This window comes from Hyaena hyaena, unplaced genomic scaffold (genome assembly GCF_003009895.1).
Source record: "Hyaena hyaena isolate Hyena2069 unplaced genomic scaffold, ASM300989v1 scaffold_149, whole genome shotgun sequence".
NCBI lineage: Eukaryota > Metazoa > Chordata > Mammalia > Carnivora > Hyaenidae > Hyaena > Hyaena hyaena.
In genome coordinates this window covers 1,992,862-2,095,520 of record NW_024080781.1, presented here as the reverse complement: position 1 = coordinate 2,095,520, position 102,659 = coordinate 1,992,862, and the positions used below count along the sequence as shown (strand labels likewise).

The 102,659-nt window shown below is 36.1% G+C and overlaps 1 long non-coding RNA gene across 3 annotated transcripts; it reads left to right on the top strand.

Moving 5' to 3' along the window:
• The first annotated feature begins 18,053 nt into the window (after positions 1–18,053).
• Positions 18,054–98,479, top strand: LOC120236223. 3 transcript variants are annotated; one of them, XR_005529607.1, is made up of 6 exons: positions 18,054–18,165; positions 23,501–23,607; positions 33,465–33,590; positions 48,476–48,541; positions 53,386–53,438; positions 98,386–98,479. It is a non-coding gene; the product is annotated as an uncharacterized LOC120236223 (long non-coding RNA). The 3 variants fall into 3 exon arrangements; XR_005529605.1 differs by lacking the exon at positions 23,501–23,607; XR_005529606.1 differs by lacking the exons at positions 23,501–23,607; positions 98,386–98,479 and adding an exon at positions 71,283–71,424.
• The last annotated feature ends 4,180 nt before the right edge of the window (positions 98,480–102,659 follow it).

Below are 102,659 nucleotides of genomic sequence, written 5' to 3'. Positions count from 1 at the left end.
AAAATAGCTCTTAAGAAAAACAAATTCTCATTAAACAAATTTCTTATTATTTCTGGCTTTAAATTATACATAAAGTTAAATTGCCTTAAATGACACAAAATTGGGGAATATGATAATTTCATAAAATATACTATGAAACTGTACATGTAATTCTGATTGACTACTAACTTCTGTTTTATGTATTTATTAAAGAGCTGACACTGTAGTTTGTTGTGAGATGTTTATTTTTCTAACAGAGCTTATAACAGTTATGACAAGGCATTTAATTAATGCATCATTCGGTTTAATATAGATATTAATCAATATGAAATTTTATGTTTTAAAATAAAAATGTAAAGATCTAAGAATGCACATAATGCTTCTTTGTTTACCATTGTGTGTTACATAACCCTCAGAGTTGCCAGACAAAAGCACATCCTCACATGAAGAAATGTAGTAACATTCATACATTGTCACTGGTAGAGGACATTGTGTAATTCCAAAAAGCTACTTCTAGAAAGTTGTAGAGCCAATGATACTGAAAGATCTATGGCCATCCAAATTTCTCTATTCTCTATTGATAGCCGTCTAACCAACAGTGGGAGCAGAAAGAATATTCAAATTACAAAGAACTGAAAAATTAGCTAAAAGATATCTGCAGGCTTTCTTTACCAGCCAGAGACTTCCACTGCCACCTTAATACAAATGTAACATGTTTATAAACGTCAATTATACATTCTTTTTAAGAAAATTTTTTATACTTTATTTTTGAGACAGAGACAGAACATGTGTGGGGGAGGGGCACAGAGAGAGGGAGACAGAGAATCTGAAACAGGCTCCGGGCTCTGAGCTGCCAGCACAGAACCCGATGCGGGGCTCGAACCCACGAGTGGTGAGATTGTGATCTGAGCTCAGACACTTAACCGACTGAGCCACGCAGGTGCTCTTCAATTATACATTCTTGAGAGCCATATTTAACAACTGAAATTTATGGAATACTCTTGTGTTGCGATTTTCCTCTGTTTAACTGAGGGGCTAGAGTAAAGCACATGAAGGGACAAGTTAAAAGTTAAATAAGATTGTAGACAGATTGTTTGTCATTAAGAAATTTTAATAGTTTGAGGGAAAATGTATGTGTATCACATCTCTAAGTAGAAATTGCGCTGGAAGAATCAGATGGAAGCTATGAGGAAGTCTCACAAGGACTTTATTTTTGAGAATTCATCCCAGTTGGATTTGGACTAGGCTTTCAGTCTCAGAATCATGATTTTGTTGTGTTGTTTGGCCTCATTTTTTCCCTCCCATCTTCAATAATAGGACCTGAGTTTCAGTAGAGCACACAGCTAAGACTTAACTACGTAGACAGACTCCTTTGTAGCTAAATGTGACTACAGGACTAAATGTTGCCAGTGAAATGTGCAACCTTGGATCTCACTTCTTCTTCCCCTCTTTTTATTGTCTGGAACAACTAGAGCAGCTGTCTTGGCAAAGGAAGCCCTATTTCCCTGACAGGAAACTTTCAGCCGTCAACTGCTCACCTCAAGACTGACACCTGGTGGGGAAACAATCTGTATAGCTAAACCACTGCATTTGATGTTATGGCAGATAATCTGCACTCTAACAATGTATTCTTTATATAATTGTTTCACTGAGTCTTCAGCAATACTAATACCACTTCCCTCAATTTTTCAAACAAGAAAAACAAGGCATAGAGATATTAAGGACCTTGTATAAATACACACAGCCAGCAACTTACCAAGGCAGAATTCATACCCTCATCTGTTTTACTCTCCATAAATAATTGATCATATGTTTTGTGAGGATAGATTTTACTAGTTTAACTAGTTTTACTAATTTAACTATGTCTCCATACCCCCCCCCCCAATGTTCAATAAATTAAGCTGGAGAGTTAATGTAGGTGCAAAAGTACTACACAGGGAGGAGTGAATGGACTTTAAAAATGAAAAAAAAAATTGCTAATGCACTCAGATGCTGGAGTTATACCAGAGACCAGAGCAGGTCCAAAGAGGAGAACATTTGGCATAGATTTTGAAGGAAAGGTGAGTGTGGACATGCAGAAAAGCAATGTTGGGAGAGTCAGGGGAATGGTAAAGCAGACAAGAGTGGGAATTCCATGTAAGAACATTGAAATCTTGTTGAGATACAGCATTAGATAATGAAAGGCAGTAACCTACATGTCCTAAGTTATGGAGAACTTGATTCCCAGGGTTAGAAGTTTGAATTTTGGCTAGGAAAAAGCCAAGCTCTAAAGCTTTAGAAAAGTGATGTTATTGAAATTATATATAGTTTGTCACATGCTTATATAAAATAAATATACTTTTAAAATTAAACATTAATATCATACTCTTTAATACTAAATTTCAATATTCAATTCTATTAAGGTTGAATCACTATGTTGTACACCTGAAACTAATGTAACATGTGTCAACTATACTCAGTTAAAAGTTTCTTTTTAAGTATTAAGTATTAATGCTATTAAATGCCTTTTATACCAAATTTAAATATTATTTATTACTAATTTAAAAAATGGAAGTATACAAAAGCAGAAAAAAAGTCAAAATCTAACTTCCTAATATCAATCACTTTCACATCTAGGCATATTTTTATTTTATGTTTCTCTCTACTTTATCACTCTTATTGTGCAGATAATGGATATTTATTAGAAAACATCCAAAAATACCTAGACACTACAACTTAAATAAATATTTCTCTAGTCTAACCACCCAGCATTAACCATTGCCATATATTTTCTAGACAGATATACCTGTTTATACCTAAGCTAGAAATATACTATGAATAGTCTAGTATAAAAATATTTTTATCAAAAACATTTCAAACATTTTCCAGGTCAAGACTGAAACAATCAATTTAATAGGTATATGTTATCCCATCCATATAAGTGCCATTATCTCTTATAGTCACCGAATAAAGAATGAACAGGATATAATACTAAGTGTAAAATATTGGTTAACAACATCAGTATTCAACAAGAGGAGATTGGTTAAATAGGTTGCTTTTGAATAGGAGAGATCTGCATATTTATAATGGCAGAGAAGAAGAAACAAATGTAGAGAGAAATATTTATGTTGGGAAGGTTTGGATTGGTCTAGGGTATAATAGGGAAGCATTTCAAACTGTGACAAAGAGGAGTGAGTGAAATGAGCTTAAAATGTTTTAAGAAGTAAAAATCTAGACAAAAGTCCAAAGGAAGCTGAATATGAGCTACTATTGCAAAGAATATTTGAGAGAATTTGGAGACTGGCTAGATAATCAGTGATAAGAAAAGAAGTTAGTGGAAGAGAAATCCAATGCCAACTCTGAAAGTCACTACAGATTTCTATCCAAATTGGATAAACCTTCCAATCTGGTCTCACAGACCACATTGTTCTTGCCAATCCATGACTTTTAGACTAAATTCTAACTTCATCAAAATATTTGGCCAGACAAAACTAAAGCTGTGAATTTTTAAACCATGTCAATGATCATGCTTTCAAAATGATCAAAATAGTCCTAACTGCAAGATAGGCAGGATCTCCTTTAAGCAGTTATTTATATATGAAAAATTTGATCAGAATTAGAAGTAATGGTAGGCTGCACAAGAAAAATAAATGATACCTTGGCTTTCAACTTGGCAGTCCTTTAGCTCTTATTTGGACTGTGCATTATTTAGTGCTTAGGACTGGTACTGTTTAGATTTCTCCCAGTGAATTGCTTTAAGCTTTAAACACTCCTCAGACTATAGTAGCGAAAGGAAAACTCTTTATTAGGCTTTTTCATATTCTGTGCTGTTTTTTCCATTGTTATGACTACAAACTACATTCTAACCATCATTAAGGTCATGAAAGATGATTATCCACATGAGAAAACCTTAATTTGACATTAGAAACAATTATTTTTTACATTTTCCTCTATTAAATTATAATCTATAGGTCCACGGTTCTCAAAGGGCAGTCACCAGACAAGCAGCATCAATGTCACACGAAAACTTAATAGAAACTCAGATTGTTGGTTTCCACCCTAAATATTCTGAACCAGAAACATGGAATGGGGCCCAATGATCTGTGTTTTAACATACTCTCTAAGTAATTCTAATGTGTGCCAAAGTTTGAGAACCATTTCCATAAAGAGTGAAAACTAGCATCAAGAGACCATAGCTATGGGTTATGCTTACTAATCAGTACCTGATAATCAATACTTAGTACAGACACTCAATAAGTAAGTGCTGAGAGAGTCAATGATGTTCTGTTTTCTCTGAGCTCTTGAGACATGTCCCTGAGAAAAACCTGTGCTCAAAATTCCCTGTCATTTGTTATAGTTAAAAATCAAAGTAATAAAACGATGGTCTGGCATGTTATTTTTAAAAATAAGGTTGACTTCAATTACTTTTTATAGGAAGTCTAACATATCCAGTGCTTGTAGAGGCCCACATTAAATATTTTTATTATCTATAGCCAGTTTTCATTTTTCTGGCACTGAAAACCTCTCCGTTTTTTCCAAAAGCTAAATGCATTTATATTTGTGCACATGCTAAACAGTGGAGGATCTCCATCATTACCCAAATTAATAGGGAAAATTCCTACGATGGCCTTCGGAATTCCATTTTGGTCAGAGAACTAACTCAAATCTTCCCTTCATACCTTCATCCCCACCAAAGTATACAACATATCTCATTCTTCTCTGTTTAGTGACAGTAGTATCCAGGTCTGTTTGTTGTCTTCAAACATACAAGGAGGGCAGCCACACCAAAGACAGCTGGGCACAGCATCCCTTCCGTTCCACTCCCTGGTCACTGGAGTAGAAAATGCTTATGTTCCCTCTTAACTTCTCTCAGGTCTAACTCAGCCTATCCCTAGACATAGTGTAGCAGGATTCTCACACAGAGTCATGACACTGAGGCTTTTCTTTCCAGTAAGCTACTTTATTTATGTGGCACTGCTCAACTGGGTTTGTATCCCCCCAAAAAATGAGCCTGGAATGTCACGTGGCATATTTTTTATACATTTTCTATGTCATTATTTCCCATATATGGTAACACACTAACATGCAGTCTGATTAAGTGGTCTCATCATGAGGGATGTTGTCAAGTACACATATAGCCAGGTTGCCTTGAGGTTTTTTTTAATTTTGTTTCGTTTTGTTTCTCTCCTTAAGGAGGGGACCCTACCACATTAGGTTTATATAGTCCTGGAAAAAAAAAAAAGTAGATCTACAGACATATATCCACATTTGTCTCTAGTCCACTAAACTTTGCACTTGTTTTGGTAGTGTTTCTGCTTTTGTGTAGGCTTGCACACGAGGGGAAAACAAGGCTTATGTTGCCAATGAATAGTAAAACAGAAAGGAAATATAGATGTATGTGTATTTAACAGGCAGACCCCAAGAATAAAAAAATGGTACTGAGAACTGGTTCTGGGACTCTGGATCCTGTGGGCCAAAGAGAGGGCAGAGATGGTAGAGAAAAAAAGATTGTTTAAAACAATTTTTTATAGATCTCTGCTTTGAGTCTCTATTTCACCTCCCTCCAGGGATAGGGTGAAAAATATTCCCTCTAACTGCCAGCCTAGTGGGACTTCAAGGGACCCACTAGAGGCTCTGAAATGTGTTTCTACATCTGGGAGACAGAGAGGTATGATGTCTGCCTGGTTCATGACAGAAAACAAGGCTTCATCAGGGACACCAGAGTGGCTCAGTCAGTTCAGAATCTGACTTTTGATTTCAGGTCACATCATGTCTCACAGTTCTTGAACTTGAGCCCCGTGTCAGAGCAGAGCTTGCTTGGGATTCTGTCTCCTCTGTCTCTGCCTCTCCCTCTCTCCCCCTCCTCTCAAAATAAATAAATATTTTAAAATTAAAAAAAAAAAAGAGGCTTCATCATAGATCGGTGCTGATAACATATTAGGCTATGTTCTGCATCCTATCTTCTTCTAGGATGAATGGCTAGCACTGGGTATGTCTACCCTTATTTTAACTGTCTATTCTTAATCTACAGGTTAGAATATAATTTGAAACAGAATAAGAAGTGCCATTTTCCTTCCTTTCAAATATCAAAACAAAATGTCAGACTCTTCTCAAGAATGATTTTAGATATAATTTATCACCCCCTCTCCTCTGACCACAGAATCTGAAAACAACAAATAACATGTATTGAAAATTTTTCCAAAAATACGGTTTATTATGTTTTTTAAAAGGAATTAGAGGAGGGGGTCCAAGATGGCAGCACAGAAAGATCCTGAACTCGCCTCCTCCCACAGACACATCAAATCTACAACTACAAATGGATCAATTCCCTCTGAAAAAGATCTGAAAACTAGATGAACTTCTCTGTACAACAAAGAACAAAAGGAACACATTGAGAGGGGTAGGAGAGGCAAACACACAGTCTCATAAAAACAAAAAAACGAAAAACAAAAACCACCTACCCCTGGTAGAGGGACACACCATAAAAAGGGACCTCACCCAAGGGGCAGTTCTCTTAGAGGAGCAAGGGGTTGATGCCCTACACTGGGATCCCTACTCCTGGGATCTGCACCAGAAAGACAGGCCCTGGATATCTGGCCTAGAAAATGAATAGGGCTGATATCTGGAAGGCCCAAAGTGCTGTAGGAAATTGAATTCCCCCTTGTGGATGGCTTATATTCAGTCTTGCTCATTCTGAGTCAGTGAAAAAATAACAGTTTGAAAAGCACTTAGACTACATGAGAAAGAGATTCACTTCCTGAATTGATGGCATCAGCTAAAGGGGCTGAATCAGTTAAGACAGTTCCAGGAGGGAGAAGCTCTGCTGGATGCCATTGCTGCCGTCTCCACACAGCCTCCTAGCACAGGTGGGTGAACTTGGATGGAGCACCATCCTACTGCTTTGTTGGAATAGATGAGACAAGCAATCATATTTGCTGAGACCAGAGAGTGTGGGTGGTGGCAGCACTCCCCTACTCCTAACTAGGGCAGGTCAGAGAGTTCTTCTGGTCCCCAGCTGAAGTCTGCAGGTGCAGCCAACTGCAACACTACCTCTCCCTTGGCTGGGGCTGGCCAATATGAGAGCTCACAGATTCTCTTGCTCTCCACCTAAAGCTGGTGCATGTACAATCAAGGAACCTCCCTGCTGCACTGCTGAAGCCCAGGGAAGGGTGCATTCAAGACATTATTCCCCTGCCTTTCAGAAGCCAGCAAGCATGCCCCACCCCATACACTCTCCAGCTGCCTTGCTAAAGCCAGCAGGCACATGCAGTCCACACAAGGGATATTCCTTGATTGCCTGGCCCTGGTGGCGAAGAGGGCCAGCATTCCAGAGCTCCATGGGACTGTAACAATTGGAAAGACAGTTCTTGGCAGGCCACCACACCCAGGGCACTGCACAGACAGCAGACTGAAACACAAGCCCAGTCTTCCTGTAAAAAAGGCCTATTTACTTAGCGTGGAGTTTCAGTCTGAGGGACAGGCTTCAGATTTTCCACACATCTAGAGACTAAGGAGGCACTCCCAGGGAACATAAGCGGGAAAAAGCCATCTTTGCACATCCATTAACCTCACTACAGCTCAAGGACACTTCCCAGAAAGTAGCTTATACACAACTGCCATACAGAGGAGGCCTCCAGATCTAGCAGGCAGGCCGGCAGAGATTACAATTGTTGCCATACAGAATTGTATATGTGTGCATACTTTAAAAGCTGCTGCGAGGCTTCCGATCAGTAATGAAAATAGGTGCTAAATGGGATTCTTTCTTTCGGATCACTAACAAGTGTTGGCACACCCTCAACAATGGGGACATATCAGGAATAAATCAGGTGGTTCAGACAAATACAAAGGTTCCTAAGACAACCAAGAGCTAGAGCAAGGTTAAAGAAGGATCATCACCTACAACAGGCCACTCTTTCAAGACTGAGAGAAGTAGCTGTTTCACTTAATACATAAAAACAAATATAGAGAATCAAATAAAATGAGGACCTGGAGAAATATGTTCCAAATGAAAGAATATGATAACTTCTCAGAAAAGGACCTTAATGATATGGAGAGAAGTACTCTACCTGTAAAGAATTCAAAGTAATACTTATAAAGGTGGTTGCTAAACTCAGGAAAATAATAGATGAACATAGGAGAACATTAACAAAGAGACAGCAAACATAAGTACTAAATAGAAGTCACAAAGCTGAAGAATACAAAGCACTGAATGAAAAATATACTAGAGAGAATCAATAGACTGGATGAAGTAAAAAAAAAAAAAGAAAAGAAAAGAAAGGATCAGTGAGCTATAAGATAAAGCACTGGAATTCACCCAGACAAAGCAGAAAACAAAAAGAATTTTTTAAAGATAATTTAAGGGATATCTAGGCTATCAAGTAGAATAATATTCACATTACTGGGGTCCCAGAAGGTGAAGAGAGAGAGAAGAGGGGCAGAAAACTTACTTAAAGAAATAATGGCTGAAAATTTCCCCAATCTAGGAGGGAAAAAAAAGCAAATATCTAAGTCCAGGAATCCAGAAGAGTTTTAAATAAGATGAACCCAAAGAGAGCTACATTAAGATACATTATAATTAAAATGTAAAAAGTTATGTTCATCTGTTTAGTTTCTTAAATTTCACATATGAATAAAATCATATGGTATTTGTCTTTCACTGACTGACTTATTTTGCTTAGCATAATATTCTCCAACTCTATACACATCGTTGCAAATGGCAAGATTTCATTCTTTTTTATTGTTGAGTAATATTCCATGTTTTCTGTATGCATTCATCAGTTGATGGGCATTTGGGTTCTTCCCATAATTTAGCTATTGTTGATAATACTGTTATAAACACTGGGGTTCATATATCTCTTCCAATCAGGACTTTTTATCCTTTTGCTAAATACCTAGTACTGCAATTGCTGAATCACAGGTGAACATGGGGGATGGGGGAGAGAGGCAAAGCAGGAAACATATTATTAACTATAGAGAAAAAAGCTGAGGGTTACTGGATGGGAAGTGGGCAGGGGTACGGATTAAATAGGTGATGGGTTTTAAGAAGGACATTTGTTGTGATGAGCACTGGGTGTTGTATGTGGTTGATGAGTCACTAAATTCTACCCCTAGAGCTAATATTATGCTGTATGTTAACTAGCTGGAATTTAAATTTAAAAACTTAGGAAAATAAAAAAAAGCATGTCAAAAGTTAAAGATAAACAGAATCTTTTTTTTCCCTTCTCGCTTTTTTTTTTTTTACAAATAGTTTATTGTCAAATTAGTTTCCACATAACACCCAGTGCTCATCCCCACAAGTGTCCTCCTCCATGCCCATCCCTCCCTCCCCCCCACATCCATCAGTCCTCAGTTTTTATCAGCATTCAAGAGTCTCTCATGGTTTGCCACAGAGAATCTTAATTTTAAGAGAGAGAGAGAGAGTGGGGGGGGGGCGGGGAGGGAGGGGTGGAAGGGGGGAGAGAGAGAGAGAGAGAGAGAGAGAGAGAATCATAAGCAGGATCCAAACCCACAATGGAGCCTGACACAGGGCTTGACACAGGAGTCAACCTCAGGAACCATGAGATCATGACCTGAGTCGAAATCAGGAGTCAGACACTTAACCAACTGAACCACCCAGGTGCCCCTAAAGAGAGAATCTTAAAAGCAACAAGAGAAAAGCAAACTGTTATGTACAAGGTAAACCCAATGAGGCTATTAGCAGATTTCTCAGCAGAAATTTGGCAAGCCAGAAGAGAATGGCATGACATATTCAAAGTGCTAAAAAGAAAAAATTTCCAAACAAGAATACTCTACATGATAAGGATATCATTCAGATTTGAAGAAGAGATAGAATTACCAGATAAGCAAAAGCTAAAGGTGTTCACCACTACTAAACTAGCCATATAGTCAATATTATAGGGACCTCTTTAACCTGAAAAGAAAAGGCACTATTAATAACAAGAAGATACACAAAGGTAAAAATCTCACTGGAAAAGGTAAATATTTGGTAAAGGCAGTGGGTTAATCACTTATAAAGCTACTAAGAACACTAAAAGTCAAAGGTAGTAAAATTAACTAAATATACAGCAATTAGCTAAGGGATACACAAAAATAGAAAAATGTAAAAAGTGATAGCAAAAACAGAATGTGGTAGGGGAGTAAAAATGTAGAGTTTTGGAAAGTGTTCAAATTTAAGTTGTTATCAACTTAAAATATACCGTTATATTCACAGGATCATACATGTGAACTGCATGATAACCACAGAACAAAAAATTATAGTAAATATATAAAAAGAAAATAAGGAATCTAAACATAATAGTAAAGAAAGTCATCAAATCAGAAAGGAAGAGAGAAAAGAAAAAAAAAAGAATAGAGAGTAACTATAAAAACAGCCAGAAAACAATTAACAACATGGCAGTAAGTATATACCTATCAATAATTACTTTAAATATAAATGTGCTAGGGCGCCTGGGTGGCTCAGTTGGTTAAGCGTCCAACTTCAGCTCAGGTCATGATCTCAGCTTGTGGGTTTGAGCCCCGCATCGGGCTCTGTGCTGACAGCTAGCTCACAGCCTGGAGCTTGCTTCGGATTCTATGTCTCCCTCTCTCTCTCTGCCCTTCCCCCGCTCATGCTCTATCTCTCTCTGTCTCAAAAATAAATAGAAAACGTTAAAAATTTTTGAAAAAAATAAATAAATATAAATGTGCTAAATTCTCTCATCAAAAGACATAGAGCGTTTAACTATGTTAAAAGCCAAAACCAAACACAAACACACAAACAAAAAAACAAGACACATGTATATACTGACTACAAGAGACATATTTTAAAAAACTTTTTTTTTTTTTTTCTTTGAGAAAGACAGACAGCGTGAGCAGGGGAGGGTCAGAGAGAGGGAGACACAGAATCAAAGGCAGGCTCCAGGCTCTGGAGCTAGGTGTCAGTACAGAGCCCAACGTGGGGCTTGACCCTCGAACCGTGAGATCATGACCTGAGCTGAAGTCAGATGCTTAACCAACTGAGCCACCCACGTGCCCCTATGAGAGACACATTTTATAAGACTCACAGACACTGAAAGTGAAGAGATGGAAAAACATATTCCATGCAAATTGAAATAAAAAGAAACCTGGTATATTTATACTCAGACAAAATAGACTTTAAAACAAAGAATGCAATAAAAGACAAAGGGAGCACTACATAATGATAACCCAGGAACACCAAAATATATAAAGCAAATATTAGCAGATCTAAGGGGAGAAATTGACAGCAGTACAATAATAGTCAGAGATTTTAACACCCATCTTATATCAACAGATAGATCATCCAGATAGAAAACAAATAAGGAAACACTGACCTTAAGCAACATATTAGACCAAATAAACTTATAGATATATACAGAATATTTTATACAAAATCAGCAAAACAAACATGCTTCTCTAGCAGCATATGGAACATTGTCCAAGAGAGATCACATATTACACCACAAAAGAAATTTCAATAAGTTCAAGAAAACTGAAATCATCTCAAACATCTTTTCTAACCACAGTAATCTAAAATTGAAAAAATTAATTTTTTATTAATTTAAAAAATTTTTAAAAATTAATGTTTTATTTATTTCTGAGAGATAGAGAAAGAGAGACAGCATGAGGAGGGGAGAGTCAGAGAGAGAGGGAGACACAGAACCCGAAACAGGCTTCAGACTCTGAGCTAGCTGTCGGCACAGAGCCCAGCATAGCACATAGCATTAATGTGTTAATATTTAATAAAACATTTAAAAAAATTTTTAAAAGAACATCCTACTAAAGAATGAATGGGTTAACTAGGAAACTAAAGAAGAAATAAAAGAAAATAATGGAAGTCAATGAAAATGAAAATATGACAGCTCAAACCCTTTGGGATGAAGCAAAGTCAGTCCTAAGAGGGAAGTATACTGCAATTCAGACCTACCTCAAGAATCAAGAAAGGTCCCAAATATGCAATCTAACCTTATACCTAAAAATGAAAGATAAAAATGATATGGTCATCTCAGTAGATACATAAAAAACATTTGACAAAACTCAATATCCAATTATGATAAAAACCCTCAACAAAGTGAATATAGAAAGAACATAGATCAACCTAATAAAAGCCATATATAACAAACCCACAGAAAATCTTACTCAACAGAGAAAACCTGCAAGCTTTTACTCTAAGATTAGGAAAAAGGCAAGGATGGCCTCTATTCCCAGTTTTGTTCAACATAGTATTGGAAGTTCTAGCCACAGCCATTAGGTAAGATAAAGAAATAAAAGACATACAAATTGAAAAGAGAGTAAAACTGTTGCTATTTGCAGATGACATGATAAAACCCTCAGTATTACACACATGTGAGCGCACACATACACACACACACAATCTGTTAGAATAAGTAAATTCAAGGAAGTTATAGGATATAAAATTAATATAAAGAAATCTGTGGCATTTCTATACATTCATAATTGACTATCAGAAAGATAAATCAAGAAAACAATCTCATGTACATTCACACCATAAAGAGTAATATACCTAGGAATAAATGTAACCAAAGACATTAAAGACCTGTACATTGAAAACTATGAGACATTAATGAATGACACTGAAGACACAAATAAATAGAAAGAAAGTCTATGCTGATGGAATGGAAAAACACATATTGTCTATATTATACAAAGCAATTTACAGAAATAATGCAATCTTTATCAAGCTTCCAACGACATTTTTCACAGAACTAAAAGAAATAATTCTAAAATTTGTATGGAACCACATAAGACCCTGGAAAGCCAAAACAATCTTGAGAAAGAGGTAAAACACTGCCTGGTTTCAAACTATAATACAAAGCTATGTTATGTTATTAACACAAAAGAAAGCTGGAGTAGCTATACTTATATCAGACAAACTGGACTTTAAATTAAAGACAATAACAAGAGACGAAGAAGAGCACTACATAATAATTACAGGGTCCATCCATCAGGAAGAACTAACTATCATAAATGTCTACGCACCGAATATGGGAGCACCTAAATATCTAAAACAATTAATCACAAACAGAAACAAGCTTATAGATAAGAATGTGCTAATAGCAGGGGACTTTAATACTCCGCTTACAGCAATGGATAGGTCAACCAGACAGAAAATCACTAAAGAAATAATGGACTTGAAAGATACATCGGACCAGATGGATCTGACGGATATATTTAGAAATTTACATCCTGAGGCCAGGGAATTTACTTTCTTCTCAAGTGCGCATAGCACATTCTCCAAGATAGATCACATACTGGGACATAAAACAGCCCTCAGTAAATATAAAAGAATTGAGATCATACCATGAACACTGTCAGATCATAATGCTTTGAAACTTGAAATCAATCACAGGAAGAAGTCTGGAAAACCTCCAAAAACATGGAGGTTAAAGAACACCCCACTAAAGAATGAATGGGCCAATCAGGCAATGAGAGATGAAATTAAAAAATATATGGAAGCAGACACACAAATCAATGGTACAGAACACAAAGCCCAATAAACAATGGCTATATGGTCAATTAATTTATAGCAAAGAAGACAAGAACATATAATGGAGAAACAAAAGTCTCTTCATTAAAAGGTGTTGGGAAAAATGGACAGCTGCAAAAAGAATGAAACTGGACCACTGTCTTACACCCTACACAAAGATTATCTCAAAATGTATTAAGAACATTAGCGTAAGACCCAAACCATAAACCTCATAAAGAAAACGTAGATGGTAAGCTTCTTGACGTTCATCTTAACAATGATTTGGGATTAGATGCCAATGAAAGACAAAAGTAAAAATCAGCAAATGAGACTGCATCAAATTAAGAAGCAAAGAAAGTCATCAACAAAACAAAAAGGCAACCTGGAGAAGGTATATGTAAGATAAGGAATTAATATCCAAATTACATAAATAACTCACATGCCTCAATAACAAAAAGGCAAGAATCAATCTGAATAAAAAATGGGCAGAAGATCTAAGTAGACATTTTCCCAACAAAGACTTATACATGGCCAACAGGCACATGAAAAGGTGCTCAATCTCACTAATTATTAGGGAAATGCAAATTGAAATGACAATGAGATATCACCTTATGCCTGTCAAAATGGCTATTATCAAAACACAGGAAAAAACAAATGCTGGTGAGGATGTGGAGAAAAGAGAAAGAACCCTCATGTACTGTTGATGAGAACATAAGTCACTATGGAAATTTCTATGGAAGTTCCTCAAAAATTTTTAAAAAGTGGTACCATATGATCCAGCAATTCCACTACTGGGTATCAAACTGAAGAAAACAAAAACACAAATTGAAAAAGATATATGCAACCCCATATTCACTGCAGCATTATTTACAATAGCCAAGATATGGAAAAAAAACTAAGCATGAATGCATGGATAAAATGAATGGATGGGTTAAAAAGAATGCATGGGTTAAATAAATACATCAGTGCAATGACAGGAATGCACCTTGACAATACCATGCTAAGTGAAATAATTCACAAAGAGGAAGACAAGTATCTCATGATTTCACGTGCATGTAGAAACTAAAAATCAAAACAAACAAAACAAAACAAAATGTGGATTCATAGACACAGAGAACAGATTGGTGATAGCCAGAGGAGAGGGAAGTTGAGGGCAAGAAATAGGTGAAGAGGATTGAGAAGTATAAAGTTCCAGTTATAAAATACGTACTTACATGGGGATGCAAGGTACAGCATGGGGAATAAGGCCAATATTTTATTAATAGTTGTAGGGTAACAAATGGCAACCAGACTTAGTGTGGTAGCTGTTTCATAATGTATATAAATGTCAAATAATGATGTTGTACATCTGGAACTAATATAATACTGCATGTCAATTACAACTCAATAAATTAAAAAATTAATTAAAGTTTATATTTCAATGCATTAGAATATATGAGATTAATTTGCATTAAAATATTAACTTTAATCTGCATATTGATTTTGCAAATATTGGTAACTTTTCATTAGGCAATTTCCTAGCTTCCTGTTATTTGACCCCTTTATCCTTGGATAAATTGTGAAAAGACCAATTATTAAACTTCAAGGTTTCATTTCATTGTCTCATGATTACATGGAGTCTATTTGGGTTAAAAAAAAAATATATATATATATATAGAGAGAGAGAGAGAGAGAAGTCTTTGAGTCACAATTGGATTACTAGAATGGTAACTATATGTATCATTTAAATTTCCTCTATTAATAAAAGATAAGTATGCAATTTAAGTTTCTTCCCAGCTCCTTAGTCATTCAGTAAGAATAAACATACACCTTAACTCTATTTTGGTAATGGATAGATAATGGCCTAATTACTCAGTAATCATTTGAAAACAGGAGCAGAATAGAAGAAGAAACCTACACACTTCCAAAGAATTAGGGATAAAGTAAATGCATTCTTAAATATAATAGTGAGTGATGGTGTCAGTTGAGTGTTTATGATGAGTATGGGTGGCTCAAAAATAAAGGAGAGAAATGAAGAAAGAAATGTCACATCAGGGACAATTTCTATCACTTATCTGCCAGCACCCCTCGCCAATGCATACACAGTCTCATATACACACATACACACTCATATACATATACCTTGTATGAGTATTAACAGTCACGACACAGTTGCCCAAGGGCCCTTTTGGACGTTTTCCTCCTTTTTTTTTTTTTAACAATTTTAATTTTTTTTGGTATGTTTTATTTATTTCTGAGAGAGAAAGAGAGAGAGAGAGAGCAGGGGAGGGTCAGAGAGAGGGGGAGACACAGAATCTGTAGCAGGCTCCAGGCTCTGAGCTAGCTGTCAGCACAGAGCCCGACGCAGGGCTTGAACCCACAAACTATGAGATCATGACCTGAGCCGAAGTTCAACGCTTAACCGACTGAGCCACCCAGGTGCCCTATGTATAATTACATATAATATAATGCATGGATCTTAAGTTTACAACTTGATGAGTTTTGACAAATGTATACATCTATGGAACCACCAACCCAATTAAGATACAGAACATTTCTCACTTCAGAAAGTCCTTTATTCCTTTTTCCAGTCAATCAGTCCCTCCTGTGATGGTTAATTTTAAATGTCAACTTGACTGGGATAAAGTGTCCAGATATTTGGTCAAACATTATTCTGGATATTTCTGTAAGGGTGTTTTGGGGTGAAATTTACATTTAAATTAGTGGACTTTGAGTAAAGCAGATTGTCCTCCATAATGTGACTGGGCCTCATTCAATTAGCTGAAGTTGAAGTTGAATCAGTTTGTTCTATCACTGAATAGAACTAAGGACTGACCTCCCTCAAGCACGAGAGTTTTCTCCAGCAGACTGCCTTTGGAGCAAAATCAGAACTTCAGACTTCATCTGCAAATCACCTCTTCCTGGTTCTCCAGAAGACTGCATTCAGACTCCAACTGCAGCTCCTTCTGGAGACTCTGGCTTGCTGGCCTCCTCCATTAGAGTTTACATGAGCCAATTCCAATAAACAAACAATGAAATAAATGTAAACATAAAATATATATTCATCCTATTGGATTTTTTAAATTATTATTATTGTTTACAAATAGTTTATTGTCAAGTTGGTTTCCATATAATACCCAGTGCTCATCCCCACAAGTGCCCTCCTCCATGCCCATCTCCCCCCTCCCCCCACATCCATCAGTCTTCAGTTTGTTCTCAGTATTCAAGAGTCTTTCATAGTTTGCCTCTCTCCCTTTCCCCCACTATTTCCTCCCTTCTTCTTCCCCTTGGTCCTCCGTTAAGTTCCTCCTAATCCTCCTATACGAGCAAACATATGATATTTGTCCTTCTCTGCCTGACTTATTTTGCTCAGCATAACTCCCTCAAGGTCCATCCATGTTGCTACACATGGCCAGATTTCATTTTTGTGGTATTTCCATCCTATTGTTTCTGTTCCTATGGAGAATCCAGTACATCCCTTTCATGCAATAACCAATTTCTCTTATAACCAAACAACATTCTTACTTATAATTTTCCTCTGTATTAATAGCTTCTCTCCTGACATTTACCCAAACACAATCTTCTCATAGCAATACTAAAGAATGGAAGTTAGCATACTATTTAAATAAATTATTTTTTGCTTTTTTAAAAGTTAGGTTCATTATAGTATAATTTCCCTATAGGAAAATTCACTCTTTTCAGATGGATCTTGATAAATACATGCATATAGATGTATAACCACTATAACAATCAAGATACAGAGTATTTCCATCATGCCCCAAAGTTTCTAATGCTCCTTAATAGTCAATTCTCTCTTCCTATCCCCAGGTGCCAACAACCACTAATCTAATTCCTATCCCTATAGTCTTCTTTTTCCAGAATGTCATACAAACGAAATTATACCATATAATAGCCTTTTGTGTATTTTTTTTCACTTAGCATAATTCAACCATGTTGACCTGTGTGAGTAATTTCTTTTTATTGCTGAATTCCACTGTGTGGATGTACCACAACTTGATGATCCATTCATTGGTTTGTGAGCATTTGGACTATTTCTAGTTTTTAGTGATTATAAAACTGCTGTATGCATTCTCACAAAGGCCTTCATACAAATACATATTTTTATTTCTTGTTTAAATACCTAGGCATAGAATTTCTAGGTCAAATGGCAAATGTGTGGTTAACTTTGTCAGAAACTACCAAACTATTCTGCAAAGTCGCTGTACCATTTTACATTCCCAGCTGCAATACACAAGTGTTCTGGCTGCTCTGCATCCTTGCTGGGACTTTGCAGTGTCAGGTTTCTAAGAGCCATTGTAATAGGTGTGTACTGCTCACTGCTCTATCTTTGTGGTTTTAATTTGCACTTCCTTAATAACTGAAGATGTGGAGCATCTTTTCATGTGTTTCTTTGCTATCTGTAGTAGCTAGCATCTATGATTTCCCCTCCCACCCTTACCATATGATCCGGAGATACTGGTATTCACATCTCTATGTCGTACTCTCCCAAATTTAACAGACCTGTGTAACAAGTAGTATATTCTGGAACTGATACTGTGTAACTTCTAATGCTACATCATAATAGTCTCACTTTGAGGTAAGCCAGCTGCCATGTAATAAGGGAATTCAAAAATACCTATGGAGAGATCCACATAGTGAAGAACTCGGGTATCCTGATAATAGCCAACACCAACTTGCCACCCATGTGACTCAACCATATTGAAGGCAGATCTGCTAGCCCTCAGGTAAGGCTTCAGATGAATGCAGCCCCAGCCAACATCTTGGCTACAACTTCAATGAAAACCACAACTCTAGCTAAGCTGCTTCTGATTTTTTGACCTACAAACACTGTAAGATAAATGTTTATTTTTTAAGCCAGTAAGTTGTTTAGTAAATTGTTAAGCAGTAATAATTAACACACCATCAACATATTTTCTTCGGTACTTCCCAAACCTTTAGTCTATTTTTAAAAATGGGTTGTCTTCCTACTGAGTTAAAAGAGTTCTTCATATACTTTGGTATAAATTGTTTATAAGGTGTTCTTCAAATATTTTCTTCCAGATTTTGTTTTTTTAATTTTCTTAACAGAATCTTTCAAGAGAATAAATTTTATATTTTGATGAGGTATAATTTGTGTGAGTGTGAGACAGAGAGAGACAGAGAGGGAAAGTTTCATGCTTTTAGTGTTATAGCTAAGAAATCTTGGCCTAATGTAAACTCACACGTGTTTTTTTTTTCCATGTTTCCTTTTAGAAGTTTTATAAATTTAGATTTTACTTTTAGATGTGTAATTCATTTTTGATTTTTTTAAATATATGATGTGAATTCATTTCTTGAAAGTCTAATTTTTCCAGCACCATTTCTTAGAAAGACCTTTCTTTATATATATGCTAGGAAGCTTTGTAAAAACAAATCAATTGATTAATACTCTATTGTATATATAAATCAATTTAGAGAGAATTGACATTTTAACAGTTTTGATTCCACTGGTGCATGAACATGATATATCTCCCCATTTATTGAAATGTTCTTTGAATTCTCTTATTAACAATTTATAACTTTCAACATAAAAATTTTACACATATTTTATTAGATTTATTCTTATGCATTTTATATTTTGGTGCAATATTAGTGGCAGTGTTTATTAATTTCAAATTTTAATTTTCCATTGTCAATGTAGACAAATGCAGTTGAGTTTTATATTTTGACCTTTTATCTTGTGACCTTAATAAAGTCACTTATAAGTTTTCGTAGCTTGGGTGCCTGGGTAGCTCTGACTTTGTTCAGGTTACGACCTTGTTGTTTTGTAGGTTCAAGACCTGCCTCAGGCTCTGTGCTGACAGCTCAGGCCATGGAGCCTGCCTTGGATTCTGTGTGCATGTCTCTCTGCCTCTCTCTCAAAATAAATAAACATAAAAAAAATTTTAATATATGTTTTAGTAGCTTTTGTTGTAGATTTTTGGGCATTTTCTATTTAGATAATTATGTCACCTATAAATAAAAATAACATTTCTTCCTTTCTAATCTATGTGGCATTTATTTCTCTTTTTTAGTTAAAATTTTTTTAATGTTTCCTTATTTTGAGATAGAGAGTATGAGTGGGGAAGGGGCAGAGAGAGTGGGAGACACAAAATCCAAAGCAGGATCCAGGCTCTGAGCTATCAGCACAGAGCCTTACCTGGGGCTACAACTGTAAGAACACGACCTGAGCCAAAGTTGGACGCTTAACGGACTGAGCCACCCAGGCACACCTGTATGGCATTTATTTCTTTATCTTACCCTATTGTATCAGCTAGGACTGCCAGTACAATGTTATATAGGAATGATGAGAGCAGACACTTTCGAACTCTTGGGTGAAGATATTCAGTCTTTTAACATTAGGTAAACTACAAGCAGTAGACTTTTATATTTATACCCATTATGAAGGTGAGGAAATCTCTTTCTGTTTCTCATTTGCTGAGAGTTCTTTAATGATGGATGTTAAATTTTTCCAAATGTTTTTACTGCATCTACTAAATGATCAAGTTTTTTTCTTTGTTGATATTGTAATTTACATTTATTGATTTTTTTCAATGCTGAACTAATCCAGCTGCTTTTAAACACCCTACACAGTATAACCTCACATATTCTACCATATTTTGCACAAGGTGCAATCATAAACCCTAATCTGTGGTACCTCACTATCCTTCTTAACTGATGCACATCCTTTGACCCACATTGCTCTTTTTCCTTTACCTATCTGGATACCTGTTTTCCTTCAAGGTCAAGTCTAATTTCACCTCCTCCATGATTCTGTCTCTAGTTATCTAAATTCCTTTCCAGGGGCCAATCATTGGATGTGAGCCCTCTTCCAATTCATTTTTCATTAGCAGAAGCCATGTCCAGAAGAGGAAGAAACTGCTAGGGATGAGGGGATAGAGATTAGAGTCAGTGGAAGAAAGTAGTGATGAGGCAAGGTGGCATAATATTTGAGTATCACAATTGGTATTTTTCTCCTAGTACAATAATACAGGGAATTTCTTGTTCTAGTTCTGGGGAGATTCCAGTAATGTTATGCTCATAGATAATCCTCCTCCCACCCTTACTGCTCTTGGAACAATTCTGGAAGACTGTGCTCCTTTATTTCTGGTGGAAATGCAAAGATAAAAAGAACCTCCTGTTTCTCTGAAAATCCTTTGTAAAAATATGTATAAATGAGTAAGATAAAATGTTAGATTTATTCGCTCAGTAAATGCTCAGCAGTACCTTGTGTGAAACAGTGTGTTAAGCTTTGTAGGAGATATAAAAATAAACTCTATTTGACATATCTAAATTTAAATTACATATAAAATCTGTATATACTTATACTTTCTTGTATTGAAATCTCTATTTCTTTGTAGTCGCCACCTCAGACACTCTCAGCTTCCTTCTACCCATGGAAAACGTGCTATCCAATATACAAATATTAAAATATATGGTCACATAAATATTATTAACATCAATTTAACAGTATTTTGAATAGTTTTACCCAACTAGTTCCATTATCAAACAATTGAGAAATATAATCTTTAATTTGTAAAAGTAATTTTGAATATTTTCTCATAATTTCTGAATAGGAAAGCCATTTGAAATGTAGCCAACTGGAGTTCATTAAAAATTAAAAATGAAAAGCATCTTGGTTAAAGCTGGCTTTTTGAATTAAAACCATATGGGAGCTCTGAACAGTGCAACTTTTGGCACTGTCAAGATTTCTTGTGATGAAACTGGCACCTGTTTTCATGGAAGTATTTTGCCACCTATGCATTTGGACATTATCAGCTTCAGCCTTAATAACAGTCTCCAGATGATTATTAAATTATGTAGGTAAGGAACTTCAAGTTGTTAAATATTCCTTTTTAAAATGTATTTGTCTTAGGATGGCAGACATAGTACAGTGTAATTGCCTGGGAAAACAGAAATCACCAAATATTGGACTAGTACCACCCCCACTAAGATCAGAATCTTAAGAGACAACAGTAAAACTTTGGTGATTTCCATGCTCCAAGATGAAAAACAAAGAAGATAGTCTTATACTGTAAATGATAGTGGGGATTTTTCTCCCTTATATTAGAACTCAACTGATCAAAATAAAGCTGGAATTTACAGTACTCTATGGTCAAAATAAAATGTATGCCTTGAACTACAAACACAAGTTGAATGCAATAGGAATTATAGAGTAGAATACTTGATGAATCCCAGTTTTATGTTACTCACAATCAAATTCTGTGTGCAAGTCTTAATTTTATCTTGAATAATTTAGGAGCCATCTGCATGAGAATGCCTGTGTATTCCCCTTTCTTCTATTCTCTGATACTCTGGGTTTTGGTATGTTTTTCTAGTTAAGCCTTGTCAGCATAAAGTAAACAATTTATTAGTTTTAGTAAAGATGTGATGGTAGAAGAATAAACAGCATAAAACACTTTATGAAAGGAATGTTTTCAAAGTATACTGCTATATGAAGACTTTTCTTCAGTGCCTGTTTATAAATCATCCATGAAAAAGTACACTACTGCCCCCTCCTTACCCACAGGTCATGAAGACCCCAAGTAGGTGCCTGTAACAGGAGATAGATAGTACTGAACCTGTGCATACATTGTTTTCCCTATACATCTATACATACATACATATCTACGATAAAGTTTAATTTATAAATTCTAGCACAGTAATGAATTAACCACCATTATTAATAATAAAATATAAGAATATATTCTAATAATAACAATATATTCTAATATGTGAATGTGGTATCTCTCTCTCTTTCTCTCTCTCAAAATCTCTTATTGTACTGTGCCCACTCTTCTTCTTGTGATGTCGCCATAAAATAAAATACCTACATGATGAGATGAAGTGAAATGAATGATGTAGGCATTGTGATGTAGCTTTAGGTCCTACTGACATTCTGAGAAGTCAGAAGGAGGGTCATCTGCTTCCAGACTGTGGCTGACCATGGGTAACGGAAAGTACGGAAAGCAAAACCAGATAAGGGAGGACTCCTGTATAAACAGTCCAGAGTACTGGAGCTAAAAGGGAATGCAGGAAATACCCAGACAGAAGAAGAGTATCTTGTTCACCTTTTGCCAGGTCCCACAGACTATACCAAGGAACTGCCTCTATAGACACACAGAAGTCTTTCCTCTGTATAACCCCTGATCCTTCTTTGTCCCTCTTCATACAAAGACATTGCAAGATGTGTTTGCTGTCTATTTTGAGAATATTCACATCTCCTATAGAAGACAGGAAAAGCAAATGGAATCAATAAAACTCGAGAAACATTAAACATAGTAAGTATAAGAGTAGCTTGTGAGACACAAGAAAAACTCATATGTTAAGCATAGACACTAAGTTGATAACACGTGAAATTTGGTAGACATAAATAAAAAAAGGCCACTAGTGACAAACATGGGTAGAGATGGAAAGATCAAAGACATCAAATACTGGTGTGGCACATGAGATACCAAATCTTAATGTTCTACTAATGTTTTACATATGTCCATAAGATTTTTAATTACCCTCCATCTCTTGGTGACACCAATTCTGGCTCATGTGTCTTCTGCCTGAGAACATGCAGATAAGAGTCTACAACTGCTTAGGCAAGCCACTGGACAAGCTATAGCTGTGGTCAGAGATATTTGTCCCTGTGTCTCCCATACACAAGCATTTACTGACTTCAAGAACTTTCCATTTGCTGAGTTCCTTGCTCAGTCCCAATACTGGTCCTTTTAATCACACTAACAGTGGGAAAGCTGACAAGGTAGAGAGAAGGATAAGACAGAAGGATAAGATAGAAATCACATCTTGTGGTCCTTCTAACCCTCTACCCCTTCCTATGTTAACCTATCCCATCTTTTTTCCCTGCTTCTTATTCTTTGCTTTATGTTGATTCAATAAATGATGAGCTTTGATAATTTTAGTTTAGTCTCTAAGTATTTCTGTTCTGTGGCCTTTAGGAAAGCTTCTCTGATTGTATACACGTAGACTTCTATTAAATCAAAGCAATTTTCCAAGTGACACCCCATTCCCAATCACCTCCAAGTTTGACTCTCAACTTTGCTGTACTGGCAGGTATTCAAGGATATCAGAAGTCTCTCAATGCTTTTGAGCTCCCCAGACTTAAAACCTTTTGCTGTCTTCTACACCTAAACAAGTGCCTCCCTATACTTGAGACATCTGTGAGTAGATTAATTTTCATTACATAAACTCTCATTTTTGTCTGACCTTCAGGTTGTCATTTTTCTCTTTTATTTCATCAGGAATAATTTCTCTAGGCTATTACTTGAAAATTTTGTATTGTAATTGAGAGTGTTCCTCCACCTCCTGTCCCAGTCACCCAGTTCTCTCTTCCACAGACATCAGATATTTTCAGCTTTTTTAGTAGGAGAAAGTAGACAAAATAGATTGACTCAAGTCACTCAGCCAAATTTAATTTTTACACTGCACAAGTCTGGTGAGGACAAAAGGAAATAACCAATTTCCATTGAAAAATATTTAATATATTATTAAGAATAAAGTAATTATAAAAATAGTTAAAAGTTGTTTGGAACTCTGAATTAGGTAATTTTCAAACTATGTTTTGTTGATAATCACTGAAACTCCTTGAGAAGTAAATATCATACTAGATGTGTGGCCACTGACAAGTTCCTCAACCCCTCTGTGCCTTAGTTTCCTCATCTCATAAAAATAAAAAATAACAAAAGTGCCTATCTCATAGGGTTGTTGTAAAGTATTAAAACAACAAACACGTGAAAAGTGCTTGGAATAAATCCCTACCTAGCACTTAACCATTTCAATCTCTTATATTGTAAATTGTGCATATCTTTTTATTTATTTCTGTCATGTTCATCTTTAGAAAAGAATAAATAGCACTGTACATATTCACTATTTATAAAAAATGTAGACCAGTTTTAAAGACAATAATACTTAGTATTAGACTTCATTGAACTCTTGTTATATTTCAGGCATTCTACAAAGTACTTTATCTAGATAATCTCTTTTAATGCTCAAAACAACCTTATGTTGTTGTGATACATTATTATGATATATTTGATATACTATTATCTCCTTTTAGCAGATAAGAACATAGAGACTTATCATGATTAATTAGTTTGCCCAAGGTCACACAGTTAACAAATATAGCCAAGACTTACACTAGTGAGTTTATACATTTGTCTCTCTGGATTCCACAGTGTTATTAATATTGGATTTTAGCACCCTGTGCCAAACTTCTTAAAATATGTCCCCACTCTATAATTTGCCTCTTAGTTTCATTTATATAACTTGCAACACAGAAATATTTCATTTTTATGTAGTAATATCTAACAATGTTTTACAGTTTCCTTCACTGTTTTTATGGTTAGAAAAGTCATTCCCCACCCCCAAGATAACATAGTCTGCAGTGCTTTCTAGTTGTTTTAGAGTATTTCTTTATTTACATATTTAACTTATTGATGAACTTGGTATTTCTTTTTTTTGTTTTAAGTTTATTTATTTATTCTGAGAGAGCATATGCACACACAAATGTACACAGGAGCAGAGGAAGAGCAGAGAGAGGGTGAGAGAGAACCCCAAGCTAGCTCTGGACTATCAGTGCCACTATTTTTGTTTTTATTATTAGGTTAGGAATAACTTGTTTTTATCTCCATTAAATTAACTAATTGTCCTTTCTATTACAATATGTGAATTCATCATAATCACACAAATTGAAGATGTATTTTTTTGCTTATAAATTTAAATTACAGCAATTTAAAAACATACTCTACTATGATAATGTTATTAAAGCATCATTTTTGTACAGAAAATTTTATATCTGCACTTTAAATTAAAAATCTCTCAAGAATATGTTAATTCCAAGGAGCTCCTGGGTAGCTCAGTTGGCTGAGCATCTGATTCTTGATTTTGTATCAAGTCATGATCTTGAGGTTTGTGATTATCAAGCCCTGTATAAGGTTCGCAATAACTACATGAACCCAGCTTGGGATTCTCTCTATCCCTCTCACTCTGCCCTTCTACCCCCAAATAAACAAACAAACAAACATTAAAAAAGAATATGCTAATTCCCAAAAAAGGTAAGAAAAATAATAAACCATCCATGTCCCTGTGTTATGCAATATGATGGTGGCACCTACAGCATAGTACTATGTATTCTAGAAAAATATACCTTTGGTCTGTGCAGCTCTGGTCTGTGAGGCTCTATAAGAAGCTGTAACCTTAGCTGATGGGACAATGTGGACTCCTGCAGAAGCTGCCTCCTCCATCTCTGAAGATTCAAGTAGACATAGTTTATTTGGTAGGTGATCTGAAAAAATAAACACTGATAGGGAAATGGGGAAGAGAAAAAGAAATGGTAAATGACCAATAAAGAATGTCCTGTCAAACTCTTTACCACTGTGGGCAAGTGGAATTAAGTCCGAATCAGTGTAGACCTCATTCCTCTAAGGTGTCCACACTAGGGAGGAGAGAACTGGAGGTTTTAGGCAGCAACTCCAGTCAGTCTACAGTTGAAAGGTACTAGCTGTGGGGCTAATTCTCTAGCATTTCCAGAACCCTCAGGAGGCAGGCCTGGCTTCAGCAGCCAGAGGAGGGGCACAGGTTTGGGTGGGGGTATTGCAATAGGGAGGCCCAGAGGATTAGGATGGAGACTGATGACTTCTAGTTGGTAAATAAATGCTTTTAGTCAGGGTTCATCTTGAATAAGTTGCTGAATTAAGGGAACTCTTGGGGCATGTGTGTGGCTCAGTTGGTTAAGCATCTGATTTCCCTCAGGTCATGATCTCACAATTCATGGATTCAAGCCCCACATCAGGCTCTGCTTTGGTTTCGGTGTCCTCCCTCTCTCTCTGCCCCTCTCCTACTCAGGCTCTGTATTTCTCTCTCTCTCAAAAATAAATAAACATTAAAAGAAATTAAGAAAAGGGGAAATATTCAGGCATGACTCCTTTTTGATCACTGTGAATAAATTGTGAATAGTTATTGGGATTTCTATCCATCTATCTATTCTGATCTTTTACTGCAATGTTTTAATCACAATAGTTATGTATTTCAAAGAAAATCCCTCCTTTTAATATTTTACATCAGAACATTTTTAGCTAATCTCATTGGTCCAAATGAAATATAGAATTTTGCATCAAGTCCCATATCCACCCAAGAAAAATAAATCCTATTAGTAATTATATTATGATTTCAAAAAATAATTTAGTAAAACTGACCTCTTTATAAAGACAACGTGATATATATACATGTATATGTATGCATATCATTTACATATATATGTACACATATACACATGTATGTGTGTGTATATATGCACACACACACATGCATACATGCACACAATGGAATATTAGTCAGCCATTAAAAAGAATGAAAATTTGGCATTTGGGACAATGTGGATGGACCTAGAGGGTATTATGTTAAGTGAAATAAGTCAGACAGAGAAAGGGAAATATCATACGATTTTACTTACAAGTGAAATCTAAAAAACAAAACAAATAAAACAAACAGAACAAAATAGAAACAGACTAATAAGTACAAGGAACAAACCAGTGGTTGCCAGAGAAGAGAGGAGCATCGGGAAAGGTAAAGTAGATGAGGGAAATTAAGAGGCACAAACTTCTAGTTATATAGTAAATAAGTCACAGGGGTGATAAACATAGCACAGGGAATATAGTCAATAGGATAATAATAACTTTGTATAATAACAGATGGTAATGATACTTATTAGGGTAAACATTTCCTAATGTATATAATTGTTGAATCACTAGATTCTGGATTTCAGTTCAGGTCATGACCTCATGGTTTATGGGTTTGAGTCTCACATTAGGCTCTGCACTGACAACAGAGAGCCTGCTTGGTATTCTCTCTCTCTCTGCTCCTCCCCAACTCTCTCCCTCTCCCTCTCTCTCTCTCTCAAAATAAATAAAATAAACTTGAAAAATTTTTTTAAATTGACCTCTTTAGAAACAAAAACAGTATTCCTATATAAAACTATAAATTCAACTCTTCGTTTACATTTTTCAATACATTATTATAGTTTTATTCATAAGCTACACAAATGTTTTAGAGAGTTATTCCTTGATATGTTATAAGGCTTTCTTTTTGGTTATTCAATAAAGAATATCCCATATTCTTTCTTCATTATATATTTTAGATAGATGTAAGTTTCATATAAGAAAGTTACTGACTTTTATATATTTCTCTTATTATATGCCATCTATTTTTCTTAATTCTAAGCACTTTTCATAATTTTCTTGTGTGAGTTAGGTTATACCTAAATTATCTGCAAAAATTATCATGATCTCTTAAGACTTCATAAAATTCTATCATTAAACACTTGTTCCTTTGAACCGAAGCATCATCTCGAAGGTGCAATATCCTTCTAAGAGACTAAGAACATACTTGGCTGTTAGCAATTAATCTATCAGTGTTAATTCACTAATCAGATCCTGTATACTTAATTGAGATAATGTTATTAACAGAGAAAAAGAGAACTTACTGGTAGAAAGAAAAGGCTTGGGATTGTTTCTAGACCTGGGGAGGTAGGGGAGGTAGGGGAGGTAGGATACGAACAAAGATATTAATCCTGGCTGGTGAAATACGAAAGAAGGCTGCTCTGTCTTCAGCAATGATGCTTAGAGAAGGCCTGATCTCCAGTGGCCTTCCCACTTATCAGCCTGGCCCTTTTCCAGGTCTCATTATAGCTACTGCTTCCACTCTACTTGATGACAACAAAGAAAAGAGTGAGAAATGCTTTCACAAGAAGTTTGGCTCAATACCCACACATTTTCTGAATTGTCTAGGGCTGCATGCTTGGGATATGAGCAGTAGAATATTCTGGACTTGATTATTAAACGGATGGATTATGAAATATTTTGCTAAGTTTCCAGAAGTATGTTACCATCCACACAAAAATAAAGAACTTTATTACCTTTTACTCTAGGATTCTAAGATATTAATGATTTTTTTTTCAAAAAATACCATAATTTAATATTTTAAGGAGACAACCTTGGGTAAAATCTTAAAAGCATTTTAAATATGCTAAAAAGGAAGAAAGTCTCTATCTGCAAATTCTAAATTTCTCTCTCCACAAGCACCATATGATTGAAAATTCTAGGGAAGAAAGAAAAGGAGGCTGGGGAGGAGGGAAGAAAAACAAGTGGAAGAAACTTTTATGCAGCTAGAAATTCAAGCAATTTATCCAATGAAAGAATCAGATCAAACTGTCATTTCTGCATTTTATTTTTTTTTAATTAGTAGGCCTTTCTACAAACCGTCTTCCTGAATATTTTTGAGAAAATTATTTTGGGGGTTCTCCAGATGGAAGTACCTTTCTGAAAATTAGAAAACCCTAAGAAAATTACCGTTAGAAAATATAAAACCTTTGGATGTGAAATGACTGATTTTCAAAACTTGTTTTTAGATCCAATGAGCTAAGACTTTACAAAATTACCTAGGAATAGCTTTCCTTATTATACCTCTGGTAAATAGAATAAGATTAATATAGTCCAATGGTTTGGAAATTATTAAGTAGAAAATGAAAAATCCTTAAATGTGAAGCTAGAAGCACATATTTGTTCATCAGAACCAAGTGAATACCATCTGTTCTTTTCTTATCCAGCAATGTCAAACCCTTAAAATATCATCTTTTATAGGATGGGGTTATTAGAAAAAATAAATTAATTGGCATTGCACAAATATTTAATTAAAATATTTAAATACAAAATTCAGCGAATAAATATCATTAAGTCTTATTCATAAGTTTGAATATATTAGCTTTTGAGTAATTTTCCTTGAACTGTGGTTCTTTATTTTGTTTTTAACTTTTTATTAAAGTAGCTTCTACACCCACCGTGGGGCTCAAACTCACAACCCTGAGATCAAGAGTCACATGCTCTTCCAACTAAGTCAGCCAGGCATCCTGAACCATGATTTTTATGAAAAATGTTAACTAACACAAAATACATCAGAATTTTAATCTTGACTTGCTTTGAAAAAGTCAGATTAGGGGCACCTGGGTAGCTCAGTCAGTTAAGGGTCTGACTTTGGCTGAAGTCTTGATCTCATGACTCATGAGTTCAAGCCATGCATCGGGCTCTGTGTTGGCAGCTCAGAGCCTAGACCCTGCTTCAGGTTCTATGTCTCCCACTCTCTCATAGCCCCCTCCCGATCTTTCTCTCTCTCTCTCTCTCAAAACATATATAAACCTAAAAAAGATTGTAAGTCAGATTAGCTTACAAAATAAGGCGTATTGTAAATAAAAATGAAAGCCTTTTGTATATTTTAACAAAACATTGCCATATTCTCTTTCACATAAAATCATCTGACACCTTCAATATTTTGGGCTGCCCCAGTAATTCATGTTACTTTTTGCATAGTGAAAATGGACATTGGATAGTTAAAATTTACAGAGCTCTTAAAAATGCTTTCTGCTACCATTAAGTACAATAAATACCTGGCAATACCTTCACCTTGTAGCTGGTCTCATTAAGCACAAATAGCATTTGTACTGCAGAAGTGATATAATAGCAATTACACAAATAATCCCAAAATTCATTTTTATCTTCTTGCCTTTATAATTACTCTTCTATAATATTTTGGTTCCCTTTTGTTTAATAATGAATTTGTCTGGTATTCTCTAAGCCCTTGGAATTTCCAGAGTGATAAATGTGTCTTTGCTAGGAACCACACTTGATTTTATACTAACTTGGTGACTGAAATAAGACGAACACCATAGGCCCTTTGAAGATTTATGCTAACAATATAATTCAGGATGGTGGCTAGCCATGCCTAAAAGACCAAGAACATGGTTAGACAGTTAGGGCTTTGAGCAAGATGGGAACAGCTCAACTTCTGAGGAGGAGAGGACTGGAGATTGAGTTTAATTACATGGACAATGCATCAATCATGCCCACATAACAAAACCCCATGGAAAACTCTGGACATTGAAACTAGGATAAACTCCCAGATTAACAACACATATACCATCATACACTGATGTGCTGGGAAGGTAATCCATCCTGATTCTATGGGGAGGGGACAACCGAAGCTTTGTGTTTGGAACCCTCCAGACCTCGCCCGTGTGTCTCTCCCTTTGACTGGATGTGATTTGTATCTTTGGCTATATTAAAACTATAATCGGGGCGCCTGGGTGGCTTAGTCGGTTAAGCGTCCGACTTTCGCTTAGGTCATGATCTCGCGGTTTGTGGGTTCGAGCCCCGCGTCGGGCTCTGTGCTGACTGCCAGCTCAGAGCCTGGAGCCAATTTCAGAGTCTGTATCTCCCCCTCTCTCTCTGACCCTCCCCTGCTCACGCTGTCTCTCTCTCTCCTAGAAATAAATAAAAAAATTAAAAAAAAAACTATAATCATGAGTCATTTTCCTGAGTTCTGTGAGTCATCATAGCCAATTATCACACCTGATGAGGTAATGGGACTTCCTAAATTGGTAGCTAACTGGTCAGAATTGAGGGTGGCTGAGGGACTCCTGGCAGTTGATTCTGAAATGAGGTCAGTCTTCTGGATGCCTGTGCTCCTAATCTCTGAAGTCAGGCCTAGTTGGGGTCAGAATCTACTGCATTCCTTCTTTTAACTGAAGTCACACCACATCCTAATGACATTCTTCTAAGTTTTTCTAATCTTTTCTTTTTTGCTTTCCATCCTCTATTACTGAGTCCACTTAGTGATTTTATAGCCAAACTGTAAGACTGAGATGGTGGTGTTTTAAGTATAAATAGGTTAAGGAGATCACAACTTTTACTGTCACTTTTTTCCTGTTATCTTCCTGGGGGGTGGGATGATGTCCTTACATCAGAATTCATTTCTTCAAGCCATGTTTCTGAACATCATTTTAACTTTGCTAAGTAACTATCTTAATCTCCCAAAAGTTTATTTCTTTTTCATAACTCCTTGACTTCTAAGAGAAGCCACATTTATTAGGATGATTATCAGAATAAACTATTAGGCAACTGATAGATGGGAAAAGACAGTTGCAAATGACATATCAGATAAAGGGCTAGTATCCAAAATCTATAAGGAACTCACCAAACTCCACACCTGAAAAACTAATAATTCAGTGAAGAAATGGGCAGAAGACATGAACAGACAGTTCTCTAAAGAGGACATCCAGATGGCCAACAGACACAGGAAATGATGCTCAGCGTTCCTCCTCATCAGGGAAATACAAATCAAAACCACACTGATATACATCCTCATGCCAGTCAGAGTAGCTAAAATGAACAAATTAGGAGACTCTAGATGCTGGCGAGGATGTGGAGAAACAGGCACCCTCCTACACTGTTGGTGGGAATATAAATTGGTGCAGCCCCTATGGAACACAGTGTGGAGGTTCCTCAGAAAATTAACAATAGAACTCCCCTATGACCCAGCAGTAGCACTGCTAGGAGTTTACCCAAGGAATACAGGAGTGCTGATGCATAGGAGCACATGTACCCTAATGTTCACAGCAGCACTCTCAACAATAGCCAAATCATAGAAAGAGCCTAAGTGTCCATCAACTGATGAATGGATAAAGAAGATGTGGTATATTTATACAATGGAATACTACATGGCAATGAGGAAGAATGAAATCTGCCCATGTGTAGCAACATGGATGGACCTTGAGGATGTTATGCTTAGCGAAATAAGTCAGGCAGAGGACAGCTACCATATGTTTGCACATAGAGGTGGATTAGGAGGAACTTAACGGAGGACCATGAGGGAGAAGAAGGGGAAAAATAGTTGGGGAGAGGGAGGGAGGCAATCTTGAATGCTGAGAACAAACTGAGGGCTGACGGGGGTGGGGGATAGGGGAAGGAGATTGATGGGGCATGGGGGAGGGCACTGGTAGGGATGAGCACTGGGTGTTATATGGAAACCAACTTGACAATAGACTATTTAAGGGAAAAAATAAAATAAAATTGCAAACAAAAAAAAACAGAATAAACTGATTTGAAAAGCAGATTTTTCTTATGACTTAGCACTCTTTTGCTAACTTATTACATCAGTTCTATTTTAAAGGAAGAATCATTCTTTAGCTGCCTGACAGTTTTCACTATATTTTTAGTTACATTTTCTATTACTTTTATAAGCAGATCTCAATTGGAATTCACAATATAGTATAAACTAACAAGTTAGCAAATAGTCCAACAAACCTTGAGAATTTACTCCATCTCATTCGTCTGCTAGGACACTCAGATATTACCAAGGTTAGTAATCAAGTTACAATGGTCTCTGAGATCTATATTAAACATCATATATAGACTCCTGACTGTATGAAGTAATTTGCCCTTAATGGGAAATGCCTTAGATTCAATGTTCCTTAGGTTATGTAAAGTGTTTCTTTATCAAGGGATGCAGTGTTCTCAAGGAGGACCTTGAAGATAAAAAAGAGAGCCTTGCATTTCCCCTGCTGTTATCAAGGAAGCTCATGTTTCTGATTTTGTTTTTTGAGATAAGTTTCAAATAAGTAAATAAGATCAGAAAAATTTATTTGGAAATAGGATCAGAAAAGGTAAATGTCTTTGATATGGGTACAAGGAGTAGTCTTTCAGGAATGTTAGCAAAGCACCACAGTTTACTCACCCAAGCCAAAACACAAGGCCAAAACTTTGCTTTCTACTCTCTAAAAACAATGAACCTATGAGATTCAAGTAAATGAATTGAATGACTCTATCAGGAAGTGTTTCTGTTATTTAATTCTCATGCTATTTCTGTGTTTGGTAACTTTGGTTACAAAAGTTAGAAAAATGAGGAACTGAGAAGCAGAGTCATACCCACTTTATAGGAGAGATTTAACACTGCACGTTGTTTAATCTCCCAGGAGATAAATGGCTGGGAGTTGTGCAGAATCAAGACATCATGATAAAGGTTATTTAAGGACAACTGTCTAAAAGGAGAAAACTGCAGAAGGTTGACTGAACCAGGGACTATTTAATGACTGACTTCCCTCCCCATTTTGTTTTCTTCCAGTTTGCTTCTTAGGCAGAAACTAAATTTTAAGGAAAAGGCAAGTATATTCACACCTCCTTTTTCCTTCCAGCTAATTTTTACTTCAAATGGTTATAACTGTATCCTAATGGAAGAACACTGACAGGAAAACAATCAAGATGTCCAATATTTGGGCATATCTATCTCCACTTAGTTCAAGAAATTCAACTTGTCCCAGGTAAACCTAAATCTCTGTGCTTAGTGTTTACTTTATCTCCTCAAAAGACTATTATTCCTATATATTTGGTTTGTTATTCATTGAAATCCTGCCTTATTCGCCACTTTAAAGTTGGGACACTTTAGGGTCATCTGGGTGTTTCAGTTGGTTAGCATCCAACTCTTGATTTAGACTCCGGTCACAATTTTGTTGTTAATGGAATTAAGCCCCAGGTAGGCTCTGTGCTGATAGCCCAGAGCCAGCTTGGGATTCTCTCTCCCTCTCTCTCTCTGCCCTTCCCCTGCTCACTGCACAGATACACACATGCCTTCTCTTTCTCTCTCTATCTCTCTCTCTCTCAAAATAAATAACCATTTAAAAAATACATAAAATAGGAAACTTTAAAATCAGAGTAGCATATAATAAAAATAATTATATAATATGAATAAAAAGAGACAGTGTACAGACAGGCATGCAAATAGACAACATAGGCCAAATCTGTTAATTTGTAGATTATATAAGAACTTTAACTATTTTAGTTGGGTTTCTGAGTCTCCAAAGGTTAAGTAAAATCACTCAGTTCTCCTTGTGGAGAAAGAGAAGGTCATGAGTTAGGTTTCTAGAAAGGAGACTTCTAGGAAGATTCATATTCAGGAAGTTTATTGGGGAGGGCTCTTGAGATTAGCACTTGGTATTAAGGAAAATCCAATGGGAAGAGAGGGTAGTTGAACTATGAAGCCATCAAACAAAGTTTCCCCTTTGAGGAGAACTGAAACTGAGGCAGCTCTGCAGAGTTGTTCCAGTTGGATAATATAGCACTTATACCTCTCAGCCCCTGGGAGGTAGAGTAATGTTGGGACAGGTGGCTCTCTTCAGCAGAGGTCATTTGAGGGTGAATGGGAAAGGCCTTAGCTGCAAGTCATCAGCTGTCAATTCTCCCAGGAGCTTTATTATGTGTGCTGCAATCCTGAAGGTCATGCATTTAAGCTGCATCCCTACTGTTCACTTATAAAAGAAAGAAAACAGATTACTTACTCTCTCTGGGAAAGCAAAGTTATTCCAAAAACAGGATGAAAAATAAATTATTTTCATATTTGGTTTATAAAAAACTGAGTAATAGGATGGAAAAAAATCCTCACCAATGGCCCTATAGGAAATAGAGTTAACAGATTTCATGGAGCTTTTTTCAACAGTATCCTTGATAAGAAGTTAATATTAATACACCTCTCCATGAGAATGATTCTGTAAGGGGTTATCACAAACAACCTGGGACCCAGTTTCCTTGTAGTCCAATTTCCCTCATTCATCCATTCCCTTATTCTACAAATATATACTGAATGCCTACTGTGTGCCAGGCATTATGCTAGGCATAAGTATTTATTATGACAAGGGTTTCTGGGTGGCTCAGTCAGCTAAGTATCTGACTCTTGGTTTAAGCTCAGGTCATGATCTTACAGTTCATGAGTTTGAGCCCTGCATCGGGCTCTGTGCTAACAGTGTGGAGCCTGCTTGGGATTCTCTCTCCCTCTCCCTCTGCCCCTCCCTCACTCATTCTCTCTCTGCCTCAAAATAAACTTTAAAAAAAAAAAAAGGAAAAATTATGACATGACAGGACAGACCTCACAGAAATTGCATATTTTAATCAAAGAATCACATAAACAAAGGCAAAATCACACTTTTGATCATTGCACATCAGAAGCTCACTCTTAATAGTAAAATTGACCTCATTATAGAGGTAAGAGGTGCTTCTTGAGGAGCAATTATTTTTCTGAGAGCCGAAGGGAGAGTAGGAGCTGGCCAACTGAAGGAGACAGGAGCAACGGAACTGGTGTTAAAAGGGACCATCTGAAGCCAAGAAGGCCAGTGTGGCTAGAGTTAGGCAAAACTTGGAAGATGAGGCCATAGTGTTAAGGATAGCCAGCCCAGGCAAGGCCTTATAGAATACTTTAAGAAACACGGTCTTCATCTTAAGACAAATAGGAAAATTATTCAAGTGTTTTACACAAGACGCTGAGTGAGTAAGTACTGCTGTTGAGATTTACTTGGAGGATGTATGAGTTCTCTAGGGCTGAAATAACAAATTACTACAAATTTAGTAACTTAAACCAGGCAAATTTATTATCTTAAAGTCCTGTTGTTCTGAAGTCTATATTGGGTCTCACTGCGGTAAAAACAATTGCTCACAGTTGCTGATGAGGGTACATTCCTTTCTGAATGTATCTAGGAAACAGACAGAATCTGTTTCCTTGCCTTTTCCAGCCTAGAAGCCTGTAGAAAAGCTACCCACTCTCTTTGGCTCATGGCCCCCTTCCATCTTCAAAGCTATCAAAACAAGTCTTTCTCAAATCACAACCTTCTGGGGTGCCTGGGTGGCTCAGTTGGTTAAAGCATCCAGCTTCGGCTCAGGTCATGATCTCACGGTTCGTGGGTTCGAGCCCCACATCAGGCTCTGTACTGACAGCTAGCACAGAGCCTGGAGCCTGCTTCTGATTCTGTGTCTCTCCCTCTCTGACCCTCCCCTGCTCATGCTGTCTCTCTCTCTCTCTCTGAGAAATAAATAAAAAAACATTAAATAATAATCACAACCCTCTGATACTGACTCTTGTGTAACCCTCTTCCACACTTAAAGATCTTTTGATTAAAGTGGGCCCACCCCGATCATCCAGGATCCTTGAGTCTCCTTTATCTCAAGGTCAGCTAACGAGCCACCATAATTCCTTTTTTATTTTTATTTTTTTGCATTCCCCCCCCCCCCCCCGACCAAGATTGTATTTAAATTCAAGTTAGTTAACATATAGTGTAGATTCATTTCAGGAATTGAGTTTAGTAGTGACTCATCATTTACATATAACATAATAATTGCCCTCCTTAAGGTCCATCACCAACTTAGCTCATTCCCCTCCACCGGCTTCTCCTTTAGCAACCCACAGTTTGTTCTCTGTATTTTTTTTAAATTTGCATGTTTTAATACATCTAGCAATTTTATTTTTACTTTTTTAAATATAATTTATTGTCAAACTGGTTAACATACAGTGTGTACAGTGTGCTCTTGGTTTTGGGGGAGGATTTCCGTGGTTCATCTCTTACATAAAACATCCAGTGCTCAACCTAACAAGTGCCCTCCTCAATTCCAATCACACATTTTCCCCTCTCCCCTACCACCCCATCAACCCTCATTTTGTGCTCTGTATTTAAAAGTCTCATGGTTTGCCTCCTTCCCTCTCTGTTTTTAACTATTTTTCCCCTTTCCTTACCCATGGTCTTCTGTTAAGTTTCTCAATATCCATATGAGTGAAAACATATATCTTTCTTTCTCTGACTGACTTATTTCACTCAGCATTAATACCTTCTAGTTTCATCCATGTTGCTGCAAATGGCATGATTTCATTCTTTCTCACTGTCAAGTAGTATTCCATTGTATGTATAAACCACATCTTCTTTAGCAATTTATCAGTTGAACATTTAGACTCTTTCCATAATTGGGCTGAAAGTGCTGCCTTAAAAATTGGGATACAGGTGCCCCTATGAATCAGCACTCTGGTATTCTTTGGATAAATTCCTAGTAGTGCTACTGCTGGGTCATTGGGTAGTTTTATTTTTAGTTTTCTGAGGAACCTCCACACTTTTCCAGAGCGGCTATACCAGTTTGCATTCCCACCAACAGTGCAAGAGGATTCCTGTTTCTCCACATTCTCGCCAGCATCTGTTGCTTCCTGAGTTGTTAATTTTAGCCATTCTGATCCCTGTGAGATGGTATCTCAATGTGGTTTCGATTTATATTTCCCTGATGATGAGTGACGTTGAGCATCTTTTCATGTGTCTGTTCTCTAGTTGTCTTTGGAAAAGTGCCTATGCATGTCTTCTGCCCATTTTTTCCACTAGATTATTTATATTTTGGATGTTGAGTTTAGTAAGTTCTTTATAGATTTTGGTACTAACCCTCTATCCGATATGACATTTGCAAATATCTTTTCCCATTCTGTCAGTTGTCTTTTACTTTTGTTGATTGTTTCCTTTGCAGTGCAGAAGATTTTTTTATCTCAATGAGGTCCCAATAGTTCATTTTTGCTTTTAATTCCCTTACCTTTGAAGATGTGTTGAGCAAGAGACTGCTGCACCTGAGGTCATAGAGGTTGTTGCCTGCTTTCTCCTCTAGGGTTTTGATGGTTTCCTTTCTCACATTTGGGTCTTTCATCCATTTTGAGTTCATTTTTGTTTATAGCATAAGGAAGTGGTCTAGTTTCATTCTTCTGCATGTTGCTGTCCAATTCTCCCAGCATCATTTGCTAAAGTGATTTTCTCCCCACAGGATACTCTTTCTTGCTTTGTCCAAGATTAGTTGGTCATACATTTGTGGGTCCAATTCTGGGTTCTCTCTTCAATTCCATTCGTCTATGTGTCTGTTTTTTGCCAATACCATTCTGTCCTAATGATTACAGCTCTGAAGTAGAGGCCTCCTGCTCTGGTTTTCTTCTTAAATACTACTTTGGCTGTTCAGAGTCTTTTGTGATTCCATACAAATTTTAGGATTGTTTGTTCTAGCTTTGAGAAGAATTCAGGTGCAATTTTGATTGAGATTACATTGAATGTGTAGATTGCTTTGGATAGTATTGACATTTTAACTATATTTATTTCTCCAATCCATGAGCATGGAATGTTTTTCCATTTCTTTGTGTCTTCTTCAATTTCCTTCATAAGTTTTCCATAGTTTTCAGCATACAGGTCTTTTACATCTTTGGTTAGGTTTATTCCTAGGTATTTCATGGTTCTTGCTGCAATTGTAAGACAACAATCATGTCGTCTGCAAAAAGTGAAAGTTTGACTTCTTTGCCAATTTTGATGCCTTTTATTTCATTTTGTTGTCTGATTGCTGATGCTAGGACTTCCACCACTATGTTCAACAACAGTGGTGAGAGTGAACATCCTGACCTGATCTCAGGGGAAAAGCTCTCAGTTTTTCCCCACTGAGGATGATATTAGCTGTGGGATTTTCATATATTGCTTTTATGTTGTTTAGGTATGTACCTTCTATCCCAACTTTCTTGAGGGTTTTTGTTAAGAAAGGATGCTGTATTTTGTCAAATGCTTTTTCTTCATCTATTGACAAGATCATATGGTTCTTATCCTTTCTTTTATTAATGTGAGGTATCACATTGATTGATTTTTGAATACTGAACCAGACCTGTGGCCAAGAATGAATCACATTTGATCATGATTCTTTTTATATGCTGTTGAAGTCATTTGGTAGTATCTGTTGAGAATTTTTGCATCCATGTTCATCAGGGATCTTTGCCTGTAATTCTGCTTTTTTGTGGGGTCTATGTCTGGTTTAGGAATAAAAATAATGCTGGTTTCATGGGATGTGTCCAGAAGTTTTCCTTCCATTTCTATTTTTTGGAACAGCTTGAGAAAGATAGGTATTAACTCTGCTTTAAATGTCTGGCAGAATTCCCCTGGGAAGCTATCTGGCCCAAGACTCTTATTTGTTGAGAGATTTCTGATAACTAATTCAGATCCTTCACTAGTTATGGGTCTATTCAAATTTTCGGTTTCTTCACATTTGAGTTTTGATAGTGTGTTGGTGTCTAGGAATTTGTCCGTTTCTTCCAGGTTGTCCAGTTTATTGGCATATAATTTTTCATAGTATTCCCTGATAATTTCTTATATTTATGAGGAATTGATTGTAATAAATCCATTTTCATTTGTGATTTTAACTATTTGGGTCCTCTCTCTTTTATTTTTGAGAAGTCTGGTTAGGGGTTTATCAATTTTGTTTATTTTTTCAAAAAACCAGCTCTTAGCTTCATTGATCTGTTCTACTGTTTGTTTGTTAATTCTATATTGTTTATTTCTGCTCTGATATTTATTGTTTCTCTTCTTCTCTTGGCCTTGGGGTTTCTTTGTTGTTCTGCTTCTAGGTTCCTTTAGGTGTGCTATTAGATTTTGTATTTGGGATTTTTCTTGTTTCATGAGACAGGCCTGGGTTGCAATGTATTTTCCTCTTAGGACTGCCTTTGTTGCATCCCAAAGGGTTTGGACTGTTGTGTTTTCATTTTCACTTGTTTCCACATATTTTTAAATTTATTCTTTAATTGCCTGGTTGACCCATTCATTCTTCAGTAGGATGTTCTTTAACCTCCACACATTTGGAGGTTTTCCAAACTTTTTTCCTGTAGCAACCATAATTTCTTCTGAAGTCTTAATTCTCCTTTGCTTTTGCCTATAACCTAATATAGTCACAAGTTACAGAACTTAGGACATAGACATCTTTGGGCTCTGGCTACCACAGTGGGAAGCAGAATAAAGGCAAAAGCACATAAATAGGCTATTGAAGTTGGCAGTTGTCAATATGAAGAGCTGTGGACAGATTTGAGAGTCACTTAGGAACTAAAACTGAAAAGACTAGATCATAGTTGTTCCGGGAGTGATATCTATACAGGGAGCTATATAGGACCCTTGAACGTATTCATTTATTCACTATTTCTTAATGTTCAGATACTATATGAAACTAGAACTGTGATAGACAGTCTTAAATATTTGTCCCTTTACATAATTGGAGCAGCGTTCTCTTCTGGAATCTTGCAACTAGTGAGGAATCTATAAGAATGGTTGTCCAAGCATATGTAAAGAGCAATACAGATGCTGTTCAAATCCCATAGCTGCTTCACCTTAAAAGTTATCAATGTACCATGAAGTACAGAGAGGCATGGGTAGGATGAGACTGTGGTATGGGAAGAACCAATATTTTCATAAGAATGGGAAAAATCCTTTCCATGGAGGAAAGAGAAGAGGGAGGAATTAAAGAAGATTTTATATATGACTGCATTATAGCAGCACTATTCACAATAGCCAAGAGGAAGAAGCAACCCAAGTGTCTATCAATAGATGAACAGATAAGCAAAATGTGGTATATACAAACAACGGATATCATTCAGTCTACAAATGGAAATTCTGTCATATGCTTACAACATTGATGAACCTTGAAGATATTATGCTAAGCAAAATAAGTCTGTTACAAAAACACAAATATTGTATGATTCCACATATATTAAGTATCTACAGTAGTCTAATTCATAGAAACAGAAAGTAAAATTGTTGTTGCCAGAGAAAAGGGGGAGTAGAAAATGAGAAGTTATTTAACGGGTATAGAATTTTAGTTTTGTAAGATGAAAAAGTCCTGGAGATTGTTGTTTCATAGCACTGTGAATATACTTATCACTGCTGAACTGTACACTCAGAAATGATTAACACAATAAATTTCATGTTAAGTGATTTTTACCACAATTTCCAAAGAGTAGGATTTAAAGAGAAAGATCATTTTAACTGAATAATAACATGAATGATGCATGACCAATAAGTTGGCAGGTGTTGGGGACATTATTAGGAAATCTTAAACCAAGAGAAAACCTTAGGAAAAGGGAGAGATGCAGAATAGTCACAGATCAGCAACTAGTTCGGGATGGGTCATACACCACTGAGTCATAGGCCACACAATGAGGCTGGGAATACAGATTTGAGCGTAGAGTGGACATATATTTGCCTGCGCAATACCAATTCCCAACTGCAAATGACTTTCCCCCACTTTTCCATTTAATCTTCCTCAATCCATATGGTTTGGGTAGAATTAACTCCAGATTTCAATAATCAAAGCATCCCCTCTGCTAAACATATATACATATACAGGAATAGGATAGTTAGATTCCTCTCTAGCAATTTGATGGTACTATCAGAGAAAGAAACTCTCTCTTCCATTGACATTTAAGGTTGAAGGACCATGTAGACCTGGAGATGCCCCTGTACATCTTCTCCCACATGGAGAATCCTACTGAAAATACAAAGGAAATTAGCATTGAAATAGAAGGAAAAAAAAGAAACAGAAGAGGGGAAAGAAATAAAGACAGGAAGGGAAAGAGAAAGAGACAGAAGAGAAAGGAAGAGAGGGAGGGAAGAAGGAAGAAAGAGAGGGAGATAGGAAAGGAGGAAGAGGGAGGGAAGAAATTTTGTTACCGGATAATATAGTTTAAACATTTGAGTCCAACTACACCTAAAATCAAAACAACCCTAGACTGCTTTGTTAACCCCCAAAATTCCCTTTTCTGGCATAAGCTGGTTTAAGATGAGTTTTTGTCACGTGAAATCACAAGAGCTCTGACTAATCCAGGGCTAGATTGTGGGGACCCTAGAATTAGGTAATTGGAAAATATTTTATGAGTATTCACTTTGTCAGACACTGTGCTAAATTATTTAGCTATTGCAAGGAACAAAAAAAACCCTTTGGTTCCTGCCCTTGTGGGAGTAACAATTTCTTAGGCCCCTAACAGATACTTGGGCCTAATTTCCAGTTACAGACACCTCTTTGTTTTTTTAACAAGCCCTATTGTGAGAGAAAGCAGAGCCAATTTAGTAGCTACTGATCTAGAACAGTATATCCAAACTTTCCTGATGATAACTGACCTGGGTTGCTTATTTAAAAAAAGCTTAGGTTATCCTCCAGAGCTGTCTAATTAGAATCTCTAAGGGTGGAGCCTGAAAGCATTTTTAAACATTAGCTGCCTACATGATTCTTAAAATCAGATAAGTTTGTGAAGTGCTGATGTTGCTATCCACTGTGGATCCTGGACCAGTTCTAGTAACATCATCTGGGAACTTACTTAAAATGTAGCATCCCAACCCCTTCCCCAGATTCAACAAATCAGGATCTCCCTATAATATTTTAATATGAATAACTTGTATTTTATGGAATCCTAATCTGAAAATCAAAAGCAAGGAGAAAAAAATCTAAAAGAGTTCAATCAGAAGGGCTTTCCAACAAAATCCTTTTATTTCAAAGTCAAGACAGCATTAACTAAAAATTATATATTACTTACATTGTTTTGTCTTCTTTAAGCCCACTGTTAGTGAGGCCCCTCTATGTGGACTGCCTCAAAGTTCACACAACTGTATCTCACACAACTCTAGAAGAGACCATTCATATTGTATGCATGTCAATGGCACCTTCAAGAATTATATAATACAGCAACCTTGAATCCAAGCACAACTGGAGATTCATTCAGAGTCAAGCTCTGAAAACTCAACCTAGTGACTGCCTTGAAGTCATAAAGAGACTCACCTCCATATTTGATAATCAGGATAACTGACAGTGATGAGATCCAAACATAACTTTTCCTTGTTTCTTTGAGAAGCACTACTTTTAGTCACTAACAGAGGTATTACAAATGGCAACCATATAATAATATAATACAAAATATAAAGGTGATAGAAAAGTTTCTACTTTTATCCCAAACCCTTGCTTTTACAGTTAGTTTACCTTATAGGAATAGAAGGACCCTATGATTTGTTTTTCAAGGCTCTCATGGTGACAATTTGCCACATCTACACACTTGCAGATGAAGAAGCACCACCATATGGCAACTCTTTAGAAACTCCAATTCTGCGGGATTGTTGACCACATGGTGCAGTTGGTAGATATTTGAACTCCCAAAGTACCTAGTTTCAGCTGCTATAAAGTAACGGTATACAGTAGTAATTAAGAGCCTGGACACTGGAGCTTATCTGCCAGGTTTCACATTCAATTTCACCGATTACCAGCTACATAAACTCAAGCCAACTGCTTAACCTCTCCTCTTCCCTCATCTATATAATGGGAATAATAATGCAGTTTTATCAAGAAATGTAAAAAGTCTGAGATCTTACCTTACTTACAGCTAACAACTTAACTTGCCACAGTTTCATGTATACTGACAAAAGACATAAGATCTCTGGGTCAGAGAAAAAAGACTTTATTACTCACAGTAAAGGCAGTAGCCAGAGTGTCAGCACTGTTGGATCAGTTCCCTGAATCCAAGTCCCCAGTGACTGCAGATTTGCCTAGATGGATGCCTGCACACACAGTGTATTGTGTTACAGAAGAGAAATGCTGGCCTGGGGGAGTTGTTGCTTTATGTAAGGTTGTATAAACAAGCCTATTCTTTGTCCCAGAGCAAGATATTACCTCATTCCCAAGGCTGTCACAGCAAACACAATCCTGAAAAGTGACCCAGGTAAAGAGCTGTCAGGGGCTTGCATTCTTGGCATTCCCAGCAAGATGGATAGCAGTACAGAGACCCATGGAGGACTGTCTTCAACAGATTGTTGATTTAACATTTCAAGATACTAACAAAAGTAATAACTCTGTGTAAGTGTTAGTAGTAGTAGTAATATGTGGATATGAGCTGCCTGTTTGTTTAAAGTACATATATGTATATCTCAGAATACATATGTTGGACAGGATACAGTAAATATATAATATATATTAGGAAATTTGGAAATGAAAATAAAGAAATCTCCAGTAATACCACCATCAAGTATTATCCACTTTTTGCTTTGATTTTTTTTTGTTTTTCTATGTATATAAATTGATATCCAAGTCCATACACTATTTGTATTTTATTTTTTCCACATTTTGTTTCATCATGAGCATTTCTACTTAGTAAATATTCATCTAAAACTAATCAGTTTTAATAATATTCCATCATAGGCAAGCATCATAAATTATCATAAATGTTACTTGTCTCTTTTTAGCCTCTACATATTGGGAAACATTTATTAACATTGGAGAGACAACTAAGGAGAAAGAGATCTATGAAAAGCAGACCTGAGTTCTAAAACCCTAATCATGATGAAGGAGTCAAAGGCAAGCTGAGGGCAAAGCACAAACTAACACCCTGTAGACCACAGCCCCTACCAACCCCTCCTTACCCCTTCCCCTTGCCCCCAGGTAGGATATGTGTGACATTCCTCAGGCACTCCTGGGTACCCAAGAAGATAGGAAAGGAAAAAACAAATGGTTAACAGAGAGATCACAGTCATGCAGGACAAGAGTCTCTATCAGTTTACAAAAGTCTTAATGAATTACATGAGAAAGGCCATTTAATCAATAGCTTAACCTCCAGAAACCCACAGACATAGACATCACCCTCCCCTCCATAGTGATATGAGAAACAAAGACAAGAAGAAAATGTAGATAAAATTAAAATTACATTTCTTTATAACCTGCAGCCCATTGACAAATACTTGAGCTAGGCAAAGTAAAACATTCTTCCAAGAAACTCTCAACTGTCTTGTCTTAATGTTAATGCTTTACTAGAGGGAAAAATAATTCTAGCTCAACAATAACAAGGCCTCCAGTAGCCTATGAATCCTCTTTAGCATATGAAAGTCCTTTTGGAAACCTCCCTTTCTCCTTACCCATCTCCAAATCCATAGTATATAATCAGTCACCCCTCACATTTATAACACAGCTCTTTCTGTCCACAGATCTTGTCCCTGTGCTTTGATAAAAATCACCTTTTTGCACCAAACATGTCTCAAGAATTCTTTCTTGGGGCCATTGGCTCAGGATCCCCACTCTCACTCCAAAACCTCATCAGTGGCTACCCTAGAGTATGATCTAAAGAGAAACTCAGGTTCATAAATATTCCCTTGAGTTATCAAGAAAACATTTCATTGAAGTTTACACTGTGAAAGAGATGAATTTAAGATATATTTAACAAATATTCTGAATAATGTGCTTAAAATAGCTCTCTTCATTTTTTGAAGAATGTATTTATGTGAAACCAACTGTTTTCTGACATTAAATATGAGGAACTGTTAGTTATTAGTTTGCTAAATAGGCCACATATGTCATTCTTTTCCATTTTGCTTTCATTTCATCTCATGATTAGTTTCCTTCACTGGAATTTTTACCATAAAGGGAAGACACAGTGTTAGCTAATCAAATAAAATTTAAAAAAAAAAAAAAAAACAAGGAAGAATGAAAACATAGATCACAAATGATATTCTAACCAGAGGATGCAGAAATGGAAAAAGTGTGTGCTATGAGATATTAACGTACATTTCTTTTGTTTATAAGCCAGATAGGATTGAGCTAGCCTTCCAGGATTTTTGGAAAGAAAATCAAAATAATGGAATTTTGTTTATCTGATTAGTGTCTTGTTTTTTGGTGCTTTCTCTTCTGCTTTATCACAGTTTACATTGGTGCTTCAAGAATTATGTTTGTGTAAGTTCCCTGTGCATGTAAAAAAGCCAGTTAATTCAACTTTATTGTGATCCAAATGTGTTAAGCCAAAAGAAGCTTAACCTTCTTTGGGTTCTATTAAACTTTTGTTTATCCAGTTCTTCCTAAAAAAGGTAATTAATTTAAGTCAAACAAGTTTGTAACAGGGATCAAAGCAGAACAGCAGCTGTGAAGGGCATGACACAATGACCAAACTGTGATACAAAACCTGAGGGGGGCTTAGAGGAGGCGAGGAGAGTATAAATTCCTTCCAAAGAAGAGTAACTTTTCTTTCCTCAAGTCTTAAAACTGTAGCAAGATGAAGAGGACAGCAAGTGTGCTGACTAGTGTACAAAATCTCTAGGAGCCCCCACAGTTAGGAGAGGGAAGGCAGAAAAAGGATGCTGTTGATGATGAATCAACCAAACCTTTTTGTGAGGAGACTCCAGGGATCACCCTCCCATGGAAGGTCCTGAGGAACTATGGAGAGGGCAAAGGAACAGTAGCGATGATAAGCTCAGGCTGGCCTCCAAAGACCACTTAAATTCTAATGGATCTAAATGTTATAATTTTTCCAGTTAAAAGAAATCTTCATCATAAACACCAATTTGCAAAGAGAAGGTACAAATACCAAAACATGTACTCATCTGTTCTAATATAAAGAACCCTCTATTATACAATTACTTATCAGGGGAAAGTCCTTAGTTTTGATAAATAACACCTCACTCAACAAAGAGTAGCCTAATGGATTCTTTTAGCATACTATTTTAATGTTTAGCCAAGAAAAACAACAAAACAAAACACAAAAGCAAAAAAAACAAATACTCTGAGAATCCTTGGTTTAGTTTTAGGGTATTACTATCAATATGTTTGTTTAATATAATTGCTCAGTTCTGTGGTTACATATATAACTAAAAAGATGCAGAAATCATAGATGCCTTAAGGAGAAAAAAAAAACAAACAAACTATGACTGTGCCCGTTTGTGTCAGGCACTTTGTAAAGGAGATCTCATTTGATTTTCACAACAAATCAGCAAAACTGGGCAACTTAGCACTTGCCCAGCTTGATATAGCTTACAGGAAGAGAAGCTAGGATCTGATTTTAAAATGGTATGGCTTCAGAATCTATGTTCTGTCCATTATACTACACTACCTTCTATCACTTCCTCATATAGGAAAGTGAAGGACTGACTCTTCAATGGGTAAAGTCATGAACCATAGATTATTTTCCCAGTTGAGCCAAAAAATGCATTGTCATGCTACAGAGATATTAGGAAGTGCTTTAAAGGAAGTGAGAAAAGGCCCTATCCACTGGAAAACTTTCTTGATATTCTAAATATTTCCAAAATCCTGGGGATTCCTCTGCCAGTCAGCAGGGACCAGCCACCAAAGAATTGATTGTACATATGACTGGGGATTCCCCAGTCATCACCTTTATTTTCCCCATCACAGCATGAAGAAATATTACACCATAGAAGAGATACTTGCTACCTCCTGCATTAGCCATCCCCAACACAATCTTTAAAATGTGTACATATAGAATAATTAAAGCCTACAAAATGTGTGTAAAATAATACAACATATAGCCTAGGTACCTGCATACCAACTTGTGAAATACCTTACTAGTCACATCAGATTTTAAGACATAAATATAATGAGGTGAAAAGAAAAACTCAAAAGGAAAAGAATTTCTTAATAAGTGTTATTACATATAGTGTAAGGGGAACCCATTAGAAAGCCAGATATATTTTTTGTCCCAAAACACATTAAATAATTTATATGGAATGCTTAACATGTCTAAAAAACATACCTCTAACAGAAAATATACAACAAAAGAAAAGAGATGCTTCTGTGTAGAACTGAGTAGTATCAGAGATACAACCATGAAACTCTGGGCTGTGAACTCTCAAAGCAGACAGCAGGCACAATGACATGTTAAATTGCCTACATAATGTATAGTTTAATAAATCCCCTTGTGGGTAGAACACACTTGGCATCAATCAAGAGCCATGAACAGATTCCTTTATTTTCTCAATATTCATCTAATAAATTGAAACTTCAATTAACCTTGGACAGCAACTTTAGTAGCAAGAGATAACCGTTGATACCTTCTAGGATACACAATCATTAAACATAATAAACACACATCATGAATTTTTTCATTTGAAATTAGAATTGTTATGCTTAACAACTATTTGCATAAAATATGCTGAAGACACTGGGATGCGTAACGTTTGGCATTTATCTGAAGTCTAGATTTGCCATACTATATTATAAAGTGCTAATATCATATTCATGGAAAAAAAGAAATAGCATATTACCAAAACTTTAGAATCCTCTAAGAACTGATCTCTGATCACACATCCCACGCTCCCTCATAGCCTAACTACTACTCTGAATTGTATGCTTATTCCCATATATGTTTTATACTTTTACTCCATCTGTATGTATACAACATATATCATAGTCTCTTTATGTTTGCAAAACTAAAGATAAATAATTTTACACAGTATGAACACTTCTGCAACTTGCTTTTTCTTTCTCTCCTTTTTTTCATGATCATTATATTTGTAAGATTCACCCATGTTGATATAGAAGGCTAATAACATTTGCATAATTCTTTTGTATCATTATACAACCATGTAGCCATTTTCCTATTGACAAACAGAATTGCTTCAACATTACAAGTAATATTTTTCAAAATGTTTTTATACCTGTGCTAACACATGAGAATTTCCCTAGACAACATTTAGAAGCAAAACTTCTGGAATAAAAGGTATATACATCTTCAACTAAACTAGATATTGAAAAATTGTTGTGAAATAGGTCAGACAAATTCACAACCCCTCTGACCTTTCAACTCTTTAAACAGATATTGCCAAACAGAAATTTCAACTCCAAGCATGCTTTGAATCTGGATGGATCCTCATTCCAACAGGTATTTTATTTATTATATTTTTTTAAATTTTTTTCATTTTTGAGAAAGACAGAAGGCAAGCATGGGAGGGGCAGAGAGAGATGGAGACACAGAATATGAAGCAGGCTCCAGGCTCTGAACTGTCAGTACAGAGCCCAATGTGGGGCTGGAACTCATGAACTGTGTGAGATCATGACCTGGGCCAAAGTCAGACAATTAACTGACTGAGCCACCCAGGTGCCCTCTAGCAAACATTTTAAAAAGTTTGTTTGTTTATTCACAATAAGTTCTACCTCCTCAATCCATGTAATTTATGAGGTAATCAGATCACAGTCTAAACTGACTGTCAGTAATTAAATGTGGCTTTTCTCATGTTCAGTATACCCATTCTGAAAAATAAAGATATCTCACCTCTTCCTGAGAACTATTTGGCAAAATCTATCAATGGCCTTAAAAACAGACTAGTCTTTGAATCAGAGTATCTAGGAATTTACTCTAAGAACATATTCAGAGGTATACATGAAAAGTTGTATATCAAGATATTTGCCTTAGTGTTAAATGTGATGTCCATTGCAATATTGTCCATTACAGACAAGCAAAAAGTCTATCAAGTAGGAATTGAATAAATGGTTGTATATTCACATAATTGAATATTAAGTGGAAGTGGAAAAAGATGAGGTGGATGAAAATGAACTGACATATTATTTCAGTTATTGATTGCTACCTAAAAACCACTCAAATATAAAGTTTTTACTTATTATTTTCAATATGCTGTGGATTGACTGGAAGTATTCTCCTGTTTCTTCTGGTGTTAGCTGGCCCCATTTAGTGGGTCTATTGAATGTCTGCTCCATTCAGCTGGCAAGAAGACCTCCCTCACACATCTGTCATTTGCTGCTGGTTGGCACCAATTCCCTTCCATAAAGCTTCTGTTCATAAGGCCAGACCATCTTCCTTACGACATGGCTGCTGGGTTCCAGGAGGGAGTAATCTAAGAGGTCAAGCCCCACTGTGGAAGTTCTTAGTAAGTCTCTGCTTGTTTCAGGCTTGCTAATGTCTCATTGGCCAAAGCCAGACAACATGGCCAAGCCAAGACACAGTGTGTGAGAGACAAAGGTGTGGATTCCAGAAAGCATGGTTCATTGGGGGTTACCAACGTAACAGTCTGCCACAATTATTACGTAAACAAATGAAAAACAGAAGAGCAGAATAGGGAAACCATTGTTTTTAAAAGGTTTGCATAGGGGCGCCTGGGTGGCTCAGTCATTTGAGTGTTTGACTTCAGCTCAGGTCATGATCTCACCGTTTGTGGATTCAAGCCCCATTGGCCCTTGTTGCTGACAGCACAGAGCTAGCTTTGGATTCTCTATCTCCATCTCTTTCTGCCCCTCTCCTGCTCACACACACACACACACACACACACACACTCCCTCTCTCTCTCTCTTAAAAATGAATAAACATTACAAAAAAATTTTTAATTAAAAAAATAAAAAGGTTTGCATAGAATGTATCTGGAAGTATATACTAACACTGTCTCAAACAGTGTTTGAAACAGTGGAATGAAAGTTACACGAGAAGTGGTAGTCAAGAGCAGACTTTTTTTTTTTTTTTTTTTGAGAGATAGGGAGGGCACAAGTGAGCGAGGAGCAGAGAGTGAGAGAGAGAATCCCAGGAAGGGAAGAGGAGACAGAGAAGCAGGGCTCAAGTTCACCTAAAGCAGGGCTCAAACTCACAAACCATGAGATTATGACCTGAGCCAAAGCCAGATGCTTAAACAACTGAGCCAATCAGGCATCTATGAACAGATTTTTTTAAATATTTATTTTTGATGGGGCGCCTGGGTGGCTTAGTCGGTTAAGCGTCCGACTTTCGCTTGGGTCATGATCTCGCGGTTCGTGGGTTCGGGCCCCGCGTCGGGCTCTGTGCTGACTGCCAGCTCAGATCCTGGAGCCTGTTTCAGTCTGTGACTCCCTCCCTCTCTGACCCTCCCCTGCTCACGCTGTCTCTCTCTCTCTCTCTCTCTCTCTCCTAGAAATAAATAAAACATTAAAAAAAATTAAATATTTATTTTTGAGAGACAGAGAGAGAGAGCATGAGCGGGGTAAGGGCAGAGAGAGAGCCAAACACAGAATCTGAAGCAGGCTCCAGGCTCTGAGCTGTCAGCACAGAGCCTGATGCAAGGCTTGAACCCATGAGCTGTGAGATCATGACCTGAGTCAAAGTTGGACACTTAACCGACTGAGCCACCCAGGCACCCCTAAGAACAGACTTTTTAATGCAAGTATGTGTGTGTTGTGAATTTTTTATAATAATCGTATATTTTATAATTTTAAAATTATGATAGAAGATGAGGTTATACAAGAATAATTACATAAGTAAATGCTCGTAATATGTCAACTGTAAAAAATGTTAATGGTGATTATTTCAGAATGAAAGAATTGTGGCAATTTATTTACTCTTCATGGTTTTCCATGTCTGCTACATTTTGTATGAGAAATATACACACAAGATTTTTAAATTTAAAAAAATGAAGAGGAAACAATGAACTCAAATCATTTGCTGTCTTTTTTTTTTTAGTGTTTATTTTTGAGAGAAAGAGAGTGTGTGCACGTTGGGGAGGGGCAGAGAGAGAGGGAGATAGAGGACCCAAAGCAGCCTCCACACTGTCGATGCAGAGTCCAATGGTGGGCTGGAACTCATGAACCGTGAGACCATGACCTGAGCTAAAGTGGGAAGCCCTGTTTTCTAGTCTTTCTTATTCTGCATACAAGTATTTCTAAATTATTGCAGCATGACTTTATCTGCATTTTACATTACAAAAATGCTCATATATCTAATAGTAATAAAATTTTCCTAGTGGCAAAGTAGACTACGTGTTACTCTACTCTGTTTCATGCTTTGCAGTCTAATAAGATCATGAAGCAACTGTAAAGTGCTCCAGAATGATAGGTTTTTCCAAATATGCATTTTGGATTTCTCAAACCTAAATCCATATTGCTGTCTTACAAGGAAGTTTCTTATGAAGCACTTTCCCAATCGTTTAGAGCAGTCTTCAGGTCTTAATCATTTCATCAGTTCTTTGACAGCAAGGAAAAGCATACTTCTTTACTGTTGTTTAAGAATCGATTTTCCCCTTGCATTCAATTATTTTTAAATATACAAATAAATATAATATTGGATGTGATTTAATTTGTTTCAAAAATGGGCATTGTTACTATTTTCTTGTCCCATTTAACTGAAGCAACAACATTCTATATGATGAAAAAATCAAGACTATTCTGCTTCTTTTAATAAGAAGAACACTTTTTAATTAAACCTATGCTTTAAAAATATATTAATTATAATTCACGGAGATCTCATTAAATTTAACCCCATTTAAGATACAAAACAGATATTATTTATTAGAATACATAACACCCATAATGAAAATAATAAACATGCCTATTCACAGCATTTTGGGGATAGTGACTCTTGCTGGGACTGAGGGAATGGAAAGGGTTTAAGGAGGAGGTTTCCTTAGGTGTATCTATAATTTTTTCATCAAAAAAGAGGACAGACTGAAAGAACTGTTATACCTGGGTGCTAGAAAAATAATCATCTATTATATCGTCTTCTGTAATTGTAATTAAAATATTTTTAATTAGAAAAATAAAAACTAATTATGTGCAGCTGGTGCCATCATCAAGCTGGCTAAGACAAAGCCACAGACAGCTGATGAGGTGATTCCTGAAAGAAACCAGGCCCAGAAAGGAATCAGATGCTCCATAACCCAGTCATGCCAGGGTTATTTTTAGGCCAAGAATGTGTTCCAAGACATATATGCAACAGGACTGCACTTTCTTAATTCAATGTCTCTGGGCAAAAAATAAAGCCCTGGTTTTGGCAGTGTGTGCCTGCTTTTTAGACTTTTGTCTGGCTCTCTCCTGCTTTAGGAACTAGAACCTGATGAGAGGTGAGACTCATTAGAATACACATAAATTTCCAGTATATGGAATTTGCTTGACAAAGAGAAGGTATCAAGGGGTACAAACTTTTCTTCCTTTGGCCAGAGTTGACCTTTCTCAAACCTAGGGAAGAAATACCAACTGGAGACTTGAAGGAAAAATCTTTAAGAACTTACATTCTAGCAAATGCAGAAATGTGCAATTTACATAATATCACAATCTCTGGAATTCCTACGCGGTACTATATGTAAGATTTTCCAGGGCCTTCAGTGAAAAAAGGACACTTACTTCCACTATAGCTCCTGTGAATATGGTCTAGGGAATACAGACAAGATTCTGTACTTGGGCAAGCAATTGTAATTATAACTGAAATATGGGTCATGATGGGTAAAGCAGTACAATTATGGAGAGATGGGATATCAAGCGGGCATATCTTCCCATGCCTTATAGATTACTACAGAAAACATGGTCACCATCCCTCTAAACAAGTTGTCTAAATTCCCAATCAACTGATCTTTCTACTGAATTAGAGTTCAAATCCGATAGATGATTAAGCTTTCTAGTCACTTTTGTAACGTAACAGATTCCCTGCCTCCCTCCTAACCTGACCCCAGTTCTAATGCTCCCTTTTGAAATTTCAGCAGTATGGGTGGCCCCTGTATAGGGGAGAAGGGGAGATGGAGTGGAGTAGGAGTGGTATGTGTGTGTCTTTGGGTATACATCTGTGTGTGGGGTGTGCATATGGTATATGCTGTGTGCATGCTTGTAAGTTCCCAAGTGGATCTGAAACATTCTCTCCTTGGAGCTTGGATTAGACATACTTTACTTGGGCTTAATTACATACCTATGACACAATTCAGAGATTTACTTCACAAACATTCTTCATTATTAATGTATCAATGCACCATTTTCTTTTCCTAGAGATGGTACCTGGACCTGAGCAGAGGACTTAAGAAATTGCTGTTAAGAGGATAGTAAGTAGCTTCGGCATTTTGGAGTAGAAACTGGTCTTGATTCTTGGGGGAACTCTCTCATTTGTCTATAAGGAATTACTGTGTTCAGACTTTTAATTGTAAGAATGCGAGTTCTGCGAAAACAGGAGCTGTATCTATTACTTACCACTGTATCCCAAATACTTGGTAAAGTGTTTGGCACATGGTACAAACTCAGTAAATATTTGTTCAGGGCAAAGGACAATCAATGCAGAGGTAAACTTTGTTCTCAGAAAGCCCAGTAGCAATGAAGCACATAAATGCAGATGGTCAAGACTAAATCCATAATCCATCTGTGTCATGATATAAATAAAAGGCAGTCATCTTTGAGGCCTAAGGGCCTGAGGTTGTTTGTTATAGTGTGTTTGGCTATTCGTGTTAATGTTTTCCTTCCTTCAGATTAGGCTTTCAATAGAAAGTTTTGGAGCTCTGATGTGGCCCACAGAAAAAGGGAAAGAAAAGGAAATCTGAAGGGGAAGTCTAGGGAAAAGAAGCTGCCCCCAGCCTTGCTCCTCACCACCGCTGCCACCTCCCCACCCTACAGCCCTCTTTCCCTCCAAGCAACCTACAGGGCCTCAGGGGAAGTGTGGCCAGTAAGGAACACTCTCTAAGAAGCCTGACCTAGAATAGTGACTACTGAGGTAGTGTTAAGTTCTTGTCTACATTGTAATTCCTTAGGTGTCCTAAGCCTTAGTGAAAGCTGAGTTTAGGATTCAGAATTAGGTCTTACATGAACAGATATTTCTTCAAAGACATACAGATGGCCAGCAGATACATGAAAAGATGTTCATCATCACTTACCATCAGGGAAATGCAAATCAAAACTACAATGAGATATCACTTCACACTGTCAGAATGGCCAAAATCAACAACACAAGAAACAACAGGAGTTAGCAAAGATGTGGAGAAAAAGGAGCACTCATGCACTGTTGGTAGGAATGCAAACTGATGCAGAAACTGTGGAAAACAGTACAGATATTCCTCAAAAAATTAAAATAGAATTACCCTACAACTTAGCAATCATGCTACTGGCTATTTACCCAAAGAATACAAAAATACTAAATCACAGGGACATATGCACCTCTATGTTTACAGCAGCATTATTTACAATAGCAAAATTATAGAAGCACCCCAAGTGCCCACCAACTAATGAATGGATAAGAAGAGGTGATATATAATGGAATGTTATTCAGCCATTAAAAAAGAATAAAATCTGCCATTTTCAATGACATGGATGGAGCTAGAGAGTATTATGCAAAGTGAAATACGTCAGTCAGAAAAGACAAATACCATATGATTTCATTCATATATGGAATTTAAGAAATAAAACAATCAAATAGCAAAAAAAAAAAAAAAAGAAAAGTAAAACAAAGAAAAGAAAAGAAATAAAGAGGTAAACCAAGAAACAGACTCTTAACTATAGAGAACTGATGGTTACCAAAGGGAAGGTGGATGGGAAGATGGATTAAATAAGTGATGGGGATTAAGGAGTACCCTTGTGATGTGCTGGTGTTATATTGAAGTTTTGAATCACTACAATACACACCTGAAACTAATATAACAATGTACGTTAACAAACTGGAATTAAAATAAAAGCTTTTACAAAAGAAAACTGAAGGCTGAGAATGGGGAGCCACAGAAGCATGTAGGGGTTATATTCAGAGGCAGCAGAATAAAGAAAGCAAACAAAGGAGTCTAAAGCCATCACTAGAAATGGCCCTGCTAAACACAAATCTCAATGGATTCGAAAAATGAGGAACTTCTTCCGAAAGTACTTAATGAACACTAGCAGAGAGAAGAAAACTAAAATAACAGCTTTGAGCAGGAATTTGGAAAGAGGCCCTGGAATAAATATTTAGGGTCTTAAAGGAAAAGGTGTTATTTGGCAGTCTGAACAACTTGAAATTTGGAGTGAGCCCAATGATTGATATGAGGATCTGAGCCTATTCTCCTTCTTAGGTGAAGACTCTAAGCTATTAATTTAGTGTTTAATCATTCCATAAGCATTCAAGTATTTGCTAGTAGCAAAGCAGTGTATTGACTGAAAAGGGATAAAGATATATGTGCATATGCATATTTCTCTGTGTACATACGCACCTATCCTACACAGGTACTAAATGTATTTACACATACACACACACACACACACACACACACACACATATATATATATACATATACATAGTAAACATCATTTTATACCTATGATTCACCCTTATTAATGACTATATATTATGTCATAGTAATGTTTTCTTATTCATTCAGCCAATTTATGAATACGTATTGAATGCCTATAAATCAGTAAGAATGCATTCAGCTACAAGTAATAGAAAAGCTCAGTACAAAATGAGGCTTGCCTAAAAATGACTGAGAGCTCACTCTAAACAACAAGGTATCTGAGACTCGGGACCTCCTTTCTCTCAGTGGAAGGAGCTATACCCCACCTTGGGCCCCACAGGACTCATGGTTTGCTCCATCTCATAAACCTTAAGGCAGCTCTGTTCCCAGAAGACTCCTGTGACACCTGATAACCCCAAAGCTAAACAGCCTATGTATTATTATCCCACTGACAAGGCTGTTGTCAGTGATTGCACTCTGAGGAGAGGAAGAATGGAGACACACAGTGCATGTTGCAAAGAGTGCCAAGCCCCTGCATGTTTGCCAGCATGATGGGAAGATGGGGACGAGTCCTTCGTGGGAAGATGGGGACGAGTCCTTTGCTTCTTTTACCAAGTTTGGGTGTGTGGGTGTGGCTTCTGACAATGGTTCAGTGACGAGACTACACCAGGGCAAATGTTTCTGCTATTTTCTTGGCCTTTTCCTCATCCCTATTGCCCTGTGATTACAAGACACCTGTTACTTGCTATTTTGATTTGTAATTTTTTTAAATGTAGATATAGTGCATAGGCTGCAAATAGTACTCTTGTTGTGGACTGCAAAGGTTAAGTGCAAGCCCCTTTTTCCCTCCACTTGAAACAATTCATCAAGCCAACCAATGATTTTCACATTGCTGAATCAAATAATTCACAGTCCTCATTCCCGCTGACCACCAACATTTGACAGTTGATCTCACTCTGCTTTTTGAAACATTTTTTTTTTTCATTTGGTATCTAGGATAAAACTCTTCCTTGATTCTTCTCCTTCCTCATTGACTACTTCTTCCCAATCTCCTTTAGGGGTCCCTCCTAATCTTTCCAGCTTCTGAATGCTGGAGGGCCCAAAGACCCAATCCTAGAACTTTTCTCATTCTTTGGGTGATCTCATTCAGTTTCATAGCTTATTTCACTGACAGTTTTAAATTTCTCTCTCAAGTTCTTGAAACCCAGACTTATTTATCCATTTACCTTTTAACTTCCTAGTTAATACTTTAATAACAATCTCAAATTAATATGAATAAAACTGAACTCCTTATTCCTCAAACCTTACCTTTAAAACACTGCTCCTCCACAGACTTCCCCATAATAGTGGCAACATCCTTTGTAGAGTTATTCAAAGAAGAAATCTGTAGTTACTCTTGATTTTTCTTTTAATCTCTTCTATTCACTCTATCAAGAATCCTACTGGGTCTAGCTTTTGTTTATTATTATTACTCAAGTATGATTAACATGCAGTGCTATATTAATTTCAGATGTATAATATAATGATTCAATAATTCTTTATATTTCTCAGTGCTTATCAAGAAACGTATATTATTAATCCCTATTTTCTATTTCACCCACCCCACTACCCACTGCCCTTCTGGTGACCACCAATTTTTTCTCCATATTTAAGAGTTTTATTTTTTATTTGTCTTTATTTATTTGCTTTATTTCTTAAATTCCACATATGAGTGATATCATATGGTATTTGTCTTTCTCTAACTGATTTATTTCATTATACCCTTAGCATTTTACCCTCTAGGTCCATCCATGTTGTTGCAAATGGCAAAATTTCATGCTTTTTTATGGCTAAGTAACACTCCATTGTGTGTGTGTGTGTGTATATATATATATATATATATATATATATATATATATACACACCACATCTTCTTTATCCATTCATCTATTGATGGACACTTAGGTTGCTTCCACATCTTAGTTATTATAAATAGTGCTGCAATAAATATAGGGGTGCATATGTCTTTTAAAAACTAGTGTTCTAGTTTTCCTTGGGTAAATAAATACCCAGTAGTGGAATTACTAGATCATATGGTGATTCTACCTTCAATTTTTTGAGGAACCTCTATACTGTTTTCCACAGTGGCTATACCAATTTGCATTCCCACAAACAGTGCAAAACAATTCCATTTTCTCCACATCCTCACCAACATTTGTTATTTTTTATTATTGATTTTAGCCATTCTGACAGATATAAATTAATATCTGCATTTCTGTGATGATTGGTGATTTGAGTATCTCTTCATGTTCTTTTGGGCACCTACTGGCTCTGTTTCAACATAAATTCAGGATCTTTTACAACCTCAAATGCCACTACGCTGGTCTAAGGACTTATCATGCTCACCTGATTATTATAAGAGCCTCCTAACTATATTGCCAACTTCAGTTCTTGCTTCCTATATTCTATTCTCAACAGTGCCCAAAATGACTATTTTAAAATGTGTCAGATTATGAGCAAAAGATAAAGCCATCAAAATAGCTTAAAACTGCTACATGCTCTTATCTGCCCTCCTTGCCGTTCCTTCTAAAACAGAAGATTTTAAAGAGCTAGAAACCATCTATGACAACAGTTCAAGTTCAGGGGTTCTCAATATATGATGCACATTTCACTAATGGTAACAATTTACCTTATATTCCTAACCAAATATATCAGACATACCTCCTTCCCTCTGGCCTACTCTCTTATCTGCATGTACAGAATTTTAAGTATCAGGTCACTGGCAAAGTTCCCAATTCCAAAAGTGGTTCTCCAATTCCAGAAATGGGTTACTATTATTGCTATAAATATTTAACGATCTTCTACTGCCAATAAAAACAAGCTTTTAAGGTTTGAATATAAACAGCTTGGTCTATTCAATATTGACGTAAGGTCCATGTAATTTATTCCTCCTAACTACTTAAAAGGAATATACCTATTGATATGCCTATATTCTAATGCATATTGAAAAGCATAGTATGGCCAAATTAAGGTAAAAACCTCTCCAACTGGATGCATAGTTCTGTCTTTCTAATTCTATATGAATATTGTTCTTAATTTCTAAGGCTTCTTACTGTTGTTTCATTGCTAGAAGTTATGGCTTTAATCTAGGAACTATAACATCAGTTTACTATATTCAGGCATAACTAACCGCTGATCCAAATACTCATCTACTCTTTATAGCACTTAACTCCATATTTTAAAGTTTGCTGATGATTTCCACCATATTTCTACAGCCTTTAAGTCATGTGGTCCTGTATTCAAATTACTAATTAAATAATACTAACCTACACTTGACATAATGTATCTAATTCTAATTCATAGTCACTTTTCTCTGGTACTGCATAGGAAGCATGGTTCCAGTAGTATTCCACCCCAAAAGACTCCCTCACCTATTTATTGAACTACAAGGATGGTACCATTTAGAAACTCACCTTCTCATTTCTTTTTCATACATCCCTTCTGAAAGTTCTCATATCTTAAGAAAACTGTCCATTTTGAGCACTTATAAGCTAACATGACAGTAAAGCAATCTTTCAGGTTCTTTATAAACTGTTATCCAGCTTCTGCAGAGCTAAGAAAGAAGAAAGAAGTTGCCTTAAAGGGTCAGTGAGAGGGCACCAAAGACAAAGTTCTCTTACATCACAATTTTGCTTCACTTCCCCTTTACCCAGTAGTCTTTAAAATGGATCTCAATTGTGGTGTCGTGATCTGTTTACCCTCCATCATGGCTTTACTCTTGAATAAAGAGCAATCCAACTTCAACCAAATTAGGTTGCCTAACAGCATATGATTCTGAATCATTTTCCCATCTCTGACACTGAAATAATCTGGCTTTATTGCTTTTTCTCAAAACTTTGCAATGAAAAGTCATTTAACCACGGGGCATTTACTACCCAACAACCACACCCTAGGCCATACCCATAAGCAGCTTCAAGGGGATCCTGGGGCTTCCCAAGAGGGGGCTGAGGGGGTGGATGGCCACCGTGGTATAACAAAGATCACTGGCTTGGAAGTCAAAAAACCCTTAGCTTGAATCACAGCTCTGCCATTTACCATCTCTCTGAATCAGGGCAACTCACTTAACCTCTCTGAACTTCAGTTGTTCCATCTAAAACCTGGACATAATATAGTCCATCTCACCAAACTTTTTCCAAGAATGACATGTGAGAATACTTAGCAGAAGGAACACTAATAAAGGGAAGGCACTCCATAAAATTGTTTATTTTTAAGTTAGACACAGCCTGTTTTTCCTCTTTGGTGGTAGGATAAAGAGCCTTGAATAATTTAGAGTAATCTCTTTTCCTTATGACCCAAGATTTTCCCAAGATTCTGGAGCCTAAACCCCAGGTTTACATGTGCATGCTTCTGAGGCTACAGCACTCAAACACCAAATGCTTAATTTCAAGAAAACAAAGCAATTTCTACTTCTAAAACCACCTCCAATAACAACTCAAATTCTAAAATTCCACAATTTGAAATTAATTTTTTAATTATTTATTTTGGTGCTACCTATGGACAGCATAAATGTTCCTGATGGAAATAACAACTTAATTTTATCTGTCATTTACATTTCAGTAGGAATGACTTCATGTGATAATATTTTACGAGACCAAATATATCCAAGAAAAAAAGAGCCATGCAAATACAGTCTCTGCATGGCTCCTACAAGAAAAAAAGTCATGTAGAAAGGGAATCTGTTGGTTCTCTAAGCGCTCACTCCCTGTGTGGAGGAAGCAAAACTCCCAAACAGGAATAGGATGCTGAACTTGGAGATGAGTTTCCAGATCAGACAAAGCCCTCCTAGTCCTAAATAGGAAATGGCTTTACACTAGGGTTACCAGCTTCAGCAAATAAAAAGGCCAGACACTCAGTGACATTTGAATTTCAGATAAATGACCAATATTTTTTTATTTAAATGAAATATAACTATACTTCCTAGTATACTTATTCATTGTTTTTCTGAAAACCCAGTTATACTAGGTATCCTGTATTTTAAGGCAACCCTACTTTATTCCCTTGAAAGGTCATCGGACAGTAGAATCTTCAGATTTTCCAGAACTCGGCTATTAAATAACACACAGAAAGATGTGATAGCTGACACTGTCACTGTGAAAGAAAGGTTGTAAAATGAGATTTACTATCCATAGAGAACAGGCACTTTTTGGGCCCTTCCTTCTCAGAGACAGACAGTACACTGAAGCTGTGTTTCTTTATTCATTCATGTATTCAGTTATGGTAGATTGTATACTTACTGGGAAGCCAACATACACCAGCATTGTGCTTGTCCTGGAAATAAGTGATGAACTAGTCAAACACCATGCATGCCCCAACAAAGCTTCCAGTCTACTGGAGGGCTTAGGCACTAAGGAGTAATCCTCAAATTTAATAACAATAATTATAACTGTTACTAGTGCTATGAGCTAAGACCTGAGAAAGAAAATGCATGACTTCAGCTTATTCATTCATCTCATTTGTATGTGGTTCTGTACCAGGTAATGTCAGACACATAAAGATGAGGAAAAAGTATGCCTTACTTTAAAGATCTAGTAGGGAAGACTTACACAGACATAATATTAAATATGGCCAATTATGGTAGGCTATAATATAGACACTCCTGTGTCTGTAGCAAGAAATGTAGCTGCTTCTTTATACCAGAGTACTTTATTTGCCCCTTGGGAGGAAAATGGAAGTTCACATTCCTTTTAGTATTTATTCAACAGGTATCAAAAACACTCTTCAAACAAGATTAATATTTGCACTACTGATAATTCTATTATTTAAATGCCTATGTCAAAAGCAATTTCTAAAAACTGAGGTTATGTCATTGCTTCCTTCCTATTTGACAACCTTACAGTCTTAGCTTGGGCTGCTATAACAAACATACTATAGACTGAGTAGCTTCAACAAAAGACATTTATTTCTCACAATTTGGGAACTGACACCAGAGTGTCAGGATGGTTGGGTTCTCACTGAAGAAGTCCCTCTTACTGGTTTACAGATGGTCATCTTTTCATTGTATCCCCTCACATGGTGGAGTGAGTGAGAAAATGGGGGAAAAAACATTGCTCTCTCTTCTTTTAAGGTCACTATTCCCATTCATGACCTAATTACCTCCCAAAGGCCTCACTTCCTAATACCATCATACTGTGGATTAGGATTTCAACATATGAATTCTGAGGGACACAAATACTTAGTCTATAGAACTAACCAATAGACTTAATTATTTCATTATTTGCTCTTAATTTTTATCTTTGTCCCCTCTTTGGAGGAGTTTCCATATAAATTTAGTTTGGAGGGAAGCTGCACAAAAGCTTTGGATTCATTTTGAATTTTGTTTGTTATGTCATGTGGTCAAGGATAATCTATTAATCTGTTATAAGCCATTTCTATGAATTTTGCTGCCAATAAAAGGATGAAATATCCTTCTCTGTATCTAAAATAAATGACTACAACTATGTAACAACTAATATTAATTAGATAAAATTTCTGGGGAAAAATTAACATATTTGGCAAAGACTTTTTCCCCCCACTCATTTACGACCTAATATGGTAACTATAACTCAGAAAAACACACAGGTCTTTCTCACATACAAAATATATGATAGTAACTCTAGAATGAATATATAGCTCCTAAGAATAAAGGCTACTTTATGAAAATCCAATCTTTTCTTTAAAATAATTTTTTTCATCCATCATGCAAAATAAACAGGATGATAAAACACAGTTCTGTGGACAGCTGCCTTTTATACAAGTGCATAAAAGTTAACAAAAGCAAACTTTGTCTTCTCCCTAGGCCCCTCTGTTTCCATTTTTTCTCCTCTTAGTATTAGTCTCCCCATTCCTTTCTACTTATCGTTGTACCCTTTCTAGCCCTGTTGTTTTCCAACAACACAAAACAAAACATGAAAAAGATCTGATGAACATTTACAGTTACCTACTGATTAGTAATTACTCTTTAATTAAAAATACATTCAAACTAATAAGCTATCTCATTGAGAACTCAAGTTTTTCAAGTTCTAAAGGAAAAAACATATGTTCTCTTTAAATCTGGCCTTTCAACATTGATATCAAAATAAGCAGTAATTAAATTTTGCCCTCATCTAAGATAGCCAAAGACTTTCCCATCCTGATGCAGTTCTGAATTTCCTTGTTTTCAAGTTTTGCCTTTTAGCTAATGGCACCACATAGGCAGCCCATCATTTATGTCAGTGATCCAGAAATCATTCTTGAGTGGTAACTATCTCTTATTCTTATTGTTTCTGTTATCTACTCTTGTGTAAAAAAACTTCCCAAAAGGGGGTGCTTAGGTGGCTCAGTTAAGCTCAGGTTTTGGCTCTTGGTTTTGGCTCAGGTCATTATCTGACAATTTGTGAGTTTGAGCCCCACATTAGGCTCTGTGCTGACAGTGGAGAACCTGATTAGGATTCTCTCTCTCTCCCTCTTTCTGCCCCTCCCCTTCTCATCCTCTCTAAATAAATAAATAAATACCTCCCCAAAAGTTAGTTGCTAGAAGTAACAAAGATCTGTAATTTCTCATGACTCCATGGGTAAGTTGGGCAGTTCCTCTAGTGATTTCTTCAGAGTTCACTGTTGAGGCAGCTTCCAGTGGAAAGTTTCAGATAGAATGTTCCTTTTTTTTTTTTTTTTTTTAAATGTTTTATTTATTTCTAGGAGAGAGAGAGACACAGCGTGAGCAGGGGAGGGTCAGAGAGAGAGGGAGTCACAGACTCTGAAACAGGCTCCAGGCTCTGAGCTGGCAGTCAGCACAGGGCCCGACGCGGGGCTCGAACCCACGAACCGTGAGATCATGACCCAAGCGAAAGTCGGACGCTTAACCGACTAAGCCACCCAGGCACCCCAGATAGAATGTTCCTTAATCCAATGGATAATGCTGGCTATCAGCGGGGTGCCCAGAATCTCCTTTTCCTCTGATCCTCCTATCTGCTAGACTGACTTCTTTACCTGGCCGTCTCAGAAAGCCTTCCATAGGCCAAAAGCAGAAGCTTCAAGCTCAGAAGTCACATAACATTACTTCTACAATGTGCTTTGTTTATTTTTCATAGCACTTAATATCACATTATGTAATTTAGAGATGTACATTTGCAGACTTATGTATTTCTGTCTCTTTGACTAGAATGCAACTTTGTGAGAACAGAATCCCAAGCATCTACAACACCGTCTGGCACAAAATAGGAGCTCTATGATTAATTACTGAATGAATATAAGAATGTATCTTCTTCCTTTGTCACCAGGTCCTGCCAATTCAGTATGCTAAGAGACAATTACCAGATTTCCATTCATTCACTCTCACAGGGATACTATAATGGCCTTCTAAACCATCTTCCCTGATCAGGCAGTCTACCCTCCATGTAAATAGGAGGGTTAAATCTGAATAAGAGGTCTGATCATAGTATTTCTCTGCTTCACAACTTCAGTGGCTCCCTCACTGTTAATAGAATAACATCTCAAATGCTCACCATGAAATTCAGAGCCTATGTGACATGATCTGAATCTCCCTTTCCTGCCCCCATTCCTCAGCAACAACCCCCTCCAACCCACAAATCTTGCTTCCAATGTGCATTGATCTAATCCCTGTTTTCTCTTCACTAAATTCTCCAGGTTTTTAAAATATAATTTGCACCTTACCTTTTCTGGCTGACAAACTCTTGCCCATCTTCAAGATCTAGCATTTTCATTACTTCTCCACTGGAAACTTATTCAACATTCCATTTACCCTACGTTTTCTAAAAATTCTGACCCAACCTAAATAAATTATTTTATTATAATTGTTTCCTTATATATCTGTCCCTCTCCCTCAAGAAACCATTATCTCCTGTGTCTTTTCTTTCTCAAAATGTCTCTACTATATTCTAGGCATTGCTTAGCACAAAGCATGTGTTAAATACATGTTGGTTGAATGAACTGTCCCAAAAATAGATTGGAAGGTAGATTTAGAGCAGGATTAATGACTCGATGAAGCTCACTACATCCCAGGGTAACTTCAGACCCAAAACCAGACTAGACACAAGCATTATGAACAAAGAGGGCTGGAGAGAGAACATATCCTAGGCTTCTGACATTTGGTTTGAAGCTTTAGGCTTCCTCTTTTTAGGCAGCCTCATTAGAAGGCCAGTTCACAAACACTAACTGCTAAGATGTGATTTGCTATAAACACATACAAATAAGAAATTGCAGGAAAATCTGAAAGGTTTTGTTCCAGATGTGACAAGGTAATGAACTTGAAGTAACTGAACTGAAGTAAATAAACAATTCTCACCCAGAAAAATTTTTCCTAGCTAAGGACAATCAAATACCTGAAGAAGCAGTGTATATATTTTTTTGTTCAATGAAATACTGAAGTTTTTCTTCTTATACACTGATACTGAGAACATTTTTAGAAACATTAACATTAGTTCCCACCACACAATAACTTTTCTTATAACCCCCTATCTTGACATTTTTACTAGGGAGTGAGTCAAATATCCTGACCACCTAATCCATGATATTTCCACCATAGAGGTAGAAGCTTGCACTACATAAGATGCTCCAGCTGGTGGGCCTCAGGAAAGGCACTTCTATCGGGAATATTCTATCATATCCCTTATCTCAAGACTTCATGTTAGCAGGAGAGCTGAAAACAGATCATTCTACCCTTGAATATTTTTCCCTAGTCAAGGACTATCAGCTCCCAAGAGAGCAGTTTGTATATTTTTGCTCAATGAAACACTGAAACTTTTTTCTTGTACACTAATGTTGAGAACTATTTTGGAAACATATCAACTAGTATTGACCTTGTAAGTACTGAGTTCCTTTTTGGCTCTGATTACATCTTTGGAGTTATAAAAGAAGGAACATTCTTTCTTTCTTCAGCAAGCATATAATTAAATGTGGAAAGTTAAACATGGTTCATTTTTCTAAAGAAAATGTATTTAATCAGCATGTCTTTTGGCCTTTATTGATCAGAGTTGAGGGACTCCAAATAATATTGACTAATGCCAATCAAGCCCTTTCTGCTCTAAATTTACACTATCTCTCCTCCTTCTAGACTGATACTTAAGGTGACTAAAAATACCACTATTATCTGGAGATGTGATATGGGCACACTGCTAATCTGACCTCATTATTACTTTAGTCCTAAATATGGCAGAGATGAGGCTCATGTACACTTATCACCTCCTCTTGAATTCATGGCCTCATTGCTAATCCATCTCACCATTCTTCCACACTGAATCCAGATTAGACTCAAGAATCCTTTTTAATCAAATGCTTTTAGTACTCATAACCTAGTGAAGAGATCCAGCATGTGAGGCTTTTAAAAATGGGGGCGCCAGGGTGGCTCAGTCAGTTGAGCTTCAGACTTCAGCTCAGGTCATGATCTCACAGTTTGTGGGTTTGAACCCTGCATCAGGTTCTGTTCTGACAGTTTGGAGCCTGGAGCTTGCTTCAAATTCTGTGTCTCCTTCTCTATATGACTTTCCCCACTCACACTCACACTCTGTCTCTCTCTCTCTCTCTCTCAAAAATAAATAAACATTTAAAATTTTAAAAATAAAAACAACAAAACACAACAACCAACTATCAAAACACAAAAGCAGAAGGCAATAAGCTCTTTGACATTGGTCTTAACAATTATATATAAATATATGAGTTATATACATATTATATATATGAATTAATACCAGAAGCTAAAATAAATAAGCCATCAACAAAATTAAAAATGTAACCTATAGAATGAAGAAAAAAATGTGTGCAAACCACATATTTGATAAGGAAGTAATATCCAAAATATACAAGGAACTCATAAAACAAAATAGCAAAACCTCAAATAACCCAATTTAAAAATGGGCAAAGGATCAGAATAGACTTTTTACAAAGAAGACATACAAATAGCCAGCAGGTACTGAACATTACTAACCATCAAGGAAATGCAAATCAAGGCCACAATGAAACACCACCTCACATCTTTTACGAAGTTTATTATCAAAAAGACAAGTAATAACAAATGCTAATAAAAATGTGGAGAAAAGGGCTGTATGCCATTGATGGAAATGTAAACTGGTATACCCACTATGGAAACAGTAATGAGGTTCCTCAACTTCCATATGATTCAGCAATCTCACTTATGTATGGGTCTATGGCTGAAGGAAATGAAATTATCTTAAAGAGATATTTGTACTCATATATTCATTACAGCATTATTCACAACAGTCAAGGAATGAAAACAACCTCAGTCTCTGTCAATAGATGAATAGATAAATAAACTGTGATATCTATCTATCTATCTATCTACCTACCTACTTATCTCCCTATCTATCCACATATATACAATGAAATGTCATTCAGCCTTGGAAAAGAAAATCATACCATTTGCAACAGCATAGATGAAGTAGAAGGGAATAAGTGAAATAAGTCAGACAAATAAGACTAATACTTCAAGGAAAAAAACAAAGAGTGAAACTCAGAATGAGAGAGGAGATTGGTGGCTGCCACGGGCTGGATAGGCTGTGGGGGTTGGGTGGGGGAAAAAGGAAATAGGAAGGGTACAAACTTTCAGTTGTAAGAAAAATAAGACTTCAGGACCCAATGCATAACTTCATGACTATAGCTGATAACAATGTATTGTATAATTAAAATATGCTAGGAGACTAGGATTTAAGTGTTCTTGCAAAACAAACCAAAAAAAAAAGGTAAATGTGTGTTAATTTACTCAATAGTGGGAATCCTTTTATGATATATACATATATCAAATCTTCACATGTACATTAAATATATTACAATTTTATTTGTCAATTATACCTCAATAAATTGAAAACAAAAGCAGAAATAGAAAGTCTTGAATGAAGCCTCACCAAAGGTTTTAATAAACTTGAGGGAAACCTGACTAAAAAAGATGAGGCAGGTTGAGGAAGGGTAAAACAGAAGTCAGAAATATAAAATTTGCTGATGATTATTTACCATGATCTAACAAGGAGAGACCCTGAATCTGGCATTACTAGAGACGTGTTCTCAAGTGGGATGCAAGGATAGTTCATTAAGCTCTATCAGAACATGGATGAAACAGTTCTCTAAATTATCCAACACCATTGATCTGATCTAGCTTGGCAACCACCAAGCAACTTTCTAATTACAGCTTCTCAGCTCAGACATGGGTAAGAGTGTTCTTTGGAAACCTAACATGAATAACCAAAAACTAAAAGTAGATATTCCCAATTTTAAACAAATAAGATGACAATGGGGCAGATTTTTTCATAGGTGAATGTCAACATTCAATCAGATCCATTCTTTGATTTTTACAAATAAATATACTGGAAACTTGGTTTATACATCAGTCTCTTTTGGGCTTACTCATGGTGGTTCCCCAAATATCTCCAGTCCTCCACCTTCTGGGCAGAGAGCAAAACTGCATATCTTGGCTCCTTGTGGTTGGATGAGGTCATATGACAATGAGTGGAAGCAATGTGTCACTTCTGGGTTAGAGCATTTAATTGCCAGTATGAGGCTTTCCAGAGCTTATTTCCCTAGTGTTGGTGACTTGGCAACATTTGAGATATGGGCTGTCCTGTCATCTTGGGTCCTGGGAGGGCAACAGTGGACTCAGAATCCCCAGAGGGTAGTATCAAGAACCAAAAAGAAAAATGGACCAAGTATGGACCATTCCATAGATGACTCCAATAATAATCATTCTGATTCATTTTCCAACATGAAATACATATTGGCTTAAATTCTTAAGTAAAATATACTGGATATAACTCTAATATTCATAACAATCCAGTATCAGTCATTATTATGGATCATGAACTACCTTAGGATCTACTGAGTTGTGAAAGCTATGGAAGCATATATAGAGATGTGCTTTTGGGCCTCAGAATGATTAATCAGGCATTTTTCACACATTATTTCATTTAATCCCTGGACCACTCTACTAATTAGACTATATTATTTCATCTCATACTTGATAGAATGGACACTGAGATTTTAAACAGTAAACAATACAGATAGAGATTCTGTACACAGGACAGATTCTTTACATAGTGTGTAAAAACCACACTCTTTCTACACTGCTACCTCCTTGCCATTTGACATTAAATAATGTTACTTTTTAAAATTTTCTTCTTATGTTGAAGCCCTGTTTCTTGCTAACAGTTTGTATTTAGTAATATTCCAAGCCTTCCTTTTTAATTTGCTTGTTCTAACAAGTATTGAGCTAAGGAAAGCAAATAAGCAATTTGTTAGATGGGTTAGGAGGAAATATGCTCTGGCCAAGGACCTAGTGTACCTGCTCTGTGAGCACAGCAACTTTAACACATGGACTCTGAAGTCTCTGTTTGAAGCATAAGGCTTGTACTTGCAAACTCTGTGGTTTTTTTAGATAAGTTCTGAAGAGTGGAATTTACCAGAAAAGCAACTTTCAGATAACTAAAGTATGTCCATCCACATTTATATCACTCTGGATCTGCCTGGAATTTTTATGAATGTGTTGTTGTTTTTTATGATAATGGGCCTTTAAATATGATAAAAATGGTTTTAAAAGGTGATACATTTAGTATATATTTTTGAATGTTTCATTTATTTATTTTTGAAAGAGAGAGAGTGTGAGTGGGGGAGGGGCAGACACAAAGGGGCACAGAGGATCTCAAAGCAGGCTCTGCACTGGCAGCAATGAGCCCTGTGTAGACCTTGAACTCATGAACTGTGAGATCAAGACCTGAACCTAAGTTGGACACTTAACCGACTAAGCCACCCAGGCACCCCAAAAAGGTGATACTTCTAAAGATATGTTGTGTAAATAAATGCACTGAGTTTAAATGGGTCACTTAATGATTGAATACAATTGCCTTTATAGGTTATTTGAATTTTTCCATTTTATGTTTCTTCCATTAAATTAAAATTGTTTTCCAACTCCCATTTTATTTAGTAACTTTTATAAAACCTCTACTAAACCAGCTAAAATACAATGTAATTGCCTTTATGTGGATACAAAACATAGAAGCCTAATGAGTTAAAGTTAAAGATAAAATACCAAATAAAGGATGGTCATTCAACCATGTACTACCATACAACAGCCTGATTCTTTTGCAAATAGTATTGAAGTACAAAATACCTGGTCAATGTCATAAACTATTGCTTTTACCAGAAGGAAGCAACAATGCTGTTTGTGATTTCTTTTTAGACCTTTTTCTTCTCTTTAGTTCTAAATGATAATAAATAAGTATAAAAATTTCAAACGCTGCACTAAAGTAAGCACAACAAAGTAGGTTATTTCATCAATTTTAATTTTGTTCAGACATTACACCAGGCTCTGAATATCTAAAAATGAATTAAGAGATAGTTCCTTTCATCTAGACAAAAGGAAATAAACGCAGGGCAGTTTGATGGTTATGATTTACAATCATGGAGTCAGACACATCTGACATAGGATTCTGACTTGGGCACTCGATGGCAGAGTGATATTAGATAAGACACTCATGAGTCTCAAATGAGTCTCAAATTCCCCTTGGTGCCTCTATCACCTGAGATATGGTAGGAAAGGGGCAATACGTCTGCATGGATAAATCTCTGGAGACTAGAATCTAGTTGCCGTGGTTTTCACCCAGGCACTTCTACTCATTAGCTCTTGAAAAATTAGCTTAACCTAAGATCCTTCATTTGCAAAGTAGGGATAATAATAACATGTATTCCATAGGTTATAATGAAAACTAACAGAGAAAATGAACGTAAAACACTTAGCACAGTGTTTTCTTTATTAGTTTGCTAGGGTTGCCATAATAAAATTCCATAAGCTGAGTGACTTAAACAACATACTTTTATTTTCTCACAATTCTGGAGGTGAGAGGTCCAAAATCAAGGTGTTGGTAGAGTCAGTTCCTTCTGCAGCCTGTCTCCTTGGCTTGTAGACAGCCATTTCCTCTCTGTGTCTTCATGCACTCTTCATGCACTTCATGCACAGAATGGCATCTGTGTCTCAATCTCTTCTTATTAGGACAGCGGTCATACTGAATTAGGGCTCACCCCAATGCCTTCATTTAACTTCCATTACCTCTTTAAAGACTTTAAATACAGTGACATGATGAGATACCAGGAGTTAAGCTTTCAACATATGAATTTTGTTGAAATGGTGAGAGGTAGGAGACACAATTCAACCCATAACATACTGGCCTAAAGAAACACTCAATAAGTGTTAGCTATCATTGCTGCTGCTGCTATTGTTATTATTATTGTTGTTATTATTATTAAAATAATTAAGCAAATAATTTATTAACCTCACAAGAAAGTATGGCACCAATACTGATTTAACCATAGGCTGTTTTCTTATATTTTATTTCACAAAGAGGGGAATTTTAATCATAATGATGTTTAGTGTTATCTACTAGATCCTACAGCAGATACATGGAGAATTCCAAGTACAAGCTTCTGATAGTTTCCACATTGGTTAAAATACTATATGGTCAATGCCAAAGGTTCAGTCCATATTTATGCCAATGGCTTCATTTTATTCTGTGGTTGCAGAATGTACTCCAACCCTGGTTAGTTACATTACAAATAAAAGCCATTATTTCTTAACAGGAACAGGGCAAGAGGGTGCACATGAATCAGCAAAAATCTACTGGTGTGATGAGAAAAACAACCAAGGGTATATTCCCTCCTCTAAATCAATAAATGATTTATCAGATCTTTTTTTTTTTACAGGGAAAGGAAAAAATGCTCAAGAAATGACAATTGTCTCCCAAAGGAGCAATGAGTGGAAAAAGAGATTTTATTTTGACCTTCCCTTTTTAAAGCACTTAAGCTAGTAAATGAAATTATTGGCATCTATAGAAACATTTAATAGCCAGTCACTTACTTTACTCCTCACTTTTTTTTTTTTTTTAATTTCTAGGAGAGAGAGATAGAGACAGCGTGAGCAGGGGAGGGTCAGAGAGAGAGGGAGTCACAGACTCTGAAACAGCCTCCAGGCTCTGAGCTNGGAGGGTCAGAGAGAGAGGGAGTCACAGACTCTGAAACAGCCTCCAGGCTCTGAGCTGGCAGTCAGCACAGAGCCCAACGCGGGGCTCAAACCCACAAACCGCGAGATCATGACCTAAGCGAAAGTCGGACGCTTAACCGACTAAGCCACCCAGGTGCCCCACTTTACTCCTCACTCTTATAATTTCCCTGGAAGATACTGAAACAATGTACCCTGAGGGGATTTAGTAGGGGGAGGGAGAAAAGGCTCAATTATATTTTCAGATATGGATACACATTTAATTTCTACTAATAAAAGTGTCAAGAATCCAGCTACATTTTGAAAATGATTTGCTCTAAAATAGATATAGATGACAGACTTATGTGTATTCAATACCTTCCCTTTAAGATTCTCAAGTGTCATATGTGTAATCACTGACATTTACAGGGAACTTTAGATGATAAAAGAAACTTTTAAAGGAATGATTCTCTTCCTTTCCATCAAAAATAAACTAAATATTTAAATTCATCTCTTCTGTCCCCATACATGTTTTCATGAAGCCATATTAAATCAAAATAGAAGTACCACTTGTAAAATATGCCCTACTGAAATGTTTCTAACTTGGTGCTGTCACTAGCAGAAAGTAACTGAGGGAAATTTGTGCAGGCTACAGTTTTATTCAAAGTATTATTTTATATTTTTATGCTTCTTAATTCAACACTTAGAAATCTCCAGCAATTTAGATCACAATACAGAATTTCTTGAGGTATGCTTGTTCTTCTGTAGTCAAAACAAAAACAAAACAAGACACTAAAGTGGGTACTGGGCAAATACCCTAAGGACCTCTTGAACTCAAAATCTTTTCGGGCCACAGAGAAACTATCACCAGACCTCACTCCCATAGTGAACAGTAACCCGAGAGTTGGCTTCAAACATACACAGCACTGTAATACACCCAGACTCAAACAATCTTGAAATTTTCCCAGATGGACAAGTATATCAGAGATTAGGAAATATTTAACATATACCCCCTCTTCATATTAAGTTTGAGAGATGACTAGCAAGAGAGTGGAATTCTAAGGGCACCACACTGGTTCAATCGGTTGAGTGTCTGACTTCGGCTCAGGTCATGACCTCACAGTTTATGAGTTCAAGTCCCACATCAGACTCACTGCTGTCAGCACAGAGTCCACTTCAGATTCCCTGTCCTGCTCTCTTTCTGCCCCTCCCCCACTCATGCTCTCTCTCAAAAAGAAACATGGAAAAAAAGAGAGAGAGTTGAATTCCAGGCAAATTACATTTGCCTCTACATTGTTAAATAAACTTTTAAAGATGTATAATGAATTACAAGCTTCCATACCAAGAAAATGTATTTTTTATCTATTTTTAAAAATGTTTGTTTATTTATTTAGAGAAAGAGAAAGAGAGGTGGGGAGAACAGAGGAGGGGCAGAGAGACAGAGACAGAGAATCCCTAGCAGGCTCCACAGCTGTCAGCGCAGAGCCTGATGTGAGGCTTGAACACACGAACCATGAGGTCATGATCTGAGCCGAAGGCAGAGGCTTAATCGACTAAGCCACCCAGGCACTCCAGAAAATGAATTTTTTTTTTTTTTTTTTAATTTCTAGGAGAGAGAGAAACAGCGTGAGCTGGGGAGGGTCAGAGAGAGAGGGAGTCATAGACTGAAACAGGCTCCAGGCTCTGAGCTGGCAGCCAGCACAGAGCCCGACGCGGGGCTCGAACCCACGAACCGCGAGATCATGACCTAAGCGAAAGTCGGACGCTTAACCGACTAAGCCACCCAGGCGCCCCTAGAAAATGTATTTTTTAAAGGCCATGAATAACTGTACAAACTCTACGAACAACCACAGTCCCTGCCCAGTGACATATTTCCATATTTAGCATAAATACACGTCTTAGGTTTTTGTATCGACCATAATAGATGTTCATTTTTAATTCTTATCATTTGTTAAATTCTTTAAGAAAATAATCTCTTTGTTACAAGGTTGCAAGCAGGTAAGGAAATGGAGGCTCAGAGAGAGGAGATAATTTGTCTATAGCACTACATTTAGTAATAGGCAGAGCAAGGATTCAAACTCCAGCCTGTGCTGTTTCTGCTGTGCCCAAATGACAACACTACTTTCACTTTCAAGTTTTTCAGGAGAAAACATGAATAAAAACCCAGAGGTTTGAAAAGTCAATATGGTGACTAGGGGCCATTTTAGCACATATGTTGAATTGTGCCTACATTTCATAACTTTAAATACAGCTATAATTACAAAATACATATTTCTGAAAGACATTTTGTATTTGTAATGAATCTAGTATTTCACTGGTTCCATTTGATATTCTATTTCTTTCTAGTTTACTAATACCAGTTCATGATGTGAAAAGATGTTCTCTTTATAAGAAATTAAAGAAAATTTGAAGATATACTCCATAAATTTATGCCTTATTTCTTACTCAGAATGAAAAATTTCTTTCAGAACAGTTTTGTTTTCTTTTCTTCACTCCCGCATTTATTCAACTTTTTCTATTTTGGTAGTTCTTTGATTATGTACTATCAGATATCAGAGAGGTAGAAGAAAAGGAACCTAATGCCATTTCATACCCAGCTATTGTTTGACATGGCTTGGATCTATTTTGAGTACATACAATTCTATTCTAGGTGGAGGAAAGCAGTAATTGTTTACAAACTAAAGGTAAACTAGAATTTACATATTGAAAAAGATGGAAGGACTAAAGAAATTCTTAAAACTTTAGGTAGACCTAATTTTAAAAAACATATGACATACTTTCTATAGTATTTAGAAATAAGATTAACATAAAAATAAGTCAAAATGGGGATTATGCTAGAACACAGTTAATATAGTTATTAAGTTTGAATAAATTAATCCAAAAATATTTTTTGATAAAAATAAAGCAGAACTTATTATTCAGTAACAGGCACTCCTGAAAAGTAAACACATATATACATAGCAATGTTACCAAAAATGCCACTTTGAAATTAACCCAGCTACTATTTTCATAATATATATTTACCTGATATTTTAAAATTCCCAAGTAAACTTTTAGTCTTTTTTCAAATATAAAGAAGAGGTACTGAAATTTATAGTTACAATAATAAAGCAAAAATTCAACAAATGAGACATACAGACCAACGAAATAGAGAATCCAGACTTCCAGACTCCAAAGCTGTGACAAAATTAATTTCTGTTGTTTAAACCACTCATTCTATGGTATTTGGTTATGGCAGCCCAAGCTAACTAACATAGATGCCCAAACCAAAGAGCAGTCTCTTCAGCAAAGAGTGATGGAAAAATTGGATAACCACATGCAAACAAATGAGATCGCACCTTTATATTATACCATATACAAAACTAATGCAAAATGGATCAAAGACCTAAACTATATCCTAAAACTATAAAATTCTTATAAGAAAATTTAAGGGAAAGCTTCATGACATTGGATTTCTCAACTATGTCCTGAATATGACAGCAAAAGCATAAGCAACAAAAGCAAAAATAGATAAATTATACTATATCAAATGTAAAAATTTCTGTTCATCAAAAGACTTAAATCTCTATAGTGGAAAAGTAACCTACAGAATTAGAGAAACTATTTGGAAATCAAACATCTGATAAGGGATTACTATCTATAACATAAAGAACTGCTAGAACCCAACAACAACAATATAACATCACTAAAAATTGGGCAAAGGGCTTAAATAGACATTTCTCCAAAGATAATATATTAATAGCTAACAAACACACAGAAAGGGGATATATTAATAGCTAACAAACACTAATCATTAGTTAAATGCACATCCAAACCATAATTTGACTTCACCTCATACCCATTTAAAAAGAAAAACAGAAAATAACAAGTATGGGCAAGATTGTGCAGACATTGGAACCCTTATGAATTGTCTGTGGAATGTATAATGGTACAGCTGCTATGGGAAACAGTATGTCAGCCTCAAAAGTTAAAATTAGAATTACCATATGGTCCAGCAATTCTACTTCTCAGGGTATATCCAAAATAAGTGAAAGCAGAATCTCACAGAGATATTTGCATGTCCATGTTCATAGCATCACTCTTCATAATAGACAATAAGTGAAAGTAACCCAAGTGTCCAGTAAATGAATGGATAACTAAAAAGTGGTATGCAATGGAATCTATTTGTCCTTAAAAAGGAAGGAAATTCTGATGCTTGTTACAATAGGAATGGACCTTGAGGACTTTATGCCAGGTAAAATAAACAAGTCACAAAACAAAAATGCTGGGTCTTTCCATTTAAATGAGGTATCTAGAATAGTCAAATTCATAGAGATAGAAAGCAGAACAGTCATTACCAGGAGATGGGAGGGAGGAAAATGGTGAGTTGTTAATTAAGTTTTGCAAAATGAGAAAGTTCTGGAGGTTGACTCCATAACCACATAAAGATACTTAGTATTACTGAGCTGTGCACTTAGAAATGGTTAGGATGGTAAATCTTATTACAATATTTTTTTACAATAATAGAAAAAGGGAAAGATTCACAAGATCTTTTCTAAGAAGAAAGTTAACATCTACCCTAATAGTGCTCTAGAAAAAGCACATGAAAGAGAGGAAAATCTATAAAAGAAGCCCCTCCGTGGTGAAACAGTCAGTGGTTTATACTCCAAAGATCGATTGATCAATCCCATTTTATATAATAAGTTTAATATGCTGGGAAATGCTTCTTTGCCTTGGTTGGAAGTAGGGAGAGAGAGAGAAACTAAGCAAAAAACAAAAGTTCTTTCAGCACTTAGAGTCAGGAAGTGTTGGCCTCTCTTCCCTTCTTTTTTTCCCCCTAAAATATTTAACAAAAGTGTGATGTCACACAGATCTTACTGAGCTGAATAATTGTGGGATGCCACGGTGACCTTAGCATTTGAATTCACACTCCTACTCAATGGGTGGCTTTTTTCAGAACAAAGCCTTTTTAACATATTTGCTACAAAACACAGCAAGATTTCAGGGAAAGAATATGTGGCAATTGAAGAGGAAGCCTACGCAAAAAAACTAATATGGCAACTTACATAAGAAATTCACACACAGGCTTCATTGCTGTAATATAATTCATGTATAACTAATTTCCAAAGAACAATGAATGATATACGATTTGCAACTGATAGGCTTTTTGTTTCATAAAACACCAAACAAGTGTGTCACCATTTTGCTTGTGAAAATAGACATGTGATCATTTTTCCTTAGTCTGAAAGACAGTGCTGCTGGTAGGTCAAGGGAAAGGATTAAAAACAAAGATACACCCAAGGAAAATATAACTTTGAAAATGCACTTGTTCTTTTCTTTTTCAGTTCTTTCTTACAAGAAAAAAGTATTACCACCATCACTTAGAGAGTTCAAAAGCTTCTACTGGATTTTTTTAAAGCTTACCATGTGCTGTGTCAAAGTAGCACCCTAATAAACTGACTGCTCACAGTATATTCTGGAATCTGAATCAGAGAATTTCTGATACCTAGGGAAGGAACAGGAATGTACATAACCATAAAATTAAAGTGTTGCAAACCAGTCAGCCTGCCTCTCTAACAAATGTCCACTTCATTTTGGAGACCTCTAATATTTAGATGTAGAAGTAGAGACAGTAGTTCCCACTCCTATGACTCTCTTCCACGGGATCTCTTCCAATAAAAGAAATCTCAAACCACCTTTTGCCAAATGCAAAGGCCAATGTAACCTTTCTGAAGGTGCAGAGTTCCTTTCTCTGACCTAAAAAATATGCCTTTTGCATACAATGCCCACTTCAAAGGGGACTCAGTGTTGGCTCCACTAGTCTGATCCAAATTACTGGGAAGAGACTGCAGGCCCACCAGAATGCAAACCTGGAGTTGTGCTTCAGTGACACACACTGCTAGGCTGGGTGTCTTCTCTGATATATTAGTTCAGGCCAAGGTGCTATTGAGTCCTGTATCACCATTCTAACCAACCTCATAATCTAAATACCACTGATTTCAAAATTTTATTAATTAACTAACCCTAAGTCATTTGTGTAGAATAAGGAACTCTACTAATTAACTCTCCCTAAGGTATCTACTATAGGTAACTTGTATTCATCCTATAGTAGAGTATTTAGGGTAAATTCTCTCACAGACAGTAATAACCAGAGGAGGTAGCGCTGGAGCTGGGGCTTGAATTAAAACTTAATTGAAGACTTTCTAATTGCTGAATCCTCAAAATTAAATAAGAAAAGGAGAGGAAAGGAGGGGAGGGGAGGGGATGAAATGGGGAAACGCATGGTACCTACGCTCCATGATTTCACTATTCATGAATGAGAACTAGGATGACTGTTTTATTTGGGTAAATGGGCAGAATGGGTGCAAATAGGGAACTACTTTAAGCTAAGAATAACAAATTTCTATGAAAGCCTTGAGTGACTTCTTTGAAAGTAATAAACATATTTGGTGAATAAACAAAAATAGCTGAAAATTTTAGGGAAATTTTTTCTTTCCTTCTTTCTCTTCCTATCTCCATCCCTTTCTCCCTCCCTTCCTTCAACTTTTAGTTAGAAAAGTAGCCATAGCCATAAACACAGATGTTCAAGTAAAAGCTGAGACCAGAAAGCAGTAGAATCTCAGACTGGTCTGAAAGAATCCGATCTATGACTCTATGTGGACAAAAATGGTTTCTCACAGACTCATTTCTATACAGTGGCCAGATCTAGTGTTTTTTCATCAAATCTTGAAATGGTTTCCAAATTTGGTATTCAGTGACAAGTCAGAAAAACAATGGGAAACAATAAGCCATATCTGATAGGAAGGGAGACCTGATCACTTCCCAGCCAAAATACTGACAATGCTTAAAAAAAAAACTAAGAAAAAATTAGAACTAGAATGTTACCACAGCTAACACTCTGCTTGTAAAATATAAGAATAGAATTTTTTGTTAAGTCAGGAGATGAAACTATCTACTTTAAACCCTAAGCAACAAGCAGATGGAAATATAATACTTCTTTTAACCCAAAAATAGCTGACTCATTGCCAGAAGGGTATAGTGATGTCAGTTTGCAATAGAGCCACCCACTAACACAGAAATTGGTAAGTAATAATGACTTGTAAAGGAAGTGAAATTACAGATAAAAAAGACTAGGTCTAAACTTTCATTTCTAGCATCAGATACTCTGAGCTACTTATTCTCTAGGCAAAATCAACTAAAATGGTGAATAAATATATATATGTATCATTTTGATTGTAAGTGATTTGCTGGGTTAAAACTAGGAAACCAACAAAAGGATCTGTGGAGTCCCCCACAGCTGCGTAGGAAACTCTGGAGACAAGCCAGGGCCAAAAGTAGCTTTTCTCTCTGAGAGTTTCTACCCAATCCTGGACACCTGAGTTCTCTCTAAAGCCTGCAGAGCATACAGGGACAGGTGATAATGTTTAGTACTTGCTCAAACTGATAAATCTAGTAAGATTTCTTATTAGTAGTATAAAGGTGAAGAAGAAATAAAACCTGCTACCCATAAGGAGGTAACAAGGAAATTCACCTGTCTCAAGCCAGGACATAGATGAGGAAAGAGTGAAGGTGGGAGGGAGCAGAGAATCTCTCCAGAGAATTCATAACCACATAGTCCTCCTAATGGATTTACAGTTGAATTTTTAACACCTCTGTTGTGAAAAATCTTAGAGAATAAAATTTAAAGAACTTATTAAATGCCGAAGTGACTGACAGAAGCAAATGAAAATCTAAGGGGAGAATTGGTAAAATGAAGGACAATTTCAAAGAAATTATCCTGAATGTAGTAAAGAGAAAGAAAACTATGGTGAATAAAAATGAGAAGTTAAGATGGTACATATCTAAGCGCTCCAAAGGAAATCATAGAAAGAATTAGGACAAGACAATTTTAAAGGAGGTTAAGATGAAGAATTTTCCAGAAGTGTTAAAACACACTAATTATGAAAATGAGAAACAGCAATTATGAATTCAAAATCCAGATGCAATTCCAAAAATTATTAACTGTAATCAATAAAAATTAAAAACTTCTGCAGAGACAAAAAAAGGAAAGTGAAAAAGCACTAAATAGAAAGAAAGAACGTAGGGAGAAAGAGAAAAGCTGAGACAAAAAGAGAGTCATAATAAAATGATAGAACCAACCAAAAGATTATCAGTGACCATTATAAACATAGACGAATCTTTATTAAAAACAATATTCCTGGGGCACCTAGATGGCTCAGTCAGTTAAGCTTCCAACTTTGGCTGAGGTCCTGATCTCATGGCTCTTTCTGTCTCCATCTCTCTCTGCCCCTCCCCCACTCACACCTTGTCTCTCTCTCTCAAAATATAAATAAACATTAAAAACAAATTTAAAAACAATGCTCACTGTAATAAATTTTATTTTTTGTGTGTGTTTATTTCTGAGAGAGAGAGAAAGAGAGAGAGAGACAGCGTGAACGGGGAGGGTCAGAGAGAAAGGGAGACACAGAATCTGAAGCAGGCTCCAGGCTCTGAGCTAGCTGTCAGCACAGAGCCTGATGCCAGGCTCAAACCCACAAACCATGAGATCATGACCTGAGCAGAAGTCGGACGCTTAACTGACTGAGCCACTCAGGCACCCCCACTGTAATAAATTTTTAAAAAGTTTAAAGTCCTGTTAAATTATGTTTATGTGACCAATATATCATAAAGAAACAAAATAAAGGCCAAAAGAATAGAAAAGACATACCAAATACTAAGGAAAATAAAACTGGAGTAACTATATATTAAAACCAGATAAAATAAATATAAATGCAAAAAATATATATATTAAACATAAAGATGGTCACTATAAAAGTGAACACTGAATTTGAAAAGTATGACAATTTTTAACTTATATGCACCTTATGCACCTAGTGACATAACTTTAAAGAAAAATTAACAGAAATATAAGAATAAATTGACAAATTATACATTTCTATGAGATATGTTAATATATCTCTCTCAGATATAGAGAGATCTGAGAACAAAAGTAACAAAATGATCTAATGATATTACATATATATGAAGAAAGAGTCAGGGAGGAGGGTGCCTGGGTGGCTCAGTCAGTTAAGAGTCCAACTCTTGATTTTGGCTCAGGTCATGGTCTCACAGGATTAAGCTGACATGAGGCTCTGCCCTGACAGTGTGGAGCCTGCTTGGGATTCTCTCTCTCCCTCTCTCTCTGACCCTCCTCTGCTCATTCTAATTAATTAATTAATTAATTAATACATATTTTTTTAAAGTTGGATGCTCAACCAACTGAGCCACTGCAGCACCTCTAAAATACTACATATCTAAAATAAGACATGTTGAAGACTCTGCTTTTGGAAAAACGGAATAGATGTATTTTTCCCTAATCCTCCCACCTATCACAATGAAAACACAGGACATTATATATGAAATAAACCTAAGAATCTGAAGGCAGTCTGGCCAGCAACCCCAGAACACAAGAAACAATACTATGAGCTACCTAGGTTTTCTTTTTGCCACATATATCCCAGGCTAAACACTGGGTAACTGACAACTAGGAAATGTCAATGGGCACAGACCAAAAAGGGTCCAACCTTCTCTCTTAAGTTAAAAGACCAGGAAAAAGACAAGATACCCCTAGACACCTACCAAGCACCTGAAGTCCCTCTTCCACCCATCCCATACTGAGTTGGTATCAAAGAAGACCAAGCTGAGAACCAGAATGTTAATCCTCCCCCCAAGGCTGTCACTGAACTTAATGGAAGTGAAAATACATCATATCTAGATTTGTATGCAGGATGCAACTAATACATGCTGAGAGGGAAATTTATACAATTAAGTTCTATATTAGAATGAGGAAGTCTTAAATTAACCATCTAAACTCCCACCTTAAGAATCTAAGAAGAATAAAATAAACCCAAAACAAATAGAATAAAGAAAATAACATATAATAAGAGAAATCAATGAAATTGAAAACAGAAAAAAATAAAGGAGTTCAATGAAACAAAAATGCAATTCTTGGGGCGCCTGGGTGGTTCAGTAGGTTACGCATCTGACTTCGGTTCAGGTCATGATCTCACAGCTTGAGAGTTGGAGTCCTGTGTCAGGCTCTGTTGCTGACAGCTCAGAGCCTGAGCCTACTTTGGATTCTTTGTCTCCCTCTCTCTCTGCCCCTCCCCGACTCATGTTCTTTCTCTCTCAAATAAACATTTAAAAAATGCAATTTTTGAAAAGATTAATAAAACTGACAAGCTTCCAGCAAGACTGACCAAAGAGAGAAAGACAGAGAGAGAGACAGAGAGACAGAGAGAGAGAGAAACATACAACTTACTACTATTAGGAATGAAAGAGTATACCACCACAGATCTTGTAGACATCAGAAGGGTAATAAGGGAATATGATGAACAATTCTACACATATAACTTTGATAACACAGATGAAACAGACCAACCCCTTGAAAAGTACAAAGTACTATAATTCACCTAATATAAAAATAGATCATTTAAATAGATATATAACTATTAAGAAAATTGAATTTGTAATTAAAAATCTCCCAAAAAAGAAATCTCAGTTAGTTTCATTGAAGAACCTACCAAATGCTTAAGAGAATTAACATAAATTCAACACAACATTCTCCAGAAAATAACAGAGGAAGAACTAATTCCATGAAGCAAATGGTATATTGATATCAAAACCAGACAAAATAGTACCAAAAAATGCAGATCAATATCCACTATGAGCATAAATGTGAAAATTCTTTTTTTTAATGTTTATTTATTTTTCAGAGAGAGCGCACAGTGGAAGGATGGGCGGCGGGGTAGGTCAGAGGATCCAAAGCAGGTTCGGTGCTAATAGCAGAGAGTCCCATGCAGGGCTCTAAGTCACAAACCATGAGACCATGACCTAAGCTAAAGACAGACACTTAAAAGAGTGAGTCACCCAGGTGCCCCTAAATGTGAAAATTCTTAACAAAACATTACCAAATAAAACTCACCAAAATATAAAAAGAATTATATACCATAACCAGGGGAGATTTATTTTTGAGACACAAGACTGGTTCAGTACTCAAAAATCAATAAATGTAATTTACCATACCAACAAGATGGAGAAGAAAAACCATATGATCACAGAAACTGATGCACGAGAAGAATTTGACAAAATTTAGCTTCTATTCATGATAAAAATTCTCAGTCACAAACTGAAGTTCTCACAGGCATAGAAGTTTTTTGTAATTTCAGTCTTATACAATTCAAGATTAAAATCCACTCCTCAATTTGCTTTATGACACTAACACAACCTTGACTGCAAACCACACACACAAGAGAAACATATAGGCAAATTTCAGACATAACCATAAATGTACTTTAACCAAACTATCCACAAATCACATCTAGTAATGTACACGAAAAATTTAAATATTATGTCTAAGTTGGATTTATCACTTGTACCTTAAGAGACTAAAAGAAGAACATTCGATCCTCCTGATAAATATGGGAAAACTTCATAACTTGACAGGCAGCCTCTAAGATAATACCCAGGGATTCCTCCATCATGGTATTCATGTTTTATGCAACATCTTCCCCTTGAGTGTGGGCTAACCTTAATAGCCCCTTCTAACTAACAGAATATGGTGAATGTGATATAACTCCAGACATTAGATTACAAAAACAAACAAACAAAAAAAACACAAAATAAACCCTGTGACTTCTGGTTTCGGAACTCTTAGGGTTTCTCCCTTTCTCACTCCAAGACAAGTCAGCTTCCATGCTGTGATCTCCCCAATGGAGAGAGTTAGAGACTGAAAGATTACACCTCATGAATCTTAGTTGTGCAAAAGATCAGATACCTTAATGTTGTATATCTCCAAGACAATTCTTCCTGTTTTACTCCCACATAGTACCATGAACTTCCCTTTCTTAACACTTACCATGCTGCAACTATAAATTTGTCTGTGTATTTTGTATATAAATAACCACCTTTCTGAGTACTATAAGTTCTGAGAGAATAAAGACCATCTCTCTCTCTCTCTCTATTTCATTTCATTTATTTTCTAATTAGCACCTGCACATGATCCACACAGGCTCTAAATAAACTTTAGTTAAATAAATGAATGAGATTTCTACTGTAAATATTTTAGAAAACATTTTTTTTAAATATCTCAGTAATATTTTTAAGGTGACCATATAACTTACTATTCAAATCAAAATAGTATTGAACAGGTAGAAGGAGTGTTTATAATAACTGTGGCAGGGGGTGTCTATGTGGCTTAGTTGGTTAAGCATACAACTCTTGGTTTTGGCTCAGGTCATGATCTCATGGTTCATGGGACTGTGCCCCGCATCAGGCTCTGCACTGACAGCACTGAAAGTGAAGATTCTCTCTCACTCTCTGTCTCTGTCTCTGTCTCTCTCTCTGCCCCTTACCCACTTGTGCTCTCACTCTCTCAAAAAAATACATAAACATTAAGAAAAAATAACTGTCAGGACAATATACATAATCTGATATGATGTGTCACCAAACATATCACTATAATAAGAATCTTTAAAAATAAACTACAGAATACATTTTCATATTAATGTTAATTATTTTAATATCATTAGTATTTTCATTATATTAAACCAAGTAGCTGTGATGCATGATGCATTCTATACGTAATTATAGTTACATTTTATACAGCATCTATTATCAAAATGTGATAACAGATATTATTTTTAGTAGAAGATTTCATCTCTATTCAATATAAAATCCAGTAGTAATTAGTAAGTGAAAGACATAGCTATACCAATTCAAACACACTGTTTTTTTCTCTAATGAAAATTTGCACAGAAGCTACATTTTCTTATTTCATTCTGAATTAACTGACAGAAGCCACCCCAAGCAGATCAGTCTAACTTATTTTATAGATTTCTAAAAATGTCACAAAATTTTGCTACTATATAACTTTATAAGATGTATTTGATTAAAAATAAATTTAGAATTAAAAATACAATGTTTCATATGTACAAACTTCTGACATTTTTCTTAATGTTTTGTCATTTTTTGTTTTTATTGACTTATTTCCCACTTTAATACAATTACGCCTATTATTATGAAATACCCACAGAGATTTCATTCCTCTATATAAAAAATAATTCTTTTTCCTTTAAAGAAATATCATATTATTTCTTTTTTTTAATGTTTTTTATTTATTTCTGAGAGAGAGAGAGAGGCAGCATGAGCAGGGAAGAGCCAGAGAGAGAGGGAGATACAGAATCCGAAGCAGGCTCCAGGCTCTGAGCAGCTGTCAGCACAGAGCCTGACACGAGGCTCGAACCCACAAACCGTGAGATCCTGACCTGGTCAGACACTTAACCGACTGAGCCACCCAGGTGCGCCAATATTATTTCTTTATGAATTCACTTTTCTAGATTCTTCACCAAAGCAAGCCATAGTACCATAAAAGTGATTACATAGTAGCATTAGCTAAGATGCCTAATGTTACAGAGAATAATGAAGTTGTTTGTGGCTGTTATGGACTGAATGTCTGTGTCACCATCTCCCTCACTCCCACACAAATTCATATGTTGAAGCTCTAACTTCCCATGTAATGGTATAAGGAGGTAGAGCCCTTTGAGAGGTAATTACACCATGAAGGTTGAGCCCTCATTAATGGGATTATTGCCTCTATAAAAATAAACACAAGAGCTTGCTCCTGCTCTCTGCCAGGTGAATGTACAACGAGAAAGTGGTACTGAATATGGTGGCACCTTTATCTTGGATTTCCTGGCCTCCAGAACTATGAGAAATAAATGTCTGTCATTTAGACCATCCATCCAGTCTATGGAATTTTGTCATAACAACCTAAACTGATTGCGACAGTAACCACAGAACACAAGGAGAAGTTATATGCTATTTATAATAGTTGTTCCTAAGAGAATACCAACAATGTGCTAAGCCCTTGATTAAGTTAACACATTTAATTCTTACAGCAACCCTATTTTAAGGACAGTTGATGTTTTGCCCATCTTATCACTGAGAAACTCATTGACATTTACCTTTCTTAAGGTAAAATGTAATTGAAGGGACAGAATTTGATTTCATATTTACCTGACAACAAAGCCTTTTACACTTTACTACAGGAAGTCATGATTATTCTCCCCTTCACCCAAACCAGGTTTTCTCAACCAATGCCCTCATCTAAGAAACAAAGATCTCATTTCCTACTTGACTATACATTAAATACCATCCATGACTAAAACAAAGTCATGGCAATGAGAAACACACTGCAGGTGTTTTCACACTAAGCCACACACCCATATACCCCTAACATTCTTATACATGCTCTTTTGCTTCCATCCTTTCAACTCTATCCCTTGCATGGAAAACACAGCCTGAAACTGTACCTTCCATTATGCTTTTGCATGGTCAGTTTATAATCATACATATGTAATTGCATATTCTTAGGTTTATTACAGTAAAACTAACTTTAAGAAACCTATATCTCTAGGACTTTTCAGATCATTTCATCAAGTTCCTTGAAAGTTCTTGTGAATTTTTAAACAAACATGAGTCCACTGAAATAGTTCAAAAGAGTTTCTATTTGTTGGGCTTTAAATTTATCCAGAAATGTGAGAAACATTCTAAAAGTCAACGGACCTTCAATCCTGAATAACTGCATTTAGTATGCTATCAAAGGGTAAATGTGTTTATTTCTAGAATTAGAAAGCAGCATTTATTTCTAGAATTCTGACAGTCCCAACTGTTACAAAACTGTCTGCTCATGCCAAAGCACGAGTGAAAGTTAAAGCAGTTTTTAGCTACTCTGAAGAAAGTTATTGCATGTAATTGTTGGTGAAAGCCATCAAAAGAAGGCATGAATAGAACTAAATAGTATTTATAAAGTTTTGAAAGTTGAAATGGTTTTCTTGATAAATTTGAAACATACCTTTAAAACTGAGAAATGTCAGGGTTCCAATAATATCATTTCCATGATCCTAGGCAATAGGATCCTAAATTATTATTAGAATTAAGATTTATTTAACACTTAACAGGGGCTAAACACTGTGCTAAATGCTTTACAATTATTTCATTTGAAACACACAGTAATCCTATGAAGGAGGTACTGTTACTCCCTTCATTTTGTAGTTGAAGAAGCCAAGGTTTAGAAAGGTTAAATATTTTATCCCAAGTCACACTGTTAAGAAGCAGCCAAGAATGATTCAAACCCAGTCTGGTCTGATTTCAGAGTTTAAACTCTTAATAAACATATTTTCATGGACTTCACATTCTTTACACAGAAAATCGAGGAATCTGAAGGAGATTATCTGTAATATTAATTCCTGCTTTAATGAGGTATGAATTTCAAGATCTCACTCGACATTTTTCTAAGTGATCTGATCATTTTATGCATCCAATTAATTTAATCCTTTCAAATTGGAATTTAGGGGTATAGTTAAGGAAGTGAGGGGAAGAGGAACATATCTTCTAAAACAATAATAAAATTTAAATGAAGAACTTATCAGTTAAAAATGTAACTTCACTTTCCTTAGGACCACAGAATTTATTGTTTATAAGGATTTCAACTCATGTATTATGAGTCTTAGCTTCTTTATTTTAACATTTAAACAAGGTATCTTGGGAAACATAAAACATACCAAATAGAAACCATTAACACATGAGCTATTCATATAGTCATGTAACATAATTATTCAAAGGCACTAGACCTTTTCAGAGCATAAGCAGTTAAAGGAATTTTTGTTCCAATAATATATTCCACTTAAACTATAATATATTCCCAGAATTTTCCTCAAGTAGTTGAGATGTTGTCTCATCACTGCTTTCAAATTTTTGTGCTACAGGATTTAGCTTCACTCATCCTTGCAAATAAAATTCCTCCTTCCAGGTGTTATGGGCTGAATTGTGCTCCCTCAAAATTCATATGTTGAAGTCTTAGCCCCCAGTACCTCAGAATGTGACTGTATTTGGAGATAGGATCTTTAGAGGTAATTAAAGTTAAATGAGATCATTTCACAAGAGGTAATTTCAGGAGAAATTACCATGATCTTGGGCTTTTAGCTTCCAAAACTGTGAGAAATACAATTCTGTTGTTTAAGCCACTCAGTCCATAGTATTTTGTTATGGCAGCCCTAGAAAACTAATATACAATGTTTTCAGAGGTAGCTCTCCGATCATTCTATTTCTCCAAGAAGATAAAACATATGGTACCATCACTGTGCCTGTATCATCTCTGCCTGTCTCCAAATCAGATCCCAATTCATCTCCAGGCAAACCTTCTAATTTATGCCATGATGATAACCCCATATAGGATGCATAAATAATAAATACATCAATTAAAACTTAATGTATATCTAAAACAAAGTAATTTTAGACCTGTACAGATATGATAACTTGGAGAATATGAAAATCTTTGTACTTAAGATATTAATTAGTGCAATTGTTTTATTACATTAGAGAGCTATATGCTGATATTTTGATAGAAGACAGAGCTAATTATAGGTAATTCTGAAACATAAATTGAGATAAAGATATTCAAATAAATAACTATCATAGAGAAATAAACTTTCATAAACAATTGGTTGGATATTTGAAGATTCTAAATTATTTTATTCAAATGCAGTCAAATTGAAATCATCTTTTTGATAATATTATCTTTTATATGAAATATTTATAGGAACTCAGACTCTCAAAAACACCCTCACCTTCTTCACATTACTTAAATACAATCAGAAATAAGTCCCAAGACAAGAAAAAATTAGCCCTCTTCAGGAAAAAGGAATAGATGTGTGATTTTTACTAATTTCAAAAGGTAGCTTTAAATCTTTTCACAGTAACTGCCTCATGCTAACTACTTCCTTATCCTCTCTTTATTGCAGTTGACCTAAAGTTCACCATATATACAGCGACCATGTAATTTATCATTCAACCTAGGAGACTTTTGAGTATGAATAAAGAAGCTATTAATAATTATGCTAGAACCCCACATGAAAATCAGATCTATCCTTGGAAAACTAGGATATACGGTCACATATATATATATGCCAAAAGTGATAATATTATATTATATTATATCATATTATATTATATTATCACTTTTGGAAGTTGAATATATAGTGACTATGCAGCAGCCAGGTGTCAACCCTATCAACAAAATAGGTATCTATATATACATGTATGCATCTACATATACATCTAATCACCTACAGGTAAAGGAGTCATGGGGAGAAAAAGAAAACCAAAGGCATTCATCTTTTATCAAAAGTAAATGTTGGAAAAACATAATATGTTTTAAAATTTATGATTACATTTTCTTTAAAAATGAATTATTTTAGGGATTATATTTGCATTTGTACTAGAATAAGACCTAACATGTTTTTCTTACCACCCAAACATTTATAAGGGGTTGGGCAATAAATCAGAAAACTGGAAATTTCTCTAGATCATAAGGGTTCTCATGGACAATGCTACCACATGAATCAAGGTTTCACTTGTTTAAGTACACATGAGAAGAAGTTGAAGTTCTCACCTATTTTAAGGCTTTTTTTTTACACTGCATAAATGTACAAAATTTTTAAATATGGTATTAAGTCACCACAGGTTTTTCATGGCCTTAGTAGCCTAAAGCCTTTTCTGAATGCTCCCACTAACTTACTGAGCATCCTGACTGCATTGCCTTGTTCCTTCTTTGCTGTCCTGACTGGATGTTTAGTCCATAGAGGTCAGAGGCTCCCTCTTGTTAAGCACTGGCATTTTAACATTGAGAATACTGGCTTGGAATAAAATCCTTCCTCAATGGGTTTTTGCCAAATAAACTGGAAGGAAGAAGCCTGCTCTTCTTGATCTTGCTTAAGAGAAACATCTTCAGATTCTCTTTCACTATTTTAAATTATGGCAAAACCTCAAAGAGACTCAAGAAAATAAATAGGAAAATAGATTCTGCAAAGAAAGTGTAAAGAAGTCTAATGAAAGATAGTGACCAATAAGCACCTGCCTAAAAATGAAAAGAAATTGGGCTTAATTTTCAATGAAGGGGCCAAAGAGTGTTCAGACTCTTAAGAATGACTATCATGTCCACTCTAAGGGTGATTAAGTACTTCACTCAGGCAAGGCTGTGACCCCTGTTTTCTCAGAGAAGATTCAAATAAGAATGTCAATTTAGATAACTTTGGCTTGTGCATTTCTAGGCAAAGTAGAAACAATGATCCTACAAAGTCCCTTCTAGCTTTTTGATTCATAACTAACTCTTAGAGAATAAATTTGAAGCCACAAACTAAACATTGAAAACTTATAGTAACTTTGAACTTGACAGTACATTTAGATTTTTACTGGGCCTTACTGAAATCATGGTTCTTTCTGGTTAATGAAAGTATTTCAAAAAAATCATTTGTAAAAAGATTAGTTGGAAAAAATATGTAGGGTTACATTTACTCCCAAGCTGCCTGGCCAAGCTGCAACTGTAATGAAAAAAATTGTGGCATGAAAAGCAAATGGTTGTAGATAGAATTTGTCAGTATTTTTAGACACAATCTCAAAGAGAAATAAGTTCCTTTCTTTGAGAAATAATTAAGTTCTTAAACAACATAACTCATTATTTCCAAAAGCATACTAGAACATTTGTACATACACACTTGAATATGCTAAATAGTTCTTTATACTACTTATAAACAAACACGTTTATATTCATAATGTTATATAATAAATATATATTTATGAGTGAACAAAGAATTTGCTGTTTCTTATCCATTTTAGTCAAGATTTTTTAATTCTTTTAATTGAAGTATAGTTGACATAAAATGCTACATTAATTTCAGGTGTAAACACAGTAATTTGTCAAGTTTATTCATTATGCTATGCTCACCACAAGTGTAACTACCAGCTGTCATCATATAATGCTATTATAATACCACTGACCATATTCCCTATATTATACCTTTTATTCTCATGACTTATTCATTCCATAACTGGAAGCCTGTATCTCCTACTCCTCTTTACCCATTTTGCCCATCCTCATTTTGTCCCTCTCCCCTCTGGCAACCATCAGTTTGTTCTTTGTATTTATGGGTCTGCTTCTGCTTTTTGTTTGGTTATTCATTCTGTTTCTTTAGATTTCACACATAAGTGAAATCATATGGCATCTGCCTTTCTTAGTCTAGCTTATTTCACTTAGCATAATATCCTCTAGCTCCAACCCTGTTGCCAAAAAATAGGAAGATCTCATCCTTCTTTTTTATGGCTGAGTAACACTGCACTGTACATATACACCACATCTTTATTCATTCATCTATCAATGGGCACTTAGGTTGCTTCCATATCTTGGCCACTGCATATAATGCTGCAATAAACATAGGGGTGCATAAAGATAAAGTGCAAAGAGGTCTAATGAAAGATAGTGATCAATAAGCACCTGCCTACATGTACCCCAATGTTCACAGCAGCACTTTCAACAGTAGCCATATCATGGAAAGAGTCTAAATGTCCATCAACTGAATAATGGATCAAGAAGATGTGATTTATATACACAATGGAATACTACTTGGCTATGAGAAAGATTGAAATCTGGCCATTTGTAGCAATGTGGATGGAACTCGAGGGTGTTATGCTAAGTGAAATAAGTCAGGCAGTGAAGGACAGATACCATATGTTTTCACTCATATGTGGAACAGGAGAAACTTAACAGAGGATCATGGGGGAGGAGAAGGGGAAAAACAGTTAAGGGGAGGGAGGGAGGCAAACCATAAGAGACTTAAATACTGAGAACAAACTGAGGGTTGATAGGGGTGGGGAAGAGGGGGAAAAGGGTCATGGGCGTGGAGGAGGGCACTTGTTGGGATGAGCACCGGGTGTTATATGGAAACCAACTTGACAATAAACTATAAAAAATAAATAAATAAATAAAAATTTGTAATCTTGAAGTTAAAAAGAAATTAAAAAACAACAAAATACAAACAGACAAACCAAAAAAAAAGCACCTGTCTAAAAGTGAAAAGAAACTGGGCTTAATTTTCAATGAAGTGTTTCCGTTTTCTTTGGGTAAATACCTAGTAGTGGAATTATTGGAACATATGGTATTTCTATTTTTAATTTTTTGAGGAACCTCCATAATGTTTTCCACAATGGCTGCACAAATTTGCCATCCCATCAACAGTACACAAGGATTCCCTTTTCTCCACGTCCTGGCAAACACTTGCTATTTCCTATCTTTTTGAAACTAGTAGTCCTCACAGCTGTAAAGTGACATCTCACTGTGTTTTCATTTGCATTTCCCTGATGATGAGTGATGTTGAGCATCTTTCCTGTGTCTTTTGGCCAGCTATGTATCTTCTTTGGGAAAATGTCTATTCAGATCCTCCACCCATGTTTTAATTGGATTATTTGGGACTTCTGGTGCTGAGTTGTATTAGTCAGTATTTTAATTGTTCCGTGGCCTATGCCAGTGAACACTCAGAAAAAAATAAAATTAAAATTGACATTCAATACATCTCATTTGTGATTTCTAAATTGTTTTGAGAATTTCTAGGACTATTTATAAACAAAACATTTGAAATCTTATTATTTTTTTAATGTTTACTTATTATTGAGAGAGAGAGAACACAAGTAGAGAAGAGCAGAGAAAGAGAGGGAGACAGAGAATCCTAAGTAGACTCCACAATGTCAGCCCAGAGCCTGATGCAGGGCTTGAACTCATGAACTGTGAGATCATGACCTGAGCTGAAATCAAAAGTTGAATGCTAACTGACTGAGCTGCCTCGGTACCCAAAACATTTGAAATTTTAAAACACATTTTAAAAATGAAAAGGCTTGGACCAAAAAGAAACTCTTGAAATAGTCTTTCCTTTAAATAATAAAGCCTAATTTCAAAGCCTGAAAAATTAGCAGCAATTGATATATTTGTTTTCTTTATAAGAAGCCAGCCTTACTCCTGTGCTATACATTTACAAACACATCTATATCTTAGACTCAAAATAGGATCAATCCCTACATTTTTAAAATATTCATCTCCTAGTAGACCATATTCCTTGATGAAAGAGTCTTTACCTCTATATTCAGTATCTGGCACATATTAGATATTCAATAAAAGTTCACTGAATAACTGAATAATAAGTTAAACAAGTTGCCTTATAAATGAAGAGACCAGAATCTAAGTAATTTCAGTATAATTCTCATTAATACTATTTCTTGAAAGACCAAGTGGTGGAAGGGATTAAATGTGGTCTGGAATATGCCAAGAATTAGCCATTAAGCTGTCTTGTAGATAAGCACAGAAATACAAGCTTTCAAAGGACTACTTAGCTCTTCCATCACTAAACAAAGTCACAGAAAGCACATGGTAACCTACTGCCATCAAGATGTGGATACAGAATCTTTGGGTGAGATAGGAGATGGCAAGTGATAAGCTAAAATAGATAGAATGGTAGAAAGGATTTACATGGTTCATACTTAAAAAGAACTCTTTATGTCAAGCTAAGGAGTAAGCAAAGAGAAGCTTAAGGTACAATAAATATTTTTGAGCAAAAGTAATATAAATCTTGTTTTGGTAGGTGACTATCCCTTCCCAGAAGACATACTGTGATGACAAGGAAAATGGGGCAAGAAGATCACAGAAAACTATTATATTAGGATAGTAAGAAAATGACAAGTAAAATAGCAATGGAGAGAAAATGCTGTAAATGGTTAATGGAACATTTTGGAATTAAATTTGAAAGGACTTTGTGGCTGGTTAGATTTGGAAAGAGAAGTCAAAAAATGAATCCAAGATACAGGGTTTGGGAAACTACATAAGTGGTGATCCATTAACTGAGATTGAAAATACAAGATTAACTGGAAGGGTGGTGGGAGAGAAAGGAAAAGGGAACTTGGGAATGCAGAACTCGAGCAAAAGAGATGACCTGGGGCTGGTATAAAGACTTAGAGTCATGAGCAGTTTATCCTTGAACACCTGGGTTTAGACTGCTTGGATCCATTTCTATGCAGGCTTTTTTTTTTTTAACTAAATAGATTAAAGTATAGTAAGTATATTTTCTCCTCCTTAAGATTTTCTTAATAATATTTTCACTTCTCTAGCTTACTTTACTGTAAGAATATGTTATATATATACATATATACATATAATACATATAACAGAAAATATATGTTGATCAACTCTTTATATTATCAGTAAAGCTTCTGGTCAATAGCAGGCTATTAGTAGTTAAGTTGTTGAGGAGTCAAAAATTATGTGCAAAAAAAGTCACATGCAGATTTTCAGCTTGTGGGGATTCAGTACCCCAATCCCTGTTTGGTTCAAGAATCATAGACAGACAGACTGGCAGGCAGACGAAAGAGAAAGAAAAGAAAGAAAAGAAAGAAAAGAAAGAAAAGAAAGAAAGAAAGAAAGAAAGAAAGAAAGAAAGAAAGAAAGAAAGAAAGAAAGAAAGAAAGAAAGAAAGAAAGAAAGAAAGAAAAAGGAAGGAAGGAAGGAAGGAAGGAAGGAAGGAAGGAAGGAAGGAAGGAAGGAAGGAAGGAAGGAAGGAAGAGAAAGCAAGCAAGCAAGCAAGCAAGCAAGCAGCCATGGGAGCAGATAAGGCTAGCCCCAACTATGGCAAATAAGAAAAGAAAAGGTCCAGGAAAAGAAGTCTGAGGAGCCCCAATATTCAAGGGATTTAACAGATTCATCCTTTGGCTATTTTATTTGCAATGTGGGGATATTAACACATGTACTTTGGGATGAAACTAAGAGAATTATTTCACTATTGTACTTTAAATGGCTATCAAATGGGACAATTATTACCTACAACAGATTTAGCAGGAGAACAATAATCGTGTTTAATGTTTGCACACCATATAAAATATTAAAATTCTTGCCTGATGCACTCACTCTGTTGCAAAGTAACTCATTTTCAACATACTTCTAGCCCATAAAACCCTCCCTTTCTTCACCTAATTTGTAAGTGCAAATAATCTTCTGGGGCAGATGATGGACATGGATATTCGGAGGCGAGGGATGAATCAGAATGGCTTAAAGATCCTCTGCTACACACTGAGAGGGGATGCCCATAACATGATAATGAGGAATTGGGAAAGGTACAATAAGGACATCTAAAGTACATTCATTCTATTACAATTCTGTTCTTGTAAATACTAAACTCACAAGCACTCTGCTACACTTTGGCTTTACAAAAAGTAATCATCCAGTCTATCCTAAAAGGCAGGAAAGAAGTATGGTATTAAATGCAACTTGTCTTCTTTTTGTGTATTCAGTCCCCTATATAAATAGAACACTGTAGTAACAGATACAACCAAAGAAAGCCAGTTCAAGATTACTTTTACTCCATGCTATTTCATATGTGGTTTTGTATTAAGTTAAATAGGAATATATGAATTTTTTGGATTTTGGATGAACTATGAAAAATATTTATTCATTCACTTGTTCATTTTTTCAATTGTTTAATGTTTACTGGCTGCCTACTATATGCAAAATACTGAGCAAGGCCCTGGGAAATCAGTGGCGAACAAGATAAACAAAAATTTAAAAATCTTTGTGTTCATACCAGGAATACAAATATCATCTTGGGGCGCCTGGGTGGCTCAGCTGGTTAAGCATCTGACTTTGGCTCAGGTAATGATCTCATGGTTCATGGGTTCGAGCCCTGCGTCAGGCTCTGTGCTGACTGCCAGCTCAGAGCCTGGAGACTGTTTCAGATTTTGTATCTCCCTCTCTCTCTGACCTTTCTCTGCTCATGCTGTCTCTCTCTCTCTCTCTCTCTCTCTCTTTCTCTCTCTCTCAAAAAAATAAATAAAACATTAAAAAAAACAAATATCATCTTAATTAATAAATAAATATTTAACTACAATGATAGGTGCTACCAAGAAGAGAGCAGGATGCAGTCAGACATTTTTCACAAGAATCTGACATAGTCTGGAGAATCACTTAAGGGTTTCTTAAGGAAGTGTCTTTTAGGCTGAGCTCTGCAAGACAATTAAGTTTTAACTGAAAGTGAAAAGTTAGGCAAGAACTCATCAGAGGGAACAGCTGTGTAAAGACACTGAGGTGGGAGTAAGCATAGTACATGCAAGAAAATGAAAAATCCCAAGATTGCTGAAGCTCAGTGAAATAGGATAGTAGTTAAGAATGTGCCTGATGAGGTAGGAAAGGGTCAGATCTTGCAGGGTTCTGCAAGTCAGATTAAGGATTTGGTGCTATGGTGCACTGGTTAATCCTCATCATATCTGTCCAGCTCTGTTCTCCCTCAGGCTGACTCCCTGGATTAAATTATGCTGGCTCTTTGCACTCTAGTTTCTAGTTAAATCTGGCCCAAAAAAGGCACTGACAAAAAGCTGAGACTGGAGAAATGAAGATCAAGGTAATTCCTTCTTGTTTCACTGCAGTATCATTGGTAGTGGCTGGTCTCTCCACAATTATAGTCTTTGCTGTATGGACCCTCTCAGTGAGCTCTGGTAATACAACTGATTTCAGTTGCTCTTTCAACCTAAGACAGAAATCAACTTCCACTTTTGTCTACTTTTATGTTCCTCAGGATTTCCTACTATTTAACCATAAGCATACTGCAAAGTGGGTCTTTCATTTTAATCTCTGCATTTAAACCATTTGAACTGAAGACTGTTTCTTGTCTGAAATATGACTGGTACTCAACAGAACAGCCAAAGTCTATTTGCATTTTTCAGTTGATCACTGTAGCTCCTTTGAGGAAAATCATTGGATTGGGATGAGCAAGAGTGTCATGTGGATCTATCAGAAGGTTACCGTAGAGGTTCGAGGATGCAATTCTGGACAGGTTTAACTAGAGTACTGATGAGAGAGATGGAGAGACATGACAGATCTGAGAGCTATTTGAAAGGGAAAAACCAAGATTTGGCCATTGATGGCATTTAGGATCAAGAAACAGGAAGGATTTAATGATTACTTGGTAAACAAAAGAAAACGCTGATTGAAAGAAATCAAGCAATGCAGTACTAGCAAGCACATATGCCAAAAAATTGCTTATGATACTGATAAAGATAACTAGAAACATCTTGAAACCCACATCTACCCATATCTGTAAACTGTCAAAATCTTGAATCCTACAAAAATTTTCAAAACTAGACAAAAGAAAATAGCCAAAAATAGTATTTTAGCATCAATCAACATTTACAGAGTATCTATGTGCAAAAAAGGTGCTAAGAAAAGTCAGCGTAGAATAGTCTGGAATTTGGGCTCTGAAATTAGACTACTTAGGTTTACTTCATAACCATGGATTTACAGGACAGAAATAGGGAAAGAAGGAAAGGAGAAAAGGCAAGTAATAAGGAGAAAGAGAGTGGTCAATCAACATAAAATTTTCCTCTTCCTTTCCTACTAGCCTAATATATCATTGGGATATATTTATTGTAAAGTTGTAGTCCAGATAGTAAACGATTTGCAAGTATTTTTTAGATAATAGGATAAGAATAAGAAACAAGTTTTGGGATTTGAAACCTATGAAGTGTTCTGAAATGATTTTCTAATTTCTAAAATTAATTAACTTGCTTAAGTTAATTAATTTTAATTAAGCAAGTTAACTCATTTTGTATATTAAGTACTATCAAGGAGCTTTACAAGTATGAATATTATTTAATATTACTATCGATGCTTCCAGTAAGTCTATTTCCGGAATTCTACAGATTCCAAAGTATCTGAAATGTTTTTGGTTTAGTCCTAATGAAAGGGAGGTTTCTGCTATACTTTAATGTGCACAAGACACTTAAAGACTTCCGTTATTCTGGTGTGTCTTTTAAACCTTTTAGAATTAGAAAGGGTGTTAGAAATTATTTCAAATTTGCAATTCGCTCCATATTTTACAGCTATGGAAACTGAGTCACAGAATACTAAGTAACTTACTCAAAGCTAAACAACTGGAAAGTGTGTGAGGTTGCTCTTGAATTGAATACCCTACCATCCCTTTAAACTTTCAGTAATACATTTAATATCTGTTAAGCAGTGTTGTGTTATCTTTCCTCAACTTTCCGGCATCATGTTTGGAAATTTTAATAATAACCAAACATAAGTCAAATTATATTTTGTTAAATAATTTTTGCTTCCATCAACATTCTTTTTTGAGATTACCTAGATGGCTATATTTGAACATTTAATATAAAACAGCTACAGAAAATATTATAAGCCACCAGCCTATATTATTTGTTATGTCAACAACAGATAATATTTTACTTGGAAAAGTAAATACAGCTAAAGCTGAAATTAAGCAAGCTTCTAGAAAAACCAATGCATTTATTTTATACCAAAGTGACTACAGATAAATTCATAATCTTTTATAAACTTCAGTTACAACTGTCCTTTTAATTTTATTAAAATTATTCATCTTTTGTGGTTTATCTATACCATGGAATACTACATGGCAATGAGAAGCAATGAAATCTGGCCATGTGTAGCAACATGGATGGACCTTGAGGGTGTTATGCTGAGCGAAATAAGTCAGGCAGAGAAGGACAAATATCATATGTTTGCACGTATAGGAGGATTAGGAGGAGCTTGACGGAGGAACAAGGGGGAGAAGAAGGGCAGAAATGGTGGGGGAAAGGGAGAGAGGCAAACCATGAGAGACTCTTGAATGCTGACAAAAAAGGAGGACTGATGGATGTGGGGGGGAGGGGGGGATGGGCATGAAGGAGGACACTTGTGGGGATGAGCACTGAGTGTTATGTGGAAACTAATTTGACAATAAACTATTTGTAAAAAAAAAAAAAGAAAAGATGACATGCAAAAAAAAATAAATAAAAAATAAAAAAAATAAAATTATTCATCTTTGCTTTAAGGATAGAGTTGAAATAAATCATTTTTAACCATATGTTTCTTGTATCTGTGTGGTAGAGACAACTGCATATTAACTAAATTACCTTTCTTTTTCCTTGTAGGCAAAGAACTCCCAAGGAAATTTTTCCCAGCCTCTCTTGCAGCTGGGCTAGGGCACAAGTAACAGTTCCAATTAAAGGATGTGGGAAATTTTCAGTCTTGAATCTCTCATTTTCCTGCTTCCAAATTATATTTAGGCCATGAACAGAGAGTGCTAGAGGCAGAAGGTCCTAGTTTTTGAAGGATAATTTCCTACTACTTCTTTTCTCTTGGCTATTGTAAATAGCTCCGAACATTCTTCTTTATATTCTTTTTCTTCTCTGATCTCTTCCTCCCTTCACTTTTTCTATTGTTTTTGAGCAACTTCATAATCCATCTCCATGGTAATGGGCATTAAGGCTGGCCCAGAGCCAAATGAGAGAAGAAACAGCTTTTATTTTTGGTGTCTCTGCAATTCTATTTTGTTTGTCTCACCTATCTATATTATACCACCTCCCTTCTCTCTCAAATTATCAAAACCACCCACACCTTTTTCCTCACTTCCAGAGGTCCCATTATGGATCTTCCTTCTTTCTCAGGGAGATTTGAAATCATATGGATCAATTATTGTCTGGTGTCCGGTTTAAGGTTTTGATATGTTGTTTTCAGAAAGATAATGAAGTAAATTTATCTCTGCCATCGTTTTAATGTTTGCTTATGTTTTTCCTCTCTCTCAAGGGGTTATCCTCCAACACCAAACTCTCAGATTTGAACCCAAATAATGAATCAATAATACTAGAACTCTAGTGTGGTTGACTGAGATGAGAATTGGGGGGATTTAATCATATTTCCACCCAATTCTTTTGACTAACTGTATGGCCGGTAGGCAGGATTACTTTGCTTTACATTACCGCTTACATTTTACTTCTGATATATTCTATTCTATTCTATTCCAGTCCTTCTCAACCTTTAGTATGCATCAAAATTTCATAAAGAACTTGTCAAAACCTGGATTACTGGGACAATTACACAGATTCTGATTCATTAGTTCTGGGGTGAATAAAGTCCATTAATATGTACACTAATTCCCCCTGCAGGGAATAAGATTCCAGACACCCAGAAGGTTTCTGAGATTGCAGAAGTACCAAATCCTATATATATTATAGTTTTTCCTATATATGCACACTTATGATAAAGTTTAATTTATAAATTAGGCACAGTAAGAAATTAACAATAAATGATAAATAAGAACAATTGTAACAATAGGACAATAGAACAATAATAACAACATGCTATAATAAAAGTTATGTGAGGGGTGCCTAGGTGGCTCAGTCAGTTAAGTGTCTGACTTTGGCTCAGGTCATGATCTCATGGCTCGTGAGTTCAAACCCCACATGGGGCTCTGTGCTGACAGCTGAGAGTCTGGAGACCGCTTTGGATTCTGTGTCTCTCTTTTTCTGTTTCTCTCTCTCTCTCTCTCAAAAATAAACATTCAAAAAAATTTTTTTAAAAGTTATGTGAATGTGATCTCTCTTTCTCTCAAAATATCTTTCTATATACTATTCCCCTTCTTCTTCTCCTTCTTCTTCTTCTTCTTCTTCTTCTTCTTCTTCTTCTTCTTCTTCTCCTTCTCCTTCTGCTTCTCCACCCCCTCCTCCTCCTCGTTCTTCTTGTGATTATGTAACATGATTAAATGCCTACATGATGAGATGAAGTGAGGTGAATGATACAGGCATTGTGATGTAGTGTTCGGCTACTACTGACAATCTGATCATCCTCCTCCTTCAGAAAGAGGATCATCGCCTCTGGACCATAGTCGACTGCAAGTAATTGAAACTAGACAAAGCAAAACCAAAGACAGAGGGGGATTACTGTATTTGTAAAACAAAGCCCCCAGAAAACATTAATAATGGTGCTGTGAAGAGCACATTTTGAGTACCACTAGTTTACAAAAGCATTTTGAAGCTCACAGAAAAGTTTGGTTTCAGTTGAAATAAAGACATGATAAAAGCTGGTTCCATTTTCAATAATGAACCTTTTTAACAAAAACATTATTTCATCATATAGTCCTACAGCTCCAAGGAAATCAGTGCATATCATATTTAATACTAACATTATAAAGATGAGAACATTGAAACTCATGAAAAATGTTTCACATCTAATAAGAAGAGACATAAATAAAGATGCAGCAGGGATTGTTTTCAAAATGGTAGCAACAGTATTTCCCATCCCTTTATTAAAATGAGACTTTATCACTATACACTTAAGAAGTGATACCTATTTATATCCTCCTTGAATCTGGGCTAACAAAAAGACTTGTTTTGATTGGTAAAGTGAAGGGCAAGTAGGCTGTACAACTTCCTAGACAGTCTTAAGAGATCATCAGTGTTTATTATCATCTTTTGCCCAGGTAAAACCCAACACCAACAGACAGCCATGTGACTGAAGTTATTTTGGGTCTTCCAGCTATTTCAGAGGCCCAACTAACAACAATGAAACAGTAATGTCCATCAACCTACAGAATTATGAGAAATAATCAGTTTTTTTAAGTCATTAAATTTGGAGTTGGTTTGTTTTACAGTGATGGTAATTGCAACTATCAGTCTTCACACTCCTCAATAATCTCTGTAGTTCTTTATGCTGTCCTCCTCAAATTTTGCTTCCCCTACTCCCTCATCTGTTCAGTTCACCCAACACTTCTTAAACATCTACAATATTCTAGATACTATAGATACAGAGATTATAATAAAAACATAAGTCTTACCTCAATGACCTCATGATCAAGAATGAAAGACTGGCTAAAGAAATAATTGTCACATATTTTGATCAAAGTATTAATGTAATTATGTACAGAATTGGTATATAGGAATGTTGTGTGTGCGTGTGTGCATGTGTATGTGTATGTGTGTGTGGGGGTGGGTATTGTGTATGTGTGTGGTGGTTACAGAGGCAAGCATGAGAGGAGCAGAGAAGGCTTTACAAAAGAACTGGCATCTGAACATCATCATAAATTACATATTAGACGTATAAAAATGATGAGGGGATATAAATTTACTATCACATCTTATTTAAATGTATTACTTTTGGATTATTTGCAGCATTAATTCCCCTCAGTATTACAGATAATGTATGAGTCTATGAATGTACATGTGTATGTCTACCTTTGACCATATCACTGAACAAAGTTATTATTTATATAAAAAGAACATTAGAAGAAAAGAACACATATTTTACCCTCACATCCTCAATATTTCTATAGTCAAAAACCTATTCAGAAAGCAGAGCCTGGGGCACTTCAGCTCAAGTCATGATCTCATGGTTCATGGGTTCGAGCGCTGTATCGGGATCTGTGCTGACAGCTAGCTAAGAGCCTGAAGACTTTTTCAGATTCTGTATCTCCCTCTCTCTGACCCTCCCCTGCTCATGCTGTCTCTCTCTCAAAAAATAAATTTAAAAAATTAAAAAAAAAAGAAGAGCCTTATTTGCTAGTAATTTTCACCTAAATCATGGGTCAAATGACAATGGAAACATGGAACATCTACTCATTCCATCATTAGAAGTGGGTAATCAAAATTCCTTTGAATAGTTTAAAATCTAGGAAGGTTCGTCAGTGTTAAGAGCTCCATTACAGAGCACACAAACCTGCTAAACAGAAAGGGACATATTAGTAGCTGCTCTGTGGCTTAAAAACTGGTGGATGATCTGGAGAATTAAGCTCTAGGTACAATGCCTAAGAAAGTTCCTAGCCCCAAGAATTGTCCTACTGCTACTGTGTTTGGGGATGTTGCACCTGCCACTAGAGAAAGTTTCTGAATCAAGAAGCTGGTGACTTGGACCCATGTTGTCACTGACATCATCTGAACATCAGAATTGTTGTCTCTATTCCAAACAACTTCATTCCAAACTCACGTCTCTCATGAGTTTACCAGACTGGAGGAACACAAACCACACCTAGAAACTTAGCAAAAAGGACATATGTAATATGTTTTGTTCTGCAATTACTGCAATACTGGAAGTCACGGGAGTAAGAAGGTGGAGTTCATGTTTAAGAAAATAATCCATAGGATCTATCACAAAGACTTATTATGGTTTTACCAAATAAATAAGTCAAAGTATCAAACTAAAGAAGTTATACTTTCCTCACTCAATCATGAACATTGAGAAGATCACATTGATTTATCTGCTCTGTTAGTGAAGATCATATGTAGGAACCATATCCAAAAATATTAGAACCAAGGGAGACATACATTTAATTCAAAATATACACTTAAAAGGAGTCTGGTGGTTTAGTCAGTTAAGTGCCTGACTTCAGCTCGGGTCATGACCTCGCAGTTAGAGCTTGGGTCCTGCATCGGGC